This window comes from Mesoplodon bidens, assembly GCF_964165515.1.
Source record: "Mesoplodon bidens genome assembly, chromosome: 3".
In the NCBI taxonomy this organism is placed as follows: Eukaryota; Metazoa; Chordata; class Mammalia; order Artiodactyla; family Ziphiidae; genus Mesoplodon; species Mesoplodon bidens.
In genome coordinates, this window is record NC_138178.1 from 10092193 (window position 1) to 10227372 (window position 135180).

Genomic DNA, 135180 nt, shown 5'->3' on the forward strand with positions numbered 1-135180 from the left:
CTCTCTCTCCTGCTAGAGGGCATCTTGCTTTTCTCCTGGAAATACTAACCCCTTGTGGCTGCCAGAAACAAGATGGGGACAGAGAGGAGGGGCTGTAACTGAAGCATCAGATACTACCTCTCCCTCCATAAAATTACCCCAGAATCGATGGGGAACTCTGATTCGCATGTCTGTGGGGTGGAGAGAGTATCCAGGGGAGTCCTGCACTCGGCCCAATGGAAAAGAAACCCAGCAGGAGTCAGGGACACTTCTGCCTTCCCCCTTTTCCTTTTCTTTTTCCTTTTTCCATACGGACTTCTGAGATGTGCATGTGTCCACTAAACCATATCACCCACAAGACAGCACAGACTGGTCCCCATGGGGAATACAAAACCCCCCAAATTCCATTCTCCACAGACTTGCTGATTCATGCAGATTTAGAAAATACCTTAAAATCCACTCAGCCCCCTTTCCTAATTTTCCTAATCTTGAAATTAAAGGTATAGCCCAGAGCACTGGCCTCAGTAGAGCGCTTACATGACATTTGGTGTCCCTGCCCTGATCCATGAAACATTAAAAGTATAAAAAAGTTTTCAACTTTTCAATTCTCCAGAATGTGAAAGAAATTCAATTATCTGCATAGTACAATGTTAGCACTTCAAGTATTTGAAATTGTACTTTTTAAACTTTTTCATGGAAGTCTTTCTAAGACACCGTTGGAATCTAAGCAGAGGGGCAGGACCGGCTATACGGGTAGAAGGGATGCCCGGGTACCAAGAGTCACTTAGAATCAGGCTTTCCTTATGAAGAAAACACAAGTCTCCACCACCAGCTTGCTTTTTGCTGCCAGGTGTCGGGCAGTAAGTCAGAACACCCTTCCTGAGCACTGTGGTCTGAATGTTTGTGTCCCCCCAAAATTCAAACCTTGAAATCCCAACCCCCAAGGTGATGATATTCGGAGGTGAGACCTTTGGAGGTGATTTATGGAATGAGTGCCCTTTTGAAAGAGGCCGGAGAAAGCTTATTCTCCCAGAACCGTGAGAAGTGAATTTCTATTGTATCTGAGCCACCTAGTGTATAGCATTTTGTGATAGCGGCCCGAATGGAATAAGACACTGTGACATCAGCTGAAATGGAATCCAACAGATGTTCTCACCATCCAGGCAGGAGGGAGGCATCCTCTTACTCGCTACTGTTACTATTGATGTGCTGTGACTTATGGGTGCCTTTTAAAATGTGATTGCTAGTGTGACAAACACAGTTCAGTCCACATTTGCTAAGCACCTACCACGTCTCAGGCACTGTTCTCGGCACAGAGAATGAAACAAATTGCTGCCCTCGTTGAACTTACATTCTAGTGGAAAGAACGGACAGTAAACAAGGGAAGTATCTTCAGCAAAGTGAATTACTAATTCGATGGTGGTAAGTGCTGGAGAGGAAAATAAAGTGGAGATGGGAGTAAAGGATGCCCAGGAGTAGTAGGGCGGCCAGAGACAACCTCGCGAAGGAGGGCACATCTGAGCCAGGACTGAGGCAGGGGAGGGAGGGAGTCCTCGAAATTCCTACTCTCTTTCTAATTTGCCCAGACCCAGGCCTACATAGCAAAAGTTACTAAATGGTCCCCAATCCTTTCCAGGGCCTGTGTGTGCACCATGTTACACAGTGCAACCTCTCAGGACCCTCATTGAACATGTGGGTCAGAGGGTGAAGCAGTGGGACCACACTGCAGAGCAGGGACCAGGGACGCAGTGGAGCTGTTCCCCGGCATCCAGCATGGGGTCACTGCACCTGCCACAGATACACCTGGGGGATTTTTGTTTTCAGTTCACGTCCAAACAGTTCAAAATTCTTCATCAAAACAGTCGCTGGTAGTCAAAGAGGTCATTAAGGAAAGAGTACAGACTTCCAGGTCAGAGGGTCTGGGTTCTGACCTGGTTCCAAACACATACCAGTGTTTGACCCTGAGCAAACATTAACCCATCTGAGCTTGTTTTCTTCTCTTCACGGAGCTGAGGATTCCTTCCTTCCGAATGTATTGAGGCCCCTCCTAAGAACTCTGTCAAGTCTTGAGAATGCAGATTGAAGATTGGGATTGAGACATACACACTACTACATATAAAATAGGTAACTAATAAGGACCTCCTATATAGCACAGGGAACTCGACTCAATACTCCGTAATGGCCTATATGGGAAAAGAATGTAAAAAAGAGTGGATATATGTGGGTTTTTTTTAACATCTTTATTGGAGTATAATAGCTTTACAATGGTGTGTAAGTTTCTGCTTTATAACAAAGTGAATCAGCTATACATATACATATACCCCCATATCTCTTCCCTCTTGCACCTCCCTCCCTCCCACTCTCCCTATTCCACCGCTCTAGGTGGTCACAAAGCACCGAGATGATCTCCCTGTGCTATGCGGCTGCTTCCCACTAGCTATTTTACATTTGGCAGTGTATGTATGTCCATGCCACTCTCTCACTTCGTCCCATCTTACCCTTTCCCCTCCCTGTACCCTCAAGTCCATTCTCTAGTAGGTTTGCATCTTTATTCCCGTCTTGCCCCTAGGTTCTTCTGACCATTTTTTTTCTTTTCTTTTTATTAGGTTCCATATATATGTGTTAGCATATGGTATTTGTTTTTCTCTTTCTGACTTACTTCACTCTGTATGACAGTCTCTAGGTCCATCCACCTCACTACAAATACCTCAGTTTCGTTTCTTTTTATGGCTGAGTAATATTCCATTGTATATATGTGCCACATCTTCTTTATCCATTCATCTGTCGATGGACACTTAGGTTGCTTCCATGTCCTGGCTATTGTAAATAGAGCTGCAATGAACATTTTGGAACATGACTCTTTTTGAATTATGGTTTTCTCAGGGTATATGCCCAGGAGTGGGATTGCTGGGTTGTATGGTAGTTCTATTTTTAGTTTTTTAAGGAACCTCCATACTGTTCTCCATAGTGGATGTATCAATTTACATTCCCACCAACAGCACAAGAGGGTTCCCTTTCCTCCACACCCTCTCCAGCATTTATTGTTTGTAGATTTTTTGATGATGGCCATTCTGACTGGTGTGAGATGATACCTCATTGTAGTTTTGATTTGCATTTCTCTAATGATTAGTGATGTTGAGCATTCTTTCATGTGTTTCTTGGCAATCTGTATATCTTCTTTGGAGAAATGTCTATTTAGGTCTTCTGTCCAGTTTTTGATTGGGTTGTTTGTTTTATTGATGTTGAGCCTTCTTTCATGTGTTTCTTGGCAATCTGTATATCTTCTTTGGAGAAATGTCTATTTAGGTCTTCTGCCCAGTTTTTGATTGGGTTGTTTGTTTTATTGATATTGAGCTGCATGAGTTGCTTGTATGTTTTGGAGATTAATCCTTTGTCAGTTGCTTCATTTGCAAATATTTTCTCCCATTCTGAGGGTTGTCTTTTCATCTTGTTTATGGTTTCCTTTGCTGTGCAAAAGCTTTTAAGTTTCATTAGGTCCCACTTGTTTTTGTTTTTATTTCCATTTCTCTAGGAGGTGGGTCAAAAAGGATCTTGCTGTGATTTATGTCATAGAGTGTTCTGCCTATGTTTTCCTCTAAGAGTTTGATGGTGTCTGGCCTTACATTTAGGTCTTTAATCCATTTTGAGTTTATTTTTGTGTATGGTGTTAGGGAGCGTTCTAATTTCATTCTTTTACATGTAGCTGTACAGTTTTCCCAGAACCACTTATTGAAGAGGCTGTCTTTTCTCCACTGTATATTCTTGCCTCCTTTATCAAAGATAAGGTGATCATATGTGTGGGTTTATCTCTGGGCTTCTATCCTGTTCCATTGATCTATATTTCTGTTTTTGTGCCAGTACCACACTGTCTTGATTACTGTAGCTTTGTAGTTTAGTCTGAAGTCAGGGAGCCTGATTCCTCCAGCTCCGTTTTTCTTTCTCAAGATTGCTTTGGCTATTCGGGGTCTTTCGTGTCTCCATACAAATTGTGAATTTTTTTGTTCTAGTTCTGTGAAAAATGCCAGTGGTAGTTTGATATGGATATATGTATTTGTATAACAGATTCACTTTGCTGTACACCTGAAACTAACACAACACTGTAAATCAATTATACCGTGATGTGCTCCTGCTTCAGCAGAAAGAGAATGTGAAAATGCAGGAAAGGAGAGGGAATGCGGGAGGGGCAAAGTAGGGGGAGGGGAGTAAGAGGTACCAACTACTATGTATAAAATGAGCTACAAGGATGTACTGTACAACACAGGAGTACAGCCAATATTTTATAATATCTGTAAATGGAGTAGAACATTTAAAATTGTGAATCACTATATTGTACACCTGTAACATATAATATTGCACAGCAACTGTACTTCAATTAAAAATAAATAAGCAGTAAAGGAGCAGTTACAGTGCAGCGTGATGGGGGCTGCTTTGGGGGAACACAAGAGGGCACCCTACTCCCAGGGTTCAGGGAAGACCCCCCCACCCTGGGGGAGGTGGGGGAAGAAGCCAGGTAGCCAGGATCTGAAAGCAGGTTGTGAGGTTAGTCACCAAATTCCTCCCCAAGTTCATGACTTGCCCTTATTATTTTGGAAAAGTTAGTGGAAAACTGGAAAGTGAAAGAGATACAACAGTGACCAGAAGTGAAGTTCTGAGTCAGAGGTGGGGTCCTGGGGAGAACCAGAGAGATGCTCGGGACTCAACCAAGAGTTACTTAGACCTCAGAGTTACTTAGACCTCAGCCAGTTAGCTGTGTTCAATCTAGAGGAGAAAGATCAAGATGAGAAGTGCCTCTTAAACACAAAATACGTTTAGGGATTCCTTTTTAAAAACCCTCCAGGAACAATAAGATGGTATTGATCTCTCCCATATGGAATGGAATGCGCATTTGCAGACAGGCGCTGGGTAGGAAAACAGGAGCTCCTTTTTAGACAGACCTGGAGAGCGTACACTTCAAACTCATACGTCCCAACAGACCAAGCTTTTCCCCAGTCAGTTCTCTCTCTGGGTGAGTGACACCAAGATCCATCTCACCCAAGCCAAAATCCCAGGGCTCAACTTGCTTGAAACACTTAAACTTTTTTTTTTTTTTTACTGCTTCCCCTCTGCAGTGGCCCACCGCCTCTGGGACCAGGTTCAGCTGTGCCCACCAAGCCCCAGAGGCCTGCTCCACTCCCGCATCCCACCCTTCGGGCAGCTCCTGGGATCTCTGCTGCTTCTAGACCTGCCACAGCTGTTGCCTCCTTTCGGGGCGTCTTGCCCTCTCTGGCTGGTTTCCAGAGACTTCCTTCCCCTTCGCCAAGGTCAGGGTCGGTGCCCTAGTGGGCGCGCATGTGTCATCCATGCTCGTCTCGTGGCTGGGACCCTGGACGTCATCAGTGGTTGGTTTCCCCAGCCCCGCCATCACCACCCCGGCCCGGCAGACACAGCCAGAAGCCGGCCATTGAGCCTTCTTTACCCTCTGCTTCTGGGCTGGGAGTCAGTTCTCCTTAAGGATCAGAAGAGAGAACACAAGAAAAGATGTGGATTTGAGTCTTAGTCCCATCACTGATGCTGGGTCTTATCTCCTCTGCTGTAAAACAGAGATAATAATAGCACCAGCCTCTTATGTCGTTAATCAAATTAAATGAGCTAAACCATGTAAACTGCCTAACAGTGGCAACAGTCAATAATGGTAGCTCAAAGTTCACATTTTCTTGCCTCTCCTACTTCTCTAAATCGTACATCTTCTGCGTAAAGGGTTGGCCCTTTTTTGGCGTGGCCAATGAGCTAGAGGGGTTCTTTCCCTTTGCTCAGTGACAGGGGCACTCACCACACACCAGAGGTTGTGTCTTGCACTTTGAGCTCTTCCTGACTCAATATTCCTTGGGATCAGACATTTGGCATGAACAATTTTTTTTTTTTTTTTTTGTGGTACACAGGCCTCTCACTGTTGTGGCCTCTCCCGTTGCGGAGCACAGGCTCCGGACGCGCAGGCTCAGCGGCCATGGCTCAGGGGCCCAGCCGCTCCACGGCATGTGGGATCTTCCCGGACCGGGGCAAGAACCCGTGTCCCCTGCATCGGCAGGCGGACTCTCAACCACTGTGCCACCAGGGAAGACCTGGCATGAACTATTTTGCCCCAACTTTCCTGTGTTGAGCCCAGAAGCTTTAGGGGTCCTGAAGTTTGTCCAAATCCTAATGGCCCAGAGCCTCCGTGGATTGCATTGTATCTCTGAGAAAACAGAATCCTGTGCCCCTGAGGTTCCCCAGACATCACTGGAAGCCCCGCTGCATGGAGCAGACTTGTCCCAGAAGGCATGCCGACCAGCCCTATGTCTGGGCCACCTGCGTGTAAGGCAGAGTCTGACCACACTGGGCCCCAAATGTCCCACAGATGACTAGCTCGTCTCTGGGTTTGGAACAAGTGTGTGCTTTGTCTTTGAAAACATTTTGAGTCACAAATATTCGTTTTATTTTTACATTTGTTTTTCTCCAATAAAGGTAGCTGAAAGAGAGAGAGAGAGAGAGCTGTGTTCATTATTTCTCTCTCTGGATAATGGAGAGGCGCTTTCAGGCCCTGAGTAGGACCTCCTGCCTCAGACACCTCTACCTCTTGTTCAGTATCACATGGTAAATGCTTGCCATCCTTTGGCTTTTACAAGCGATGACAATGAAAGCCTCTAGAAGAGGCAACACACGAATCCTCACCAGTCACCTTCACTAGAGACTGAGTCCAGAAGCACGGGTCCTGGAAGCAGGCTTTTCTGTGAAGGTGAGGATCTCGGTTAGGGAAGAGGTGTCAACGGAGTGTCATAAACACGCTCCCACGTTACCAAGCAGTTCAGGTTTGTTAGCGCTTGTATTTTCCTCTTATGTTTTAGGTAATGGGGTGGGGGTGGGGAGGAAGGGAGGGAGGGAGGGAGGGAGGGAAGGAGGGAGACACTGGGTGGCTGTGACTGTGAGTCCAGGATTAGATGGACAAGTCTTGTCAGAAGCACACACTAGTCCCCAGTCCCCTGTGTGTGTGTCTCTGCCTGTTCTTGACCATGAAATGCTAGGAGGGGGAATGAAGGAATTCAATCTATTTTAAAACTCAACAACTGTTAAATGCTAACCCCCCAAGCATTCAAAACACTTTAATTTGGGACGAGTGATGAGCCTGTTTGTTGAATGAAGGATATATTCGGAAGCCCCCAACAGTGGTGTCTGGACGAGCAGGCGACAGGGAATTTCTCTCTGAGCCAAGGTCCTCCCCACCCACCGGCGATGGAAGGGACAGGGGTCTCCTCAGACAGTGTTTTCAGGTCAAGTTTTCTCCTACGGGAGAAATTAAGGAAGGAGGGAACGTGCATCTCATCAGCTGCAGTGTGGCTGGTTCCACCTGGACCTCCAGGGAAACCGGCCAGGCCATGACCACACTGTACTCACCTGTGAAAGCAAAGACAGACCACAAAGCAGAGAAAGTCAGTGTGAGGAAATGGACAGGAGGGAAGATAGAGTGATGGGTGATACGGCAGAGCGGGATCGGACGGCAAAGCATCACTTTATATCTAAGGGTGTGATCCAGGTAGGAGCAGGGTCATCACAGAGACAGGAGGCAGGCCCGCCCCGGCCAGGGCACACATTCCCTCCCTGGATGGCGCTAGGTCACCCAGCTTGTGGGTGGAGGAGCTGGAACTCAACACAGGGCCCGATATCAAAGCCCTTCGCCCTCCGCCCCTTAAGTGCGATGGCCTCAGCCAAGGAGAGAACAGATTCTGGGAGGGGCCATGAGAGGAAGCTGGAGGAGTTGTTTTGTTTTGTTTTGTTTTCTAAAGAAGGTACTAGAGAGCTTGCTGAGTCCTTCTGAAAAAAGAGTGAGGGTTTCATCCAATAATAATATATTGACATCTACTCCGTGCCAGACACTGGGCCAGGTTTAGGGATGTAGGTGAGTAAGACACAGCCCTTCCCTTCAAGGACAGGGAGATAAGGACTTTTCTACCCGTAAGAATAGTGACCAACTTTCCAGATCCCAAGAGAGTTAAGACATGGTCAAGTAACAGTAATGAATGATGGGCCTGTAATAGAGGCACAAAGAGGGTGTGAAGGAGAAAATGAGTATCTGCAATGTGTGCATGTGTGCGTGTGTATGTGCGTGTGTGTGCGCACACTAGAGAGAGAGAAAGAGAGAGAGACATTATAGATGAAGAACATAGGGTTCTGTGACATCACATGACTGCCTAAGCCCACACGGTGTCAGTGCAAGGCTGGGATTCCACCCCACATTATTTGACCCCAAAGTCCCTGGTGTTTCCATGTGACACAGAGCTGGGAACAACTGGGGAAACTGAGGAAGATCCAAAGAGAAGCTCTCACTCTCAGCCGAGCCCAGAACACACACCCCTCTGGGCCTCTGCTTTTCCATTCTGGAACGAGCTAAGCTCACAGAAGTTTTGTTTGGTGAGCTACTTTCATCTTTCTTGGAAAGAAGTGGCATAAATAAATTCAATCATTTATTAAAAGGCAACAAAGAGCCCCTCCTGTTAGCTCAGTTGGGATTTCTGGAAAGGCTCTTTTAGGGGGTAATCCATTCTAATCCCAGCACTACCTCCAGACAGTTTCCTTGAAAAGATTGAGTTGTGTGTACAAAGTGAATCTTTAAGAATGATTTTTCCCAAGGTGTGGCTCTGGTCTCATCTTAAGTGGGGCTTTACTGGCTTAATTAACCATAATGAGTGTGAATCACCCTGAGACTGAATCTTTTTTTATAACTATTCTCCTTATCTGAGTGCACTGATGCCTCAGCCTGCTTCGAGAAGAGTTGAAAGCAAGGGGCCTGCAGTAGCTCATCACAAGCCTTCTTGGGACCCCAGCGTTGATCTCTGGTCTCATGTCATGTTAACAGTGATCCTCCTCCAGTTCTGTGGGTTCTAGCTGAACCTGGGACGGGGGTGGTCATGTAGCCATTCGGGCATAGCCCGGATGACTAAGCAGTTACTATGATGTTTGTAAGGCCGAGCACTAATCCTTCAAGGTGGAAAACAGCCAACAAGAGCTTAATGATTTATTTGATTCAAAAATTGAAAGGCAGGGCTTCCCTGGTGGTGCAGTGGTTGAGAGTCCGCCTGCCGATGCAGGGGACGCGGGTTTGTGCCCCGGTCCAGGAAGATCCTACATGCCTCGGAGCGGCTGGTCCCGTGAGCAATAGCCGCTGAGGCTGCGCATCTGGAGCCTGTGCTCCGCAACGGGAGAGGCCACAACAGTGAGAGGCCCGCGTACCGCAAAAAAAAAAAAAAAAAAAAAAAAAAAAAAAAAAAAAAATTGAAAGGCAGAAGTTTAAGGAAAATACATAAGACATACCTCTTAATATTTTAATCTGTATGTGTTCTGTATTTCAGCCCTATTGTGAGCTCCTTGAGGTCAAAGCCAAATCTGTTAAGCTGTTTTCCTGTCACCCCAAAAACATCCCAGGGTAGTTCCCTTAATCAATCTATGGTGATAAAGATGGCCTTGCAAATAGCTGTGTAGTATTTTCCTTTTTAATTTAAAACAGCCACTACAACTGTTGTTTTTTCCTAGTTGACTGGTTTCATGTAATTTGAAATTTTGTTATCAGATGCATACATATTAAGATTTTTATGTCTTCTTGATGAATTGACCCTTTTATCACTGTGAAATGTCCCTGTTCATCTCTAGTAATATTCCGTTTCCTGAAGTATATTTTTCTGGTGTTAATATAGCCATTCTCCTCATTATATTTGTTTTCTCTTAAATTCTTGAGTATATTTAGAATAACTGGTCTTAAAGTCCTTATCTGCACATGGAAGCAACCTAAGTGTCCATCGACAGATGAACAGATAAAGGAGATGTGGCACATATATACAATGGAATATTTTCAGCCATAGAAAGAAACGAAATTGAGTTATTTGTAGTGAGGTGTATGGACCTAGAGTCTGTCATACAGAGTGAAGTAAATCAGAAAGAGAAAAACAAATACTGTATGCTAACACATATATATGGAATCTAAAAAAAAGAAGAAAATGGTCAGAAGAACCTAGGGGCAAGATGGGAATAAAGATGCAGACCTACTAGAGAATGGACTTGAGGATACAGGGAGGGGGAAGGGTAAGCTGAGACGAAGTGAGAGAGTGGCATGGACATATATACACTACCAAACGTAAAACAGATAGCCAGTGGGAAGCAGCAGCATAGCACAGGGAGATCAGCTCAGTGCTTTGTGACCACCTAGAGAGGTGGGATAGGGAGGGTGGGAGGGAGATGCAAGAGAGAGGGGATATGGGGATATACGTATACATAGAGCTGATTCACTTTGTTATACCTCAGAAACTAACACAACACTGTAAATCAATTATACTCCAATAAAAATGTTAAAGAAAAAAAAAAGAAAAGAAAGAAAAAGATTATATTCTTGATGTGGGAGCTAATCCTGCCTGTCCTCTCCCTTCTCCGCATCGCTGAACCCAGACCCAGGCAGAAAGATGAGGCACTCCTCCCTTCCCAGTGGTGTTAACATTTCAATTGAAAGGTGATCTAGTAACATGGTTAAAGGCATAAATATATTTTGAAACCAATGTGCCAAGCTTCATAATCCAAGTTTCATCACTTATACTATGTTGGACTTTGGAAAAGTTACTAAACATCTCTGTGCCTCTGTTTTCTTGTCTAGAAACATGGATAAGTAATAATGCCTTATGAGGGTTGTGGTGAAAATTAAACGTGTTGTTAATTTTTAAGTGTTTAGAGTGGTGTTGGCAAACAGAAGCTTCTGTGTAAGTTTTGGCTGTTATATCTTGCCAAGTCTTAGTTAATGCATATATGAACATAAAACGGTCCCACTGATTCTGACCATCTCAACATTCACTCTGTGTCCTTGACAACCCTGTGTCTTCGTTTAAAACTCAGAGCAGACACAGAAAAGTGGAATCATGCTTCATAAAAGAGGAAACCAAAACAGAGGAAGGGATTGGCCTTCCCAGAATCAGCAGGTTTGTCAACGCTGGACCCGGGCCTTGAGCCCACATCAGCCTGGTGCCCTGGCCATGGCCCTTCCACTGGGCTCCAAGTCAACATAGGGAGGCCCCTCAGACATAGTCCTTAGTGTATCTCAGGGGTTTTCCGTTTTAGTCTCACACAAAACTGCAAGAGAACTTATATTTTCCTACTAAATATGTTGCATAGAGAAGGAAACAGAGGCTCAGAGAGTAAGAAATTTCCTCAAGGTTAAACATCAAGCAACCATAGAGGAGGCATTTGAACCCAGGTCAACAGAATTCCACAAGCCCATGCCTTAAGTTCTTCACTATGCTGCTTCCATCTATGTTGAATTTTTAACAAAAGTAGATTTGCACTAAATTTCACGTTCTGGTATCTTGCTCGTTTGCTTAATAATAAATTGGAGACCTTTTCCATGCCAAAAAAAAAAAAAAAAGTCCTTGTCTGCTAATTCCATCTTCTGGAACTACTGTGTCTGGGCCTATTGATATTGACTGGTTTTTCTCTTCATTATGAGTCACACTTTTTCCTGCTTCGTCACATGTCTAGTTATTTTTATTGAATGCTGGACATTGTGTATGCTACATTGTTAGATGTCTGGATTTTATCTTCATTCAAAAATGTTGAATTTTGATTTGACAGACAATTGAGTTATTTGAGGATTAGCTTGATATTTCTGAGACGCATTTTTTTTAACATCTTTATTGGAGTATTATTGCATTACAGTGGCATGTTAGTTTCTTCTTTATAACAAAGTGAATCAGCTATACATATACATATATCCCCATACCTCCTTCTGAGACTCATTTTAAGCTGTTAGAGTGAATTCAGTTTGGCCCTACTACTAAGGTATTACATTTCTAGAGTCTTTATTGAATTTCTCAGGGGTTTAACAAGGTATCCTCACTCTGGCTGGATGGAATTTAAATGTCTTCCTATCCTATGTGAGTCCTAGGAATTGTTCAGCTTAAAAAGCTTCCTTGAAGTTGCTTATTTCCTGACCATATAGAGTTTTTCTCTTTACATGTAGAGCTCAGTATTCAGTCAAAGACTCAGGGAAATTCTATGCACATTTCTGGGGTTCTGTATAGCTTCCTCTAATCTGTCTTCTCAACTCAGTAAGGCCTCCATTCTCTGCTTAGGTTTCCCCTGGGAGCAGTCCAAAAACTGCCTCCAGACAAAAAGCTAGAAGTATCATCAGGGTGACTTCATTTGTTTCCCTTACATCAGGGACCACAGTCCTCTGCTGTCTATTTTCAACATCTGAAAGCTTTTACTTCACCTATTGCATCCAGTTTTCTAAGTTACTTACAGTGAGAGGTCTAGTCCAGTATCGTTTATTCTGTCATGACTGTGGGCAGAAACCCTACTTAATGGTCTGTGTCAACCTTGATCCCAATTTCCCTTTACCCTGAGGACATAGAGAAACAGCAAGACTTTTCCTCCCGTTAATCTTTCATCTATTCTTGCTATATGGAGCTGTGTACTTGCTGTCAGGGCTCTGCAAACAACTTCACATGAAGCATTCTAACCAGGCCGTGAAAATGATAGATAAACCAGGGTATAACCACCTAGGGAGCCGACCTGTGTACTCTTAGGAAAGAAAGAGATATGAAAGGCGAGAGAATGAAGAGGAGGAAGAGCAAGGGGAAGAGAAAGAGGCAAATAAATTACCAAAGAAGAACAGACAAGGAAAAGAACAAGAACTTTAAATCTCCACGCATTAAGTTTTTCAAAAGAATAAGAACACTTACGCCTCAGCCCTGAGGCTCACCAGGATTGCTGTGAGCAGTAGGGACTAGAAAAGGGGCCAAAATATGTCTTTTGGATCATTGCATTTTCTCCCTTTTGCAAGGAAGGGCATATTTATGGTAAGAAATCCTTACAATGAGACGGTGAAATGTGACGGTGATAGTGAAAATATTCTAACTTAATAAATTTTAAAAAATGCAAAGTTATCAAGTGAAGACAACGGATTTTGGAATTGGAGTGAAGAGGTGTTGAGTGCTGGAGACATCGGTTGCGACTTGAGCCTGTTTCTAACTAAGTGTTCTAGCTGTGCTGAATAACGCAGCCCAGGCAAAGTGGCTCCTCTCGGCTTCCGTAGCAAACACGGCTCACTGCGCGTACTTCATGACAGCACTAAACAACGCCCCCTAAAGGACAACAGGGATGGAGTTACGCCTTCTTACTGGCATTTCTGATTCCTTACTTGCATTCCAGACTTAGCTCTTTGGAAACAAAACCCATACTGTTGCCAAAGTTGCTAGAGTTATGCTAGTTATCAGAAGTGATGGTATTTTTTCTGACAAAAGACAGCTGGAAATTTAATGTGCTGTTTTTGTTAACGTTGTAGTTTTTTGTTTGTTTTTGGCTTTTAGTGGGGGGAAAATTGCCCTTCATCCGTAAAAAGCCTCAGCAATCGGACTGAACAGTCTGGGAATTGCAGGGAATTTCCTGGGGGTTGTTTTCCTACCATTTTTCAGGGACAAGCAAAATCTAAAACTAGTTGTTTCTTGTTTTTCCTTTTTTGTTAAATTGGGTCACTAAGGCAGACCAGGAGTTGAAGATGTGAAACGATGTCTCAAAGTACAGCTATTTCAACATGGCCGTTGTCAGCAGTTTAAGTGACCAAATACATGCATGAGCTCCTGACATTAACTACATGAATGCTTTCTCTATTTGGAGCTGAGAAAAGAAAACGCCTTCCCTAAAGGACGATTTCAAGCAAGAATTTCTTTTAGCCACCAACACGTGTGTTTGCTGGATCTTCCTGGTCCGTCCACCCCTCTCCATAGTGAGAGCAGCTCGGAAGGAGGGAAAACTCACTGATTCTAAGCTAAGGCTGGGATCACTGAAGGTGTGGGAGCCGGTCAGTACCTGCGGGGGTGGGTGCATTTTCTGATCCATACCCTCAGAAGGAGGATCTAAAGAGAGCAGGGGTATGCCGGTGCCTCCTGTCTCTAACGCGTCTGTGACCAGTGGCACCCTAACGGGAATGATGCCTGTGTCCTGGGGGAGTTGGAGCACACAGCGGCCACACCATGACTGGGCTCAGGCTCTAATGAGCGCCGTTCAGTTCCTGACTTCCATTCTGAAGTCCAAGGCGGAGAGGAGCCAGCTGGGATAACCTTGCCAGTGGCAACACCAGCAGCTGACAGTGGAAGGGGAGGGTGGTATCTTCAGGTGGGGAAATACATGAAGAAAGAGAACACCACGGGCAGTGCCATCTAAGTATTTATAACCTCATGAGAGAGAGAGGGGCACACACTAGACAGAGGAAGGAGTCAGAAGTCACTGTCTCAACGCCTTCAGACATCAAAGAGCAAAAGTAGTGAAGTTAAGAAAAGTGTCATGGGCTAAACTGTGTCCGCTCCCCGCCACACCCCAGCCCAGACATTCATATGTTGTAGCCCTAACCCCCAGGACCTCATAATGTGACTGAATTTGGAGATAGGGCCTTTAAAGAGGCAATTAAGTTAGAATGAGGCCACTGGGGTGGGACCTAATCCAATCTGACTGCTGTCCTTATGAGAAAAGGAGATTAGGACACACAGGATATAAAAAAATTAATAAGTAACAGAAGCCTCAATTGAATGGAATCAGGAGATCAGCAGGGGGAGCCCTCACAGCCAGCGCCAATAGCAGATCCCAACAGGAAGAAGAAAGACTCCGCCTCTTTCCTGGCAGGACTCAGCCAATGAGAAGCCACGGACTCTTTGTTTACTGTAGCCGCCGCACCCACTTCCTTTTCCTCCCTATAAAAGCATCCTCCTTCCTTTGCCGTGCAGGGTCTTGCACACGGCTCACCATGGTTGTGGACCCCAAACTGCAATTCTCTGCTGATCCGCCAGGGAATTCCTGAGGGTAGAGGGATTTGGAGCGAGAATTTAAGAATCTGACCGGCCTGAGTTTGAATCCTTGCTGTATCACCCTCAAGTTCATAAACTTCTCTTCATCTAAGTTTCCTCAACTAGAAACTGGGGGAAATAAAAGCACTGCATAGGAGAATTGGGGAATTTGAAAATAGTGCTAGATGTGATGCTCAAAATTGTTTCTTTGAACCTGATGGTGGTTTTTCAGGGCTTGCTAAGTGGGTGGAATGTCTTCCACTAAAGCAGACCCATCCTTGTGTCTCTGTCCCACATATACTGGGGTTCCAGAGGGGAGTACGTCGTGGGAAAGGGCCATGCAGCTGGCATTAGGCAGTGACAGCCACTGTCGTGCCCATCTGGCATGAGCATGCAGGGACAGGGCAGCTGGGACTAGTACTGAAACATGGGTCACGCTGGTGGCCCCAGCCCATTGGCCCCAGGGCATCACACAGGAGAGCTGGCAGATGCGGAGAAGGCCTCTGCCCCCGGACCACGGACATCCCAGACTCACTCTCCTCTACCTCACAACCACGTGTGCAAACTGAAGTTGACTGTGGTTCAGCAGGCAAAGTGCTGCTCGGGGATGGGGTGTGTCTGAAACCATCAAAATCCTAGTTTTCAGACTCACAGACATAAAGAACAGACTTGTGGTTGCCAAGGGGGCAGGGAGAGGGATGGACTGGGAGTTTGGGGTTAGTGGAGGCAAACTATTACATTTAGAATGGATAAACAACAAGGTCCTACTGTATAGCACAGGGAACTAGATCTAATCTGGTGAGATAAACCATAATGGAAAAGAATAGGAGAAAAGAATATATATATGTGTATAACTGAGTCACTTTTCTGTACAGCAGAGATTAGCATGTTGTAAATCAACTATACTTCAATTTTTAAAAACTGGAAAAAATTATTATTATATATGTGCGTATATATATATATATATATACACACACATATATATATATATCCTTTATTTAACCAAGACTTGAGAAAAGGTAAAGTTAATGCTCAAATGTAGTAGTTTTCTGAGATAACAACTCCCTTATATTCTCTGTGCACTTTGTTTGTTTTCTGTTTTATAAGTCCTACCGCATATGTCTTTTTGTAAATTTCGTCAACCCCTTTATTGGGAAGATTCAGGTTAAAATTTTCAATAAACACTGCATATGAAATCAGTCAATCAATCCATCCTAGTTTTCTCCCAGAGAGTTTCGTGACCTCAGTCACTCATCTGTCAAGTGTGTATGTTGGACAAGATGCTCCCTAAGGCCCTTCCTAAGGGTTGTTTTATGCTCACACGTGCAGAACAGCAGCTAAGGGGGAAGGCGGTCAGGTCTGGCCCAGGACAGGATGGAGCCAGCCGGCTTCTCTCCTCGGCCAGGAGGGCGGCGGATCAGTGTCAGCGTATCTGTGCGTCCCACCCGCCCAGACCCGGCTCAGAGACAGGTAAATGCTCCAATGGGGCAGGAAGACCTTTGCCTGGAAGCCGGAGGGACAACGTGCTGCTACCAAACCACTAGCTCTGTCAAGACTGTGTCGCAGCCAGTGGGTGACTTGGACAGAATCTATGGGCTCCAGAGAGTGAGCAATACCGGCCTCCCAGGTGAGGCTCGGCCCGAGCACCCGAACCCCACTCTGTGCTCGAACTCCCACTCCCCTGCCTGCATCCAGGCCCAGCACCGATGTAGAAGATGTGGAGTGGGTCCCCGGCACACACACACACAGAGCACACGTCCACACGAGTGCCCGGTGCTCGGGATCTGGGAATTGAGCTGCAAGGCATCCAGGCCGGGGGCTCCCCTGAAATCCCTAGCAGAACCCAGAGAAGGGGGGAACAGGTCGTTTACAGTGGACGGCAGCTGGCATGAGCATGCAGGGGCTGTGTCCGGAGGCATATGGGATCTTAGTTCCCTGATCAGGGATCTAACCTGCGCCCCCTGCAGTGGAAGCGCAGAGTCTTAACCCGTGGACCACCAAGGAAGCCCCTGGTCTCCAGGCCTTTTGACGCTGGCAGCGAGGCCTGGGGCAAGGAAAGGGGACACTTGTTACCAGTGTCTTTGCAAACGGTGAATAGGAGCTGGTGCCAGAGGCCTTGATTCTGCCACTCTGATGACAACAGCGGGAAGACGTGCAGGTGGGCAGGCACCCGCTCAGGACAGAAAGCAAATCTGTCTCCAGCCCACAGGGTCTCCGAGGGTCAGGGCCTTGCTCACCTGGTGAGCAGTCAGGCTCTTCCCCATCAAATCCACGGCCAGGCTGCCCTTTCCACACGTGGCCGCCACCCTTCAAGGTTGTCTTCCTCAGACTGAGCAGAAAGCCCCGGCCGTGGAACTGGCCCTGCCCACTGGCTGAGGCCCTGCCCTCTGGAACCCGGGTGGCGCTTACCCCACCTGCCATTTTCTCCACTCAACCCTTCAGAGTTCAATTCCCCAGGCCCTCCCGGCACAGGAGAAGCTGCACCAGCGCTGAGGCGGACAAGCCAGAACGGCCTTTGTTTCCGAGAGCTCACAGCGGGGAGGGGATGAACAGCTTCTGGTTGTTATTTGGCCACAGCAGCAAGGATCCATCGGAACTGGTTTAGGACGCGTTCTCACCGGTCAGGAAGGACTGAAATCCCTGAGCCCCACGCTCTCTGACACCCCAGGTAAGATCCCCTTGGCTCAGAGACGCCCCCTGGCAGCCATCCCTTCCCCAGAGCAGCAAGTTCCGTCTTCTGTTACGGGAGGGAGAGGTAGACTGTAAACGCAAGAGAAGCAGCAGGTGCTCTCAGCCGACGGCAGGCAGAGAAGTGACCAAAACACGAAGGCCAACAGCGAGCCGAGGTGGCAGGGAGGGGTCAGTGCGATTCCAGAGGAGGTGGCGGAAAAGGCCGCTGAAGGGATGACGTCTGAGCTGAGACGTGAATAGTGAGGAAGCAGCAGCCATACTGAGACGCCCAGTGACAGCCGTGGCCTGGGCATATTGTGAGCGAGAAAATGTGCCTCAGACTTAAAAATGAGAATTCCAAAGTACAGAAAAAGAAAGCCACGGTCCAGCAGGACCCCTGCAGGCCAGAGGAGAGGCCGTGGCCTCAGGGGAGGGGACGGCTGGGGCCACCTATGAAATCCCCAGAGTCCAGCCTCTCTAAAGCACTCAAGCTGAGACCTGATGGGAAGGGAGTCACCGGAAGCCGAGCCAACGCTTCGAAACAGCCGCGCCTGGAGTCCGCGGGATGCTGTGAGCAGACTGGGCCCACCCTTTGCGTGGCATCCGGATTTAGCAGCTATAAAAGTAACAGTCCTATATGGCGCTCATGCTGGTAGGTACTGCTAAGCCTTCTTAAAAGGCTCAAAGAGCGCAGCTGTCTCCCCGCCAAGGACAAGGCCCTGGAGAGTCCGGTGACGGGTGGCACCTGCCCACGGGACGGTTTTAGGGGCAGCTGGAGACAGGCTGGGGCTGATGCTACAACCTTTACCAAGTCACTCTGCCCTCCTGACTCCAGCCCATCTGGGAACTGTGGGGGCCAGCTCTGCCCGCCCCATCAGGGAGCTGCCCAGGGCACGGGTGAGAAGAAAGCCCTGTGAGTCGGAAGCACCTAACATGAGGCAGCAACGTCACGTCTCTGGGGGAAAAGCTACGTTTGAGATACTGTTCAGACGTCCCCGGCTGACTTCCAACGTCTTTCATGTTGGCATGCGCATCTCTACCGAGGGGAAGGTCTCCCTAGCGCTGGGCCTCAGCAATGCCCAGACAGAAGGAAGGAGCGGGGAGAGGAGGTATGGAGGGGGGCGGGGGAGGGGGAGAGGGCTGATGCGCGGGGAGGGGGGACGGGGAGGACTCCTGAGTGGAACCCCCTGCTTCTCCAGGTGTATCCAGATCCCACACACGTTCCTCTCCCTAAGGCACCCCCAAGGCCGGCTCTGGCTCGGTTCTCTGACCTCCCTCCTTCCCTCCGGGGCCACACTCGGGGTGCAGGGGGATGTGAAGACGGGGCCAGGGAGCTGAGACGCCGAGGGCCATGCCGGGTCCTCGCCGTGAGGGCGGCAGGGCGGGCTGCCTTCCATGGGCTGGCCACGGCAGGCCTCTGGGACGAAGTGACATCTGAAGGGCATCGGAATGAGAAGAGTTTCTCATGCAAATCCATGGGGGAAAAAAGTGCCAGACAGAAATCACAGCTCAGAGAAAGGTCCTCAGTCGGGACAGGACCGGGTGACAGGGATCCCCTGGATGGAGGGGGCAGTGGAAAGGGGGTGCAGACGGATGTGTTTACATCAGGAATACGGTGCATCCCGTCCGGCCCTTTTCCAAGGAGCACTGAGCATTTTCTCTATTTAGGTTTTGCACGTCTCTCAGGTTCCTGGAGCTGCGGCAACAAATTGCCACACGCTGGATGGCTTCCAACAGCAGAACTTGACTTTCTCACGGTTCTGGAGGCTGGAAGTCGGGAATCAAGGCATTGGCCACGTTCTCTCCAGGCTCCAGGGAAGACCCCTTCCTTGCCTCTCCCACTCCAGTCTCTGCTGTCACCGTGTGGTCTTGTCCTCATGTCTCCGGTCACCGTCTCCTTAGAAGGACACTGGTAATGGATTCAGAACCCACCCTAATCCAGTGCGACCTCATCTGCAAATACCTCCTCTCCAAACAGATCACACTTGCAGGTCTGAGACTGGAATAAATTTGCGGCGGGGGGAAGACCCAGACACTATAGCACTTGACAGGTTTTTCCCTGAGCAGGGGCACTGGGAGGCCATGGAGTGCAGTGGTTAAACACAAGCTCTACGGTCTGGCTTCCTGGCTTCCAGGCTCTACAACCTTGTGAGTGGGCCCAGGGCAAGGCTGTTCTCCTCTCCAAGCCTAAGCATTCTTGTCTGGGAATAATAATAGCAGCTACCCCCTCAAACCAAGGTGAAGATTACATGAATTAACATATGCTAAAAAAAAAAAAAAGAAAGAAAGAAAAACGTATACTAAGTGCTTAAGTTGCACTGGGCACATTGTAAGGTGATGCTTGTGTTCTTCGGTTGCTTATACTTTGTTGCAATTTTGAATGGCACTTTTTCTCCATTATATTCTCTAATGGTTATTGCCAGTGACTTGGAAAACTATCAATTTGGGTAGAGTGATCTTGTACCTGCCATCTATTAGAATTCTTAGTAACCATTTTCCAGTTGCTTCTCCTAGATTTTCCTGGTAGTAATCACATTAGCTTCAAGATACTAAAAAATTACTGAAGTATGACATTAACTAAATGATTGTAGAGCCCCATGAACTGACATTCAGGAAGCACTTTCTACACGTTCTTCTCTCCAGAGACAGGCTCAAAGACTCTGCTACATTCCCCAATCGTGATAAAGACATGTGTCTACTTTCTTGACATGTCAGAACCATCGTCCGGACCAAAGCAATACAGCTTTACGAGGGCAGGGGCCACAGGTCTGAGTCCTGATCTATCCCCATTATGGGCGAAGCCTGGTAGATACAGGTGCTCGGTGCATTGACTAACTTCATGAACAGATAATCTCCAATCAAAACGACTGACAGGACAGCCTTCCAGGCTGTCACACGGCGAGAACCCTGTCTCGTCCCCTCGTGCTGGCTGCTCCTTCCCACGTCTGATGCGTGACCAGCACCCAGCCCTTCCCTTCGTTAGGTACCAAGGCAGGAACCATGCTCCCCGTGCGGTGCTGGCATGAAGATGCAGAAACTCTCATCTGTGAGCCTTCCTGTCCCCATACTTTCAGCCGTCAAAAGTCAGATGGGAAGAGCTAGGTTCAAGTGCAAAGCTGAGCTACACACAAGTATGAGACACAAGAGTCACACAGCTTAACAGCAACGGCCCGAAACCCAGGCCAAGACCAATGGGGCTGGCCCCAGAGCTAACAGGGCTGTGAAGAAAATACTTTGAAAACATGAAAAATAAAAGCAGAATTAAACCTTTTTTGGATTCCCAATCATAGGGTCATCTGGTATCTTTTTCCTTACAAAAGTGCATGCTGGGAAACACATTTTTGTGGGGGCTCACTTTTTTAAAACAGGAGTTAAAAAAAACTTGTTTAATTTAAAAAAATAGAATCAATGCACATGAAATAAAAACCGATATTAAGAAGGTTATTAAAAATATGAGGCTGTACAAATGAAATCCAAGGCACCTCGTCATTATTTTACAACGACACGCAGTGGCCAGAACGACCTTGAACGCACAGCTCCCTTGGCAGCACAGCACCCGCGGAGCGCCGACGCCTCTTACCTCCAGCTTGTGGGCCTGCTCCCTGCTCAGGGCCTTCGAGGGGAAGCTCTGGTTGTTGGCTTCCGCCAGAGAACGAAAATCAAAATAAAACTTGACATAAACACTGGAGGGCATGTTGATGTTGAACTGGAGCAATTCGAGGAACTGTCGCTCCAGCTCGTTCCTGCAGAGAAAGACAGAAACGCACAGCTCAGCCGCCGTCCCCACCCGCGGCCGCCTGGGCAGGCTGCTGGACACAGCCAAGTCCACCGGGCCCAGTGCCCGGAAGGATGAGGCCTGATTAACTGGGATGATCACCAGAAAGTGCTTCAGGGCGACCCTGACACTGAGACTGAGCGCGTCTGTGCGCGCGCGCGCACGCACGCACACACACACACACACACATATACACGGCAGGCTCTGGTCTCACCTCTCCATGTGAACCATCGGCTCAAACAGGGGGCAGAAGACGCAGTCGAGAGCCGTCAAGTGGAGTCCAGTGAGGGAGGACAGCAGCCTGGAGGACCGCCCTTCCCGGGAGGAGACGGTGGGGACGCGCTGACCGGCTTCCTCGGGACCGCGGGAGGGGAGGCGGCTCCCCAGCCCCAGCGCACACCCATCACCTGCAGGGCACGTGAGGACACCCTGCTGGGCCCACCCATCTGATACGGCAAGTCTGGGTGGGCCCAAGAACATGCATCCCTAACACTCCCGCGAGCTGCTTCTGGGCCTGCCCGCACGCTGAGAACCACTCGACAACAGTGCCCGGTCCATAAGGGAGCCAAGCCACTTAGAGCTGGATGAAGACGAACCACGGCGGCCAGAATGCATCTGAAAACTTCCCCAGTCTGCAGGCCTACTTCTCGGTAGTTACTGCGGGGAGGAGGGGGTGGAAGCGTGCTCAGCGACAGGTCTGTCTGGGAGCCCTGGTCCTGGGCCACCTCCCCGGGCAGCACCCCGGGCTCACTTCTGTCCTTTATCACAGTCTCCCCGCCTTGTCTCCTCGGAGCCAGAAACCGTGACATGTGATGGTGCAGCCTGGCCCCAGTTCAGCACCTGACATGCGGCTGGTGCTCCATAATTCCTGTTACTGAAAGGAGCGGCCCAAGCTCAGACTGGGAGGCGGGATCCAAGGAAGACTTCCCGGAAGTGTGAGCTGACCTAAGACCCGGAAGCGACCAGCTCCGGCGGGGAGGAGCCAGGTGGGGGCGGGCTGCTTCTGGCGGGGGGGCGGAGCAGCCCGTCAGCTCTCGGCCAGGGGCCCCATCCAGCCTTTCGAGCCTGTCTAGCGCTGCTATGACAACGGGGGCGGGAGCACTGACGTGCCAGGGAGGCTGGGAGCTGAGCAGGGTGGCTGGTGCCCCGACAGCAGCTCCCAGGCAGATCAGAAGCGAGAAACCTCAGCAAGTCGTTATCGAAGGCCTGAGCGCCTCGGAGGGAGAAACCAAGACGTCATATCCAGGTCATTTAATCGGAGGGGCTGCTTCGATGCAGTTTCGAGAAAGGAGTAAAGCCCCAAATGTGTGTGTTGTGCTAAACTTTACACTTTTAATGACTTGTATTTATGCCTCCTTTACGTGAGACTTAAGAGGTCATCCTGTGAAATACTGGAACCCAGATAAGATTTTAACAAGGTGTGTCAAAAATACCGCTAAGGCAGAAGCGCTCCCTCCTGGACGACCTGGGAGCTGCCTGTGGACCGACTGCCGCCCTGTGGCCAAGAGGCGCCACTGCAGATCCCATTCTCCAACGCCAGGAGGAAAACTTGGCTTTTAGTATAAACGTTAAGAGAACTAGTCTGCTCTTCCTGCCCCAAATGGTATCTAGACACCACTGTCTCTTGTTGAGGGTATAACTAGGATTAAAGTCAAGAGGAATCTGGTTTTGAACAAGGTGACGGTTTCCCAGGGTTCCTTAGGGAAAAAACAGCCTTTCTGAATATTTGTTTTCTTGAATGTTTCTGTTTAAGTTTGGGGGGAATAAAGATTTTAGAGCTGCTGTGTTTTCAAACTAAGGCAAGATTTAGAAAATAAAAATAATTCCCCAAATTTGAATTTTCAAATGGCAGCAGTGCATCCTCCAGGGACATCAGGCAGCTTGTTATGTGATAAACCATCAGAAAACTAACAGTGATGCAGGGAAGGGGCTTGATGGATTTACCGCCCTCAAGGGGATAATTACGAAGAAATAGTCCTGACGTAAAGCTCTATAATAAATAAATTCAAGTCAATAGACAAAAAATATTTCAGAAGTATTTTAGCTCAACGTTGTAAAGAAACCCAACTGAACCGATGCCATTTAGCAACTTGCAAATGGAGCTCTAAAATGGAGTAAAGAGAGTTGTTTTCATCACCTAATGGTCTGTCGGCTTTTCTAGAAAAATGGGCTCACTTTAAAGACCAGCCACCAAGCAGCAATCCCACTTCTGGGCACAGACCCCAAAGAACAGAGAGCAGGGCCTCAGGGAGGTATCTGCACGCCGGTGTTCATGTTCATGACAGTGTTACTCACAGCAGCTGAAAGGTGGAAGCAACCTACTTACTGTCTGGATGACAATTATCTTAGCAACTGTTTTCACCTTGAAATATAATCAAGAATTATTTTATATTTTTATTTTATTTTTCTTACTATCAAAAACTTCCTATTTGTCTTACTTTTTATAATAAAGAATGACAGGTGCAGAAAGGAGTCGTACAGGTCTGCAGCAGGAAGAGGCTCTGGCAAAAGACCCCAAAACACAAACAAGTGCTCCCAGGGCAGCACAAAAATGGGGTGCCCAGCGAACCAGCAACCAGAGGAAGCAGGGGCCAGGCTGAACAGGAGCCCGTAGTGGTCACTGAGTCCAGGGACTTGGATGTGGACTGGGACACAGTGGAACCTGCTCCAGCTCAGAGCTTCTTCAAGGAAGCCAGACAAACAAGACCAGAAAAATATTAGCAAGAATGGTGTCAGACAGGCCTGTAAACCGTAAGGAAATATAAGTTCAACCTGATTAAGTGTTTCCAAAACAGCTCCTTTCTCCTGAGAGCCTCTAACCCCACCTCCTGTATACCCAGCCCCCAGGATGCAGCTAAGTGTGAGCTCAGGATGGTGCCCTGAGAGAGGAGAACACGCAGCCTGACCAGGATACACAGGGGACCTCGGGGGCAGAACATTCATTTTAAGCAGGTGAACTTGCAAAATGTGACAAAAGCAGTCAAATTTTACTTTCTCTCTGAAACTGAACAGAAACAAGTAACATTTTAGCCCATCTGCTGCCTGTCATCGGTTTGCAGTGTGTACAGAGCTGGGATGAACCTCACCGCGGACGGAGAGCAGGAAGGTAAAGGAAGGTTCGCCTAGAATACAGTTTCAGTGACCAGTTTCACAAACCAGAAGGTGTCACCAGTACCGGTTCAGGACCCACAGGATGAGAAATACAGGTTTTTGCAAATCCTATCCACGACCGTGTCCTTTCTCAGCCAGCACACAACAGACGTGCAGTCACAGTCACTCACTCCACGCTGTGCACGTCCACAAAGGGTCGGGTTTCCTCTGCAGAGGCCCCCGGCCGCACTCACACGTCCTCCACCGTGATGTCCTTCAGGATCTGGCAGTGGTCCACGTTCCACACGGCCTGGTCGTCCACGCCTTGGAGGCCAGCAGGATGGCCCCCAGAACAATCCGCTCCCAGTTGGCCCGACAGATGTCAATCTCTGCGTATGTTAGAAGCCTTTCGAGGTACACCTGGAAGGCACGAGCACGCCAGCGCCCGGTGACCTGCCTTGTTACTGCTCCACACCCGCCAACACACGCAAACCAACTCCCAGCTGTTCACTGCACTCCCCAGCTCAACTTTAAACAGGCGCTGACGGCCTGATCACACTTACTTTAAGAAGTCAAAGGGCTCAACGGGTCTGAGGGAAAATGGGCTGAGAGGCACACTCCGTAACTGGACGTGTGGATGAGGCCGGACCTTAGGACTCCGGGGCAGGAACATGTTCTAGGAGCCGTGGGTTAATTTCTCACTCTACCAACTGTGACATCAACACGCATTCAACAAACCACCAACGAGCCAACAAGGAGAACAAAGTGTGTGAAGGGAAGAAACCGATTTTTTCCATCTGTAGTTGTTTCTAAATTAAACTTTTTATTTTGAGGTGATTGTAGATTTATAGGCAGTGTTGATAAACCTATTTTTTCATTATTATGGTAAAATACACATAAGATTTACCACTTAACCATTTCCAGTGTATAGTTCTGTGGCATTAAGAACAGTCACCGTGCTGTGAAATCACCACCACCCATCTCTATTTCTAGAACTTTTTCATCTTCCCAAATTGAAATTCTGTACCTATTACAACTCCCCAGTTCCCCTCCCCCAGCCCCTGGCACCCACCTTTCTACTTTCCACCTCCTGGCTATGACTACTCTAGGTACCTTGCATAGGTGGAATAGCAGTATATTTGTCCTTTTGTGATTGGCTTCTTTCACTGAGCATAATGTTCCACGTTGCAGCATGTGTCAACATTTCCTTCCTTTTCAAGGCTGAATAATGACCCATTGTAGGTACAAACCACATTTTGTTTATCCATCATCCACTGATGGACATTTGAGTGGTTTCCTCTTCCGGCTACTGTGAATAATGTTGCTGTGAACGCTGATGTCCAAGCATCTGTTTGAGCCTCTGCTTTTGATTTTTTCGGGTACACACCCAGAAGTGGAACTGCTGGATCATATCATAATCTATGTTTAATTTTTTGAACCACCATGCTATCTTCCACAGCAGCTGAACCATTTACATCCCCACCGGCAATGCACAAGGGTTACAATGTTTCCACATCCTTGCCAACACTTGTTGTTTTCTGGGGTTTTAAAAAAAGTTATTGTCATCCTAAAGGGTGTGAAGTGTTTTTTTTTTGTTTTTTTTTTTTTTTTGCGGTATGCGGGCCTCTCCCTTCTGTGGCCTCTCCCGTTGCGGAGCACAGGCTCCGGACACGCAGGCTCAGCGGCCATGGCTCACGGGCCCAGCCACTCCATGGCATGTGGGATCTTCCTGGACCGGGGCACAAACCCTGGATCGGCAGGCGGACTCTCAGCCACTATGCCACCAGGGAAGCCCTCTTTTCTTTTCCTTTAATACGAATTTTATTTCCAAGTACTTTTCAACTCCTGGATTTCCATTTGGTGCTTTGGCTGATTCAATCAACCCCTTGGATCACATGACTCCCATATAGTAAACCAGCCCCCTAAATCACGTGACTCCCATTAACTCAATCATCTTTCTTAAATCTCCTGATGCCAGGGGATGGGCTGTCCCCTCCTGGGGTTCAAGCCTCTGAGCCACCTAATAGATTTTCAAGACCTTTTGAGGACAGGCATAGTTAGGGCCCTACTGTATAGCTGTGTAAGGGTGCAGGGCTCACCATAGGGGGAGATATTCAGCCCATGATGTGGATGGTGCCTCTGGAAATACATAAATATGTAAAACAGCAGCTCTGGCATGAAGTCTCATTCATCTTTAAACTCTCTGTCCCTGGCAAACAAGAGATATGCAGTAAATATCTGTTGAATCAATCAGGAGTTTTGTTTAGTTTTTTTAAACAGTGTTGTCAGCTGCTTTCTCTCACAAACATTTTGTCCATTCAAGCAGTCTTTGACAAAGCCACAATCCTAATGGGACATTTTAATCTCTCTCTCTCTCTCAAAAACAGACATACAGGGCCTCCCTGGTGGCGCAGTGGTTGAGAGTCCGCCTGCCGATGCAGGGGATACGGGTTCGTGCCCCGGTCTGGGAGGATCCCATATGCCGCGGAGCGGCTGGGCCCGTGAGCCATGGCCGCTGGGCCTGCGCGTCCGGAGCCTGTGCTCCGCAACGGGAGAGGCCACAACAGTGAGAGGCCCGCATACCACAAAAAGAAAAAAAAAAAAAAAAACAGACATACAGAGCAGAAACTATATGGATATTTAGCATTCAAGTGAATATTTACTAGATGCCTATCATGTTTCAGGAACTCTCTTTAGGCTCAAGATTAGAGCAGAGGAAAGAATAAGCAAAACTCCCTGGTATTGCAGTTATATTCCAGTGAACATAGAGGATTTAAATAGCAATCTTACAATTAGATTACATATACATGTATATAAGTATCATACATAACATACAGATATAAACCTTGAAAATTTTGTGCATATATAAAATGGTAATTTTATATCTACATATGTATGTGCACATATATTGATATATGAGCATACATACATATACACACACATAGAAATTTGTATCCATATACAAGTGACCATTAATATTTATGTAGTTAATCATATACTTGGCTAGACAGTAAATGTCACTAAATTCTATTATACAGGCTCCATTTCCAGCTATGGTTCACTACAACTAGAAAATAACAAGAGGATAGGCAAAAACAACTCACCACATGAAAATTAAGAGTACTATATAATCTTCTACATCTTTTGATATAGATCAACATATTTCATGTGTAAAAGAAAAATCAAAACTAAAATTACAGACAGTTAAGAAGTCAACGGCAATGATATTCCCATAGATATTAGTACCTATGGAAAAGGGGGAAAGCTGTACGCAGAAGAAAATCTGTAGATTGAAATGCATTTACTAGGAAAGGTCAAGACAGAGTGTAAAATTAGGGAGGCCAATTAGAAGGTGGCTGCTGCCTTTGGTGTGGGGGGCAGCTTTCTCTAGCCCGTGCCTGAGGCAGATGAAGGTGGAACGAGATTCTTCCTAAGCTGTGTGGGGTGCGGGAGATGAAGACTCGTGGATTCTGTCCCTTGTTGCCGAGGCTTTCCATGCTCACGTGAGTCACCGCTTTGCAGCAAAGGCAGCCGCAGTGGCATCTGTCCGCCTGGGGTCCTCTGTCTCAGGTGGCTACTGCTCGCCAGCTAATAGGTGATGATCTGATCTGCCCCTGGTGGGCCCTTCTCTAAATCGAATCCAATAAAGTCCTTATAAACGAGTTTACTGGAATGAAACCTGCTCCCATGTGCTTCAACCAACCCCTGGCTCTTTTTGCAGAAGTGCCTGGTCTCAGTGGATGTTTTATTTAAACAAAGAAACCCCAAATCAAAGCCCCCTTAGTTTATAGGAAGAGCTACTCGGGGTAGCAAACAATCACACTTATAACGAATATGTGGATCCGGTTGACTTGCCCGCAGCAGTTCCATCAGGAGGTGATTCTAATACCACAGGGCAGTCACAGCACAGAGTTGGGGAAAGAAGAGAACAGTCACTGGCCACTTCCTGTTGCCAAGGGCCTTACAGATACTTTCTCATTGAAGCCTTTCAATCCCCTGCAATAAGTATCACTAACCCAATTTTACAGATGAGGAAAAGACATTCAGAATTTATCTGAGAAAGGACAATGTATTAGTGAGGAATAGGGCATTTATCAGGAAGAATGGAAGGGGCTTGTGGCATTTTGCAATATCTGCTTCAGAGTCAGAGTGAGTCCAAGACAAAAGAAGTAAGGCAGGCCTTGCCTGTTCCTCCATCCCTGGATTCCCTCAGTGATCACTGCTCTAATTATCAGATTAATGGTGTCAGTGGGTTGGAGACCATCACTCAGTGGATTTACTCCTAGACTGAATCATTTCATAATAAATTATCATAACTTGTTGTGACAGGAGCAGCAAGAACCAATCAATACCAGAATTTAATTTCCCACCCATGCCTAACTAGAGATGCTCATTCTGGAGAGATATTTTACCTGAAACTCCATCCACCCTTTTAAAAAAGTGAAGTGAAGGGATGCTTTGTTTTTGCAACTATAACAAGCACCTACACAGAAAGAAGGAAATGCTTTCTTTGCTTCTTGGCTGCTAAGGAATAATGGGAAGCATCTGCTCTTTCCTGGACACACACCAGCCTGAGCCCAGCCAGCTGTGGAGATGCACAGTGAGGGGTGGTCTCTCCCTCTAGAACATGTCTCAACAGTACAGAGGGAACGGAGACCTTATGCAACACTTTTTTTTTTTTGGTGGTGCCACCCACTGGTTGTGGGATCTTAGTTCCCCAACCAGGGATCGAACTGGGGCCCTCGGCCCTGAGAACGAGGGTCCTAACCCCTGGACCGCCAGGGAAGTCCAGCAACAATTTAAATAAAATGAATACTAACAAAAATCCCTCTTCTTCACGATCTTGATCTCCACCATCCTAAAACAGTTATTTAAGGAAAGAAAGAGAAGGCAAAAGCCTTAGCAGTAAGATTTCCTTTGGCCCAACTAAAATGTGAATTGAGGGCTTCCCCGGTGGCACAGTGGTTGAGAGTCTGCCTGCCGATGTAGGGGACACGGGTTCGTGCCGCGGTCCGGGAAGTTCCCACGTGCCACGGAGCAGCTGGGCCCGTGAGCCATGGCCGCTGAGCCTGCGCATCCGGACCCTGTGCTCCGCAACGGGAGAGGCCACAACAGTGAGAGGCCCGTGTACCAAAAAAAAAAAAAAAAAGAAAGAAAATGTGAATTGAAAGAAACTCTTGGAATCTCTCCTTTTCTCACGTCTGTGTAATTGAGTTTCCTCGGAGTTCACAGTTACCGTGTTTAAGTCAATTAAAATTCCTCTTGGACGTCATTTCCTTGGCAACTGTAATAAGCTTTTAATTACTTTTTCACAGCCAAAAGCCTCAGTTCTGACACTGTAACTGAGACCCCAAACATTTTTTCCAGAAGTGGGAAACAGGATTCCAAGTAGAGAATCCCACTTTTTGTGTGTTTGTGTTTTTCTGTGCACGTGCTACAAGGCCAGGGCTAATGGCAGCAGATCCCGGGCAGGGGTGACCTTCAGTGCAGATCTTTTAGTGCTTCTTTGCTACTTGCTTTTTTTTTTTTTTTTTGCGGTACGCGGGCCTCTCACTGTTGTGGCCTCTCCCGTTGCGGAGCACAGGCTCCGGACACGCAGGCTCAGCGGCCATGGCTCACGGGCCCAGCCGCTCCGCAGCGTGTGGGATCTTCCCAGACCGGGGCACGAACCCGTGTCCCCTTCATCGGCAGGCAGACTCTCAACCACTGCGCCACCAGGGAAGCCCTTAGGTTCTAATATCTTAAAGTGGTTCCCTGGGAGGGAAAAAGAATCTCATTGTTTTGCACATCCAGAGTGGAGCCAAAGATGGCACTTGTCTGGGTAAAGTGAAATAAAATGCAAGCAACCAAGTACGAGGAGTCTAATGCCAAGAGATGTTGGGATGTGTGTGGATTTGAAAATGAAAATATTATTGGGGCATCAGTAGCTTCTCACAACATGTAGACTACATCACTAACCATAGTCTTTCAAAGCTTTCAGTCTAGCTTACAAATCTTCCAGTCAATTTAAATAGTATTTATTAAAAGCTAAGTGTCATGCAATGGAGTTTGGGGGTGGGGAGAATTGGAAAGATTTCATGGCATTAGTGGTTCTCAGATTTGTGGTTTATAGGAAAAATGCAGTTAGCAGAGTTGCTAACTCTTTCTCTCGCCAAATAAGATATCATTGCTATCATTTTAGAAATGACAGGGCATTGATGAATGAGAGCAACAATGAAATGCGTCAAGGGCATAATCTGAGATGAGAGACTGGCTTCCGCGGTACGAAACCCCTTCCTTCCTCATCGTGAACTTCTTATTCTGCTCCAAACTAGAGACTTCTTCCTTCTCCCTGGGTCCTCGGGCCAGAGTTTGCAAAACTTTGGACGGACGATCTTTCAGAGTCTCTGCAGGTCTCTAAGCCTGTGATCAGAAGACCTGTCTTTGCCCTCAAAGTGAAACAGAAAGACTAGATTCACAGATGAGAAATGGCTGGACAACAGTTTCAAGGCAACAGGGATGCCAGTGAGTGGCAGGTGACACAGATGAAGCCCTTAGAATCGCGGTGTATTTACTTGGGGGCCCGTGAGGGAGGCTTTGGGGGAAAGGGGAAACCGAGTCAGGGCTTTTCAGGGATAGTATTTTCTTCTAATGAAAATGGGAGCAGCTCCCTTGGATTGGACTTCTGGGAGCGGACTAGGCGAGCCCAGCTGTGAGAAAGGGCCATAGCACCCTCAGGAAGGAGCAGGCCAGATCTGGGGTGATCCGATATATTCTGATATATTCACTTACTTGGCCCTTGGTCTATGTCTATCCACCCTCTCAGCCCCCCACGTCAAAAGTTTTATCCCATCTTTACTTTCACATGCAATCCTCTGCTCTGTCTATGGCAGAAAATTGTCCATTTGTAGTTATTTCATCCTTTTAGAGCAATTTTTATTTGACATTTTCCTGGGAAATCGCTAGTGTACCCATCACTTGGGGGCTGGAAGAACCAGTTGCAGAATGAATGGCAAGCTGAAGAGGTGGTGACAGGGGCACAGAGCTACTCCCTGGGGCCTCCCCAGCCTCCCTGCCCTGGCCTTTCCTCTTTCCAAGCCTCTCCATTTCGTGGTGGAATTCAACAGGTATGCCTGTTAACCAACCAAGTATTCACAAGATGCTTTTGTAGCACCACTATTGGTGTTGAAGGGACTCGGCCCCTCCAGTTCTCCTTAAGCTTGAACACTGAGCTAGTGTTTGCTTTTGTTTTGTGTCAATAACTGAAATAAATTAGAATTTTATTGTTGGACCACCAAGTCCATTAAATTATACTGGATGTGTGTGTGTGTGTGTGCACGCACTTTGATCTGTGTGGTTATATGTGTGTATGTGGGTGTGTATATGTCTTATATTAGATACATAACGTATATATAAGTGCTGTTTGTGCTATGAATTCAGTTTGACTTTAGAAAATGGCTATACCTCTCTGAGCTTCCTTTGTCCCACTCATAAAATAAAGGCGCTGGATTAATATATGAAAACATCTGGCACATGGTAGCCTGTCAGTAAAGGTTAGCTGAATTAATTAATGCATCTAAGGACCCTTCCAGGTTTATAAACCTGTCATCTTAAACCACCTTCCACCTACATCTTTCCTTTGGCGATCAAGTAGTCCCAACTCATTTCTCAGCTGAGGAAATGGGCTTGGCGGAGAACATGTCCCACACCAGGCGCAGAGCCGGTGACGGTATGGATGGAGTGCCTTCTACCTGTAGGAGAGCACCAGAGATCGGAGAGTCTCGTCAGGGCATGTGTGCGATTAGAGGGAGGCCAGGAAGGAAGGGTGATGACACAGAAGCATAAGAAACAGACTCTGCTTATGATCAACATTGGGCAAGCAGAGGAAAATGCAGGAGAGGATGTTTCCAGCCTCAGCCTGTTACGTACGAATACTGCTGACCAAGCGAAAGTAGGGAATTCAGAGGACGCTGAGCATCGAAGGAGACAGCAAGAGCTGGTCTATCGAATTCACGTCCAATTACCAGCGTTAGGATAATAACGAGATTTGTTGCACGCTATTGGGTACAAAGCACTGCACAAACTACTAACATATTACTTAAGCCACACAAGAATCTGTGAAGATTACTGTTATAACAACATCCATGAAGATGCAAGGAGTTTCGGGAGATTCTTCCCAGCCTGAGGGAACAATGGAAACCAAGGCACGAATGTCGAGCTGTTCCCTCTATATTCGGCTGGTGTCCATCAGTTCCCCTATAAGCAATATTGAAAATTTCCAGAAACTTCATCTCTTATGCCCTCCCCCCGCGCCTCCATTTGTCTGCTTGAAGTATCAATACTATCTCCTCACTCCAGACTAATACCTTTAAGGGCATCTCAAGCTCAAGCCCATAGGGCAGCCTGGACCTGATAAGGCAAATCAGGATACATTCCACCAGTTAAATCCTCGTGACGTTATAGCTTTTAACCTGCCTGCATTTCTTTTTTTTTTTTTTTTTTTTTGCGGTACGCGGGCCCCTCACTGTTGTGGCCTCTCCCGTTGCGGAGCACAGGCTCAGGACACACAGGCCCAGCGGCCATGGCTCACGGGCCCAGCCGCTCCGTGGCACGTGGGATCCTCCCGGACCGGGGCATGAACCCGTGTCCCCTGCATCGGCAGGCGGACTCTCAACCACTGCGCCACCAGGGGAGCCCCTGTCTGCATTTCTTAACCTCTAAAAGCACAGGAGGAAAGCCCCCAAACATGTGATACCTCCCAGAATCACAACCCACAGAGGCCCAGAAATAAACTCGACACAACGGAAGAAGATACACAACAGCCCACGCATAGCCTGCACGTACATTATACGGCGTTGCATTGAGCACTGGCAGTGCATGCAGTATGTCCCAGCTGTCCTGAAATTCATGGGGGCCTCATTGGGCTTCCTGGGCACAGACGATGGCCCATGGGTTTTGCTTTAGATCTGAGAATCCAGGCAATGAGATATTTGATACCATTATGGCATTATTATTATTATTATCATTTTACTTGGGATCATTGTATTGAGGGCTTTTTAAAAAAGATTCTTTATCTTTTACAGATTCACATGAAAATTATTCGCTGTTGGGAGGACACGGTGGCGGGGGAAGGAGGGATGAAACAAGATTCAGCCTCCGAATTAGTAACGTTTGAAGCTGGGTGAAGCCTTCGTGGGAGGTTATTATACTTATTTTTCCCACTTCTGTGTGTACGTGAAATTTTCCATAATACATACATTTTTTGTTAAAGACGGGTCTGACTGAAGGAGAAATCAGAGTGGCCAAGCAATATCCTGCAGAAGCGACTGTGGAAGGAAGAGATGTTTTTTCCCAGCAAAGACCCAAAGATGCTCTGAGCTCTGTGACAAGTGAAGGGCCTTTGATGCAGGCAAATTCACTAGAAATGAGCCCCTCACACGGCCTGCAAAGCTGCAAATACACATCCAGAGCCTGAGATACGTCCACGTTTACACATTTATTTGGATTTAGAGAAACAACACATAAAATACTTTGATCATACACAAGTTTATATTTGGTAAGAAGAACAGGTTGCCATGTGTTTATAGTTTTTATTGATTTCTGTCTTTAGTAACGGAGTGGTGCTGGGGAGATGTCAATGTCTTTCAGAAACACTGATTGGGAACAGGACTTTGGCACAGGTAACTAATCAATACACAGCATTTGCACTTAGCATTTGAAAACAGGAGGGCACGTGCAAGATGATACCCACCGTTAGGTTCCTGGGTTCCTTGTCCTGCTGCTATATTTACACCCGTGCTTTCTTGGTCCCTATTCTGAGGAGTAGCACCTACTCCAAATCTTAGCAGGGACAGTGCCTGCAACGTTGGCAGTTTGTGACCCTCCATATTGGTTTCCTCTGTCCTCGGAGACACTGAAGTAGCATCCTCCTTGCATTTTGTGAAATCCCACAGTTCTCAAAGGAGATTTCTCAGCAGCGAGCGGAGCCGAGGGTATTCCCTGTGAGAGCTGAGGTGGAGGGCACACCGTTTAGCAGAGAGAGGGCGGGTGAGAGATTTATGGGCACAGATGCGAATGTGGTTCTCAGAAAATCAGTACGGCTACCACACAGGAAAAGACACATCAATAATATATTGTACAAGCTTTCACAGCAACACATGTTGATTTGCAACACTGTCAGTTTAGATCTAAAGTGCACAACCCCCATCTGAGGTGGCGAGACAGTACTAGCAGTATAATAAAGGCAACACAGTTACACACACAACCGATTTCCTTTTCTTTCCTCACGTCCTTGAGACAGTTCAGGCAGTCAGTACCATTTATGTGTCTCCGATGGAGACATACCACACTTTTTTTTTTCAAGTATTTAAAAATAATAAACACAATGTTGCTATCTAAATGAAAATGGCCATGTCAATTGTGATTAAAGCTAAAGCCAAACTTTTCTAATATTTGTGAAGAATGGTCCCACGTAAAGGCCTTTGGCACTGGGAATTCGGCTAAAGTTCAAAGCAATCTCCCTTCCTTCCTTCCTTCCTTCCTCCTTCCCTCCCTCCCTTTCTCTTGAGTACATTACAAACTTACTTTAAAGAATATTTATTAAACTACTGGGACTTTTCAGGCTTTCATTTACCTCCTTCCCTGGGTTACGTTTGGTAGCATTTCACTGCATAGGACTGAACAAGGCCCCCAGCAAACTTGGGGAAGAACCTGGAAGGCGCAGGGGGTTGGGGAAACAAGCTCTTGGTAAAAACTATTTTGCTGGAACTTCAAACACAGGCACAAAGGTTCCTCCTTTAAGTTCTGTCATACCGTCAAGTGAAAAAGCAGCCGCTTCTGATAGAGAATCTATAACCCTAGGTAGAAGCATCCTGGAGTAGAGAGGGATCTGTCCAGATCAGGGCACTGGGCTTCACCGTCTCCTCCAAGCAGGAATGGCGGGTTTCATAATTAGTGTCTCTGCCTCTGAGATGGGGTCTGTGGCCTGAGGCTCACAATAGGTGGGCAGTTGTGTGCTTATTCTCCACAGCTAATTTCCAGAAAGGAAAGGAACGCTTGGCCATTAGACCCAGCCTAGAATGGGAGCCTTGTTCCTTCATGAAATTCTGGGGCACAGATAAAGCGTTTTCTTCTAATAGTCATAGGGAATCCATTTGCTTCCTAGACAGAGAGGGCCCAAAGCCATGTTCATCTCAAATATCAACGTTTTCATATATAACCTGGGAGAGAGAACGTAGGGGCAAGCTCAGGAAGCGTTCAGGTGGTTGGATCCCGTGGTCATATGAGAGGCCTTTTCTATTTGACGAATAGAAAAGAGGATGGGGTCCTCTTTCCTCCCTCACACCTATCATCTTCCTGACCACTGCTCTGACTGGGGCACACAGAAAGGACGAATGTTCCTAAATGTGCATCCGCAGTCTGCATATACGGGTCCACTAGCTCTTTGACGCTGACAGTCTGTGCCCCATAAATATCTACGGGAGCTCTCGTTAGCTCATGTCTCTCCATCGGGTTTTCAGGGGCAGAAGGATGCTCTGAAAATACGAGTTTGAATTCTAAGGAGCCTGTGATCGCTACATAGTCTGGTCACTTTGGGTCCGGATGGGAGACAGATGATCAAAGAAGGTCTTAAGATGTTGCCTCAAAATTCTAGGTGAGAAGCTCATTTCCTGAGAGGAAAATAACCACGAATGGAGTAGAAATTAAGTATGGGGAATCCCAGTGATGGGGAGCTTAGCAGGAGAGACTTTTGTGGGTCGGGATGGGGAGGGAATGGGAAAGAGCAATGACCCGGGAGGGGAACGACGCCTTCCTGGGCAGGGACACTGTGGCATCCAGGATGACATCATTATTCTCACACAGAGATCTAAGGCCAAGTTTAATTTTCTGGGCTCACCACATCTGGAGTGTGTTTCATTCCTCTGCTCGGGCTGATTAGATTTTATTTTTATCTTCTCTAATGAATCCAAATGACTTAAGAAAAGAATACTGTTTGGGAAGATATCTCAAGAACCAGCATCAACCTTCTGTTCTGAACAGGCTGAACTGGAAAGCATACTAGAGACGATTACCCTAATTTAGTCTAAGATGAAGCGTGGCTGTCATGCCTACTGAGCGGGTCTGCTAAGGTCCAGTGGATGGAAAACTTAAATGGGAAGTGAGTCTTATTGCTGAGCTGACCAATCATTTTAAAGAACTTGCAGTATCCTTTTGTGTCTGCTTTGTAATACTAACTTTAGAGATGTGATAAGTCATAAAACGAACAGAAAGAAGGCATCATACCTTTTAAGAATTTTGTGGGCTTATGGTTCAAAATAACTTTGCTAAGTGTTTTATTGTGCCTCCGTTAAAAGAAAGAGAAAAAAAAAATCTGGCTTAGTCTTTAATATCTGCCCCTGCAGTTTGTATAACCCATATAAAATAAAAATCTATATGTTACAAAATAGGATATCTTTTTAATATATATATTTTCCTTTTGTAAAATTATATGTATTTAAATATATTTGAAATGTTGCTATAGGTAAATTAGAAATTTTTTTTCTAATACTATGAAAAAGGCAAGAGTTTTTTTTATTGTCAGCATACATTTTATATTTACTTTAGCCTTTTCACTGCACCCCAGAGAACCTTTTATGATTCAGGGGCAATTTGGCACTATTCAACCCTACTACTCTGAAGTGAAAATAAAGTTTGATTTGCACACTATATTAAAAGTAAGGGAAGTATTTGTAACAATTTTAAGCTTTTCCTTATTGATTAGAACACAGCCTTTTGTCACTAATTATTAGGGAGGTATTCTAAACTTAAGAAAGGATTTTTAAAAGGAGCAATGTTTGCTTGTTTTTGATTTTTAAACTGTACTCTACTTTGACACCACAATACAGAAGTAGATTTACTTTGGAACAAACTACAAATACATTTACACAGTGTGTGACAACTTAATTGTCTACCTAGAGAATTGAAACAGCTTAGTGAGCTAGGTTATTATAAATCTTGTCCAAGGCGTTCTATTTCTTCAATCAGGAAGTCAATGTCTTGGTGAGTGGCTGCGGGGTTTGAGATGACCATGCGGAAGAAATTGACCTTGTCTCCCAAGGGCTGGTAGCTCACCATTGTGGTCCCATACTCCATCATTCTGGCTTTAATCACTGGAGCCACCTGTGGAAGAGACCAGACCTCGACGGTGACTGTTTCTCCCAGGGACTCTTCCTTTCATGAAAGAACCCAATACCAAGTAGCATTTTTAGTTTTTAACTGAACAATCAGAACCATATTTGTCATCCCTTGAAGGAATTGCCTCTCACTTTTCTTGGGATTGGGGGGCTGGAGCAGTTTAATAGCTTCAAGATCTCGAAGGTGCTAAAAGGAATCATCAGTGGTAGGTTATCATCAGGAGCTTGACATCTTGACTTTCTGCTTAGTGTTTTGGGAGACCAAGAAGAATCTGATGTTGGTTCCAAGGCTAAAGAATTTGGCAATACAACATTTGGGGGATGGGTTTTTTCCCCTTCATTGGAAGTAATACATGGTTCACAGACTGGTTACCAAGATGTAAGGCTCACTATCAAGTGATGGGTGAAAATAAGCAGACTTTTGAGATCCTAAAGCTATTTTCCTTCTTGAGACCCTAAAGCTTCCTAGTTTCTTTTTATTCTCCTTTTGCATTAACTCAGTTTATAAGATGTTTGAAAAATATATTACCTAATAATCATGAAGAATCAGCTGAGGCAAAAAGCTGCACCCACAAGGATTTCTTACAGAATCAGATCACAGACAAGATTTTACCACATTTATGCCAGATGGATGATTACAGCCCTTGGTCCTCTATTGTGTATGAATTTAAGTTCAAACTCCAGTTCAGCACAAATGCCTGAGGACTCATCCAGTGCCCACCCAAATGAATCTGCAGCTCTGACAAGACCTACTTATTCAATATCCCTTGGATGTACCACACATATTTTTACCCCTTCACACTGGTCCTCAGTCTCACCATGTCACACTTGTTCTCTTTGCTTAGAATTCCTTTTCACTTCCAGTTTGTATCCTATGCAGACTCCAAGGCTCCACCACAGTCCTACACCCACTAGGAAGCCTTTCCTGACTTCTGCAGTCCATTAGCATATTTTCTCTAAGTTGTAAGTACATGATCCTTATCCATAGATTCTGTCTATATTCTAATTTCCTATCATCCCCTCAGTTATAAGAAAATCCACTTCATCTTTGTACTTCAACTGTAAGCTCCTGGAAGGCAGGGACAGTGTCCTTCACTTCTTTTATCAGGACAGCACTGTGTGCACGTGGAGGGCTCCCTGAGTCCTTATTGACTATAAAAAGTGGTATAAGAGGAAGAGCTCCTAGGATGAAGCAAACATTTTAAATTATGTCCAACTGTATGCAGGATCTGTCCACATATTTCACCACTGGAGTTTGTAAGTATAACATTGATCTTTTAGGTTCGTTGCTGCAAATACCTAACCAGGAATGTAGATGTCTGGGAAGCTTTAGACTTATGTTAGATATTCATAGTCAGCAACTCAGTTCAATATGAGAACTATGCCTTCTATCACAGTTGTATTCATTTTAAATGAAGGATAGATTCAAATAGAATGGTGTTATAAACATGTGACTTTTGAATAGCAACACTTACATAATCATTGGTTTGCAATGAGATTTTAATCCTCTAAGTACTCAATGTGAAAAATCAACATGGTTCCGCATCAGGACCAATTATTTGTTAGTTATGAAAGCCAAAGCCAAAGCCAGACTTGACCTTCATGTTCATTTCATCTTCACTTCACATCCTGAACCTAATTTCCTCACCTAAAAATGAATGTGGATGATGATCCCAACATTTAGATTTTCTGATTCTAGATGAACACGTTCTTACATCCCTTTCTGTTCCTTCCTTATTCCACAAGGAGGTAAAGAGGAATGTTCCTGTTGGATTGATCCTCTTTCACCCAAAGGATTAATGATGTATACAGGGCATCAAGCTCATCCCAGGGAATAAATATAAAAAAGAATTTAAATATTTCAAGACTGGGATTAAGTTCTGAAAATGGATCTACTAGAATATTTTAGCCTAAGGACATGAAATGTATCACTTTGTGCTGTGAGGCATGGCAAGTCAGTGTGTTCCTGGGAAGAGAAATCCCAGATTAGAAAAAGAATTCCAAATCCATGTGTCTGCAGGAATTTAAGGAAAGAAATCACATAACTGTTCCTTAGTTTTATTTGTGCAATAAATCATGCTTGCTCTTTAGCACTGATAAAACAATGATAATGCTTTACTCAGAGAATTAAATTCTGATTTCGTGTTCATAGGCAATCCAAGTAAGAATACACAGGAATGGGATTAATTATTAAGGACATTCAACACAAATTTTTGAAATAAATGCAGATCAGAGGTCAACAGACTGACGGTAACAGCCATCATCCCAAACAGGTTTTGGCAGAAAGTAAGACTGAAACCCCCCCAGTTCCTAAAGCTAGCTGGGTTGGCAGAAATCACAGCCATCTAAATACATATGGCTTTTGGTTGCTTCCAGAAAATGCTGACGAACTAAAATTAGCAGGAACGTGGAACATCTACTTCATTGCATAATCACTAATTGCAAGTTAAGAAGGAAAATAAGATTCTGACTATTCTGATGAGTATATAGCATTTTAATTTTTTTCGAAACTCTTTTTTTGGGGGTCACATTCTTGGGTTTGCTGAATAAAGGAAGTCAGTTAGGGAAAAAGGGGCTGCATGTTGAAGAATTCACTGAAGGCTCAATCAACAAGAGCTCTTTGGGGAGCCTTAAGAGTTTTAGGGTACCATTGTATCCTTCGTGCCATTAGCTTTTTCAATCCTTTAGAAAATAATAACCAGGGGACTCTTCCATAATTTAAATCCACATTTGTTTCCTCCAAAGAGGGCTCAGATTAAAGCATCATGAAATAATCTCACAAAGATATCACAGAAATGTATTTCTCACTATGTGTTACAAAACCTTTATGTTTTTACATCGTGGAAGGCTGAGAGAAATTTTGAAAAATCAAAAATCAGAATAACCATAAATAAGGTATTTGAAAACATTAAAATCTCACCAATTAAATTTTCCATTACATTTAATAACATAGGTTTTAAAAAAGTCACTTTATATGTGAGGCCAATCTACTTCTTTACCAATGTACTTTTTGTAATACTTTCTATAAACTTTTATTATTGTTTATTAGTATTTTTTATTGAGGTATAGTTGATTTATAATATTATATGTTTCAGTGATTCACAATTTTTAAAGGTTATACTCCATTTATAGTTATTATAAAATATTGGCTCTATTCCCTGTGCTGTACAATATATCCTTGTAGCTTATTTATTTTATACATAGTAGTTAGTACTTCTTTACTTCCCTACCCCTATCTTGTCTCTCCTTACCAATGTACTTTCAAATCCACTGTTGACCTTCTGAAAGGCCATCAGTCAGTATAGGACTATAAAAGCTGATAGAAGAGATGCAGATAATGATCAAATATAATAAAAATTAAAATTCAAGAAGATGATGAAGAAGAAAAAGAACAAGAAATACAAGAGGTGACCAACACAGTAAGTCCCCTACATACGAACGAGTGCCATTCCGAGAGCGCATTTGTAAGTCCAGTTTGTTCGTAAGTCCAGCAAGGTTAGCCTAGGTACCGAACTAACACAATCAGCTATATAGTACTGTACTGTAATAGGTTTATAATACTTTTCACACAAATAATACATAAAAAACAAACACAAAAAATAAAGACAACATTTTTAGTCTTACAGTACAGTACCTTGAAAAGTATAGTAGTACCATACAACAGCTGGCATACAGGGGCTGGCATCGAGTGAACAGGCAAGAAGAGTTACTGACTGGAGGAGGGAGAGGAGGTGGGAGATGGCAGGGCTGAAGGATCGTCAGCAACAGGAGATGGAGGGCAAGCTGCAATGTCACTGACACCTGACGCTGATGGAATACATGTTCACATCTTTGAAAGTTCACAACTTGAAGGTTTGTATGCAGGGGACTTACTGTATGCCGCCTGGGACTCTTGTCTGATGAACACCTGCAGGACATCTCCTTGCCTCCCGCCTTGGTCTAATGCATGTCTATGCATGTGGTCCCGTCCCCATGGTGGTCCTGTCCCCATGGTGCCCCAGGCCTTTTGTGTCCACTTTGCCTCAGTGACAGTGGGCCATCTGTGCACTCACAGTCCTGACTGGAGCAGAAAATGCACCAACCAGATTCTCGTCTTTCCCTCCCTCATGAAGCTGTGGCTGGGCTCATTTTAGTGATAACCATTTGTTACCTATATATCTGCCTTCAAGCCAAAGTGTGCACTGGGAAGACATCTGTGATCCACTAGTAGGTTTCCTAAGTGTGTTTCCCTTCCCTATTCTGGAATATGTAAATGGCACATTAGTTCAACAAACATTTTTGAGTGCCTATTGTATGCTGAGCCCTGTACCGGGCAAGAGGCCACAAAGAGTAATTCCATTGCCTTGTTAGGTCCAGAATTTAACTTCTCTTGTGGCACAGAAGACTCCACATTTCCTCTCATTTTGGGTCTATGTCAGTACTGACCAAGAGAGCTTTATGTAACGACACAGATGTTTTCTGTCTGCACAATCTGATATGTTAGTCTCGAGTCACAAGTTAAAATGTGTCTAACGTGACTGAGAAGTGAATTTTGAGTTGAATTTAATTTTAATTGATTTAGATTTAAATAACTACATGTAGCTATTCTACCATATTGGACAGTGCAGATGATTTATTTCACCTTAGTGCTTTTCCCTCTGGGATTGTGTGTGCGTGTGTGTGTGTGTGTGTGTGTGTGTCGATTTTACTGGCCCCTGGACATTGTGTTTTAAGGGTTTCGCACTTAGTAAGAAACTTTTCTGAAACTCTGAAAAACTATTGACACAAGTGAACAAAAGTTAACCTTAATATTTTATGTGTTCTAATGTTTTCATTTCTAATTCTGAATTGCTGAATTGACTAAGGCTGAGGATGGATTTCTCCTAAAGACATGCACATCTGTCTTAAGGATGACATGCACATCTGTCATAAGGATGACATGCACATCTGTCATAAGGATGACATGCACATGAAAGGTCCATTACATACACCGAGGTACAGATCAGAGGAGCTCGCATCCTTACCTTAGAGAGGCGGCTCATTCTCTCTTCACTGTTGTCTAGAACACGCAAACTCGGAGGTACATACCAGAAGCAGACGTTTGTGTGCTGAGGCTACGAAAAGGAAAGTAAGAGTCACGCTCAGCCCAAACTGGCAAATTTGAAAATTCCGAGGACATTTCAAATCTATTCTGCAGCTTCTGGATACAATCCTGCTTTTTACATTTGTAATCACCTTTGGAGTGCCTGATTTTCACACCATTATACAGAGTTATTTTTTGTGAGTTTGATTTTTACCCTCTCACCCCTGCTTCTCCTTTGTAATGGTCCCACTTACCTGGACAGTACATTCTTTTTTTTTTTTTTGCGGTACGCGGGCCTCTCACTGTTGTGGCCTCTCCCGTTGCGGAGCACAGGCTCTGGACGCGCAGGCCCAGAGGCCATGGCTCACGGGCCCAGCCGCTCCGCGGCATGTGGGATCTTTCCGGACCGGGGCACGAACCCGTGTCCCCTGCATCGGCAGGCGGACTCTCAACCACTGCGCCACCAGGGAAGCCCAGTACATTCTTAACATCAAAAAATACTAGTGATAAGAATTGGAATGGACTAAACTTTGGAGTTTAGATTTCTGTAGAAATCAGAATACATACCTTTCCATCAAACACCATTTCATAACCTTCTCGGTTTTTGATGATATTGTATAAATACTCTGCCAGCTCCAAACACTTATCAATATGTGCTTCAAACCCAGTGGTCCCCTAAGTGAGAGAAGAAGAAGAAAGCTTAGCAGGCTGAGAAAGGTGGGCGAGCTCTCAGGTGAGATGCGGAGACGAATCTCTCTGGACACTGGTGACCTTTCTGCCCCTTTGGTCTCAGCTCTGCGCCAGCACTTTCCTGACATATGACTGTATTACTAGAGGCTTTTCTGGCCATTATTTCTCCTTGAATGCTCTCCCCATCAGGTGCTTTTGTTCCGTTTCATCACCACCGCTCTCCGTGGCACAATCCCTTTCTTTCCGAGCCTCCATTCCCCAGGCAATTATTTTGATTACTCGAGGGGAAAATTTGCCTCTGCCGCTCAGAGGAGTAATTATGGAAGTCATTAATGACCGGAGGGCTGGCTATCCTTTTCTTGTGGATAAGAAGCATCATCAGAGACACACCCCACCGCCAGGATGCCTGCTTAGTCCCTGGCCATCAGGTAAATTTGTCATTTCCAGACCCCACTTTTGTTCACCGGTGTACCCCCCATTATAGAACAAATAAGGTAGGTGCTCAATGAATATCTGTTGGACAAACGAATGACAGTCCCTTGAGGGGCACACAGATGCTTTGTTAGCCCGTCATTTTGCAAAGCTTATTAGATTTCTCCTTTGGGGATAAACGGCTCATGTGTCTGTAATGGGCGAACATTATCACAGAGGTCTTTAGTTTCCAGCTCTTGGAAGCCCAGGATCTGGACTTGGGAAAAACAACACAACAGCCTTGGACTGGAGCTATTTAACTGACAATAGGACACACTAGAGAATTACTTTTCAACACGGCTTTACTCCTAAGTCCTTTGGTGTTTGTGGAGTGCTCAGGGGAAGCTTTGAGAAACAGCTAATGCTCATCCCAGGAACTTAGAACAGGTCTACCAGTGACTAATCCAACCTGGCATCTAGAGGAAGCAATTATAATACAGATAAGATGGGCCCACTTTCCTGTTAACACAGTCTCATCGTCCCAGCCAAAGGGGGAATCTGGCAGAGCCAGTGACTTGTAACCTCTGAAACGTGTTTAAGAACAAGCTGCATTAAAGAGGTCTGATGGGTTCAGAAATTCATTTCTTTGGAGACCGCCACCCTTGCTGACTGGCTCCTGTTGACTCCAAGGACCCAGCTGATGCCTGAACGTTCAGGCCAGCACCCCTGTGCTCCATGAGTCTGTGAGTGCCAAGGATTTAGGATTGCTTTGGGCCGAACTGGCAGTTTGGGTCCACTTGGGATGGACCTTAGGTAAGAGGGAGGGGAGTTTATTGTTCTCCAAACTGGATCCTTTGGACCAGCCTAGAGTTGGACTTCATCTCGCATGGACCTGATCCAGGATATGTCCAGGACCAGTATGACTCTGACCTTGTCCAACCATATGGCCTTGGCTAACCTCTCTGGTCACATGGGAATGACGGTGCCTGTCTGATTTCCCACACAGAGACGTAGCAAGGTGAAATGAACGCTCTGAAAATGAGTGTGATTGTATTGCAAAGGGAGTGGGGTTACCACGGACGGGATGGGAGTCCTCCAGCCTTTGCTAGTCTGGGACTTCACTCTGGAGGTGCTCAGGGGTAATCTGACTGCCCCCCTCAGACGAAGGCTAAAGAGGTAGAGGGGGAGTGACGCAGGAGCTCCAATGTGCCCTTCGAAGCCTGGGGCTCCTCCTTTCAAATGGGGTGTTTATGGGAATAAGATCTATATTTTATTTTCAAGGTTTTGCAGGTTTTTAGGAGATGCTCCAAAATGCATTCGTTTATCAAATGCTTGTTGAATCATTATATACCACACAGCTCTTCTTATGAAAATGACAAAGACACATATAAAACCTTATCAGGCATCACATCGCCATGACCTGAGTCGCTGTGACGGAAGCTGAAGCTTCAGAGGAGCACTTGTGGGTGGAAGACAGGATCCCAGCATCAGGCTACACTCAAGGAGCTTTGGGAGAAAGATGTCTTATCTTATCCCTCACCCACACTCACCCAGGATGGGTTTAGATGCACCCACTCAGGCCCTCTCTCTTCTCATCTGGATGGTAGCACCCTAATTTTCCTTCAGTCAACTGAGACTCCCTACTAGCTCAGAATATGCCCTTTAGCCCCTGCCTGACTTTCCTCCTGGGATGTCCTTCTCCCAGCTCTGCTGGTCAAAATCCTGGTTATTCTACCATCCTGTTCACGACCCATCTCAAAGATCACCTCCTTATAAATCATTCTTGGCTTCCAAACTAGGACTGAACTCTCCATTCTTTAACTCTTCAAGGTGTGTCTGTGTTTCCTTTATAACCAGTTGTGCTCTGTCTTTTGTGATGGTCATTGGAGCACTTCTCTTTCCTGCCTGGAGAACTGAAGTCCCCCAGCCCCATTCAGCACCAGGCACAATAACAGATGCTCAGGATCCACTTATTAAAATAAATGAATATTTTAGAGAGAAAGGGAACATTCAGTCACTCAACAAAGAGTGCCACACATCCATTTCCCCTTAATAGTTTTCTCCTGTTATTTTTTTCCCTCAGCCATTTGCCAACCCCTCTGTTATCTACATTTTAATTACAGAGGCCAATCATAGAAAACTATAAGGAAATCTGCCAATTTGCATAATCATATACAAACACGAAGATTTACGGTAAAAACTCAATAGTTACATATTAAGCCATCACTGCAGGCTTAAAAAAGGGACTCCTTTTAAGGTTTTGGGTTTTTTTTTTTATGTCTACCCGTGAGTTTTAACCACTGAGGAAATCTGTCAAGATGAAAAATAATCAAGTCCTAGGATCCTCTAATAAAATTCAGACAAAATAAACGGTCTACCCAATAAGAACAGAGTTGAGGGCAGACACAGTGTCTTTGCCAGTGCAAGGCTTACAAATCATACCACCATCCAGGACACCTCTTAGCATCCCACATCAGGAGGCTCAATATTTTTTTTTTTGCATTAATCTGGTCCAATCAACTTGTCTTGGATTTAACATGATGGCCGTCTTCAGTGCATTTAGCTCCGTTTTCTATCAACAGGTGAAAGAATTGTAATTTATACTTAGGTCAATATTTTTCATGTGGTTTATCTTACTAAGGAGAAAATGCGGATTGGAACATGTATTCTCCAGGTGTATCTGATAACAGAGGGTTTGCTGATTAATGCCACATTCCTCCTCATTACAGCAAGTCCCCTAGAAATGAACAAGTTCTGTTCCGAGAGTGCATTCATAAGTCCAATCTGTCCATAACTCCAACAAGGTTAGCCTAGGTACCCAACTAACTCAATCAGCTATATAGTACTGTACTGTAAAAGGTTTACAATACTTTTAACAAATAATACATAAGAAACAAACACAGAAAATAGTACTGTACAGTAATGTACACAAAAGCACAACCACTTGTAGAGGAGGCACGCACGTGACAATGTACACCAGACACGTGAACTAACTTACGTGATTGGACATGTGAATGCATGTTCGCATCTTTGAAAGTTTGTAGCTTAAAGGTTCGTATGTAGAGGACTTACTGTACTGCTTTGGCAGATGCAAAATAGAATGACATGGCCAACTCTCTTATGGCTCTCCTTAGGAGTGGGTACTTCTCCTGCCCTGTCTGGCATTACTACAGAGTTAGGGGTGTTGGATGGTAATTATCCTCACCCTGGATGTGGATTGTAGGGCTGAGCTTATTACTTTAATAATTATTATCATTTCATTTTTTTAAAATGCAGCTTTAAGTTGAAAGACAATGGACGTTTTTGCTGTTTAGCTGTCTAGATACTTAAGGGTTTGTATAAGGAATTAAAAAAATATGTGTCCATGTCTTCTAAGTAACTCAAATTCTCACTTGTAATTCTTTACTGTCATCTATTTCTGCATTTTAAGCATAAATAATGTGTTGACTTTCATTAATTACAAAGTTATCAGTGTGCCTTCATTTTTGTTCACACCTTACATATGAATGTTAGAAAATGAATTATTCCTTTACACAAACATGATGTATGTGAAATAATTACTTGAAAATATTTTAAATTCTGGACGATGATAATGTATAATATTAAACTATTTTTCAGTGCAAAAAAAAAATGTGTCCATAAGTTACGTAGCCACTACGATTTTTCTCTTTCTCTCTCTCTTTTTATCCCCTCTTCTGGTGCCTGTATTTCAGCCCTTTAGAAACTGGGTGCTTTGCCTTTATTTCAAGCTTCATTTGGTCCTGCTGTTTAATTCACACCTGATGTCCTCCGAGTGATTCTCTGAGAACCAGCCGGCTGCACCACACTGGCAGGGAGGTTTCCGATGGAAAAGCAGCAGCAGGAACCAATGAACAGTGTCAGAAACATTTTTGTATAAATATAGCTAATGATCATCATTTTAATAAAAACACCAGGGGAACAAGAGACAAAAAGAGTGATACTGGACAATGTTTAGGGACCAAGCTTTCTTCAACGTAGTAGCTGATGTTTACCTTTGTCATTTTACAGTTCCCACAAATCAATGAAATGAAAAACCTGCTCGTTTTAAAACAGCCTGAGAGTACACTAATAATCTAGGTTCTCAATTGATTTATTTTTGCCAAATGAAAGTGTTATTGCCTACAGAATGAGTCTTGTCTTGGGCGGTGGGGACCAGATACCTATCCTTGTCAGGCTCTCAACTTTCAAAAGAGGAAAGGGAAGGGGTCCCCTGCCCAGCTCAAGGGATTTGACCTCACTCATCACCCACCTTTATGGGGCAGTAACTCACCTTGGGCCTCACTCCAGGTAGCTGTCTGATCCTTAGCAATACTTAGAGAAAACTCAACTGGGGCAAATACCGTTATGGAGGCTTGTTTGAAGACCATGTAGTCTAGCCATCCCCGGAAACCATCTAAGAGTTATTTGTGCATTAAGCAAAAGGCATATGCTCATATAATAGTTTTAAGACAGTCTTTCTAGTTAAACTGCCCTTTTCCAGGATGGGTTTAAAGAAGATTCCATAAAATAGTTGTGGACTGCATTGTTTCACTCCCAAGCTCCCTCTTTTTCTTGTTAGCCATCCGCCTCTCTGAACTGTTTGAGTCGATTCAGTTTGCTTTGAACACTTTTATAAACACCAGCATATGGACTGGGTGCTGTGGACGTGGGCCATACCTCTTTACACAGACCTGAGGAAGGACCCATTCAGTGGTCTCATCCAGCAGACCAAGTTATTTGCTTGTTCCTATGGTGCTGAACCTGTTACCTCTTTGTGTAGGCTACTTAGAAAGCTGAGAGCCAAATTTGTGGACCATTTCCCAAACACACAGAACCTCGGGGCATGCCAGCTTCCCTCTCATCTCTCCCTTTGTCAGGTTTCTCTCACATACTCTTTTAGCAGTTGGATTTTTCTAGCAGTTGGGTTTTTCCAGTGTCCCCGCTGGCTCTGGCCATTGCCTCCTGTGGGAGATTAATGAAACCAGGTGGAAAGTCACTGATTTGTGACATGTAAGTTAGGAATCTGGCCAAAATGAAAAATAGAATCTTTGACCCTTCCAGCCTGCTTACATTTAACCGTACACGTATGCTCTTTGAAAGCTATAATTAGGTCCAGCCAGTGGTGCACACCATTAGTTACAGAGTTCCATTTCTGAAAGAGGGGTGATCATCTACCGTTAAATTCTGAGGTAAATAGAGAAACCGAACCAAAAGAGGTCACTAGTTAGTTCCAGAGTTTTTGAAAAAAGCTTTATAACTAGAGGTTACCCTGTGAAATGTCAAAAATAAACTATCGTGCTGGGTTTTTTCTTTTTCCTTTTTATTCTCCAAACAAAAAGACTGCATTTAACCTGCCCAAAGAATCAATCACTGGGTAAAAAACAAGAGTTGGGACAAGAACAACAATGAAACACTTCTTAGGAATCCAGAGGTTCTGCCGTATAAAGCAACATGTATTGGTTTTCTAGATGAGTGAGGATTAGAAGCAATTAGGTTTAAAAGAAAGAAAACACTCAATGGGTTTTCTTATATTCTTGTTCGTGTAGATAACTAGATCTAGGATTCAAGAAACTTAATCTTGGGTAAATAATTTTCAACTTGCAAATCAATTTTTAACATGTCATAATAAGGGTCACCAGATATAGTGTCTGTTTTTAGTCGACATTCAGCCGATCCCAGTGTGCTCACCTTTGCTCTCCACATTAGCCAGAGTTTAAAAACATCAACGTGACGTCCGCACTGTAAGGCCTTATCTCCAGTGTCGTAGGACAGGTCGTAGTGTTTATCTTGCTGAAAGAGGTAGGAGGCATGCATCTGGTTGCAACTCTGCATCAATCCCTAGAAGAGAAGAGAAAACTTAGGAAACTCTACTGACTTTATTAGGTATTCTATTAGATTTACATTGTGATGGAAATTATTAAGAAAAAAAAATAAAGGAAAGAGGCACTGAATATCCTGGAGAAAGAATCAAATGAGAAAAAAAATGAGGCCAATATCTCGACAGGATGGGCTGTTGTGATAGGTCAAGTCTATAGGATAAATGGCTAAGGGTCAGCTTTCACCAGAGGTTAACAACAGGGCATATATGTACTTTTACTCTCCTTTTTAAGAGAAGGCATTTATCTTTGTTAAAATCTGTTGATTATTTTACTGAAGCTTTACAATACCCTTTATTGTGGCTGGTTATTAATAATTCCCATCTTACAGATGAGACTGAATTTCAAAAACTTTATGTAAGCCGCTCTGTAAATTACACCTAGAAATGGAACAGTTGGGATGTAAATCAAGGTCAGGTGAATTTCAGTGAGAAGGCATTTATTTTTAAAAAAATCAATCAGAGTATAATGTTCATTGGGAGAATATCCTGATGTTCTGGTTTTGTTGTAAGCAAACTATTTTGGAAACTCTTTGGTTTTGTAAAATATTATTGGTATGATTCTTCTACTGTTTCGTTCATATTTAGTTCAAGTACTTTATCATTTAGCTATAAGGGTTTGAGTTCTTTATGGATATCATAGTTTTTAAGACAGTTCGTTGCTATCATTTTTATAAGCTAAAATCTAAAAAAATAAAGACATTGCTACTCTGGGGTCTTCAACAGGGAATCTTTCAGATGTCACACTCCTCTCTCAAGAGTGGTTAAAGCTTGAGCACTGTGGGGGTTTTTTGTTTGTTTGTTTGTTTGTTTGCGATACGCAGGCCTCTCACTGTCGTGACCTCTCCCGTTGCGGAGCACAGGCTCCAGATGCGCAGGCTCAGCGGCCATGGCTCGTGGGCCCAGCCGCTCCGCGGCATGTGGGATCTTCCAGAATCGGGGCACGAACCCATGTCCCCTGCATCGGCAGGTGGACCCTCAACCACTGCGCTACCAGGGAAGCCCAAGCACTGTGTTTTCATACTCATTTGGTAATGGTAGTTACAGTAGAAAGTTTCATTGTCAATTACCATTAATTTGCCCTTGCACCACGAGCTTACTATGGAAAATGGGTGGCAAAGTGATTGAACTATTCCAAAGACCAGTGAATGAATCATGTTCTCTGACTAAAACAGCATCATTAGTCTCCTCACCACATTGCAATTTGTCTCGAACCACAGGAAGCCCTTGATGCTTTGGTAATCCACAGTGTGATTGTGATTTTACAGAAACTTCGGCATTTACTTTTTTATTTCATGACTCACGACAAGAGAAGAAAAGACTAAACTGTGATCATTTCGTTGAAGTTAGAAGGGAGAGCCCTTTTTAAAAGTTCTCCAAACTAAAACAGAATGCAACTAAAATTTGATCTAGGTCCTGAAAGACCAGACCGAGTGTCCAGATGGTAGACAACAGAACTGGGCTCAGTCTGGTAGTCTGGCCTTCTTATTCAGTGGAATTCATTAAGTAATTTTTTCTTGAGACTAGTAGAAATTCAATACAGTGTAATTGTAACAGAGCAGTAGAATGACATTGAATTGGACTTGAAGACCAATGAGACTGAAAATTGCAATTGGTGCATCTATTTTGTTTCACAGTCACAGAAACTTAGCACCATTTTCCCCCAGCCATGCAAGCTCATGCTTAGGTGCTATCAATCCTAAGGGAGACCACTCAGGGAGTGCGGAATGATGGACAGACCAGACCAGCTTCTACTGGGATAGGAAAAGCAACGCAAAGCACATGACCTCTAGAAGGTGGGACAGCACCAGCCTCATTGTACAAAAGGGTAAGTAAAAGTCACATAGAGGTGAGACAGTGTCCTGATTCTGAGCCATTATATCCTAAACTATTTAAAATACGTGAATAGCTGCTGGCTGTAAAACAGTTGCCGTCAAAGAAATTCCCCTGGTCAAGTACACTTTGGAAACTATCATAAATACCTTCTTTTTAGATATTTATAATATATGTCAGCAACTGAAGGCTCTGATATGCCCTGAAGTAATGAAACTTGTTTTTAACTCTTTAAGCTAATATATCCCAAGCTTTCTGAAAACCAAGAACTGTCTTAACACAGAATACTTAATATCATCTTATAGCATTCCTTCCCCTCCCCCCCTTTTTTTTGGCTACACCACAAGGCATGCGGGATCTTAGTTCCCCGAACAGGGGTCAAACCCATGTCTCCTGCAGTGGAAGCACCGAGTCTTAACCACTGGATCTCCAGGGAAGTTCCTATTCCTTCCCCTTCTATCTCTCTGTCCTCTTACTAATAAGTGTTTGCCCAATGTCCATTCAGTCACCTCCCCTGGTTGGGCAGTTTCATTTGTAGAAAAGCATTCCTTTTACTGATCCCAAGTCAGGCCTCAAATCATGGTAATTCTGATTTTACCATCAAAGCTGTACTATCCAGTGTTACTAACCCAGCTCCCTGAAGCGTCAACAAAAACGAATCTCTCCCACTTGAGACATTTACACTGCAAAGGCTTCCTTCCTCTCAGCCCTTTAAATTAACCTTTTTTTAGATGAAACATCTTTAGTTCCTTCAACCACCTCTCTTCCATGTTAACTAATGTTCCTCACTGTTCGAGCTCTAGCTTGATGGGGTTCCCTGTATGATTTGACACTAACCTAAGCAAACCACTCCAGGTGTGGTTTAACCAAAGGACAGTGGGGAACTGCCACCTCCCTCATCCTGAAACTCCACCTCTTTTATCCCATTACTTTTTTTTTTTTTTTTTTTTTTTTTTGCGGTACGTGGGCCTCTCACTGTGGTGGCCTCTCCCGTTGCGGAGCACAGGCTCCGGACGTGCAGACTCAGCGGCCATGGCTCACGGGCCCAGCCGCTCCGCGGCATGTGGGATCTTCCCGGACCGGGGCACGAACCCGTGTGCCCTGCATCGGCAGGCGGACTCTCAACCACTGCGCCACCAGGGAAGCCCCTCCCATTACTATTTTTTGAATGGTATTTCTCTCTTGACCCACCGTTGACCCTGCAGAGTACAACCTAATGTCCTACGCCTTTTTCACAAGTACAACAATTTAGCCATTCATGGAACACTCCTGTCTTGTCTCGTCAAAATACAACCATCCTATATTTGGACAGAAAGGCAGGACCTTACAATTATCCTAATTAACAATCTCCCCTTTTTATGGGTGCGGCTCACTGTTCCAGACTGTGAAATCATGCTGGTTTTGTCCCTACACACATTTACTCTATACAACCCCACCTACGGGCCGGGCCACGCGTCAGGACAGACGTACCTCTTCCCTAACCAGGAGAGCGGAGCACTGCAAAGGGACGCCCATCATCTTGTGTGGATTCCATGTCACAGAGTTGGCCCTAAAGGAAAGAAATGACGTTAAGAGGGTGGGACCCGTGGCGGGCACAGAGGACCCTGCGATGGGCAACAGAGCTCAAGGTTCTTGGCACTGTTGCTCAGACTCCAGCATGACATTAATGTACACAACGAGAAGTGGACTCTTCAATCTGCAACTTTTTCTTTGTCTGCAGAGACAGTAGGTGAGGGCTAGTATCTCCATTCAGCCTCCATGGTGGTCTGAGGACCTCTCTGAGTGACTGGGATCATCCAGTCCAGGGTCCCTCCTGTGGTCACCACGGAGCCGGGCACCAGGCAGGGGCTCTCCTGTGCCTCCAGTGTCCCTGCTTCTGACACAACAGCCCTGCCCTGGAGCTCAGAGCACTTGCTCATTCCGCAGCTGAACTTCGTTCTCTTCCCAACCTAGTTCCCCCTTATTCCCAGTCAATTACCAAATGCCTCAAATGTGTCCTTTCGTAACAGCTTCTAGCTCATCCCCTGCTTCCACCTCTTGTCTCATCCAGAGATATCCTTCTGGACCGCGGGGGAGATGAGCTACGGCTCCTACAGCAGCCTTCAATCTATTTTGTCCCAACGTACTTGATAAATAGAATGCTCTCCCATCAGTAATAGCGATTCTCAGCTCAGGGGTTTATGCTATTTGAAAAGCCTAAACCATAGTCCTGGTACAGAGTCCTTTAATAATAATAATTATTATTATTACTTTAATCTGGATATATTGTCTTAACTGATGCTTGGTTTCCATTTCATCCTCCACCCGGTACCATAGTTATTTTCTAGCTCTGTTTACGGCCCTCTTCTCTTTCCTTTTGCCTCTGGCCTAAATTCCAAACTGCGGGGTATGGCTCACGGTGTCCACACAGGTGACCCCAGGCCACGGGGCCAGTCTTGAGTCCTGTCAGTTTGCCGTACCACTTTCCATCACACCAGAGTATGTTTTGTTCTCATGAAATTCTATTCTCATGCTTCTGGGTCTCCTAGTGCTATTTCCTCTTCCTAGAATGTCATCTCCCGTTGCTTCACTTGGTTAAATCCCACTTATTTTTTAAGGCCCATCAAGTAGGGTCTCTGCAGCCTTCTTCAACTCCCTGCTGTGCTCTTCCAAACCCCTCCTCCCCCAGCTCCCGGGAAAGCAGCTGCTCTCTTCACAGGAGTCTCTGCGCATGTCTTCTGAGAGACGGAGAATCCTTGAGGAAGAGCCTCGGGAACGCGACCTTGGCATAAACAGACTCACGGGAGGAAGGAAAGCAGTAGGACCATCCGTGGCAGCTGTCTCCAGGGCGCTGCACGTTGCTGGCCCTCTCCTGGCTGAGCAACAGACTGGGGCTCACCCTGTTCCCGGCACTCAAGGTGTGACAACCTTGGGAAGAAATGAGATGCTGGGAAAGATCCCATTCATCGAGTTGATGAATGGCGGTCATCACTGGCCAGTCAGAGAACACTTACTGGCCTGGGGATCTTATCTGAAGGGATGAATAGTCCAGCTCATTGTCTGGTCTTTCTTTAGCTTTGACACTGGCAGTCAGATGGGTTGGAATCAGGGAAAGAAGCAAAAGCAGTTCATGGCCAGATGGCTACACCCTGCATGCTGGACTAAAAGACTTCAGGAATAATAATTTTTTTAAAAAAACTGATATTGAAAAGCTCTTTCTAGGAAAACCTCTCCTTGCTCTTTAGAATGACCCCGGAGTCACGAAACCTGGGCTCTGAGCTGTAGGAAAATAGTGGTTAAGGGAGGGGAGCTCGAGTCTGTATTCAGCTTCTATCACTTCCTAGCTGTGCGACCTTAAGCAGGTTACTTAACCTCTCTGTGCCTTGATTTCCTTGTCTCTAAAAAGAGAATAATGGTAAATTGTTTGGGTAAAGGGCTTATAACTGTGTCCAACACACAGTAAACGTCAAATAAGGTTGGCTCTTGCTACTGATTTCAACTCTATCATTCACGAGCTTTGTGACGCTGGGCACACATACACTGTCATTCTGTACACTCTATAATATTCTATAGCTAGATGCCTGATCCTGATGAAACGCAGCTTTCTCAGTAATGGCACCTGATGGAGAAGAAAATAGCTGTTCTCCACAGCTCTGACTGAGGGTGTTTATTTCCCTGCAGCGGCCCATTTGTCTTTCTAGACTAGAAGCTGCCAAGACTCACACCGACCGGTCACTGAATTCTCTCAGAGGGGCTGCATCATAAAGGTGCAAAAAGATGCACGGAGTGATTCAAAGACAGGGCATTAGTTTACTGGAGAAATGTTAGCAATTTGGGAAAAAACAGCCTCGGGTTCATTTCAAAATGTTTTGCCGTGGGATTCAGTCTTGCCGTGGGATTCAGTCCTCTGTGATTTTCCGGAAGTCGGAGAGAGCTGAGCCCCCTAGGGCCGTTTCGTGACATATCCCAGTGCCCTCACTGGCACCTCAAACTCAGACGATCCCAAGTGAACTCGTTAACTTGCTCCCTCCTCATCCTTCAGATCTTCCCTCTCTCCTCTATCCTGGACCTCGATTCCTCACACCCGTTTCCTCCCAAGCGTCCAGCTCCCAAACCTTAGTGTTTTTGGTTTCATTCTCTTTTATTCCCCTCTACTGATATCACCCCTTGCAGTTTTTTTTTTTTAATTCTGTATAAAGCACTTTATTCTGTAGTACTTTGGTGCTAGATTGTGTGTGTGTGTGTGTGTGTGTGTGTGTGTGTGTGAGAATCATTTGGAAAATTTTCAGTATTCACACGCTAACTACATTGACTATGTATTTACTATTGACAGGCACTGCTCTAATTGATTCAGATGGATTAGTTTATCTAATCCATACAACAGTAACCCTGTGAGGTACCTACTGTTATTGTACAAGTTTTAAAGATGGAGAGACACCTTGCCCAAGGGTACACAACCAGCAAGTGGGATTCAAGCCATTGCCTGTCTACACAGGGTCCTTGCTCGAACCATGACCTAATGCCACAGGTATTCACTCAAAACCCTGGAGAGTCTGCAATGTGTCCTTGGGATGTGACTGGTATATGCATATTGAAAAAGTTCCCCAGGCAGTTTTGATATACTCCCAGAATGATGATGGTAGACTCTTGATGCAAAACACCTTTAAGAAAGGTCTTTTGGGCCTCCCTGGTGGCGCAGTGGTTGAGAGTCCGCCTGCCGATGCAGGGGATACGGGTTCGTGCCCCGGTCTGGGAGGATCCCACATGCCGCGGAGTGGCTGGTCCCGTGAGCCATGGCCGCTGGGCCTGCGCGTCCGGAGCCTGTGCTCCGCAACGGGAGAGGCCACAGCAGTGAGAGGCCCACATACCGCAAAAAGAAAAAAAAAAAAAAAAAAAAAAAAAAAAAAAAGTCTTTTATATGCAACAAGCTAAAGTTAGCTCAATCAAAGACGTATCCAAAAAAACTGTCCCTCACGCTTTTCAATATGATATACAAAACTGTAAAATCTGTCAAAGAGGAAACTCTCTGGAATTTCCTAAAATATTGGAAAGTACAGCAAGGCAAAAAAAAAAAAAAAGCATTAGATGCAAATCGTGCTTCAGCATCTGTAACACCTGGTGTTCTTAGTGTAACTGCAGTGTGACTTCTCTATATACACACCCAAGATAGTTCAGAAGCAAGTAAAGGAAGCAGAAGCAGCGGTTCTTTAAATTACACTGAAGAGCAGGTCTCTGACCGCGCATCCTGCCCCCGATAAAGCAACTCTCCTGGGTTCATGGCCTCCTTGCCCTTGCTGCTGCTGCTGCGGCTGCTGTGGTTCCCACCCGCAGCATCTCTCCCCTCCGCTACCTCCTGCACCTGGACCTGTGTGATATGCCCAGTAGCTTCTAGCCAGTCCTGGCCTCCTTCTCCTCTTGAAGCCAGAGGAGCCCTTCCAAAGCGCAGGTAATGCCACTCCTCTCCTTGGACCCGCACTATGGCTGCTACGGCAGGGCCTTTCCTGGTTTTCTCCCCAACCTGAGAAATAGAACTTTCTCCGTGCGTAATAATGGCTCACACAGCAGTGATGCTCAGCTCAGGGGTTTACGGTGATCTGGACTTGGCTCTGCGGCCAGGCCGTCCGCTGAGACTCACTGGGCAGGACTTCTTCTGGACCCTCCACTAGCTCCCTGGTCACTGCCATGAATCCATCTCAGTCTCCAAGCAGACCTGTCTGAACTATCGCCAAGGATCCTCTCGAACCCCCGTGCCCCTCCTCTTCAGCTTCACGCCCGTCTTCTGCTTCTGCCTGATGAGGCTCCACTGCCCGCCCCCGGAGGAAGGCTTCCTCTCCTCTAATAACCCTGGTTAGAAGGAATGATCCATCTCTTGAGCCTTTAATTCCTCTGCCTTGAATTGTAATCCACGGTTGACTACAGTCTCCCTACTAGATTCGAAACCCTTTGAAGATAGGCTTCGTGTCGTACTTGACTTTGGGCCCGCGCTGTGCCTTGCGATGTGGCTTGCCTGTGACAGAGGTCCGGTAACCGAGTTTCAGGAGTGGGAGTGAGAGTAATAATCGGTAATTCAGCAGAATCTGTGCTGGAACCTTCAGCTTGGCCAGAAAGTCTTGAGAGTGGACCACAACAACGGGCTCTTCCAGATACACAGCAGCCTGCTGCCAGGAGGGATTAAAGAAGGGTCCCTTACAGTACCCAGAGACATGCTCTGGAGTGCCAGGGCTCCCGGCACTCTCAGCCACAGCATCCCTAAATAGCTTGACACTGTTTTCAGGGAAGAAAGGTGCTTTCTGAGAACTGGGTTGGCTCTCGAAGGGGATGCCAGGCAGGGCTCCGGATGCTTGTGCCATTTTGTTACGAGGACGGTACTCTGGGATCCCTGTGACCACTGGTGCACCTCTGGATTTGGCGACAGGAATCGACCACAGATTTCCTCCACTTTAGAGAGAGTCCTAGTGCTTGGAAAAACGTAACATCTCAAGTGAGGCAAATTTCTTTCCTAAACGTGTGTCCACGCACGTTATGGCCAGAGGTGTCCCGTGGCCTTACAAGCTTATTCACCAAAGAAAGTGTGCCTGTGGCTGATGAGTCACTGAGATGGATTCTCTCAGATCAATGGATGGCTGAGGGGGTTCGGCTCAAACCCCCCGACCAAGGATCAAACTCGTGCCCCCTGCAGTGGAAGCTCGGAGTCCTAATCACTGGACCGCCGGGGAAGTCCCAACAGTCCCTCGTTTTTAAAAAAGACTTCCTGTTTGGCTATTCCACTTAGCAGATTTACTTACAACACAGTTTCAAGAATTGTGGCAATTAGAGAGGCCGCTATGTCCCATGACGAATGTTCTAAGCTTTGCTCCAAAAGTCTTTAGTCTTTAGTACAAAAGCACATCGGTGTTTATCTTTCCAAGGCCAAGGGTAAGTGAGTTAGTGAGCTTTCAGGTAATCATTGGTCGAGGGGGCTCCATGGCTGGCCATCAGCACTTGGAGTCACAGCTGGTGTGAAAGGTACGGTAACAGCCTCTCACTTTTTGGGCTGCTCAATTTAAAGGGACTCAAAGACGAGAAGGTTCTGTGTCCAGGCCACTTCTCTCGATAGCACGTCAATTGAATTCTTGTTCTGATCCTCTGAACAGGCACCTTCTGAATGGTTCTCTCTTCTTCATTCTCTCTCACTGTTTAGCTCACTGCCTCGTCCTTAAGCTTCTGGTTTCAGGCGGATCTTCATGAAAAAAGGAATTCAGCCCAATGGACCAGAGGCAGAGACCTAAAGCTGGCTCCCTCTGGGAAGGGGCCGTGCCTGTCCTCATCCACTCACACCTGAACTGACACCTGCAGTCAGAGGGCAGGCAGCAGACTCGGAGACACAACCCTGCTGACCTGGGCCTGGGCTGGCCTGTCCAGCCTCCTTTCTGCTACTGCGGCAGAGTGCCCCAGACTTTGCCTCTGCCCTCCTTCCGCAGCCACGGCTTCTCTACATGTGGGTGGGCCTGGATGTCACACAGCCCACCCTGCCATTCATTCTGGCCCGGCTGCCCTGCCTGCCCAGTGCTTCCAGACGCTTCTGAGCTCCACCTGCCTCTCTTCTACAGAAATGGTGCCAAGATGTCCAGAGGCAGAGCCAGGGGGAAACTCTTCCTGGGCAGCATCTGGCTACTGGGCAGGGCACAGTGGGCAGTGGGCAGCCCTGGATGAATCCAGGCTTTCTCAGTTGCCCGGAGTGTCAGAGCTCACCACTGTCCTTGACCTGCCATGTTGTGGTGGGAGAACCAGGAACTCTGAGCTCCCTCTGCACGTGGGCCAGAACTAAAGGCTGAGGCTGATTTTGCATTCTGTAATTCTTTTCCTTTTTCCTTTGGCCCTGAGTAGGCTTTACGCTATTCAAAAATTATTTCCTTTGTATTTTTCAGCTTTTCTCAATGGTCTACTGCTTAGTCTCTGAATAAAAGGTGCTTTGCAGCATCAAACAGAGCTACACCAGAAACATTATTATGGGGATGAAACTATCAGATGATGTTATCACAAGCAGGTTTCACTGTAAGTAAAGGGACCATGTTAAACCCCAAACTCCTCTTTCAATGCTGATCAATTACAATGTGCTTATTTGCTTCACAAAATTATTTATTGGTTTCTTTAAAGCAGTGGATATTATCCTCTCATGAAACGTGAAATCTGTATATCTCCCTAGAAAACAGTGGACGGCCTGAAGTTTTAAACAGTTTTGGTAGTTGGTTCAGAGATCCCAGGAAGGTCATTCCTGAGTCCTCTGGCCAACCATGGAGGCCAGTTAGGAATCTCTATGTTTGAGAAACATTCCACTTGGGTCACTTGGTATGGGATTTAATTTCTTCGTTGTCTACACATAATATTCATGCATACATGAGCACATAAGGCACACAGGTACTGCACAGAATGGGCTCATCTGTACACCAACAGTTCCTGGAAATTGGGTGTAATTTGCTTTTCACATTCAGCTTTCACACTTTAGGTTGTTAACAAGAAAAATGTGTGTACCTCTCCACGCCGCTCAGTTTCCACTTGTGTTTCCGGGACATCAGTAATCCCCCACCCCAAGCTGCCTGGAAAAGGGAGAGCATACAAAAAAAAAGGCAGTGTTTTAAATTGCCTGGATTTCTAGAGTTTGGTGTCTTCTGGAACAGCAAGCATTGCATAGGGTGAAAGGTACAGCCTCAACCCCAGGTAACTTGGAGACTGGCCACTAGACTTCCAAAGGTTAAATTGGGGGGCTATTCTAAGGTCTCGGGCTCCACCTCAGATTTCTATGGATGTAAAGAGCCAAACATTTCCTCAGTCTACATGAGAAGGAGAAAGATCCTTCCCCAACCCATCACCACCACTCAGTCTTACAGTCTTAGTGAGGCTCATAATCTCAGAACTAGAAACCCTAGTATCTCCACAGTTTAGAGTAGATAAGGTGGGCTGGGACCCTTTAAACTGCTTTCAAGTTGCAAGGAAAACTCTTTTTGACAAGTCTGCATGATTCCAGGGGGAGGAGACACCTTCCAAGCCTATTTTACTGATGTGTAATTTTGGATAAGATAAACCAAAAGCCAAAACAAAACTAATAGCCAAAAAAATAAAAAATGCAAGCAGGCAAGATTTGTATCAGCCAATTAGTTGAGCAATAAAGAATGTGCTCCTTTAAAAATTTGTACTCAAGTTTGAAGAGTTGAATTGGTGTAATGATCTCCTTCAAAGATCAGATGTAAAGATGGAGATTCAGGGCCTCCCTGGTGGCGCAGTGGTTGAGAGTCCGCCTGCCGATGCAGGGGATACGGGTTCGTGCCCCGGTCTGGGAGGATCCCATATGCCGCGGAGCGGCTGGGCCCGTGAGCCATGGCCGCTGGGCCTGCGCATCCGGAGCCTGTGCTCCGCAACGGGAGAGGCCACAACAGTGAGAGGCCCGCATACCGCAAAAAGAAAAAAAAAAAAAAAAAAAAAAAAGATGGAGATTCATTGGAAAATGTTAACATTCTTTGGGTGTAAAAATAATCCTGGGATAATTTTAAAGAAAAAAACTGGGTATAATTGCATTCTTTTCTTTGTTGTAATTTCAGTCCTTTAACACTTTGAAAAATTATCCAGTTTTCCAAATGTGTAATATTTTAAGATTTTTTTCCAGTTTAATTATAGAATTATAAACAGTAAGGATAATGAGTGGTAAATTTGATACGTTTCAAAGAAAGCTAATACAACTGGTTAAAATATCTCCAACTTCTATTTTAAGTAGAAATTCTAGAGGAGAGCCTACTGCCTGCTGGCTCGGGACACACATTGCTGCTTTTAAAGCTGTCAGGATAATCCTCTTCCTGAATCAGCTAGTGAGGTTTCATAGGCTCTCCAGTTCCAAGACCCAGGTCACTGATGGTACTTGGGTCTGTCAACCTTTTCCCAGTGTCTTCATGTGTGAAATAAAGGGGTCTCTGGTAGGCTAAAGAACAACTCACACTGTGAATCAGGGAAGGAAAAGAAGACTGGAAATTGCGGTGCAGGATAACTCTGGGGTAATGGAAATTTACCTAACGTAGCCTCTGGAGGTTTTCTGCTCATGAAGAAAGAGGAATTAATTTGGTCTGAATGCTTACTATAAAGCCAAAATGATCTACTCAAAACAGTCTACTCTATATAACATAAGCCTCTTGCACCAGAATGTAAATCAACTTATGCTTCCTGCGTCGAGAAAGTCTCACAATGGAAAACACATCAGCTGAACCAAGCATTGTGCGTAAAGATGATCTGGCACTGATTCCTTATCTCATGGTGGGTCCTAAACAGTTTGCAGAGAGCAGCTGATCTTGGAGCCACACTTGGAGTCATACCAGTCTAAACTTTAATCCCTTTAATCTGTCCTTCTGAAAGTTGACATTTTTTTTCATTTGGAAATGTCCTGATGGGTGCATCTCCATTATTTTTTACTGTGACTAACCCTGCAGTCAAAACATCTCATATATAGTTTATCTTACTAGCTGACCAAGATAAAAAATTGGAAATTTGGATTCATATTTCATAGCAAGTTGTCAAGTCTGCTTTCCTCTTTGATTATACTAGTCTCTGACTTGAGCTGAATTTTTTCATCCATTGGATTTCCTATATAAATGCAACTCCTATTTATTCTTTGGACCATTCTCATAGGGAAGTAAGCTTTGCATGTGTGTACTCTGTGTGTGTGTACATAGGCCATATTCCTCCTTGGACATTATGGTCCAATGAATTGAGAACTAAGTGCCCAGCTCAGGTCCTGGTCATAGAAATAAGAATATTATCCTGTTGGGAAAGTTAAGGCATAATCAGCCTCAGACTGCTTCCAGCGAATGTTATGTACAGTGTGAGTTGTGTACTACTTTGTCTCTGATTTTTTAAAAGCTTAACTATCACCATCCTGAAAATAAACTCCTAAAGTAAAAACATAGAGAGAATACATTTCATTCCATGAGCTCCAGGTGAAAAAATGTGCAAGGACATTTTAGCGGCAGTCCCTACGGGATACTTACATCCACGTGCATCCAGATCTTATACTTTTTGCAAATGTCAGCAACAGCTAACAGGGGATCGAATGCTCCATACACGGTGGTCCCAGCCGTGGCACTCACAAGGAAAGGGACAAATCCCTGCGCAAATGAGAGAGCCCCAAATATTGTAAAATGGGGGGGGGGGTGGTCAAAGGATTCTTTTAAAAAGCTCATTAAAAAAAACAGTGGACATTCTCCTCCTATCATACACGTCTGCATTTTTGGAACCATCAGGAGGGTTACACACCTTGAAGCCTAGTAGGAATGAGGCTCGTTTTCCAGGGTCTAGGTTCTCCAGGCCATTCTGTTGGCCCTGCCAGTTGCCTTATGAGAACAGACTTCTGGTTCTCAGAAGAGACTACATTGGACTCAGAGGTGAGTAAGCTTCGTGGTGCCCACAAACCACTGATATATTCCAGGGAGACTTTCTGTCCTTCCCTACCCCACCCCCGTTTACTTTTCTAATCTTCCTTTTTCATAACAGGGCCTCTGAATGTAATAAATCTTCCAGAGTGAGCAGTCAAGAGGACAAAGGGAAGAACTCTCACCAGCCCATTATTCCTATTTGGAGTCTCAGAGGAGAGGCTTCACCTGGGGCTAAACAGTAAGCCATGACTTTTATCTGTCTAAGTTGGCTCAGTCTGTCTGGCCATGGCTAAATGAAAATTGATAGAAATAATAGGCCACTGCTGAAAGATGGCCCAGGAATGCCTCAAATTCATGATGGAACCTGACGTTACAGAGTCAGTCTTTAGGTGGCAGCAAAGGTTTATGTGACTAGAAGTGGTTCCAGTACCAGGACAAGGGGAAAGGATGCGGCTGCCACTTTGTAGGGGGGGAAAAGGGCATATGAAAATTAATAATTATTCCTGAGATCCTAATAGTACAATTCGTGTGTTATATCGTTGAACTACGAACTGTAGATTAGATCTACTAAAAGCTCTGGCCTGTGAACCATCCAGGGATGTAAATGACTTCCTAGAGCTTTGTAGGAATTTTTAGCAGGTCTTCAGAAATTGTCCCTTCTAAAAACAAGTACTGAATTGCTTCCTGAAAAATAAGGTGTTTGAAGGGCCAACACATCAACATGTGTCTAGGCAGGAAATATGGGCCCTTTTCAAATAACCACACACAGTAACTCCCATATGCTAAATTAGCTTCCTGGGATTTTCCCCTTGTGAATACGGTCTTTCCAATGTGTCTGTTTAATGCCAATCCTCATCACATGGGAAGAAAAATCCTTTGGAAACTGTTACAGTATCACTGTGTATGGTATTTATTCAGTAACTTAGACTTTTTCAAAGCAGAGCCTATCACTCAGAGAAATAAGTAATGACAATGCAAAATTCCATATTCTCTTTTAAAAATAAAACAAAAATGTGTTCTCTACTGGATGGAAACAGAAATACATACCGTCAGCTTGTTATGGGCTGGATAAAGCTCCCTTCAAAAACTTACTTTTTGTTTGGCTTCAAGGATCCTTCTTTCAAGATCAGATGCGATCATTTTCCCCCTGAAAGGAAAATAAGTATATCAAGTTTGCTTCGAATAATTTCCTTTGTTGTCTTTACAAGGAGCCGCAGGAGGGTAGAAGTCCAACCTTAAATCATTGATAATAATGATCAGTTAGAACAACTCCTCGGTTGTTTCCAGAAAGAAAGGTATTTCCTCCCTGAATGATGCTGGACTGTAATTTCTGACACGTTTAGGAGATGCCCGACCTCACTGTCCACATGTCTCTCCACTCTGCACAGAGCCTGCTTTTTAGGTCATTTCTTAATTCGATTAAAACAAACCTGCTTTGGAGCAAGACTTTTGGCAATGAAAGCAGAGTTCAGAAAAAGATTTGCATTCCAAATCTTCCAGTGAATGGACCTGCAATTTCACATAGAGATGAAACGCCAAGAAGAGAAAATCCACTCTGAATCATTTGGATGAAAATATTGTCAAAAGCTACCTAATTACATTCCAAGGGCTAAAAGCACAAAGCAGGCCAAGAACTCATGGACTCAAATGTCAAACAGGCAGACAGGCATTGGAGAAAGAAACATCCTTTCATCTCTGAAATGTTTCTTTCCTAAAATAGAAACACAGATAGTACTTTGCTTACTATAAAACCTCACTATTCTCCAATAAAGATGTTAAAAAAAAACCTCACTATTATAATAATCAAAGGAGTTGATTTCTACAAGAAGTTAGATGTGGCTAGATGTGTGATCTTAGTCAAGTTACTGAATTTCCCTGTGCGTATTATGGAGTTATGAGGATTAAATGACTTAATAAATGCAAAAAAAATTTTTAAGTGCTTGGCATATGGGAAGTATTCCATAAATGTTAGCTTTTATTGTTGAGATGGTCACTATGCATTATGGCATTCCTACCCCAAGATTTTGGGAAAAAAAAACCAAGCAAAGGACAGAGTAGCCGCATGTTACTGGAGGCTGTGAACTATTCTTTAAACTAAAATAGCTCTCTTGACATTGCTAAACTGGCTAAACTTTTCACATCTGGGCCATTGATCTAGGTTTGTAGAAGACAATTTGGAAAAATAAATGATGGGGAGGCGTTTGTCACAATAAATGGTTGGGGAAGCTACTGGCATTTAGGGGACAGTAAGTGAGGTTTTGGAATGTGTCACTAGCTCCACAGTCATTTGTGGTGGTCCTTGTGATTTTAGGTAGATATAGATTTAGACACAGGGCTAGCATTTGGGCTACTCCATTAGAGCTTCTAGTGTGGTCTCACTTAAGCTTTACCTATTGAAATATGTTGTCTTATTATAAACTACTTCTCTAACCGTGCTCCTTTTTTTAAAATATTTATTTATTTATTTTATTTATTTATTTTTGGCTGTGTTGGGTTTTCGTTGCTGTGCAGGCTTTCTCTAGTTGCGGCGAGCGGGGGCTACTCTTTGTTGCGGTGCGCGGGCTTCTCATTTTTGTGGCTTCTCTTGCTGCGGAGCACTGGCTCTAGGTGTGCAGGCTTCAGTAGCTGCGGCACGCGAGCTCAGTAGTTGTGGCTCGTGGGCTCTAGAGCGCAGGCTCAGTAGTTGTGGCGCACGGGCTTAGCTGCTCCGCAGCATGTGGGATCCTCCCGGGCAAGGGCTTGAACCCATGTCCCCTGCATTGGCAGGTGGATTCTTAACCACTGTGCCACCAGGGAAGCCCCTAACCTTGCTCCTTTTCATAAAAATAATTTGGGCACAGTGAGTAGGTAAGTTATATTTTCTACAATTTTCATTTCAGGCTAACAAAGAAGGTATTACATAATAGTTGGCATATAAAGTAGACATTGGGTCTGAAAGCATGGAGAACCACTGAGTTTTGTGAGGCTGTTTTCCAAAGAAAGGTAGTTAAAAGGCAATTACCTGGCAATGGCAATGGACACATCACCAGTGATTAGTCAGTTGGGCTGCAATGGAACAAAGGGCATTATATTTGGTGCTGAGGGTATGACTCTAATTCAGAGCAGCCCACCTTTGGGGAACTTCTGTGAGATGGGCCTCTGAAGGAGGGCAGAGGGAATGGAAGGGCAGGCTTTGGGGCGGGGGGTCGGGGAAAGGGCTCTGGAGGCCCTTTCATGCCCTATGTGTCTCCCTATACTTCACAGCTTGGCTTGGGAGCATCCCTCAAAGCTGTGATTTTTCAGCCTCTCCTAGATCTGGCTGGGCTAAAACACCTTGCTCCACCGTGACAGAAACAAAAAGTTCAAATTTCAGAGGACATTCAGGTCTTATATTTACCTTTTACATCAAGTTTTAAGTGCATTAAAATTGCCGTAGTATTTTTTTTTTTTTTTTTTTTTTTTTTTTCTGTACGCGGGCCTCTCACTGCTGTGGCCTCTCCCGTTGCGGAGCACAGGCTCCGGACACACAGGCTCCGCGGCCATGGCTCGCGGGCCCAGCCGCTCCACGGCATGTGGGATCTTCCGGGACAGGGGCACGAACCCGTGTCCCCTGCATCGGCAGGCGGACTCTCAACCACTGCGCCACCAGGGAAGCCCTGCCGTAGTATTTTTGTAGGCAAACACAAACACTGAGAGAGAGAATTCTCAGAAATTGTTTGCAAGTCCCAAATGTTACCTAGTCTACCACAACTAACCTTCTCTGCCTTGGAGAGTTTTGGGGAGACTGGCCTGACAATCACTATTTGCTCACTAATCACATCTGGATATTTTGTGAAGCCCAGGCAGTAAGACCTCATGGAGAAGTAACAGATTAGGGGACGTCAGAATTGCAGGGGACTCTAGACCTCTTTCTAGTCTAATTGTCTCATTTTTTAAATGAGGAAACAGGACAAGACAGTCACCTGTATGACAGCCCAGGATCAGGTAAAGGCTGGCTTTACCTAGAAAGAAAATGCCAAGCTTCCAGAACAAACTCAAAGGGCCAAACATATAGGAAACCTCTTTAGAAAGGTTATTGTCTTTTAACATAAGATAAATCCTTTGAGATAATATCTGGCTTTCATGGATCGGAGGTGTCATTCAAACCTGCCGGGAAAACAGTAATGAACATACAGTCTGTCCCATTTCCATATCAGGGCAGGGAGAAGGGACACCCTTGTCCAATAATCAAGTCCAAGTGTTCGCTTCTCGCAGAGTGGAAAGCTCTGGGTGTGCTCTTAACAGGTAGGCTCCAGACTTTGCCAGGCATTTGGCCGTCCAAGCCCGTATTTGTTTTGTCCACTTAGGAACCCAGAGCCTGGCACACTGTGGGTGGCCGATTGACATCTGTTGGAGGTATGTGAGTAGAAGGAAAAAGTTTCACCCTAGGATTATATTAATATGTTCACTTTACCTTAGAGACTGACAAGACCGCTAGTATGGGGGCCCCTGGAGACAAAACTTTTCATCTCTCCAATTAGAATTGGATGAATTACTTTACAACAATGGTTTGTAAAATTTAGCATGCATAAACGTCATCTGTGTATGTCTTTCACATGTATATTCCTTGGCCCTGCTCTTAGGGATTTTGATTCAGGAGGTCAGGTGTAGGGCCCGGGAATCAATTCATTCTACAAATTAATTTATTGAGGTCTCATTATGCACCAAACACTGTTAGGGGTATGGGGCACCAGGGTAAACAGGCCAGCTTTTACTCTCCAGGGCTTACATGCTAACAAGGGAGACAGAGACAAGTCAATAGACAAACACGCATAGCAATCTGCGTTTCTAACAAGGAGATGGTGATACAGGCAGACCGAGGTCCACATGTTGAGAAACACTGCCTTAGAAATGGAAGTTTTCGCCTGGTAGGTATTTCAATAATTCTGTAACACATTAGCCAAGCACTTTCCACAGGACCCAGGGTTTTGAGCCATCACGGCTGTAGGGCAGCGAGGTGCGGAAGTGGCATTGTGCATCCCTGCCTGCCCATGGGCTGTGGAGGGAGAGACAGCTGGGTGACACCCAGCAAGCTCCTCTGAGGATCAGAAGCTGTCTGGCAGTCCTGGCTTTTCCAGACAAGCATGTCTTGGTGCAGGGCAGCTTTGGATGACAGCTGTTGCACCACATATGTCTGGTCTAGAGGTATTTCCATAGCAAAAATGCATATCTCTTATGCTTACCCATGCAGCCTTTAAGGGCCCAAGTAAGCTGTGACTGATGCTTTGCAATGATCTCTCTGTTAGGTGTTAGTGTTTAAGAAAGAACTGCCATTAAGGTGAGGACTGTTGAACCAGACCGCTGCTTCGGATGTGGCTGTTTTGCACGGAGATTCTTGATTTTGTGACAGTCTTTAAAAATTCATATGATGCTCTCACCGTCATGTATACGGAAGTCAAAACCTTACCTTGTACACGTAAAACTTTTATAAATACAATAAACCAATGATACCTCAATAAATTAAAAAAAAAGAAAATTAAAAAAGATTCATGTGATGCTATAGGGTCAGATAACTTCATGAAGTTGCCTGGGCAAAATCCCACACTGCCAGCTAGAGCTGCCAGCTGGAAGAACCTTCTCTTTGTGGAAAGAAGCAAAAGGCACAGATTACCCCGTGTGCGGACTTTGGACCCACATGCATGGCTATCTTCCCGTGGCTCTGATGGGAAAAACGATCTTACCAAAAGAAGCACGTTACTGGGGAATGTAGATCTCTGGGCAGGCAACCAAACGGTCACAAATCGGGTGCCTGAGCCTTTGGTGACCCTGATCCTTGGCCCTGCTGAACTATAATAATTCTACCAACCTTTCCTAAGTGCTTAGAGCTTGGCTCTGTTCACAGAGATTTGTGTGCAAAGAAGAAAGGACGCGTGATCCTTCGCGTTAGAAATTGACTAATGTTACGACCACTGTTGATAGCAACAGCCCCCGCAGTGATAACGAATTACCAGTTTTAGAAGCAGTCCCTGTACTATGCCTTACTCCTGATCTTTGCCACTCATGCCAACCCCGCAAGAGCATTTTTACTGTCCTTACTCTGCAGATAAGGAAACTACGGCTCATCGAAGCGAACGAATGTGGCTAAAAGCTTGGAATGTAGAGACAGTAACCAGGTTTCCGCTCCAGACCCTATGCTACTTGTGTGTATCTGAAGAATTCAGTTCCTCTGTTTACTCATTTATAAATTGATATTACTAGTACTTCCCTCACAAGGTTTACATGAGGATTGAATGACACAGTAAATATCAAACACTGTAAAGCACTAAGTATAAAACCCTGCCTAGCATATAGTAAGCAGTCAATGCATGTTAGTCTCATTGTTATTACTAGTAGTACTAGCATCGTGTGACTTGCAGGATGCCACACAGTTAGTAGGGGCAGATTTCAAACTTAGAGCTGTATTCTGACATCAGATCCCAGGGTTCTCAGTGCTGCACAATAAATGTCTTCCGAAGCATTTATGGGGTTTATTAAAAAAATGCCTGCTACCTTGACTTAACAAGAAACCTTTCAGGTTGAGTCCTAGGATTGTAATGATGTAGGTAGTATTTCCACTATGGTTTCTTGGAAGCCCCCTGGACTGAGTAGTTCCTTGATCCTAGTTCTTATTGCTGTTGGTACAGATTAGTAAAATAAGAAAAACACAGACCCTCCCGCTAAAACTTATCACCCTATCATCCTTAGATGATATTGTTCTATGTAGCCCCCAAAGGCTACAGGAGTAACAGAAACCTGCTAGTTTTTTGTTTTTGTTTTTTAACTAGTCAGTGCTTAGCAAGACTATTTCTTTAACATTGATTGTAATGTAGATTAAGCAAGGGGAATTCATGGACTGAAGTGAATTTTCAAATTGCCTGGACTGTGTGGTGACTTGACAATTTGCGTGGATTGACTTGGAAAAAAAATGTTGCAGGAGTTATACGGTAAAACATTCTCAGGGACTACCTTGGGGAAAAGAGCTCCGTGTGTGTCCTCATGGCTGCTACCCATGGGATAACTTATCCTAGGAAGGGCTCGTAAGATAAAATGATAAACAGCAGTCAAAACAGGTCATTCAGGAAGCACTGGCATTACAAAACCAAGCCCTTTGCAAAAAAAAAATTTACCATAATTATAAACAGTGAACTTCCTTGGTCCCTTTAAAATAGAGTTTGATTTGGGAAAAGAACTTTATAATAATGAACTGTATTTTTCTCCTTTAAGATATGTCTTCCAATATGCACAATGGGATCCCTTGGCATTATGGTCAGGATATGGGAACAGGATGTTTTTGGTGATTTTTGTGTCTAATTCTAGTAATTAAAAGAATTTGAAAAGGAATAGATACATGTATATGTATAACTGAATCACTTTGCTGTACACCTGAAACTAACACATCATGGTTAATCAACTATACAAAAAAAATTTACATTTTCCAAAAGCACTGACTTATACTTACTCCCTAGAGTGATGGGCAACTGAGGACTCCAACCATGATGTAGTAAAGAGTTATTTTCATATGAAAATATGAAACCTTATCGCTGCCACTAGGAATTAACATTGGGGCTGAGAGGGAAGTAGATGACGAGGGAAACTGTGTGGGCAGGAAGGGATGCTGGTGATCTCTCATCACCCCTCCTCCTTCCCAAACTGCCATTCCTCTTCCCTGGACATGTTGGTACAGAGAAGAAAAGGATCATGATAAGAAGTTCAAAGGACTTCCCTGGTGGTCCAGTGGTTAAGACTCCGTGCTTCCAATGCAGGGGGCACGGGTTCAATCCCTGGTCAGGGAACTAAGATCCCATGTACCTTGTGGCGTGGCCAAAAAAGAAGTTCAATTTACCATGTAAGAAACCATGCTTGGCTATTCTAAATAACTTTCGAGTCAAAGAGGAAATCAAAACTGCACTTCCAGAACATTAAAAATTAATGACATGGGAATAGGACATATAAAAATATGAGAAGCACCCTAAATCATTCTCAGAGGAAAACGTTTAGCCTGACATGCTTTTGAAATTAAGTAACAGGGAATTAAAAATAACTAAACATATTTCATTCAGGAAGCTAGGAAAATAACAAACAACGTAAGCGGAAAGCATGAGACAAGTTTTTTCAGTGATTTAGAAACTTTATAAAGTAAACCAAATTAATAAATTCAAAAGCTCATATATTGAAAAGATCAATGAATATACAAATATCTGATTAGTCTAATAAAAAAGAGAGAAAATGTAACATTTGAAATGAGAAAGAAGGTTATAAAGGTATTTTAATATTACAAAATAATTCTATGTAGAGCTTTATGAGTTTCAAAGAAATGGGAACCTGGAAAAATAATTCTAAGGTACAACTGGATGAGAATAATTGAAGAGATGAATATTAACATGCGCTAAGAATGGAGAAGATGAGGGGCACCTTCAAGATGGCAGAGGAGTAAGACGTGGAGATCACCTTCCTCCCCACAGATACATCAAAAATGCATCCACCTGACGAACAACTCCTACAGAACACCTACTGAATGCTGGCAGAAGACCTCAGACTTCCCAAAAGGCAAGAAACTCCCCATGTACCTGGGTAGGGCAAAAGGAAAAACAGAGACAAAAGAATAGGGACGGGACCTGCCCCTCAGGGAGGGAGCTGTGAAGGAGGAAAGGTTTCCACACACTAGGAAGCACCTTCACTGGCAGAGATGGGGAGTGGGGAGGGGGGAGACTTCGGAGCCATGGAGGAGAGTGCAGCAACAGGGGAGCGGAGGGCAAAGTGGAGAGATTCCCGCACAGAGGATTGCTGCCGACAGGCACTCACCAACCTGAGAGGCTTGTCTGCTCACCCGCTGGGGCGGGTGGGGCTGGGAGATGAGGCTCGGGCTTCGGAGCTCAGATCCCAGGGAGAGGACTGGGGTTGGCTGTGTGAACACACCCTGAAGGGGGCTAGTGAGCCACAGCTAGCCAGGGGGGAGTCCAGGAAAAAGTCTGGACCTGCCTAAGAGGCAAGAGACCATTGTTTCAGGGTGTGCGAGGAGAGGGGATTCAGAGCACCACCTAAACGAGCTCCAGAGATGGGCACGAGCCACGGCTATCAGCGTGGACACCAGAGATGGGCATGAGATGCTAAGGCTGCTGGTGCAGCCACCAAGAAGCCTGTGTGCAAGCACAGGTCACTATCCACACCTCACCTCCCGGGAGCCTGTGCAGCTTGCCACTGCCAGGTTACCCACTCTCACGACTATTATTCAACATAGTTTTGGAAGTTTTAGCCACAGCAATCAGAGAAGAAAAAGAAATAAAAGGAATCCAAATTGGAAAAGAAGAAGTAAAACCGTCACTTGTTGCAGATGACATGATACTATAAATAGAGAATCCTGAAGATGCTACCAGAAAACTACTAGAGCTAATGAATGAATTTGGTAAAATAGCAGGATACAAAATTAATGCACAGAAATCTCTTGCATTCCTATACACTCATGATGAAAACTCTGAAAGAGAAATTAAGGAAACACTCCCATTTATCACTGCAACAAAAAGAATAAAGTACCTAGGAATAAACCTACCTAAAGAGACAAAAGATCTGTATGCATAAAACTATAAGACACTGATGAAAGAAATTAAAGATGATAGAAACAGAGGGAGAGATATACCATGTTCTTGGATTGGAAGAATCAACTTTGTGAAAATGACTATACTACCCAAAGCAATCTACAGATTCAATGCAATCCCTATCAAACTACCAATGGCGTTTTTCACAGAACTAGAAAAAAAAATTTTACAATTTGTATGGAGACACAAAAGACCCCGAATAGCCAAAGGAATCTTGAGAAAGAAAAACGGAGCTGGAGGAATTAGGCTCCCTGACTTCAGACTATACTACAAAGCTACAGTAATCAAGACAGTGTGGTACTGGCACAAAACCAGAAATATAGATAAATGGAACAGGATAGAAAGCCCAGAGGTAAACCCACGCACATATGGTCACCGTATCTTTGATAAAGGAGGCGGGAATATACAATGGAGAAAAGACGGCCTCTTCAATAAGTGGTGCTGGGAAAACTGGACAGCTACATGTAAAAGAATGAAATTAGAACATTCCCTAACACCATATGCAAAAATAAACTCGAAATGGGTTAAAGACCTAAATGTAAGGCCAGGCACTATAAAACTCTTAGAGGAAAACATAGGCAGAACACTCTATGACATAAATCACAGCAAGATCCTATTTGACCCACCTCTTAGAGAAATGGAAATAAAAACAAAAATAAACAAATGGGACCTAATGAAACTTCAAAGCTTTTGCACAGCAAAGGAAACCATAAACAAGATGAAAAGACAACCCTCAGAATGGGAGAAAATATTTGCAAATGAAGCAACTGACAAAGGATTAATCTCCGAAATTTACAAGCAGCTCATGCAGCACAATATCAAAAAAACAAACAACCCAATCCAAAAATGGGCAGAAGATCTAAATAGACATTTCTCCAAAGAAGATATACAGATTGCCAAGAAACACATGAAAGGATACCCAACATCACTAATCATTAGAGAAATGCAAATCAAAACTACAATGAGGTATCACCTCTCACCTCACATGGTCAGAATGGCCATCATCAAAAAATCTACGAACAATAAATGCTGGAGAGGGTGTGGAGAAAAGGGAACCCTCTTGCACTGTTGGTGAGAATGTAAATTGATACAGCCACTATAGAGAACAGTATGGAGGTTCCTTAAAAAACTAAAAATAGAACTACCATACAACACAGCAATCCCACTACTGGGCAAATACCCTGAGAAAACCATAATTCAAAAAGAGTAAAAAAAGAGAACATACCACAATGTTCATTGCAGCACCATTTACTAGCTAGGACATGGAAGCAACCTAAGTGTCCATCGACAGATGAATGGATAAAGAAGATGTGGCACATATATACAATGGAATATTACTCAGCCATAAAAAGAAACGAAATTGAGTTATTTGTAGTGAGGTAGACGGACCTAGAGTCTGTAATACAGAGTGAAGTAAATCAGAAAGAGAAGAACAAATACCATATGCTAAGTCATATATATGGAATAAAAAAAAAGTGGTTCTGAAGAACCTAGGGGCAGGACAGGAATAAAGACGCAGATGTAGAGAATGGACTTGAGGACACCGGGAGGGGGAAGGGTAAGCTGGGATGAAGTGAGAGAGTGACATGGACTTATAAATACTACCAGACGTAAAATACATAGCTATTGGGAAGCAGCCGCAAAGCACAGGGAGATCAGCTCGGTGCTCTGTTTCCACCTAGAGGGGTGGGATAGGGAGGGTGGGAGGGAGACACAAGAGGGAGGGGATATGGGGGTATATGTATATGTATAGCTGATATACTTTGTTATAAAGCAGAAACTAATAGACCATTGTAAAGCAATTATATTCCAATAAAGATGTTAAAAAAAAGTGGTTAAAATACTAAAAAAAAAATAAAGAGTCATGTACCACAATGTTCGTTGCAGCACTATTTACAATAGCCAGGACATGGAAGCAACCTAAGTGTCCATCGACAGATGAATGGATAAAGAAGATGTGGCACAAATATACAATGGAATATTACTCAGCCATAAAAAGAAACGAAATTGAGTTATTTGTAGTGAGGTGGATGGACCTAGAGTCTGTCATATAGAGTGAAGTAAGTCAGAATGAGAAAAACAAATACTGTATGCTAACACATACAGTTACATGTTACTATTAGCTACATCCTAACAGTTCGTTAGGATAGCTATTGTCAAAAAGACAAGAAAAAACAAATGTTGGTAAGTTTGTAGAGAAAAGGAAACCTTTGTACACTCTTGGGGGGAATGTAAATTAATACGGCCACAACGGAAACAGTATGGTTGGAGTTCCTCAAAAATTAAAAGTAGAAATACAATGTGATCTATGAATCCCACTCCTTGGTAATTATCCAAAGGAAATGAAATCAATATTTCAAAGAGATATCTGTACTCCCATGTTAATTCCAGCGTTATTCACAATGGACAAGATTAGGAAACAACCTAAAGTGTCCTTCAACAGAGGAATCAGCCATAAAAAAGAAGGAACTTCTGACATTTGCTACAACATGATGAACCTTGAGACATTCATTGTGCTAAGTGAAACAAGTTAATCACAAAAAGACAAAAAGGAGTGAGGTACTGAAAGCAGTCAAATTCATAGACACAGAAAGTAGAATGGCGGTTGCCAGGGGCTAGGGGGAAGGAGAGTGGAGAGTTTTTAATGGGTATAGACTTTCAGTTTGGCAAGATGAAAAGAGTTTTGGAGATAGAAAGCGGTGATGGCAGCCCAACAATGTGAGCATAGCTCACATCGCTGACCTGTACACTTAAAAAAGGTTAAGAAGGGGGCTTCCCTGGTGGCACAGTGGTTGAGAGTCCGCCTGCCGATTCAGGGACACGGGTTCGTGCCCTGGTCTGGGAAGATCCCACATGCCGTGGAGCGGCTGGGCCCGTGAGCCATGGCCGCTGAGCCTGCGCGTCCGGAGCCTGTGCTTCGCAACGGGAGAGGCCACAACAGTGAGAGGCCCGCGTATGGCAAAAAAAAAAAAAGGTTAAGAGGGTAAATTTTATGTGTATTTCACCACAACTTAAAAAAATTGGAAAACACAAAAAAAGAAGGGACCATGCTTAATTGTTGAACACTTGGAGTTCTCTTCTGACTCAACCCTTGATTCTTCACTTCCCAGCTATGTGACCTTGGACCTGTCACACCCTGCCAAGACCATGAGTCAAATGGAGAAAAGAGACCACGTCATACTGTTTAAAACTACTGTGTATATAGAAACTCTTCACAAGCTATGTCAGCACCAGGGAAATGTGAGGGAACATACTTCTGTGTCTCTAATAAACAGATCAATTAGAGCAACTGTGTAAGGTGCTTAGGACTGTGCCTGGCGTATAATAAACACTCCATGTGTGTCAGCAATTATTATTTTAGAATCCTTCCTGATATAGGACGTAATGAAGCACAGACACCGCTAGCATCTCTGAATTCTCTGCATCCAAACGCATAGGAGATATGACACTCAGGGGGCTCCCCACAGCCCTGAGCAATAATAATCGATTCAGGGTGAAGTCTATCTTATTACAGTGCCCTCAGTAGCTCCCTGAGGACCAGAAAGTTAATGCGCTTCCCTTCTGCCTCCAGGCACTGGCCACAACTCAGCTAATTTAATAAAAGAGTATAATGACCCCAGATTGTTTATACTTTCAATTGTTTACATCAATTGTGTGATAAAGTGTGGTACTTCACAAGAGCAGGGAAATGTAACTGTAATTGACAAAGCTAAGTGATCAATTGAAAGAACTAAAAATGTATACAAAAGCATAAGTAGTTAATTTTTGTGGTATAAAAGTGTTGATCAAAATAGCTAACAGAATTCTTGTGTTACAAGGGAGCTAGGAAGGCTGGTGGCTCTTCTAGTCGTGTGCCAACCAGGCATCATGTATCTTGGTCAGACTTATTTTCTGTAAGGTTTAACAGCAATTTACTAGTAATTTAGGTAAGTGAAAGGGAACCCTGAAGGAGCAAGTGATGGAGAAATCGAAGAGAATGGAAGAGAATGTCAGAGAGAATTACTTTCTTAAAGTACCTGTAAGTCCATACTGATAATAAATAACAGAGACATACAGATAGACTGACAGACAGACAGAGACAGAGAAAGAGAGATGGAGAGAGAGAGAAAAAGGGAAAGGAAAGTTCTTCCTTACAGTAGAATGAAAGGAACTAGTAAACTTAGAAGGAATGATGGAGTTAGAAAATCACTATTTTGCAACCATCATAATAATAATTCAGGCAAGAATCATCAATGGATGCGAAACTACCAAACGAATGTTTTAGGAGGAACACAATATTTATATAGTCTTAAAGCATCCCCTACAGATATTTATTAACTGCAAAGTAGAGAATAGTCATTTTACAGTGGAGAGACCTGGCAGGCACCACCTTAACCAATAGGCAAGCGGACATTACTCCTGATCAGATGCACTTGAGAAGACAGGCATCGCCTCCCTGGAATTCCTGCCCAAAATGCATCGCCTGAATCTAACCACGAGGAAATGTCAGACAAAGCCAAATTAAGAAATATTCTGCAAAATAAATGGTTTATACTCTTCAAAATATCAATGTCATGAAAAACAAAGGAAGGATGAGGACATGTTCCAGATTAAAGGGGAATAAAAAGGCATGACAACTAAGTGAAATCTGTGATCCTGGACAGGGAAAAAAAAAATAGCTCCAAAGGATAGTATTGGGACAATTGATGAAATTTGAATAGGGTGTATAGGTTAAATAATAGTCTTGTGTCAAGGTCAAATTTCCTGATTTTGATAATTGGACTGTGATTATGTAAGTGAATATCCTTGTTATCAAAAAATTGAAGTATTAAGGGGTAAAAAGGGCATGTCTGCAGGGAATTCTCAAATGGTTGAGAAAAAATTATATCTATAATATACAAATAAGTTATGCATGTAATAGTCATTACATTCAACATGTAATATTAAATTGCATACATGGGAGAGAAAGAATGATCAAGCAAATATGTCAGAATGTTAACAATTGGTGAATCGGGGTGAGGGTGTATGAGAGTTCCTGTTACTCTCCTTGTAATTTTTCTTTGTTTGAAATTATTCACAAAAATACAAAGTTAAAAAAAAAAGAAGGCTGGATGAATAAATGTCCAAGAACCCTTCCAACTCTGAGGGCTTCCCGACTGAAATCCATTAGCAGCGGGTCGGCGCAGCAACAGCCCGCAGCCCTGCCCCCTCCGCCCCACGCCAGCCCTCCCTAAACCACGTTCCTGTCCTTCCATCACCACTCCTGTTTCCCCCTCTGTCTCCTTCCCATTTTATAATGTAAGATGATTTCAGACTCCTTGTGAGCTCTTGAGAGGAAGATCCTACATAACTGTAGACAAAAGAATAAGGAGCTCACAAAGGAAATGAAAGCTCGGCTATTTTATCCCTTTTGTTTTCATATAATGCACATCTCATCTCGAGCAGACCCTTCATTGCACAGTTAAATACACCTTGAGGTCCCTTCCTTAAAACAACCAAACCAAAACCATCCTGGACTCGACATCTTCTGCATCCAGCTTCTGCCCTACCACCTTCCCTTCGCGGCTCCGCCTCTAGAAACGTCTGCCTTCCATCTCCGTTTCCCCTCCCCTCACCCTTCCACCCTCACGCCTCTACTGAAGCTGTTCCAGCCAGACTCGCCAGCCACCTTCTCATCAGGAAAGCTGAGGGGCAGTTGGTGACCCTCGTTTCATCTACTGGTGGCATTTGCTGCTGTTAACCACTCCTTCTAGAAACACGCTCATGGCCCTCATGGCCCCGGGTCCTGATTCTTCTCCAACAACTCTGGCTGTTGCTTCTCAGTCTCCACTGCAGGCCCCTCTGACTCTGCCTGTCCCCGAAATGGGGATGCTCCTGAGCTCTTTCCCAGGCCACTCTGCATGGCTCCCACTGTACAACTGCTATTCCCAGTTGCCTACCTGACACCCTCACTTGGACGTCTCCTCTCATAAGCTCTTCACACTCGGCAGCTCCAAATCTGAACTTTTCACTTCGGCGGGGCTCCCTGCCTCAGAGAATAGCACCGCGAGGGCTTAGCTGGTGAGCCCGAAGCCTGGCGTTCCCCCTCGACTCACCTCTCAACCTGCACACTCACCGGTCGGTCAGTAATTCCTGTCAGTTCCAGCACTTCATCTCCCCTGCTCCACCTCAGGTGAGCCCGCCATCCTTCTGACGTTACTACATCTCCCCATTTGGGCCATACACAGTCAGGGAACTGGGATTACACCTTATGCTATTCTAGAGCCTAGTGACATGGTGAGCAGTCATAAATGTCTGCCTAATAAATATATATGAATAAATAAATGGTGAAATGAGTGGCATCCTTTTAATTTAGTGGAATTTCTTACTCCATCCTTTAAAGACTAAATGTATTTTCTTATATTAATATTTTAACCTCCCCTCCACCTTTTTCCAGAGTACCTACAAAGTTTGGGTGCCAATGAAGACGGATTTTTCCTAAGAGAGCTCTTTGGCTCAGGCACTGAGCTGATGAGTTGCTGGGGGCATTATTTACCTCTTGCTCCCTCAACTGCCCCCCTCCTGTAATCACGCCATCAAGTTCACACAATCTATGGTGCCTGGAATGCTGACACCTCCATAAATCAGTTCTCAACCTGCTGGTTGTTGCTTAAGTGCCCAGGTGACAAATGTCCTTCTGTGCCTTCTTGGTGCAGAATATTTTGATTGATTTAACAAAGGTTCTGATTCAGTCAAAGGCTGTGAACGCATTAGTGGCATGGAAGAACAATGTCCCAGGACTCCAAGCAAGAGTGAAAAGGAAACAGCAAAGGCCAGCAGCTGGGATGGAGGCAGGTTTGCTGTTCTACAGTCATTGCCTGTTTTTGGACTTTAGTCCTTTTAAGATGTATGTGTAGAATTTGAAAACTGCTAACCAACAAGGGTTGCAGATTCATGCTCACCTTTCGTCACATTTAATCAGAATCACACTGTCTGTTCCAATGCCCAAGGCTGCAGCTCCTTTCTTGAGAGAAAAATGGCTCTGTAAAAGAAAGTACATTTGTATCATTAATTAGTTGCATACAAAGTCAAGATCCATTCCCTTGGCTGTTCTTTTCTTCTCAGTCTGTTCCTCCAAAGCCTGGATTGCTGAGAGAAGATGGCATCCTTCACTTAACGTTTTTTTTCAATTGTGGTGAAATTCACACAACACAGAATTTACCGTCTTAACCATTTTAAGTGTACAGCTCAGCGGCACAGAGTACATTCACGTTGTTGTGCGACCATCACTACCGTCTATCTCCTTAACTCTTGATCATCTTGCAAAACTGAAACTTTGTATCCACTAAACAACAACTCCCCATTCCCCCCTCCCCAGCCCCTGGTGACTACCATTCTACTTTCTATCTCTATGAATTTGACTACTTTAGTACCTCATGTAAGTGGAACCATACAATAATTATTTTCTGTGACTGGCTTATTTCACGAGCATAATGTCCTCAAGTTCGTCCATGTTGTAGCATGTCTCGGAATCTCCTCCCTTCTGAATGCTCAGTCATATTCATTTTATGTATACACAGTGATCTGTTTTTTCATTCATGCATCAATGGACACCTGGGTTGCTTCTACCTTTTGGCCATTGTGAATAATGCTGCTATGAACATGGATGTACAAATATCTCCTTGACCCTTGCTTTTAATTCTTTTGGGTATATATACCCAGAAGTGGAATTGCTGGATCATATGGTAATTCTGTCTTTGAGGAACTGCTCTATTTTTTTCCATAAAGCTGCACCATTTTACTTTCTCACCCACAGTGCACAGCTGTTCCAATTTCTCCATACCCTTGTCAATGGTTGTTGTTTTCTGTTTTTCGATAATAGTCATTCAGATGGGTGTGGGGTGCTACTTCATTATGATTTTGCTTTGTATTTCTCTAATCATTAGTGATGTTGTGCATCTTTTCATGTGCTTATTGGCCATTTGTACATCTTCTTTGGAGAAATGTCTATACAAGTTCTTTGCCCGTTTTTGAAGGGGGTTGGTTGGGGTTATTTTGTTGTTGAATTCGCTTGGGCTTTTGTATGAAGATAACAAGACCCTGGAAATTATTAAAGAACCTCTTACCCCAACACACAGTAACCTATGCCAATCTCACATACAAGGCATAAGAACACAGCAACAGCAGCTGTGTATTGTATGGCTCCCAGACTTATATTTTGCTACCCAGAGATTACATTCAGTTTCTTTCGAGTTCAGTGAAATTGTGTGCACTCAAGTAAGAGAAGCTGGCCTGAAATCCAGCACTCTTCATCCCAGACTCATTGGAGGGGCTGTCTGTTGTGGAGATGACTGTCCAGCCCAGGGTGTGATCAGGAAGGAGGCATCAGTCACTGGCTTGGCAAACAGCACCTGCGGAAAGGCCACCCTGACAGGACACCACTGAATCTTTGTTTGTGATTTTGGTTATTGATTCCAGGGAAGAATCCGAATGTCAATGGCTGTAATCACTGTGCAATCTGGAGAGTGGAGAGGGGCCTAACCTAGCCCAGCTGTACTGCATCTGTGAGCAGCCTCTTACTATTAACTACAGATCATTAAGCTGTCCAAAAGGAGAGCTGCTTCCTCAATTTACATCACCAAAGGGTTGCTGACTGGAATTTTAAATGATGGCTCCAGAGTGTACTCTCCTCGAATGCCTGCTTTTGACTCTGAATTCTTTTTCTTTTTTTAAATTAATTTTTATTGGAGTATAGTTGCTTCACAATGCTGTGTGAGTTTCTGCTGTATAGCAAAGTAAATCAGCTACACATATACATATATCCCCTCTTTTTTGGATTTCCTTCCCATTTAGGTCACCACAGAGCACTGAGTAGAGTTCCCTGTGCTATACAGTAGGTTCTCATTAGTTTCTATTTTATACATAGTATCAATAGGGTATATGTCAATGGCTCCTCTGAATTCTTAAATATGCAGCCTAGGAACTGTTAACATGCACATTTCTAGGGGGTGTGGCTAGTAAGCAAGAAGAAATCACATTCATAACAGCAGCCAATACTATAAACCAATAAATGAGTCACTGAATAGAGGAGCTCTAAAAGCCCCGTGTAGCTAAGAGGAGAGATGGGAAAGGATCATTAGCCTCATTTTACAACCTTAGGAAGACAGCATGGAGAATCCTTAGGAAGATACCTGGGAACTAGGAAAGCTTAATTGGAAAGATGCATGATTCCTCCACCAAAAAAAGTGTTCTCTCTTACATAGTTACTGGATCCCTGGGCCATCCCAGAAAGAAGATGCTCAGGGGAAAACAGCACTAATCTGTGCCAGGAGGGCACAGAATCAAGGTGCCAGCTGCCCCACTGAGCAAGCGTGCACTACTCAGATTAGGCCCCTCAGTGAATGAGTTTGTAAGCACTGTTAAAATCAAACACAAATGGAGACTTGAATATTCCCTGAGCAGACAAACCAGTTTAGTCAGAGAAGCAAAGCTTAATTTAGCTGATTTTGCAAGACAAGTGAGGCTCACTTGACCTGGGTCACTTCTCGCTTAACGCCTCTGAAAATTGTGAGACTTAAATTGTTCTCCCCGATTCATATGAGGGAACCACTAACCAATTCCCTTTCATTTAAGAAAATTCTAATATTGCAACCAATCACTGGGAAGAATCAACAGTCACTGCCTCCACGTTATATAAGCTGCTTTGTAAAATCTACCTCTGAGTCTCCTTCCACGTTTTGGTTGGAGTGCTCATGGTTTGCAAACTGTCTTTTTGGTACGTGTGAAACAGGGAAGAGCAAAATCTGACTCCATGTTGGACCTGTTTCTTTTACTTCAACCTTTGCTTTTCGTTGCTTTTGTTACTGTAATCAATAAAAGGATGCTATCCATAGCTGTAACCATACCTAATGGCCTGCCTCAGGAACCCTGCCCCCCTCTGCCTGAATGTTAAACTAAAGTGCCTTTGTTCAGCTCACAGGGAGACATTCTGACCTTGCCCACCTGTGAAAGGCTACAGAAAAGAAGAAATCAACACATCCCCTCCCCAGTGCTGGCCAAGCCAGGAGATATTTTGCAAGACTTATGGCCTTTTTACTTTACTTCCTCACCTCCTCCCCCTCTCTGTTCTATAAAAGAAACTGGCATCCAGACCCCAATAAGTTGGTATTCTGGGATGCTAATCCACCATCTTCTCAGACACCTGGCTTTCTGAATGAAGTCATTCATTATTCCTTGCCTCAACACCTCGTCTCCCAATTGTTGGCCTGTCCTGCAGCAAGCAGACTGAGCTTGGATTTGGTAACATGTGTACCATAAACTTTTACTAATTATGACTTCGGTGATTCATTGGTTTTGTTTCTGTTTTTTTCCTTCCTGAACTTTTGACGGCACTAAAGAGTTAAATGGCCCCCCGGGGGTAAGTAAGAGATCTGGTGCACCCGGTCTATGTGAGGAAGTAGTATTGTCTGGTCTTTAATGAGGAAGAATGGGGATTCTGAAATGAGGAGCAATTACCTAGGATAATGGATCACCATACCAAATGCTGCACGTTTAAAGGAAAAACACTTGCCGGGACACGAAGCTTCAAGATGGGGAACAAAGGAATGAAAAAGAAAATTAGGTACCAAACAGTGAGTTTGTTTACATTTTCAGGAGAGGGAGCAGGGAAATAGCTAAATGTTATCCATCAATAGCCAGGGACCTAAGAGAGAAGGCACTTGAGTGGAAAAAAAAAGACACTTCCGAGTGACGAAGAGACCGTGAAGACAGCTTAAATGGCAGGGCTCCCTGTGCTGGTGAGAACATGTGAGGAGAATCATTCTTACTCCTTGGCGTCATGTTTAATGGAACCACCTGTTGATAAATCAGAGCAGAGAGGGCAGCGTCCTGGAGGCTGAGGACCCTGGGAACCAGGTATCTAGAGAGAGCTCAGAGGATGCTTGGTCACAAGCAGAGGGAGTTAGGGACACGTGGCATGGCGGGTTCACATCTGAAGGGCTGTGCCAGGATGGGGGTAGATGCTCCGGGGGACTTCAGAAGGTAAAACCATGAACACAAATTGGAAGCTACAAGGATTCTGTTGCATCCCCAAATCATCAGGGCTCTTGTAATGACCAGTTGTTCATCAATGGAATGGCTGGGGGATGAGTTAACGAAGAGCCCCCTCCCCCCACCCTGATTCTGGAAAAATAACATAGACCCCTGATAGAATCTAGTGGTTACTTAGGACTAAATCATATTTCTATTCAAGGGTAATAGACATTAAAACCCATATGATTTTTATTTTACACTAAATGAAAAACTCAAGGTTGAAGATTAATTTCTCCATCTTTTAAAAAATATCATCAGTAATCTAGATATGGGCTATATAATTCAGCTGATATTTTAACTGGGTGCAATTAAATATGGGATTTTACAGATATAGAATAATTGTAATTTTAAAAGAAGCAAGCTTTGGGGCTTGAGTGGGATGAGATTATCCAGAGTAAGAAGGTGTGAGAATGAGAGCCCATCCCACCCATCCCCATGACTGGAGAATATGCCTATAGGGACCTTTCTTCTTTAATGGGGACAATAAATGTCTCCTGTCTTTAGGCATGGTGGGAGAATGGTAGAAAGCTCTGAAAAGCAAAGCATTTCGGTCTCTTGCCACGCCGGTTTCTCCTCCTCTATTACAATTGAGATAAGCAGTTTAGAAAGCCGCCTTAATTCTTTGTTTCTCCTCCTCTATTACAATTGAGATAAGCAGTTTAGAAAGCCGCCTTAATTCTTTCAAGCCATTGTTGGTCACATCCAGATATTTAACCGAGGTTGGCTTCAGCTGCCTTGTGGGCCGCAGGGTTTCAGGGAAAGCGTCTGAGGCTCCGGGGACACAAAGATGATCAAGATGGCCCTCAGTAGCCAGCTATCGCCCCTACCTCATCTCCCTCTTCCCCTCCCCTCTTGCTCTCTACCTGGTGGTAGTGGCCTTCCTGGTCTTTTGGGAGCTGCTAAATTTGTTCTTGCCTCTGGACCTTTTTCCTTGCTGTTGCGTTTCTTAGAAAACCCTTCTCTCATCTATGCAAGTGGCTCCCTGCCTCATTTGATGCAGGTCTCTGCAATAGATCACCTCCACAGACACCTTTCACGACCATGTTGCAAAATAGCCCATTACCATGTCACTGTCTTGTCACCACCTGACATGAGAGTAAATATTTATTAGTCTAAATGTCTTTCCCCTACTAGGATAGGCTGCGTGAGGGCAAAGACTTTGTTGAAATAGTTAACAAGCATCTATTGAATTTGACCATGTGCACAGAGAACAAGTTCAGGGAAATATCCACTCTTTGCTGCCATAAATCTCTGGCCACACTGTTGACGTGTGGCTTTGGTGATTGGGGCCAGATGATGGTGGGCTAAATGCACCCTGGTGCCTCTTATCTATGGCCTATTCTAAAAGCACATCCAAGTGGCTATATGTATATGTATAGCTGATTCACTTTGCTGTACACCTGAAACTAACACAAGACTGTAAATCAACTATACTCCAATAAAAATTTTTAAAAAAGAAATTGTTCTATGGATATTTGCATATTCACTTATGCTAGTAATAATTATAATAAAGGGTAATAGTTGAAACAACAACAACAAAACTAAACTCAAATAAAAGCATGTCCAGAGGTCTTCTTGGCACCCACCCCAGACAGCCTCCCACGGGGTCCTTCCCAAGCAGGAAGCAGTTGTAGGCCCTTCTAACCAGATGAGCTGCTTGGGGGAAAGAAAGAAGCAACCCAAAGACTTCAAACAAAGAGAAAGGACACACTAGGCTGGAATACTCAGCTCCTAACTCTCTGACAGTCTAACAAACCTTTACCTCTTAGCTCTAAGGTCTATCGATCAGCCCTGGATTGGATCCTTTTGTACCAACAGCCTTTCCCTTTGTGGGTGGAGTGAATGGCACGTGTGTGTAGGAACACAGAACACAGGTGGATGGATTACACATCGTTACACGTCATGGATGCCCAGCAAGGAAATCTTGAAGTCCAACCTATGAAAGAGCCGGAATCTGCTCCTTTGACCCCTCCCCATACCCTGGAGCCCCCTCCTCCATCATCGATGATGGGACCAATAGTCTTTCCCTGTCGTCCTATTTCTCCACACCCCTTCCCGACACCCCCTAGTTTGCCTCCTATACTGTCTCAGAGAAACTGGTAGCTCTTGTTCTTGCTTCTGCTCATCAAGTGGTCTAAAAGGGCACCCTGCTTTTAAAAGCATCTGATGTCCAAAGAAGCTTGTACTCTGGGAGACCGCCTCATTCATTTCTAATGATCATGATTTGGAGGGCAGGGGATTGCCCGCCACGTTCTTAGAGACTCCATGTGAGTCAGAGGTGATATGGATCTGCACACAAGGCATTTCTGTGAAGCTGCTACCTTATTATTTGCCCTCAAAGCTATAGTTTAAAGTTACCTCAGTGTGAGTTTGTGCCCTAAGTATATTTTAAAAGAAAGGAATGGTGTGTACCAGGATTAAGTAGACCCAACGGGCATGTGTGGTGACAAACATGAACACCAGCACTAAGCATGTATGCAGTCACAGGAAAGCAATTATTTCCATGATTTTAGGATCCTGAGAAGAGTGAAATGAAAATGTGTAGTGGAAAGAGGTCATTTGGCATGGAAACAACCTAAATGTCCACCAACAGATGAATGAATAAAGAAGATGTGGTACGTAAAAACAAAGGAACATTAGCCATTAAAAAAAATGAAATAACGCCACCTGCAGCAACATGGATGGACCTAGAAATTATCACACTAAGTGAAGTAAGTCAGACAGAGAAAGACAGATATCGTATGGTATCACTTATATGTGGAATCTAAAATAAGACACAAATGAACTTATCTGTGACACAGAAACAGACTCACAGACAGAGAACAGATCTGTGGTTACCAAGGAGGGGGAGGTGGGGAGGGATGGATTGGGACTCAGGAATTAGCAGATGCAAACTAGTATATATAGAATGGATAAACAACAAGGTCCTACTGTATAGCACAGGGAACTATACTCAATATCCTGTGATAAACCATCATGGAAAGGAATATGAAGATTATATATATAATGGAATTGCTTTGCTGTAGAGCAGAAATTAACACAACATTGTAAATCAACTATACTTCAATTTAAAAAATTTAAAAAAAAAGCAAGAGGTCATTTGAGATAAAATGGCTCTATTTAGTCAAGTTATTCTCTCATTCTGAACCACTGTTTGCTCAGCTGCAAGGATGAATCCCTCTCTTGTTGGTGTGAGAAGTGTAGCTACTGCAATGGGAAGGACCTACAGGTCGCCCAGCATCAACAGATGCTCACAAAGTTGTGGCCCTTCCAATTTTCCAGCCTCACGTCTAATGTGATGCCATCCTCAGGTCTCTCTGGGTACCTTGAGCAGAATTGTGTTAATTAATTAAATAAATTTAAATTACACGTTAATTCACTTTGTCTTAAAATAAACATATGCCATATTGGAGCATGTAAAAAAATCTCAAAATCATACAAGTAACAATAGAGAATCCAAACTCTCCCAAAGCTGTGAATCCTTGGGCATTGCTTCATATTTTGGGAGAGGGGCCATTATCCATCTTAAGAAAATAACTGGCCCCAAATATGCCTTCATCTTGCCTCCTGGAGACGTTCAGCTCTCTACCCATCAGGACACCAGTGGGTGGCTGGTTACAAGGGCAGTGTTAGTGCCATTTGCGGAGTGTTTACTAAAGGCCAGGCACTGTATTATCTCACTTCATCCTCCCAACAACTACATGAGCTGGCTATTATAATCCCTGTTTTACAGATGAGGAAGAAATGAAGTAGGTAATCCAAAGTCATGTCCTGGAAACTGGCAGAGCAGGGCCTATCATCATTTCTAGTCCATTCCAAAGCTTATGGGCTTCATCCACTAACCTGAAGAAAAATAGGTCTATCCAGTGACTCCCGACCTGGCACTTGGAGCAAGGGAGAGTCACCCACCCGGTGAGGAATGTGACCTCAGGGGCACTGGGAGGGGTGACCGTCCTGTTCTTATCTGTCTCTTCTCTGACAGTACAATGCCTGCTCCTTGAGAATGTCTCCTCATTCCTTTGTCTTCTATTGCAGTGAAAATACCCCCAGGAGAGGCAACACTTAGATTTCACAGTCATATACATGGCTCTCAGGTTCTTTCCTAAGAGTAGGTTTTGATGGGATTGGGTAGAAGAGAAGATGACACAGGGGTGATGAGGACCCTACAAGGAAAAGGAGGGAGGAACACAGAGGCGGAGGACCGGGTGCCAGGGGTGAAGTGAATCTGGTTCACTAGGTCACTTACTGAAAGTTCGGTCAGTGTTTCTGTCTAATGAGAAGCATGACATGGGAGCTTTTTCCGAGCTGCCTGGGTCACCATTTGGTTTTTTTTTTTTTTTTTTTTTTTTGCGGTACGCGGGCCTCTCACTGTTGTGGCCTCTCCCGTTGCGGAGCACAGGCTCCGGACGCGCAGGCTTAGCGGCCATGGCTCACGGGCCCAGCCGCTCCGCAGCATGTGGGATCTTCCCGGACCGGGGCACGAACCCGCGTCCCCTGCATTGGCAGGCAGACTCTCAACCACTGCGCCACCAGGGAAGCCCACCATTTGTTTTTTTGCTTTAGTTTTTAACAGAAAGGACGTCTACTTTTTTGGAATTGAAACCCTCTCAAAAAGTGTCGTTATATGAAAACATCTTTCTAAAGCAAATTATGAGAATCCCCTCCCCATGGAAGTGGGCTGAGGTCATGAGGGCCCTCGGCAGAACACTGGTGACAGCTTCTAGGAGCCGTGGACCCGAGCTGAGCCTGGCGTGTTAAGAGTGGAATGAGTTAGTTATGGTGATTTGCCTGAAAGACCCCAGTGTCTGTTGTGATTATAAGGAACATTTTTCCTAGATGTGATTATGCTGTTTCACTGAAGTTATTTCTGGAAGAGTTTGTGTCACATGAAGAAATAAGAGGAATTTGGAATTAAGCTCATGGTTGGGGCTTTCAGAAGATTTAGAGAGAGAGAAAGATGTGAATTACTGAGCTGGGATCTTAGCTTTCCTCTAAACCTCCTTTCAAGACAGGACCTAAAAGTCATCAGATTAATTTTTGCCAAGCTCTTCTATCGCTGAGTTTGATGAGATCCCAGCAAAGGATGAGTATTGAACCAGATAATCTTTAAGATCCCTTCCAATTTTGTGATTCTACATTTTGGAGGAAAATCATCTTGGAGCTGCTAACTCATAAACGCTATCTCGTTTCAACTCAGTGATTTATGTTCTTCTGTTCTTCATCGCAATACTATTTGTTTGATTTAGTCCTATGCGAATTTCAAGAAAACGGTTTGATTCGAAAAAACAAACCCAGCTTGCCCTGCTTATCAGCTAGGGAAAGTTCTAGTCTGTTTTGGTGGCCGGAAAAGTGATGGGTAGCCTTGTGGGATGTGGCAGAGACAGAGTGAAGTGTCATCTAGAAAACAAAAGATGACCCTTTGCTTTCTGAACATGTGAAGTTTCTGGCTGGGTGCTGGAGGATGACAGTTTCTCAACCCCATTTTCATCTCTATGGCGCTAACCACACCCAGTCATAAACTCTGTGCTCAGAATAGGAGAAAGGACAGTAACTGGACCTGGTTCAATAGATCAGGAAACTGTATTAGCATTAGAATAACCAACATGAAGAAAACAGGATTTGAGAAAAGATGCTTCAAGTGAATGTAGAACAGCCAGCTAGAGTGGCGATCAGGTCAGCCAGCCTAGGAGCTGAAAGGGCAGTGTTGGGATTGTTGGAAAACTGAGGCTCTAGAGCTGATGCTGCCATTGACTGGACACGAAACTTTGGGCAAAACATCTTCCACCTCTGGGGCTTGGCTTCTTCATCCATAAAACAAGGTGTTGTTTTCAAGTTACCTAATATTTATGTAGAGCTCCCTATGTCCCAGGCACTGAGGGAAGTGTTTTTTAAGGCTCTTATTTGATTCTCCAAAAGTCTTGGGCCTTGGAAACTCTCCAAGAGCATAAAGAGAGACCGTAACCGAAGCAGCTCCTGCCTTGGCCATTGGCCTCCCCTTTCCCCACAGGATCCACACAGCAGCCCCCCATCACCCTTCTCCCTGCAGGTCAAGGGATTCCGGAAGGAAACCTCCACGCAGAGATGGAAACAGGCCTGGAGAAAAGACATTTGAGAACTGACTTGGCAATTTTCTTTCTTTAGCCTGGGAAGATCTATTTCTGGGGCTGGTGGGGACAGTGACCGTGAAATCCGAAAAGACTAAGGAAAGATCTGGCCTGGCCTGAAGGTAGAAGGAGTGGTACTAAAGGATGAACAGGGTGGAATGGCCCTGAGGTCTGGAGCCCAGCAGCAACTAGACACGGGCGTTGTGCTACCTCTTAACTTGGAGCTTCAAGGCAGGACTCACTTTTAAGGGCTCATCTGTCCAGAATGGTTTGGATCAAGTGCTCCAGGAGACATGGGAGCTCTTTAAATCAAGCTCTAAAAGCCCTTCCCAGCCCAACCTATGGGTATCAAGGAGGATTTGTGTGTGTGTGTGTGTGACATGGAGAAGGAACAGTTTAGCATCACCTTCACGTAAAGAAAAAAGCTCTTGGTGGAAATCTGACTCAGGAAGGTATAAAATGTTAAAGCAATGGATGCTCTGTGGTTTATAAAACTCTGTCGCTATATCTTTTAATCTGGTTTCTGCACTGGTAGCTGGGGCAAGGCCCTCACTGGTCTGGGAGTCAGGAAATCTGATTAATTCTGGCTCTACCTACCTAGCTAACTGCAGCCTCTTCATTTAAAAAAAAATGCTGAGAACAATCTCTGTTCTGCCGGGCACACAAGGCTGTTGTTGAATCAGATGAACTTGTGTCTATCAGAAGCTGGAAATGGTCCATAGCAATCAGATATAAGGTCTTGTACATTGGAAGTATAGTTCATCTGTCAAAATAATCTTTGAGTTAGAAACGACTGGTACTTTAGGTTCATAATTTTCAAATGTTCTTCCGTAATTATGGGCACAGATAGAAATACCAGAAGGAGGCGGGAGAATCGAATGGTTGCCGTAGTCATTTCTTTCTGAATCACCTTTCTTTTCTTGGAAAATGGAGAAAGGGATCGAAGTTGACAATATCAAGAAACAAAGGCATAGCAAAATTATCCTCAGATCACATGACCTGGACTTTTCTGAGCAACGTTGAGTGAACTTACATCCAACTTGAGCCCAAGAAATTCGTGCAGAAATCAGAGAGCACAAGGAACTTGCTGATAGGTCAACCTCATTTCAGGATTTGGAAACAGCACGAAAACCAAAGGAAGAAGATGCCAATATAAGATCACCTGGGCTTTTTAGTCTGAGAATACAGTAACATGTAACTATTTAGGGATCCAAATCCACTTTAGGGAAATCGTAATTGGAACACAAATTACCTTATGTTTTTCCACCCGTGAAGTAGCTGAGAAATGAGAGTTATCTCATGGTGGGGACCTAGGCTTGGTAGGATGAATGATGTGCCCCCCCCAAAGATGTCCACATCCTAATCCCTTAAACCTGTGACTATGTTACCTTACATGGCAAAGGGGACTTTGAAGATGTGATGAAGGACCTTGAGATGAAAGATTATCCTGTGTTACCAGGGTATAATCACAAGAGAAAGAGGGAGACAGGAGAATCAGGGCCAGCGAAGGAGATGGAAGCAGAGGTCAGAGACGGGGGTGAGGGGATTGGAAGACCTGCTGCTGCTGGTTTTGAAGATGGAAGAAGTGGCCCTGACCCAAGGCAGGCAAGCAGCCTCTAGAAACTGGAAAGGCAAGGAAATGGATTCTCTCCTACAATATCCAGAAGGAACGCAGCCCTGCCTGACCCACTGCAGATTTCTGACCTCCAGAACGGCAGGATAATGAATTCATGTTGTTTTAAGCCATGAAGTTTGTAGTAATTTGTTCCAGCGGCAATAGGAAAGTAAAACATCAGAGGCTGCTAAATTTGATGCCTATAAATCGGGGAAGGGCATTAAATTAAAATGCTATAACATGACTGAAAGCAAGATGCTAAAGATAAATCATTCGTTTCCTTTAATTCCATGGCTAGTGGAGTGGTTGTGAATTGTATTCACTGGCTTCCAATCGGTACTTGCCTTTTGTTTCCTTGTTATGAACTCACACACACACACACACACACACACATACACACACACACCACTTAAAATAGGAGAAAGAAAAGTTCTGTAGTAGATCTGAGTCCTTCCCCATCTCCTAGCTCTCTGGCCCTCAGAGGGCTTTTCAATCTCTGAGGCAATTGTTTCCTAGACTCTACGCTACCTTGAAGCAGATGTCGTGAAGGAACAATCTTAGGAATTACGCAGCAGGTGATGCTTACGAAAACCTGTCAAGAACAGACTCCGGTTCCCTGCAGGTCACGTGTGACAGGACAGTTTGGAACCAAGACCTTGCTCAAACAGCTGCTCTGTGGCTTTGAACTTGCGTGCTGCATTGCCCTGGCACATGCGAGAAAGATGGTGGCTTGGCAGGCTAAAGCTCTTTGGCTTCATTTATGTGCACAGGATGGGCCATTTTTCCAGTGCCTAAGTCGTAGTAGGAACCAGGGCATTAACTCTTTAAAGGCCACGGGAGGAATGTGAAGCACCATTCCCTGGAGCACCAAACTCTCAGCGTCCTGCCTGGACAGCAGCCTGGCAGCAGACAGGAGCCTGTGCTTGGCTGAGACAGATCCGGTCCCGAGATGAGATAGGACAGTCACTACACCATTTCTCTACAGTGATAAAACCTCTGGTTAAGTCAGCCGCAAAAGTGTCTCAAGGGGGCTTCCCTGGTGGCGCAGTGGTTGAAAGTCCGTCTGCCGATGCAGGGGACGCCGGTTTGTGCCCCGGTCCAGGAAGATCCCACATGCCGCGGAGCAGCTGGGCCCGTGAGCCATGACCGCTGAGCCTGCGCGTCCAGAGCCTGTGCTCCGCAACAGGAGAGGCCACAACAGTGAGAGGCCCGCGTACCGCAAAAAAAAAAAAAAGTGTCTCAAGGTACCAGGAGGGTAGAATATCTGATCGGAACTTTATAACAGAAAGACTGTATCAACAGGGTGCTTGGGAGTTCTGAGTTATATAGGCACAGCACTGATGATGCACTGAGCTCACGGTTACTCTACCCTCTCTCCTCCCATCCCCCAACACGTGACATTATTACAGAGAAGTAAGTAAAGGAATGAGGGGTAAAGGCATTCTGCTTTCTCTTTGAGCATTTTCTTGAATTTCAAAGACAAAGGAGCTCACCCCATTTTACCACCCAGCTGATCTCTCCCCTCATTCTCTCCCAAGAAGTATCTTCTGGAAAAAGAAACCATGGGGTAAAGTATTTCCAGATACCATCCCTTTAACCGGGGCTTTAAGGAATATAACCTTAAACTTGGAAAGAACGCTGACACCTACGTGCTCAGATGTGAAGGCAATGAGCCTGGGGACCGCAGCCATCCCTTTCTCCTTGACTTCAGGGAACATCTTAAAGCGCGCAATCAGCATAGCGTACATGTTGGATATAGCGCCACCTAAAGGGCAGAGCAACACCAGTTACCTCTTCTAGTCATGGTCAACATCATCATTTCACATGCAAGCAACATTCCTTATTTCCATTGACCTAGAGTCCTCCTTGGACACAGGAGAATACCTTCGTACTGGCTGTCCTTTGAGTTGAATCCACAGACTCAAAGGCACTAGCTAAGAGGGTCCAGAGAAGGAGCATTTAGTCCAACTCTAGGATGGATGCCAGCCCTCCACACCCACCTCTGTCACTGGGGAACTGCAGTTGACTCTGCTCTTGCTAGGAGCCCTTTGAAGAGGCTTTTAAGAACTTAAAAAGTGTTGCCTTCCTTCTCGGCTTGACAGTGTGGTCATTCTGCACTAGGCCTGTGGTAAACTTATATCCTCATGGAGAGGACATTTCTTTTCATTTCAGCTCATGCAATGCCTCGCACTTGGACTAAGAAAGATCAGTTGCTATTAATGAGGTGGACTGTTAACAGTCCTTATAGGATGAGGATAAGCCCATCTCATCATATTCATCTGTTAATTCCCCCCACATGGTTCTTCCCTCTCAATGACAGCATTGAAATATAATTTTAATGCTTAAAATTTCATAATTATAGGAAAATACACAACAAAGGGAATTTTAAGTCCATACTGAATTACTATTCATGTGTCATCCTAAGGTTGTCAAGGATTTCATACTGTAAGATCTGTATCTTATAAGTAGAGTCTCATTTGACAAGCAAAGAAAAGTGAGCTTCTCCCCAGGATTGTTGGAAAGTTTAGGATTTTTGCGAACCAGGTAAAAGACAGATTGTTGCGAATGCACCTGAATATGCTGGTGTGGGAGCCGTGAGACCACGAGGCAGAGTGAAGACACAGCGAGCCCCCCCAGCCCACAGGGGGAGGCGCCCGGGCTCTACCATCTCGTGAGTTCTCTGAGTTCTTTTCCCTTCTGGTGGCTGTGGAGGAGGGTTCTCCGTACCAAGCTGGATGGCCAAGCAGGGCCATGACTCTGCCTTGTCTCTGCCCTGGGCTCTGATGCAAGCAAGCAACCTGGCAAAGAGCAGTAGTCACCCAGAGCCTGGCTTTGTCATCAGTCAGAATGAGGGCAATCCCTACCTCTTCTGGACCCCAGAGACATAGAACAAATAGAAACCAGGTCAAGCCTGCTCTGAGCAGGCACCTTGTCTAAAAGGCTGACTGTGCAGGATGCTGGTGGGCAAAGGACCAGCTTTTAAAGGAAGTTTCATTCTAGCTCATGGTTTCTCCATCCTGGCACTCAGGGGTATTTCAGTCTGGATAATTCCTTATGGTGGGGCTTCTCTGGGCATCCCTGGCCTCTACCCACCAGAGGCCAGTAGGACTACATGCCCCCCACCCCCAGTGAGTTGTGACAATCAAAAATTTCTCCAGAGACACTGCCAAATATCCCCTGGGGACAAAATAGCTCCCAGTTGAGAACCGCTACCCTAGTTCTTTTTAGAGAGGCTGGGGAGAAAGGAGAGAGGAAGCCAAATGGGAAGATGGACATGGAGAGAGTGCACTTCTCAGGACAACTGTCCAGGGAGTCCCACTCTGCATCTCACGGCTCAGTCATTCTCCATCTAAAGGTTCAGCCAGGGCTTCCCTGGTGGTGCAGTGGTTGAGAGTCCACCTGCCAACGCAGGGACCACGGGTTCATGTCCCAGTCTGGGAAGATCCCACATGCCGCGGAGCGGCTGGACCCGTGAGCCATGGCCGCTGAGCCTGTGCGTCCGGAGCCTGTGCTCCGCAATGGGAGAGGCCACAACAGTGAGAGGCCCGCGTACCGCAAAAAATAAATAAATAAATAAATAAAAATAAAGGTTCAGCCGTCCGGAGAGGGATGAAGAGGCTCCTGGGTCTCTGGACAGAGCAGACTGCGCTGTGTCACACAGGCAGGAGGACAGAGGCATGAGCCCTACGTGCTCGTCTTTCCCAGGAATCTCCCAGAGAAAGGGTGCAAAAACAAGACCCGAAACATTCTGAAAATCCTGTTAGATACGAAAAGGTTTGTGAATAAGTCAAGATTTCCCTGAGCGGTGACGTTCTCCAGTTCCCTCTGGCTCCCGGCTGAGGGTCACATCCTGTAAACAGATTTCTTCTACAAGTCTCAAAGGACTTTCCATGAAGCATGTTGCCTCTGGCTGTTACCGATGGAGGTGTAAGGAAACTGGGCTGTGCTATAGATTCAAGCACAGACCTAACTCTTCATGTCTAGTCCCAGGCAATGGGACTCTCAGGTCTCAGGCACAGAGATGTGTGATTTCCCTTATGTGCACCCGTTAAATCATAAGAGCCTTTCTCCAGGAATAAGGCTGGATGCTACCCAGAAAGGCATCCATTAACAAGTGAGGATGCTATGATCCATCTCTCCTCTGTAACGCCTTGTAGAAAGCAGGGCAGAAACAGGTTGCTAATGACCTTTTCTTTTGTCCCCTCCAATTTTGCAAGGTCTACATTACACTGTAGCCTGGCATCTATGGCTTCCATCTTGGGGTCAGAGCATGTGGGTCTTCAGGATCTAAGGAAGGAGCCTCAGGATCAAGTTCTAGTCTCTTCTACCTGATCATTCCCCACCACTGATGAGGGTGGCAGCCCTTAGTCCATACCTGGCTTAGCAGAACTGCCAAAGAGGAGTCTTTCTCTGGCTGTGTATTTTCTGGGGCAGGTGGGTCCCAAGACCAGCAAGGCAAGTTAGGCCTGGCCCAACCCCGCTTAGTCACCTTTTCCGGGGCCACAGGAGCAGCTGTTCTCTTCCCACTCTTGGGAACCATTAAAAGAGAGCCCAAGGTGCTCCTGGTTCCCTCAGGACAGCTCAATCACACAACCGATCTTACAAGAGAAGGAAGAGTAAAGGTAGAAACAATGTTGATCTCTGTACCCTACCCAGTGCCTCATGAAAAAACACCTTAAGAGCATCAGTTCCAGTTAATGACAAACTTCCCTCAGTTGGGGATGGTTTTCCAAAGGAACACTAAATACTCAGTTCCCTACAAAATAAAGCTAGCTTAAAATTCATCACGGCAGGTGTTCAATGACTTTAACTTCAAAAAGGCAAATTTTCCCTTTCATTTAACTAACACATTTTCCTTCAGCACCTGAAAACATATGCTCTAGCTTTAAAAACAGAAAATAAAATAGCCGATCTGAGCTTGTAGATAAAGCTGCTTAATTTAAGACTTGGCCCTGAGGCCACTGTTACTCATCATTTCTTCCTTCTGCCTTCTTTTCACTTTCTCTCTCCCTCATCATCCCCTTGTCTTTGTAGATTTGCTGAAGAGGGAGCATGACTTGGCCTTTGCTCTGCCTGACACAACGGCAGGTGTGGCTCTGGCCTCCCCAGTAGGGTCAGTCTCCGTGGACTGAGCCCTGGGGCAGTAACACCCGTTCTGAAGACCCCTCTCTTGCTGCTGAAGACATGATAGTCTGCACGCCAGCTTTCCTTTCCACGGGTCAGTGACTTTCTCTCTTCCCACTGCCTTCCTAACTTTTATTTTATCTCTGCATCAAACCAAGGTCATGCACACAGACCCAGGAACCAAAAGCAGGACTTTCTGTCTCAGGTTGATTTTCTTGGCTGGAAGAGGTGTAAATAACGGAGCTTAGAATGCAATGGCTGGTGATAAAAGGCAGGATGGGAAAGACTGGAAAGATTGAATGACATCATAAAGAAGCAAAAGAATGAGAAACCTCTTGAAGAAGTCGTCACCGTCTCTTTTAGCTCTAAGAAACTCCTCCTTTCACTGATGCTTGGGAGAGTGAAATCCCCTTATTCTTTAATTCCCTTATTAGGAATCTTTCCTCCTCTGTTCCACACGACCCATACATCCTATGTGTAGGATCACCGTAGAAGTACTGGGTTAATATCATTGCTGATGATGCTCTTTTCAAACACAAATAATTAATATTCAAGCATGGTGTAGTTGGCTTGGAGGTGTGGTCAATGGTCACATGCACTTAATCACCTTCATTCTTTTGATCAGTATATAGCCTATTTAACCTAATGCAGAAACACAGACTAGATATATAATCATTTCTAGGTTCATAATAAGGCATGACATATCAGAAGAAAAAACACAAAGAAAGGTTAAAATATCATATACCAGGAGAAAATATCCCATCGCCAGAGCCCCCAGGCCAGCCAATGATTTCTCTCATTTTCTTTAGCGTGACGTATTCCAAAAGCACAAATACTGGAGCAATTTCATAGGTGAACCTGAAACGTAGTAATGGCCACATTTTATGTCTGTAACTCAAAGGAATAATTCATCATTACAATATCTACAGAACAATTTCAATCTACAGAACAATTTACCATTATAGCACTGAGCGGAGAGGAAAATGTTTTGCTCGGTTTTCTATATTCCTAAAGTCAAGAGCTTCAATCACTGGCTTAATGAGCAAGGGTCATTTATCACAGTGAATAAATATATTGCAGAGTAACATTATAACACTATCTAAAAGAAAACATCTGGTCCCATTGCTCTCATATTATAAATAATTATAAATCCAACATGCCCCAAAATGCCCCTTTGGTGTTTAGAACATGGTGTATAACTTTGATTGCATGAAAGATATATCAGGACTATCTTTTAAGCTAAAGTAAACATCCATACTCCTCTGAAGTTCGTCTCACTATTTTAGGGGCTACTTAATAAAAAGAGATTTTTCACATGAGAGGTAGAATAAAAATTATGGAATCTCATTAATAATTATCCTGGATTACACAGAAACACATTTAGCTACTTACATGTTAGTGTTTGCTGTTGATGTCAGCCAGTCTGCTGCTAATCCAACCATATCCAGTCCTGTAGAAAGTTGATTGAAATATCTGGGATGCCCTGAATTAGACAGAACACCAGAATCAGGATGAATCCAATGAAAATAAATGCTTCCAAAACACATGATTTCTCTAGCTAAAGAACCTTGAAAGATCCTTCAGTAATAGGGAATCCATACTCAGAAACCCATCTCTCTCTCTCTCTCTCTCTCTCTCTCTCTCTCTCTCTCTCTCTCTCACACACACACACACACACACACACACACACACACACACACACACACATCCCAAAGGAGCATTTCCTTTAACAAGAGAAACTGTTTTGGGTTTTGATATTTCTTAAAACACACTCTAAAAATCTTCCTTTAAACATACCCTATAAAAATATAATAATCGTGATTTGCAATGTGGACACTAGTTTATTTTCTAGCATTCTTTCAATATATTTGCAAACTCAAATGCTGGTGCAATCCAAAGCTATTCAAAGACAGGCGACTTCTTGTTTACACTTGTGCTGTTAAAAAAAATCCTTTTCCCTTGAAGTTGTCCTGGGAATCAGTCATGTACCATGACATCCGCCAGGCATGCTAACATCCATGGTAATATCAGTGACGAATGGCTGATGATCAGAAAAGACAAGGCAAAAATGAGAAAATAGGACACTCTACTGAGTGCTTTGCCCTGGACTCAAAAGGTGATGACTGTCTAAAGATGGTATGAACAGACCTAATTGTCAATTCTTTTCTGTCTGAATATTCGATCATAAACAACAGAGCTCCTTTGTAGTTGCAATTCAAAATAAAGCTAAGTAAGTCAACATCACTGTCTTGTCAACAAGATACATGAAGGTATAGTCAATGGACTGATCAGTCTATTAGCCAGGCTTATCTAATTAACTTCTGGATTCCTCTAAAACTCTCTAAAGGGGTTGACACACAAACACTCCTGAGGCTGTTATTTAAAATGTGATTGTAAAGATTTCATTAGAATTCCATTTCCTTGTCTTGCTCCACACAAGCCTATCTATAAATCTGTGATTTGTTTAGCAGCAAACATTTTGGAAGATTAACAATTATGGAAATAGCCTCTGATGAAAAGGCATCTGCCACTTACTGGACACCTGTCTGAAGCCTGGGGATGTGAGAGTCTCTCATGCCACCATGGACAAAACAAGATAAAGGAAGGCAATGGGGAAAGCAGAGACAAAAGTCAGCACAAAGCTTATCTCGCGACCAGGACCAGAGCGTTCTCTTATCAGCCGCGGACATGTGGCCAGACAATGAGACCCCCAAGAAAAGACAGGAGCTGGGAAAGAGCCCATGTTAAAGAGATTGGGGTTTGGGCTGCTCTCGTTCATTCTCCCGCATTGTTTTACCTCCCTTTGGCCCTGCATGGTGCCCTTCAAGCTTTTTGCTCTGATGCTGACCCCGTCCGTCTGCGCATCCACAGAAAGGGAAAGAGGCTTCCCGCGTACTCCTCTCTGCCTCATTGCTCCCCATTTCATTAGCGCTCACAGCTGAAATCATAGCCCTCTTCTCCCTCCTGAGGCCCCTTCATTTCTCTTTCCCTAAGCCATTTCTTTGAAGCGAGGAAATTCATAAGGATTGGCAAATCTATCCATTAATCAACTCTCCCAACTCACATGCATTTTCTGGACAAATCTGGTATCTATGATCACACACTAACTCTATGGAAACGTTGGCATGAAAACCTCTGCATAAAATTGAGAGGGATCCTAAGATATGTGTTGTGCCCCAGGTAATCAGAAGGTCAATTCACCCTGATGACTTCGGGGAAACTGTGGAAAGAGCTTTGATGCTTCATTTGCTTGGCTTCTTTCTTCCATAAATTTTTGACCTTGGTCTATTTCACCTAAATCTCTCCTGCCTCAAAATCTGCATTCACTGATAACGATGTGGAAACATGCAGGGAGATGCTTTGACAAATCACAACAACGTGTCCTCTTGATTTCTGCAGAAATATTATATTTGCTCGCTTCCCATGAACCTATAGGCTGCCGCCGAATCCAGGTAGGGTTCCCTGAGACCTGCCTGCCTGCTGTCCTAGCCGCTACTGCTGCTGCCCCCCAACCCCGTGTTGTGAGCCAGCGCCTGGCCAAGGATCGGGTGGCCACGCACTGCCGCGGAGACAGCGAGTTTGAAACCAGAGATTATAGCTGCTCCCGCCTCTGGACCGCTCCCCACAGATCAGCAAATGAGCCAGGAAGGATGCGCAGACTCTGTGCACAGCCAGCCGCAGGCAGCTCTGACCCTGGTGTCCGTTGGGAAGGGGCCCCAAGTCGGTCCAGGCTGCTCTCTCTGGACCTGCGACACACACCCAAGGATGGCCTGGTTTACTGATGCTACAATGCCTTTGTCTCATGGCTGAGTTCAGAGATTCAAGGCAAGATTAAGCCCTCCACCACCCCACCCCACCACTAGCAAACCCAATGACCCTAGCAAACGTTAATTATTCCAGAATTTTATCATTCTTTGCACTTCTCAGTTTTCTTTTGCAACATTCCTTACAGAGGTAATTTTAACAATGCATGAAGACATCCCCCCTGCCCCTCACTTCTCTCTAAGCCTGGAGTCCAAGTGGAAATTAGGTTAAGGACTCTCAGTAGAAAGCAGATGATAACATGCATTTGATAAAAGAATCTTCTGAGGAGCATTAGCACGCCTAATGGTAGCAGTGATGGTAACAGCTTCACAGACCCTAAATAGTACTAGTTGTCAAATACAAGTTACAGCATGAAACCTATAAACATGCCAGTCAGAAAGGAAGGTGACAGCTGTTAATTACTTGAAATGCTATTGGGGGTGGGGGGAAGGACCAGAAGACTACATATGTTATGAATAATACTGATACTGAGTTAATATTGATATGCCTTGGTCAGAAATCCAGCTCAATCATACTTTTTCTGACCTTTAAATAAAATGCATTAGAGCTACACTGACCAACAGTTTCACAAGCATTATGGCAAAATCTAAGTGTTGAGTTGGCCCATCTTTTCCCGACACTAAATGGAACATTGACAGACAGAACTATTACTATCATTGACCAGCAATTTCCATTATCTTAACTCTTTAAATTGCATTTCAAACAACACCAGCTTTTAAGGATGAAGATGTGAAACATTTTTATAGATTCTTTTTGGTTTGGTAACAATCAAAATAATAGGTAGCAATTTACTGTTAGTGTATTTAAATATTAGGTTGGGGAATAGGTCAAATAAAAATGAATTAAAAGCATTGCTCAGGTTTGCACCTACAGATACATGAAAATCTGGAAGAAAAACCATCTTTAGTACCTAGTACATACATCATGTGGACTCTCTGTGAATATAATTGAGAATGAAATCTAAGAAGTCTTCAAAACTCATACTCCATAGATTGAGTCTGATAGAAATCTCCGAGTTAAATTCTTTTCCCTATGTATCTAATTCTAAGTCTATACTTTCACAAAAGTGGATAATAATAGTATGGGAAATCAATTTCCTAAGGCTTCTGTGTATATCTTTCCTCTCTGTTGCTAAAAAGAACGTGCAAAAACAAAAATAAAACCAAACAAAACAAAGGGCTAAAAGTCACATGGCAAACATTCTTAAAATCTGTTGTTGATTAGAATGATACTGATAATTCATGAAATTCAAAACTTGCAAAGAAAAAGATTGTTTCTAGGGCAATTAATATTTTGTGATATTTTACGTACTTATTTGTTAGCAAATCTTTTTTAAGGCTAAAAATCAATTTAGATCCACAAGGTCTCCCCTCCCCCCAGCTTCATTCACGTTTATTTTTATTGCTTTAATGAAGTGTAGTGCCACCATATATCAGGATGATTAGAGGCAAAGTAGAAAATGAAGGGGTAATCATAACCTGGGGAGATGAATAGCTGACTTTGTGTAGATAAAATAAAAGCTTAGAGTGCACCCACATAAATGTTACACCTGGGGCTATAAAATCGATAGAGTATGAAGAATACTATAAAAAAGCAATAAATACAAAATAGACGAAAAATGTTTGCCCTTACAGATATCTGATTCCCCTCTCTTTTTTCTTTGTCTTATATACAGAATGGTTAGGAAGCATGAACATCCTTGTATAACATGGCTGAATTGTTAAGCTAGTTTGATTGTGTTTTCTTTTGTGTACATTTATTTAAAAATAGAGGGAACCTGGAGTTCAAATCTGAAGTCTTGGTCATTTGAGACAATGCCAAACTATTATCCTGCTGCTTCAACCATTACATGGATGGTTTGTCCAATTTCTGATGCTTTCTATGCCAAGGAAATACCAGCACTGCACTGGTATTTGGGCTTTTGTTTGGATCATGCCTTTTGCGCTTTCATTTCTAGATTCCCTTTCTTTCTCTATTTTTGGTCACTTCTACAGGCCTCTGCTGACAAATGGTTGCTTCTACATCAGTGGTTAATTTCCATGGTCAAATAGTGCAGTGTAAGATCTGATGATTTATACTTAGATAACGTTTCTGACATTATCAACTTCACAAGCATGAACAGTAACGGCAAAGGGTGCTATTGATGTTAATCATTCTCATCATGACTATTTTCTTAAATGACGAAAATAACTTTGTAAATCTGAAATTATCACTAACTCCATAAAATAAAACATTTTTATAGAAAAAATTAAAGCTTTAAAAGAAAAAAGAGCTTTATTATTTCTGATTGGACAATACCTGTTTTAATTGCATATTTTAGAGTTGTTTGGCAATGCATCAAAATTTCCTCCAAATTTTGTGGTTGGTCTGCCAATCCCCAGTTATATTCTTGAAGAAGCTCATTGGGGTAATGGAAGTCAATCACTTTGGTCGATCTATCGAAACTTTTCACCACATACTGAAGCAAAATGTCCATAACATCTTGCAGAAATGCCAAAGTGGGTCTTTCTCCATCACATGCTGGTAGCAGGTCTAAATAATGGAATCAAAATGCCACATTTTAATTTTACAATGAAACTATCCAGGGAAAGTTTGTCAGCTGACAATTTCTCTTTGAACCGAGACATTTTACATTAAAAAAAAATCTTCTGGAAACGAGAGCATTTTCTTTAAAGAGGAGGGATTCTTCAAAGATGAAGGAATGAAAAAAATTACGATTTCTCTCCCAACCCCAAATTATTTCTTGCATTTCAGTTCATAACTTGGTTGCTTTCTTCCTTTCTTATTTCCTTTCTTTTTCTTTCTTTTTTTTTTTTTAAGAGACTATGCCTCCATTCATTTGTTTTACCGGCGTTCCCGCTAAATGTTATTTCTCAGTAAACCATCTTAAATGATCACGGAAACACTTCAAGTCAGGAATGTTTGAGGAATGCCTTTGGGCAAATCAGGCAAAATGGATCATGCTATGTTAGGATCTCTGGCCTATTACGAAAGCCCACTGTTTTCAAAGACAGCGTGTGTGTGTGTGTGGTGTGTGTGTGTGTGTGTGTGTGTGTGTGTGCGCGCGCGCGCGCGTACGTTTGGGTGACCGCGTGTGTAAGCGCAAGGGAGTAAAACCGCGCGCAGGTCTCACGTGAATCGTTCTCCTGTGAAAGCACAGCTACAAATTACTGTTGCGATCTAAAGACCTAGAAAGTCTCAGCAATTTTGAACTGGAAACCGCGTCCCACCCGAGGCCTCAGCGGCACCGAGGAGCGGACCTGGAGCCAGGGCGCGCGCGGGCGCCTCGGCCACCGCAGACCCGAGGGCGGCGCCCGGCCGAGAGCTCCGCGGCCCCGGAGCTCCCTTGGAACGCGGGCGCCCAGCAGGGGCCGGGGTCGGGGTCGGACCGAGGGGGCAGGCCCAGCCTTTCTCGCTGTCGGCTGAAGGTTCTCCTAAGGTCCGCTTCCGCCCTCCACCTCGACGCCCCGGCTCAGGCTCCCGGCGCGGGGTCCCTCCTGGCCGCGGTGGGCGGGGCAGGGCGAGGGGCAGTGTCTCCCCGTGGCCCCGCGAGGCGCCTTTACCTGTTGCGTGTAGAAACGCGTAGTTGACCCCCGCTTTGGGGCAGCTGCAGGGCTTCTGGTTGCAGGCGCAGGCGGCCTTGCGGGAGGCGGCCCTCGGGGGCTGGATCCCGCCGCTCTCCGCCGGCTTCTCGGCGTCCCCGTAGAGCAGGGCTGGGCAAGGACACGGAGCGCGGACCTCGGTCAGCCGCCCGCCGGCCCGGCTCCCAGCACCCCGCCCGTCCCCGGCCAAAAATCAAGAATCTCCGACCCTCGATGGGATGCGGAGGTGAGAAGGTGCCTTTGCCCCCCGCGGGCTCCGAGGCGCCCGGCCACGTCCGCCTCCCGCCCCCGGGCACCAGCACTCACCGCACAGCTTGTTTCCGATGCCGCCCGTGAACCTCTGAGCCACCTGACACCAGGCCCTCGCTGCAAGTACAGACAGGCAGGAGGAGGGCGAGGCCGTAAGAAAAGAGCAGAAAGACGTGTGAAATTTCCTTCTTTGTGAACGACGTCAACGTCAACGGGGTCCGGGAAAGGCTGCCTGCGGCCCCGCACAGCGGGCAGGTGCGGGAGGCGCGCGGGAGCCTGGCGGCCCGGCCCGACCCTCGGTTCGCTGATTTGTTCCCCAAGGAGCGGCCCACACTGTGGCCCTTTGCACTGCCTTCCAGGTGCCACTCGGTTAAGGCAAAGTCCCCTTCCCGCCTCGCTTGGGCGACTTCTCCTAGACACCGAGGCTGTCCATTTCCTCCCAGGCTCTCCTAACAGGCAGAGAATTCTCCCCCCTTTCCAGTTTTTCTTTTCCCCACCGCCACTCCGTCCCTCTCCAGGGTCCAGACACGACGATGGCGGCAGTGCCCCAGGCCCGCGAGTTCGGTGTCCAGGAGACGCCGCCGTGTTTTGGGGGCTCTCCCAGATTTCAGCGGAAAGGCCCAGAGATTCTCTGGGCATCTTCGCAGGGGATAAGAGCCTGTGGGGGCTTTGGTCTCTTGGGTCATCAGGGACACACCCCGAGGACAGGGCTAAGCGTCCGAAGTTTCCCACCGCAAGTGGAAAAACCTCTTTCAATCTTCCCCAGCCCCGCAAACCCCAGTCCACCCGCAAAGCTCGCCTCCTGCAGGTCCCGGTTCTCCTACCTGTGCCAGGGTGCTCGGGATCCCCGGAACCATCTTCAGATGCGAAGGACCAAAAGCCGGAGCCGGGAGATGCCATCGGCTCTGCGAGGCTGGAGCAGGACGCCTCCGAATGCGAACTGTCGGCGAGCTGCCCTCCGATCCGCCCTGCACGCGCGCGTGCGTGTGTGTGTGTGAGTGTGCGTGTGTGTGTGGCGGGATGAGGACACCGCGCGGGAACCGGCGCGGCCGCCCCGCAGAGGGTGGGTGTCACACAGGGACAGGAAACGTGCGTGTCTGCGGGTGCGTGCGCGCGCGTGTGTGTGCTGGGATTAGAGCTTAGAGACGTGGCAACGCTCTGAAAGCTTTGGGGGTTGAACAGAGAAGGCAGTTGCGGGGTCCTCACAGCCAGGAGATGCGAAAGCGCGGAGCGCCGGAGCGATTTTGAAGAAGGAGCCCAATAGGGAAGGATGAGGGGACGGCGGAAAAAAAAAAAAGCGGCAGAGGGAGGGAGCTGAACCGTGAGAGTGCGAGGCAGACAGTGCGCCAGACCTGGAGTCAGCGTGAGTGGGTGGCAGGCGTGCGTGAGGCGTGATGGCGCCGGCTGCCCCCGCGGGCCCGGGTGCGCTGTCCGGAGTGCTCACGCGGCTGAGCGCGCGTGCCTCAGCAGGGGTAGACCAGAGACCTTGGCGAGGCGGGAAGGGTGGTCGAGACAGTCTTCTATTTGCCTCGATTGGTGTACTGTTTGAGGTCTGGCTCCCGCTGCGGGGAAAGAGGCGCGGTTCCCGCGCCGCCTTCCTCCAAGAGGGTGCTGAGGTCGCTGTGACCCCGGGACCCCTGGCGACTGGGCCAGAATCGGCATCGGGAGTGGTTCGCGAGCCTGGGGAGGGGACGGTGGGGGAAGGGCATCTATGCACTGATGGGCTCAATTCAGCTCCTTAGTGGAGCCAAATGCCTGCCTACTGAGCCGCGCAGTCCCCGGGGGCGCACCATTCCTGCGCTTCGGAGCGCGTGGTCGCAGAACCCACCGTCCAGGTTCTGACTGACGGCCGGGGAGAAAAACTGCTGATTGAGGCAATTAAAATCCATGCTGGAATCTATCACCAAGGACCTCAGCCTGGGCAGAGAAATGAACGGACACTTCTTGTAAGGGGACTGGGAAGAGAGCTAGAGCTGGCAGGGTTGACGGCTGATGGGGGATGGGTCAGGTCATTTGGTGACCTTGGCCTGCGGAGGCGCGCAAGGGCCCGCTGCTTACGTGTCACCGGAATCGGTGTGTGCGTGGGAAGCGTGCACCGAGTTTCCAGTAAGCAATCTGAGCTGTCCAAAGGCGGAAAGAAGGCATGGCCTGCTGGGCCCTCGTTTTAGAGGGCCTCAAATCAATGACCACCTGATCCCCCAAGGGAATCTTCACGATCGGGTGGGGTGGGGGGAAACGGGAGTTTCGCTATTTCTGAGGCTTGGTGGCAAGGGGGTTCTCCTTTTCTGAGAAAGTCATAATCTCTCCTCTCTTACATTTTCCTTTCTCTACAAGCTGTTAAACAAAGGGAGGGCGCCTTGAGAATTTGGGGCCCGTTGAGTTCGTGTTGCTTTCCCTTGGCAGTTAAGATCAGTGTCAAGTTTGCCTTGCAGCTCCTGGGTGCGCAGAGAGAGGGTGAGGATGACAATGGCTGGGAAAGTTCTGCGTCCGGCCTCCCGCGGCGCATTCCTCGGCGTGCTGCTCCCCCTGGGCGAGCGCTTCTCATTTCCACTGTGTTCACAGGACCTTCTTTCTCTGCTCTCAGAACCAGTTACCAAAGCTGCTGCTAAAGCAGAGACCCACGGATCCTCAGTCTTGGCTACCACCCCTCGACCCTCGCTTAGGAAGGACGTCATGGGTCCCGGGGACCATGGGCCATGGGGCACATGCCCGAGCCTGGAGGATCCGTAGGATCTGCACCGTGGCCTCCGGACCTGAGCCCAAGAGTGGGAACGAGGAAGGGCGCTGGACGGGTCCGGCCTCGGGCCTGGCGCAGAGCCTGCCGTGCTGAGAAGCCTGTGTCAAGCTGTAGCCGCGCGGTTGGCACGAACCCTGGCCTGCGTCCCACCCCTCTTTCCAGCGATCCCGGCTCCAGCGCTCCAGTGGATCCAGGCGACAACTCCAGGGGGGTAAGGGCTTCGTGGGCTGGCCGTCCGCGCCGCTGGCAGAACAGCTCCACGGCTGCTGCTCCAGCGGTGCTGATGCGAGCCGGAGAGACCCGTCCTTTGTTTAAACACACACTAAATCCTGCACACGTTTCGCTTCAAGACAGCAAGGCTGGAGTTGGTGAACTTTTCTGCTATGAATGAGCGGTCAAAACCCAAAAGGTTCTTTAAAACAAGCATTTAAAACACACACAAAGCCGCAAAGAAAGAAACAGATTAAAATACGAGAAAGGTAGAAATCACAAAGCCCGAATTTAATAGATCTCTTTAAACGCGATGACTTTAAATCCTACTGTTTAAACCGCATTAAATCCCGCACCTCCAGGGTATTTTGACTCTAATGGTAGTATTTACGTTTCTTATTTAACACACCCTCTTCAGATGCGGTATCTGATTTGTCTTTCCTCCACGCTGGCCCTGCCTAGACGAAAATTTGCTTTATAAAGACTGTCATTTCGAAAAAGAGCCCACTCCCCCCTCCCTCGGGCATGGGCTTGGAGATAACAAAAGAGCTCTGGGAGGTAATAATTACCGTCATTAGTTCTCAAAGGAGGCAGCCACTGAATGGGGAGGGGAGGCGGGCCAGCGCTGGCGGAGAGCTTTCGGAGGCCCTTCCTCGAGTAAGGGAAGAGAAAGCCACGCGCCGGGGGCCGCCGGAGGGGGCCGGTTTCCTTGGTTGACCTATTTTTTGTCCGTAGTTTACCCAGAAATTGCGTTGCAGGCCTGCCGAAGAATAGTGCGCGCTACAAGTTTTCCCTGGTGTCCTCCCAGAGCTTAAGTGTCAAAGGACAAAGAAGGAGAGATGGAAAGAGAGAAGGAAAAAGGAGAGAAAACAAAGAAATTTTTTTAAAAAGGAGAACAAAAACATTGCAACCGATCACCGCACGTGTTTGCTATTCTCTTTTCTAGTCCCACTTAAAAAGGGGGGGGTGGATTTTAGGGAGGGGCCCAGTTTCCTCTCTATCCAGCGTCCGGCTGGGCTGCCAAGGCTCCGCTCTGCAGGAGCCCCTCTGGAAGCTTGGACTGAGTGGGCCCGGCCACGAAGCAGAGCTTATTTTCCTCCTAAGGCCTCCTGGTGGTGGGTGGACGGGTGAGAAGCGGCGGAGGGGGCCGGGCCAGCTCGGGTTACAGGTCCCCCTCCATCGCCCACCCCAGGGTATGGTGCTCGGCAGCGCTGCTTTCGTGGGTGCCTAGGCCATGCGCAACCACAGCCGTGCCGACGGTCCACACCGCGGAGGTGGCTCCTCGCTCCGGGTGGAGGCCGCGGCGTGAACCCAGGTTAGGGAGCGGGGCCTGAGCGCACTTGGCCTCGGAGCTCAGCCCTGCCGCCGTGGGAGGTTTCCCCTTGCGCGGGTCCTCTTGCTAAAAGGGAGAGGTCGTCCACGTCACCGCTGGGGACCTTTCGGTGCCAACTGTTTGGGATGCAGACAACCGTACCACCCACCGGGCGAGTGGCGCAACTAACGCCCTCAGCCAGCTGCACGCGCCCTCACTCTCTCCTCGAATATTTTTCCCAAGTTCCCTGGCTCGGGGCCGCGGGCGCACGAGCCGGGGACGCCGGCAGAAGAGACAAGCCTCCTTCCAGCCAAAACGCTGCTCCCAGCTCCGCCGTCCAAGATACCACCGCACCCCTTTCCATCACCCTCTCCGGGCTCTGTAGACGCGGAGGGCGTCACTTCCATGGAAGAGCTTAACCTGGGTTTTTAAATAAGATGCAGCCGACTGAAGAAGGCAAAAGGGTGCCCGCCCACCGCCCTGCTCTCCATCTTAAATACACTAAAATCCAGAGCAGTGGAGACGGCCCCAAATCTGCAGACTAGGAGAACCTTAAAAATATGACCGTTCAGCTCGGTGGCGGGACTAGAATTTTTATAGGCGGGGCCAGAGGAGGACACCTCTGTTGGGAAGGCTGTGTGGGGTGAGAGAGAGAGAGAGAGAGAGAGAGAGAGAGCGAGCGGGAGAGAGAGTCTGTGTGCGCGAGCGCGCTGTGTTGCAGGATTTGGAGATTTGTCTAGAGGTCACGTTTGTGTCTCAATTACGGGGTTCTACGTTAGATGGTAAGTTTGGGATGGCTGGGGGGAGGGGTGTTGTTCCCCTGGAGACCGAAGACACCGCACCCTCCCTCCCTGGGCGCTGCCACCTGCCACCTGCACAGCCGGACAGCAGGAGCCTGGGCCCAAGGGGGAATCCGGCGGACCAGCCCCGAAAGCCGCGAACTTTCCAAGGCACTTCCTTTATTTAATAACCTTAATGCCCAAGGGAAGGGATGAAGTTCATCTTCAAAGCCACCCCCCACCCCCCGCCCCGGCTTTGTTCTGTCCTCACAGACTCAACCCGTCAGCGAGGACGCCGCGGGCCTGGCAGAGCCGTTTCCGAGAAAGACGAAATCTGTGAAGTTACCCAGAAGGAGAGAGGAGGGGTCGGCGAGAGCTCAGGCGCAGTCGGGTCCACAGAAGGAGTCGCAAACAAGTGAACAAAGAGACCCATTGGGGGCCAGGGCCAGGGATGCCCAAACCGGCGGCTGGTGGGGGTGGAGGAGGCGGGAGCGCGGAGACGCGGCGTCCGAAGGGCTCTCCGCCCTCCGAGCACCAGAGGCTGGCCTGGGCACTCGAGGGGCGAGCACAGCGGGCAGCCGCTGCCAAGGCCAGGGCCGCGGCCCCAGCGCCCGATGGCGCAGCGCCCGAGGATCCCCCGCCTTGGCCCCGGCAAGCTCCGCAGTCTCGGGCACATGCCGACGGCGCTGGCCGCCGAGCAGCGGGGTTACACATGCTGAACGAGGCGCCGGCGCTGGGAGGTTTTGCGCAGGAGCCGCCTGTAGTCGTAGGGGCTGGCGGTGGGCCCGTTCTCCTCCTCCTCGCGGTCCCCCGCCGCCCAGCACCTGCGAGCGAGACCCGGGGCTGAGCGTCAGCGGCGCCACCGCGCGCCGCGCATCCCCGCCCAGCCCGAGTCAGGCGGGTCCTCCTCCCACACCTCCCACCAAACTGCGGGCGTTTAATAACCGCACGTTCAAAACAGCAGGGCAGTGACCAAACGGATCTGCGACATCGCCTCAGCAGGTTTTCAAAACTCCTGAGCAAGGCGCAGAAGGGTTGGTGGAACCTGGCTGTTTGAACGACAGCTAAGTAAAGCATCAGAAGGTGTAGTTCAGAAAGGCGAGTTTGGTTTGGCTTGAAATAAATTCACAACCAATAAACAAACACTTTAGCACGTTCTGGTCAAACAGGAAACTCAAGGTGCTTATACAGACAACCATCATTTTGCAACTGCTCAGTTGTTTCCTTAAAACGTTGCCCCCAAATCTGACCCACCCCTCTGTTCGCCGCAAGGAGTGGGCCCTGTCAGCTTTTTTAACGTTTCCACGTTTTCAGGGAGGCTGCTGGGTCACCTTCCTGAACCCACTGCTGGGAAGCCCTGCCAACGTTTACCTTTAGGGTCTGCAGCTTGCCTGGGGAAGTGGGGAGCTCCCTAAAATGCAGCTAGAGTCATTCTTTCATTTATTCATGGAGCACCTACTAAGCATCAGCCACCAGTGTAGGTGATGGGTGAACACAAGTCCCTGCTTTCCCAGCGTTTATAGTCTAGTGGGGGAGAGGACCATGGACAGCTCCAGTACACCAGGGGGCGGGAGGTCTACAGAGTCTACAGAGGAGTAAAGCAGGTTCATGGGGAAAGGCTGACGGGTGTGTGCCTGTGTGCCTGTGTGTGTGCCTGTGTGTGCGTGCCTGTGTGTGTGCGTGTGTGCCTGTGCGTGTGTGCGTGCGCGTGTGTCTAAGCAATTTCATAGAGGGCGATCAGGAAAGGCCTCTCTGATAAGGTGACATGTGACGAGAGGCCTGAAGGAACGGGAGGAGAGAGCCAGGCAGATCTCTTGGGGAAGGGCCGTCACTCCAGGATGATGCAAGACCCACGTAAATGTCCCAAGATGAGTGTGTGTATTGTGTTCATGGCACAACAAGGAGGCCACTGCGGCTTGAGTGGAGCAAGCGAGGGGGAGGACAGTGAGGGATGAGAGGAGGGATGAGGGGACAGTGTGACAGACAACACAGAGCTTTGAAACCATGGCAAGAATTTGAATTTTACTTAGAGCAAGAGACAAACTGGAGGTTTCTGAGTTGAGCGATTCAGTGGAAGTAAGGAGGCCTATTAAGAGACACTGCAATAGCCTAAGCGAGACTGACAGGCTTAGGCTTGTGGAGGTTTGAATTGGTCAAATTTTGGTTATCTTGGTAGGTCAATCTGGAAGAGTTTGCTGAATGGAATGTGGGGTGTAAAAGAAAGGAATCAAGAATGTCTCCAAGGTTTTTACCTTAAACCACAGGAAAAGTGAACTTGCCATTTAACGAGATGGGGAAGGCTACAGGAGAGCCCCTCATGGGGGAGGGGAGATAAAGATTTTGGTTTCAGTTGTGCTAAGTTTGAGATACTTACTAGATATTCAGGAGAAGATATTCAAGAGAAGATACTGAATAGGCGGTTGGATACAAGCCCTGACCTACGCTAGAGATTTCAGTTTGGGACTTTTAGGTAAATAGATGATATTTAAGGTCATGAGAGTATGTGTTGATGATGCAAACAAAGGGCTGGGACTCTCCAGTGTTGAGGGGCCAGTGAAATGAGGAGGAATCAGCAAAGGAGAATGAAAAGCAGAGGGTGAGGTAGGAGGCAAACCAAGGGAAGGAGCTGCTGTCCTGGAGGCCAATGAAGAAAAGGTTTAAAGAAAGAGTGTCAAATGCTGCTGATAGGGTGACATAAGGATTGAGAATCATCACTGGATATGGTGACCTTGACAGGGACAGTTTCCATGGAGTGATGGGAATGGAAACTCGAGTATGGTGGCTCAAGAAAGGATGGGAAGAGAGGCCCAGGAGGAGGTAGGATCTCGCCCATCTATCTACTCTTCTGCTGTAATGAAGAGCAGGAATACGGGTGCTCTGGAAAGTCAAGGATGACTTCCAGATCGAGTCAAGGGTACTTTTTATGATGCATCCAATTGGATCATGTTCGCAGGCTGTCAGAAATGATTTGGTAAAGAGAACAAACATTCAAGGTGCAGAAGAGAGAGGGGACAGTTGCAGGACAATGTTCTGGTGGACATGGAAGGACTAGGATTCAGTGCACAACGGGAAGGTTTGGTCTTAGCTACAAGGACAGTCATCCATGTTATCACTGACTACCTTGCACTTGTTTTCATTCATTCAAATTCATGAGACACTCAAATCATCCTTGCTTTTGTCCCTGATTCCCAGACCTGCTCATACCTTTCTGGTGTACTTGGGTGGTGTGTGTGTGTGTGTGTGTGTGCATGTTCATATATATATGTATATATGTATATATATATATATATATTTATCTGAACACACTATATATAGAGTATGTATTATATAATATATATAAATATTTTATCAGAATGTATTAGCATCTATATAAAATATGTACTATATATTTCTATATAGGATAAATATATAATATTTATTAGATCATCATTTAATATATGCAATAAGATATATAAAATATTCTTTCTACAATAACATCTTCCAACATATAGCTTGGCCTGAAGTTTCTCTAATTGTCCCAAAAGGTCCTTTAGAGCTGTTTTTCTGTTTTGTTTTTGTTTTCTATTTTAAAGCCAAGATCCTATCAAGGTTGACCTACTGCACTTGGTTATTTTGTCTCTTTAATCTTCCTTAGTTTAGAAATATCCCACCTTGGAGTTACCTGTCTGCATGGTTAGATAAGAATCCTTTCTCTCTCGAGTCCAGATCCTCAGATACAGTTATAAGGATCGTATCTTGGGCACAACTGCATTACTCCCTCCTCAAGCACCCAGCGTGGGTGCTAAAGGTTATCAGCTCTAAATTCAAAAAGGCCTGTGTTCAAATTCTAACCCCATCATTTATTATCTAGGTGACTGTTTGCAGTATGAAACTAAGCAGGCTTAGCTTCCTCATCTGTAAAATGGGGCAAGGAGAGTAACCATCTCGCTAGCTCCTGTGAGGGTTAAATGAGATAAGAGCAAAGGTTACAGGATAAGAGCACAGCCTAGCACACCGCGAGCGAGCGCTCCGCTGAGGTGAGCTCCCAGCTTCCAGTCTAGGGAACTGCCCCGACATCCACAGACGCTGCTGGAATACCAGGGAGTGGACACGGTCACAGCAGATGTGTGCCTGCCGCTGTGGGGAGGGGAGAACACGCCTGAGGGGAGGCAGACTGGCTTGTTAAAACGGGAAGCAGGTGCGTCAGTGAGAAGCCATTTGAGCAAGGAGTGAAAGCCCTTGGATTTTAGTTCACTCACTCAATGTGGGACTTCAGGCAAGTCCCTTAATCTCTCGGGCACTTGGTATTCTCCCACATAGAACTCTGTGGTTGGACCAGAACATCTCTAAGCTCCAAGATGGAAGAATACATCTTCTTTTGGAGACAAGGGGCACAAATCATAGTTCAGGTCAGTTCTGGACAAGCAAATAAAGATGATGACGGCCACCATTTATGGAACACCTCCCCGGCGCCATGTCTCGCATTAAGCGCCCCGCATTCATTGTTTCATTTAATCTCTCCAACAACATGGCGAGGCAACTAGTAAATCCTTTTGCAGATGTGAAAACGAAAGCTTAAAGAGGTCTAGTAACACGGCAAGGTCACTCAGCTACTAAGTGGCAGAATCGGGACCCAAATCTAAGACCATCTCGCTCCAAAGCCTCTTCTCTTAACCACACAGCACACTGTAAAAGAGGCAGCTATGGGGGGGTCTGCGTGCCCTGGGCTGACGGGGGTTCACTTAGGATTTTGGAGAAACAGCTTTTCATTGCCTGGTGCTGCTCCCATTTCTCATATACCACATGTCCATCTTATCATGTGCCCTCAATTTCAAAACTTTACAAAGCATTTTTTGGGGAAAGAAAAAAACATTCCCAAAGTAGTAAGTAAACTACAAATGGTTTAAGTTAAATGTCAAACAAAGTTGGTGGCAAAGTGAAAATCAAATCCAAAATACATATTTCTGCATGAATATTTCTCCCCAATTTTTTTTTTGGTCTGACATCACTGATTCTGAGAAATTACACAGCATAATCAAGAAACCAATAAGTAAATAAAATCACACTGGTTAGAGCTTAAACACAGGTTTTGGATATTATTAAACACAGATATTGTTTATAATTATATAGTATGACCATATAATTTATCATCCAAACCAAAGAACTTTTAAAAGGGAGTGATCTTGATTACACCAAGAAAACAGGTAAAAACTGGGATTGTGCTAGAAAAACTGGGATGTCTGATTACCCTACCATAATCCTTATGATTTTACTTTTAAACAACACATCAATCATAAGATTCAATGCTCAGTAAGAATGCTTTGTCATTAGTCCATACATAAATGAAAATGCTTCAGAAATGGAATGGTGAGTATAAAATTGAAAATGCTATACTTCAACGTACGTTTATTACCTTTCATCAGCTTTAAAACATTGTTTCTGGAGTTCTTGCTGTTGTCTTCGTTCTCTTAAACTAAGGTTGTGTTCCTCTGGTCCAGGATGACTGGGCAAAATTTCCTTATAATAGAAATCTTCCAAATCTAATAATTTTCCCTGACTGCAAATGAACACATAAACACACCACAGTATCAAGCTGTCTACTCACTTAAACTTACAAGATACTTGTTTTCTTCGTTTAAAGTATTTACGATAATTAAGCAGTAACACATGTATGTCAATTGGAATGAGAGAGGTCTTGAAATGTGCAAAAACAGTATATACCATAAATTAAAAAGAAAAACAAACCCCTCACTTCTTACCTTTAAGAGGGCATTAGCTGCTGGAACAGCTTTTCCAAGTTCTACCACATTCAACTTGGCACAAAACTAGCAGTTACTAGATAGCCGGTGATTATAATGCTCATTTGGCCAGTCTACATCAGGACTCACAACTGACCCTTGGGCCACCATGAGGAAAGCTGACCCTTATGTACTAACGCAAGCATTTCCCAATTTTACCAGCCCACTGAGGCACACCATGTGTCATGATCTTACCTTACTTCCTTCACAGGTAACTTTCTGTCCTTCCCTATCCCTTTGTCTTTAGGGGATTAATTTCTGTGCTAGATTTTAATTTCTGCACACAACACACACACGGGTGTGTCCTCAACCATTTTCATTCTTGGATCTAGTCAAACTACACTATGGTTCCTGTGGTGCTTGGTATCTCTGGTCTGATGGAACTTCATCTAAGGTCAACAGGTGTAAGTCTGAAAAACTATTGGGTGTTACAGTACTTTGGGGAAAAGTGATTTTCAAGTTAAGATACCAATCTGTAAATGAACTTTCAGAATGCCACTGATTCATAAATCAGGAACTCTGTGTCCACTCATCCTTAATAGAAGAACCCTCAATTGTTTTGAGCACTGTCCGGAAATTAGTTGCTTGAAATATAATACTAAAAGAGTATAAAAGCACTGGTGGGCTGAAATGTTACAGGGAAAGGGGAATAGTGGGAACAGAAGTGGGCCACACACGCAGGTGACATAAACCTCATCTTCCTAACAAACACATAAACATTATAAAAAGTGATTTAGCTTGTCTTGAAGAACAAAAAAGTACAAAGAGTTCGGGGAAAGAAAGTTCATGACCATGAGCATGCTCAAACTGCTCAATCAAAACCATATTAATGGGACAAGAAAAGCAAATTTCCGTACTGGACGGTACAATTTATTAAAAACTGTTTGAGTTCTCAAGAAATAACTTGCACTGTGTTATCTCAGTATATTTCCGATAGGTAAGATCTTATAAATTACATATAAACCTCATATTTATAATATAAATGTATTGAGAGCACACTACTTCCCAAAATCTATCCACATAAAATGGGTGGTTTTTAATCATAATTTGAACATATGGATTTATATTTTGGTTTGATAAGATGACATTAAAAGTTAGACATAATAATTACCTATCTTTCCTTGATCTTCGTTTTTCTTCTTGGATTGACTTCTAAACAGAATAGAATAATTAAAAAAGACTCTATATATTATGATCTTAAGATTAATTTATATATTACTATAGTATTAACATATAAATTTATTCCTATAAAGCTGATTTAGAAATAAGCAAGTGGATAAAATATATTTACAATCTAAAGAAATTTTACTCAATTAAAAATTTTAATTTACTCAAATTTTACTTATTATGAATTTGTGTTGTTTTTTTTTTAACCAGGCCGGGAATGAAATTAATCTTTACATCCCATATAAAAAAAGGGTTTACCACACAGTGGTGACCCGTCTACACAAGATTACATAACGTGTATCTACCTACAAATGGGGACAAAATGTCAGACTTTCTGGAAAGTCTATCTCTCTATCACAAATGTAGTTGTATTTAGGCAGGTTAATTAGGCCGCTTTGATGTCATCCTTGTCTGCAGGTAAAGCAGATGGGTGGAGAGGTAGGGCAGCTGCAACAGGACACAGAAGGATGGAAATCTGACTCATGAACCTATAGGAGCCCACTTATGGCATAAAAGTAGCAGCATGGATGACACATATGTTCACTGCAACATGTTTTTTCATAATTGGGAATTTGATGTATCACGGCACACTTTAGAATGTTTAAGTATAGAAATACTAGATATATTTTAATCAGTCATTCAATTTGAACACACAAAGTGGTATTTCATTTCATCTTACATACAAAGCAGTATTCTCTTTTGTATTGTGACATTAGTCATGTGTTTCACTGTGTTCTAGCTCAATGCATTTGAACTCCTATATTTACATGTTGAAAAGAAGATATATGTCTTTTAGGCTGAGAAAACAAATACCACACTCACCGTGAACAAGCTTAAGATATTATAATTGTGGCAACCCTAATGCAAGTATCAAGTTGGGTGGCACCATAAAAGTGCAAGATAATAAAAATGGCAATTAATAATGGTTTGTGGGCTTCCCTGCTGGCGCAGTGGTTGAGAGTCTGCCTGCTGATGCAGGGGACACGGGTTCATGCCCCAGTCCGGGAAGATCCCACATGCCGCGGAGCGGCTGGGCCTGTGAGCCATGGCCGCTGAGCCTGCGCGTCCGGAGCCTGTGCTCCGCAACGGGAGAGGCCACAACAGTGAGAGGCCCGCGTACCGCAAAAAAATAAATAAATAAAAATAAAAAACAATGGTTTGTAAATATCTAGCGTTTTCCCAAGTTATCCTTAGACATACTGAATCATTTTTTCTCATAATTTATCATTTGTAATAACTTAAAATGTTAGATGAGGCAAATAGTTCATAGTTTCTTTTATTCTTATCATTGGTATTTTAGTGGGTGGATGAGGTGGCAGTGAATGCTTTCCTGCACCAAGTCTGGGAGTGGACCATTCAGGAAGTAACAATGTTAGGGGCAGGACACCAATTACATTCCTGTCCTCCTTCCCGTTTCCTGTTACTTCACATTCTTGAGCCAGTGCCCTAGGCTAGGAGGTGCTTACAAATAATGCAATTACCAGCATAGGCACAGCGGCCCCTAGCAGTTCAGTTAATGATCCCTGGGAGCAGGGTGGTGTTTGCTGTGGTGGTTGCTTTAATAGGAGAGGTCCTGCCTCCTTGATCCATTATCTGAAAGAAATGTCTCTCTTGCCCTTGATAACCATTTTCTATAATCCAAAATAATGCTGATTAACAGAGATCCCCTTTCTACAACCAAGAATCAAATAACGTTCCACCCTGGCGAGGACCCCTTTTTATTCTGGATCAGCATTTCCATCTGGGAGATGGTGTGTACAAGTTGGTTCTCAGTTACAGGAATTCTTAGAAGAGTAAATACTGTCTGGGCTTAGTTCTCTCTTGCCTGTACTAGAATAGTCTAATGAAATGTAATTCAATGATATATTTTTCCAAAAATTATTTAAGATGGTTTATAATAGAAGCAATTATGTAATCAAGGTAATAAAATTGGAGTTGTAAATAAGGAACAAAGAGGGAAAAAGAAATGAGTGTTAAGATAGAGCTTTACATTAAGTTGTCTCTCAGTCCCCTAGGCTCTAGGGCTAAAGGGGTGTATGAAATGGCATTATTGATCATGAAGAAGCATATTGCATTTCCTGGAAGAGGATTTAATATGAATTTTATCACACAGGACTTTATATCAGGAGCATTTACACACACACCTCGGAGATATTGCAGGTTTGGTTCCAGGCCACTGCAATAAAGCAAATACTGCAATAAAGCAAGTCACACACATTTTTTTGGTTTCCCAGTGCATATAAAAGTTACGTTTACACTCTATTATAGTCTATTAAGTGTGCCACAGCATTATGTCTAAAAAAATGCATACCTTATTTTAAAAATACTTTATTGCTAGAAATGCCATAAAACTGCCGGTGGAGGGTTTGAAATACTACAAGAATTACCAAGAGACAAAGAGACAGGAAGTGAGCAAATGCTGTTGGGAAAATGGTGCCAATAGACTTGCTGAATGCAGGGTTGTGACAAACCTTCAATTTGTAAAAAAAGAAAAAAGAAAAAAAGAAAAAGCAGTACCTGTGAAGCACAATAAAATGAGATATGCCTGAATTACTAAGACCAATGATGTTTGCAATCAGAGTTTTGATATGACAAATTACAAACCTGAAATTTTAAATGCAAAAAAAGAAGCAAATGTCCTATGGCAGTTTCTTATCAAACTAGAGTAAAGAAGAGAGAAAGACAAGGAAACAGAGATGACTTACGGAGGAGATATCCAGTGAGGAGGTTTCTTGAGGAGGCCTTTGAAAGAACAGAGGGCTGAGCTCAGAGGACTGAAGAAGCCATTCCTCAGTCACTGCATCTCACTCCCTCTCCCTCCCACCTGACATAAAGAAATACATTTTATCGTAAGACTTTAAAATTCACCATTACATCATGGCGGACTCAGTCTTACTTCCCTTTTGGAAATACACGAATATATAATGTATTCAGAGGCCTTCGCAAGGATGAAGAGGGTAGCCAAAATGTAGACATAACAAAAAAGGGACCTGGGAGTGGCCAAACCACCTACTGCTGTGATTGAGGGAAGGGCCCAGAAAAATAATGGGACCGGAAGGGACTTGTGATGTGACGGGGTCCATTACTCACTTCTTGAGGAAGCTGTTGGCATGGAGTCATTTTGCTGATGGCTGCACAGCTTCTACGTGTTAGAGCAGACACCACACGCTGTGACAATGCGGCGTGAGTGTTCAGCTAATGTTCTCTCCTCCACAGCCACGTTTCTAAGCTCCAGCTTACTCTTATTTTGGACACGACAACAGCAACATTCGCCAGATGTAGGAGATTAAGAGCATCAAATCATAGAAGAGAGCTAGTATTGATGTTAAGGCAGTCGGAATGACCATACTAAGTGGTGACATCCAAGGAGAAATGAACGCTATATTAATAGGTGAGACATCTGTCAGCACAGCTGCTCGTGTCGGGCAAGCATAAGGGGTGTCTTGTCCACAGCTCGGCAGCCTGAGAGCCTCGTCTAAAGTAAGTTGTGTGTTATTTAGCAAACAGTCTCATGACGAGCAACAGTGGGGCCATAAGAGTGAGCAAAGTTCCTGCCTTCCAGAAGCTTCTAGTCCACAGGAGAGAGTCAGCCAGGAGACAAGCAGATACATATCTATACCTGCTGTGAAGAAAAATTAAGTAGGGCCAGGAAGATACAGAGAGACAGGTGCTACGTTAGATACGGCTGTCAGGGAGCCTCTCTGATAAGCATAGTTCTGAATAAAGTACAAACAGTTTTGCTCACTACGGTGACCTGGGTCATGAAGAAAAGGTTTAAAATGTGCAGTATAATGTATTTGAGAAGGATGTTTGTGAAAACCATTTAAAAGTACAGAGAATGTTTTGATGGTTAAAGGGGATAGGGCTCCATCACAGCTATAAATTTCACTTACGTGTAACACCCCAAATCTGGGTAAAGGCCAGATAAATATGAACCCATGGTGTGTTTTCACTTCAAATAATATACTAGTTTTCTATGTTTCACTGAAGCCACAGATTTCAAGACTCAGGGTTATAAAAAGGTTTCCAGTCACTGATAAATTAAGATGCATGAAAACACTTTATACTCATTTTAAAAATAATAGTACAATGACAAAGTAAGCTTCTTGGGGGCAGGGACTCATTTGTGAATCAGCTATATATATATATATATATAGCTCAATCAGTCTGCTGTATACCTGAAACTAATACAACATTATAAATCAACTATAGTTCAATTAAAATTGTTTTGAAAATAAATTAAAAAATAAGTAAAATTGACTGTGGTGATGGTTGTACAACTCTGTGATTATACTAAAAACCATTTAATTGTGTATTTTAGATGGATATGTGTAGGTACCCATAGTATATAAGTGTGTGCATATGTACCTATAGTATAAAAGGGTGTGTGTATGTACCCATGGTATATAGGAAGGTGTGTGTGTGTGCATCCCACAGTATATAGGGAGGTGTGTGCATACGTACCCATAGTATATAGGGAGGTGTGTGTGTACATACCCATAGTATATAGGGAGGTGTGTGTGTATGTACCCATATTATATAGGTGAATGTATATATACGTATGACTGCCTTTGTGAATCATGTGGAATACGTAAAACAAACACTAGGTATTCTGACATTTGAGTTTGGAGTCAGAGGGAGAATCTGAGCCAGAGACCAGGATTCAGGAATCAGTAGAAACTGATGTCATGGCAGCTGATGAGACTGTCCGAAGGCAATGAGATGAGAAGAGAATCTAAGATTGAATCCTAGGCAACACCAAGGGAAAGAGAACGCTTCCAAAGACACTGGAGAGAAATCAGCAGAGAGAAGGGAGAGGACTGGGAGATGGCTGATTTGCAAGTCAACCTTCATGTATTGCTGGGGAGGTGGGGGACTTAATTCCAACTCATGGGAAACATTCTCTGGGCTCTGTAGGGACATGGAAGGTTGTTGCTGTCTTCACTGTGGCAGCAGGAAGTGAGAGAGGGAATAAGTATTGTAAATGGAAGGACCAGCAGGTGCAAAGGACTCAGGAGCGTGGGGGGCCACGCACTGGCAGAGGTGCCAGCAGTTAACTCTGGCCAGTGGGCACGGGGGCCAAGAGTGGTCCTGGGTCCCATAAGGAAGGAGTCTGCACTTGATGCAAGAGTTGCCGAACCATTAAAGGGACTCTCCAGGGAGGAACACAATCAAATTTATGGTTTAGACGAATGTTCTGGTATGGCTTGCAGAGGCTGAGATTAGAAGCAGTTAGGTGGGGCCTGAGCTACTCCAGGTGAGGAATGAGATGGTCTGAAATAGGGTAGCTGCCGTGAGGCCAGAAGCAGAAGATGAATCGGAGTGAGCCTTTGTGGGGAGAAGTCACACTTTAGCATGACTGAACAGCAGGCAAGATTCAGGGTGCCTCGCAGTTTTGCTGGTTTAGGTAACCGGGCAGATGCTGGTGGCATTCACGGAGAACAGGAACCTAGAGGGAGGGCAGGCTGGCAGGGGTGATGCCGAGAGCTCCCAGGCTGCTCCCCGTGAGTCAACAGTAGCTGGGAAACCAGAAGACCTCAGTACAATTAATGGCCCCGACAGCTAAGAGGTGCCTTATCCGTGTCTCAGGATCCTGATCTGTGAGATGGGGATGCCACCCTCCAGGCTCTCAGATTCGATCTCACCATGTGTGTGAACACACCTCACTCTAGGCCTGGAATTTAAAAGGTGCTCAATAAACGTCTCTTCCTCCTCCTTCCTTCTCCCCGGCCATTTACGCTAAGGTTCCTCCCTGGAGAGCTCCTGCTGTGATGCCCTGCTCTTTCTGGGTTGATATTTGCACAGCAGCTCAGATTACAGGACCAGAAGAGAAAACTGCTGGGAGGGCACAGGGGTTACAGGGCTGCGGGAGAGGTGTGGACCCTGAGGAAGAGGGGTTGGAGGACAGCCAAGTGCCCAGACTGTCAGCCAAGGGAGGGGCAGGTAAGCAGAAACCGAGGGGCATCTCCTTTGCAAAGCCCTCCCTTTTGACGGGACTAGTGTGGTCGGTTTCCACGCTGGTTGTTAGGGGTGCTACGGCTCCTACCTGATAATGAAAGTGAGCCACTTACATGTAGGAGAGAGTAGTACGTGGAGTCTTCAGGGTTATTTAGTGTTTTGGGTTTCCGGGGCCGCCTTGGGGGTCTCAATATTTTTGGTCCCTCTCCTTTGGAGATACCTACAAGAAAGGTGATCATAAACAAGCACTCAGTTACAAAGGCTAGTATCAAGCACTGTTTACCCTTTGTGTTAAATAACAAATTATAGGGCTTCCCTGGTGGTGCAGTGGTTAAGAATCTGCCTGCCAATGCAGGGGACACAGGTTTGAGCCCTGGTCCGGGAGGATCCCACATGCCGCAGAGCAACTAAGCCCATGCGCCACAACTATTGAGCCTGCGCTCTAGAGCCCGTGCGCCACAACTACTGAGCCCACGTGCCGCAACTACTGAAGCCCACGCGCCTAGAGCCTGGGCTCCACAACAAGAGAAGCCACCGCACCGCAGTGAAGAGTAGCCCTACTCACCGCAACTAGAGAAAGCCCGTGCGCAGCAATGAAGACCCACTGCAACCAAAAATTAAATAAATAAAAATTTATTAAAAAAAAAACCCCAAAAACAAAACAAATTATATACATACAACTGGGGCAAAAACTGGGAGAAAGAGGAAATTCCTTTGTTCCCCCCACAAAACCTTATTACATTCTTCATCATGTGTTTCCTTCCGATTGTCTGGTGGTCTAGGATTTTGAGAAGTAAGGGGAAGAGAAGACAGGGAAGAAAAGAAATGCACAGTTTGATAATGTGTAATGGCAGCTGAGGGTGGATGGAGCGAGCAGACAAAGCTGCCATAACATCTCTAGAAAGGAGGATTATGCTCATAGCATCTTGTTGTCTCCTTGCCTCCCCCTGTCACTGGCACTACAGAGTGACCCATCCATCCATCCATCCATCCATCCATCCATCCATCCATCCATCCATCCATCCAAACACTGCATGAACCTCATTTTTAAAGTACTACCTCATATTATGACCCAAGCCAAGAGACAGCTCAACCGCAGGCTGGACAAATATTCACCAGTATTTAGAATCTCAAACTATTAGAATGTTCAGATTGGACTTTAAAAACCTCGGCCAAGAAAGAATTAGGTTTGTCCTCTTCTCCCTGCTCTTTCTTTGATAGAGCCAAGTTCTCAAATCCGCAGCAACATCATCAGCGTTTCTGATTATCTTCACGCTTTGCTGTCAGTGCTTGTTACAAGTGGCTTTATGTCTACAGAGTTAATAGGCCGCTTACAAACAATTTCTGTCTATTTTTCATGATTCTTGACCACCCCATCCCCTAAGTGCATTTGTGATAAATATATCAGGGTTGGGCTGGGAGTGGGGTATGGGTGCTTACTGGAGAATGGCTTACATTCAACAGATATCTGAGCACACATTTCTTAGCCGGACTTTAAGGGCATCAATGGATCATTATTGCATATAATAATGGGGCAACAATAATTCCTAATCCTCAGAGATAGAAATACACAGAGGAACTGAATTGTTCCAAACGATTCTAATCAGATCAAGTCAAATCTATCAAATCAATGAATGCTCCATACTTACTACGTGTAAGCAGCCTTGACTGGCAGCGTAAGACTGCTCCAACCAGGATGGAGACTCACAGATGCCTAACTTCCTAGTCCCAGCCCCAGCTCACTGTGTGAACATATTTATCACAAGAGCATTCAAATCCTAACGTTATCCAACTCATTCATTTTAAAATTTATGGGAAATTGCTGGATGACAAAGATAGATCAGCTAGTTGGGAGTATGTCATCGTGGTGTAAGGCATGGAACAGTGCAAACCAGGACAATCATTCATTACCGTCCTTTTTAGAATAAAACAAAAGAAAACGGGATCTTTGTTAATGAGACCACGTTATTAGAGATCAGTTATAGATAGGAGGAGTAAATGTACTTTTCCAACCAATCCCTGGAGGTTCATCTCCCATTCTCTCTCTCGCTTTTCCTCCAAAGGAGTAGACAGAGGAGGTGGAGGGAATCCAGATACCGGAGCCCTAGCCGAATCCTGTCTTAGACCATCACAGGCGCGAGGAAAGATGGTAAAACCTGAATTTTCGCCACCACAAAAAACAGTGGTCTTTTATTATTTTCCTTCTCCTTATTTATCCTCTCTCCCAGCGCTGATTTTTTTTTTTTTTTTTTTTTTTTTTTTTTTTTTTTTTTGCGGTACGCGGGCCTCTCACTGTTGTGGCCTCTCCCATCGCGGAGCACAGGCTCCGGACACACAGGCTCAGCGGCCATGGCTCACGGGCCCAGCCGCTCCGCGGCATGTGGGATCTTCCCGGACCGGGGCACGAACTCGTGTTCCCTGCATCGGCAGGCGGACTCTCAACCACTGCACCACCAGGGAAGCCCCAGGGCTGATTATTAAACAGCTCTTATTCACTCTTGCCAAGTTTTATTATTTTTAAATGTATTGGCCATATCCACTTATATATCTTATTTGAGTCTGAATGGCAAGAAACATTAAAATATAGTATCAAGTTATTATGTTTTTAGAAACATAAAGGTGACCAGGGACTAAATTGTAACTTGACTTTAATATTATTTAAAGTCTGAATTAAAATATCAGAATATTACTACTGTAATAACAATTAATTAAATTTAAGGTGGCAAAGAACCTGAATAAATGCCACGAAAGGGAAAAACAAACAGATCCTGGGAATAAAGGAAGTCTTGCTCTTTCTTCATTTTCTCATCAAATGTTGCCATTCTATCTGATTTCTATCACCAAGATTCTATAGAACCTGCCTTCTAGACAGTCAAGGGTGACCACTTTATTGCCAAAGCCAAAGGCCACTTTTCTGTCCTTATTATCTCTGACTTCATCACCATTTAACATTATCGACCACCCCTTCCCTTCATGACTGAGCGTGAGGTTTCTGAGGGCAAGACACCTTATCTCATTTACCTTTGTATTTCTGGCACTTAAGGAAATGCCTGACACATAGTAAGTGCTTAATAAAAGTTTGCTGGATGAGTAAACAATCCTTTGCCTCCTGGAATGAATCATGGTGCTCCCAGCTCCTTGTATTTTGCACAATGACCCCCTACAGATGACTTCCCAATCCATAACTCGGCTAGAAACTCTCATCCACCAGAGCTCGGCCCTAATTTCCTACCCCTATTGAATACTTGCATCTCAGACTCAGGTGAGTCAGGGGTCATCTTTCTTCTCCATCTAAGATTCTGTACACCACAACCTTAATGGCATTGTATTTCTGTCCCCCAGGTTTGTAATACTGATGTCACCCTTGCCTTATTCCTCTTCTTCATTTCCTAGAAGCAGGCAATCAGCAAATTCTGTCAACTTTTTTGACACATTCTTTGAAATGCCTAATACTCATCTACTAGTTCTTCTTTTTTTTTTTGCAGTACGCGGGCCTGTCACTGCTGTGGCCTCTCCCGCTGCGGAGCACAGGCTCCGGACGCACAGGCTCAGCGGCCATGGCTCACGGGCCCAGCCGCTCCGTGGCATGTGGGATCTTCCCAGACCGGGGCACGAACCCATGTCCCCTGCATCAGCAGGCGAACTCTCAACCACTGTGCCACCAGGGAAGCCCAGAACCACTAGTTCTTCTTGCTTACCCTTGCTACCACCCTGGGCTAAACTGCTCATTTAACATCCGTGGCAGCGTCTAAATGCGCTCTGTGCTTTATCTCACAAATGAAAACCAGATTTTCCTTCCTTAAATACCACGATGAAATTTCACTTTCCAAATATTCATGATGCTTTTTTCCTTCTTCATTAAACCAAAACCTCTCCTAAATCCAAGTTACTTACAATCTCAGCCATTCCAATTTATCTCCCACTTCCCCCCAAAATGAACTACCTCCTCTGGTCAGCCTCGTTACCTAACTGGAACCCCAGCACACCATGTTTAGAGCTGTAACTTTGCTCATTCTCATCTTCTCATAGAAAGGTTTCTCATGGCCTCACTGAAATCTTAAGCATCCTTCAACGCCTGTCTCCACCTCCGCCTCTTCCGTGAAGCTTTCACAGATGGCCCAGTGATCTCCATCTCACGTGAACGTCAACGGTACTCACAGGCTGTGCAATTTATTTGAAACGTGTTATGGGCTGAATTGTGTCCCCTCAAAATTCATACAGTGAAGTCCTAACCCCCAGTTCCTCAGAATTTGAAGGTGTTTGGAGAAAGGGTCTTCAAAATGAGGTCACTATGGCCTCACTAATTCAGTATGCTCGGTGTCCTCGTAAGAAGAGGAGATTAGGACACAGACACACACAGAAGGAAGACCATGCGAAGACAGAGGGAGAAGATGGCATCTATAAGGCAAGGAGAGACCACAGAAGAAACCAAACTTGCCAACATGTTGACCTTGGACTTCTAGCTTACAGAGCTGTGAGGAAATAACATTTCTGTTGTTTAATCCCCCAAGTCTGTGGAACTTTGTTATGGCAGCCCTAGCAAAATAATGCAACACTTAATCTCATATTTCTTACTGCTTACTATTTTTACCTATGACTTTAAAAAAATAGTGGGACCATGTGTTTTTGGATGGTGGGCATTATACCTTAGGAGCTGATGCCCTCATGCTTTTTCACTGGATATGTACAGGTGGTAGGTGTTTGGAGATGCTAAAAAGCCTAACTGAATCCATTTAAGCTTAGAGACACAGTGCTAAGTGAAGAGCAGACACTCAATATAATTTTCTTAACTGGATCACTATTGTCACCAGATATAAAAATAAATCCTGATTCTTCAAAGATAAATGTAAATGAAGGAACCCACAAACATCCTGAAAGAAAATCTGGATGACTTCATGAACAATCTAGGGGTACAAATGTCTTAACTAAAACTCAGAAGTCATAAAAAGGTAGCAAATGACTACAAAATACAGACCAACAGAAAAATGAGCAAAAGATGTAAATAGCAAGTTCAAGATGAGCAAATCCAAAAAGCCAACAAGCATGAAAGGCAAATGAGCTTGTTAGCAGACAAGACAATATGAATTAAAATAACAGTGTAATATCATTTTACTCCAGGCATATTAGCTAAGATTAAAAAGAAGGATAACACTGCTGGACAGGATGTCAGAAAAAGTGAATTCAAACAAATTGTTGAAGGAAACGTCTTTTTAGGGCCTTTTAGGAAAGCAATCTATCAAAACCCAAAATGCCTTTCAACTCAACTACTCCACCCCTGGAGGCTTATCCCATAAAAATATCATCAGTATACAAGGACATTTTCAGAGACGTTTACTGCAACATTTTTCATAGTGGCAAAAAATCGAAACAAAGTGAATACCTAACAATAGGGGAAAGGTTACATAAATTATTGTGATCTTCATATGCAATACCATATGGCTATTAAAAAGGATGATTTTTAGCTATACCTGTTGATGTGCAGGGATTCCTGCTCAGGTAGTAAGGGAGAAAAGCAAGATGCATAATAAAATTATGACAAAAAATCTCTATATCTGAATGTGTGTGTAAGGGCATTTATGCACATCTGCAAAAGATATAAAAGAACACACGTTTTATAAGAGCTTCCTTGATGGGGAGAGTAATGTGGGTTGGAGAGGGAGAATGGCGGTGGGCGGGAGGGGGGAAGAAACAGGGAAAAAAGAGAAAATGAAAAAAATATTGCATTCAAAAGAATCCTGGAATGTATGGTATGGCCACATTTATGTAAAATTATAAATATGCATGAGGGAATGTGCCTACTACAGAGATAAAAAAATCTCAAAATGTGTTGAATTTTCAGAATTTCCAATTAATTCTTATATCTTGCAGAGTTGACTTTTTTCTTCACCAGGATAATGCTAAATATTCTTAAAGGGTGTCTTCCCTTAAGACATGGCCATGTAACGTGGGCAGCCAGTAAGTGAAAATTATTGAGGAATGTATTCAACAGGGTCTGACTGTTCAGATTAAATTTCCCCAGGCTATTTTGTATTTTTGAAGAACAAACTGCCTGTGAGCTTATCAGCATACAAATATTTCAGAAAGGCGTTAAGTTAATTTTGCCCTCTAAATTTTTGTTCCTCTGGGGGAGCACAAACATTGCCTGCCAACGGCGTTCTAACCCCTTAATTACAAAAGTGACATAAACATTTATAATCACAAATTACCAGCAGCGCATCAACGCTGGCAATAGCAAAATTAGGTTTGCGACTATTTTGTATGATGTGCATGATACGTATTAACTGGTAAAGGTTGCTGCTATATTAAATAGCCAGAAGGTAAAGTATTTATTTATATTGTAGTTCTGGTAACAATTTCATTAAGCACTTGAGTTGATTAGGAATGCAATGAAAGGAAAAACATCTCAACATTTTGCATTCAGAAGAAAGAAGACAGATTTAAAACTCATTGCCAATATTTGCTCTAGAAAATTGAATTTCAGTATTATTCTCATTTTAATCATAATTATACTATTTTACTTAAGTAAACATGCAGAGTATAATTTGCAAAAGTATCACATGTATAAATAGGATATTAGCAGCACAGAAATGCACTTACGTTATTGTAATATCTTCCTTAAGAAATCAATTTTTTAGTTTTTGTAAATTCCCATTTACAAATGGACAGTCATGAACTTTAAGCAATATAGGGACCCAGAGGAAATCTTAGAAGGGAGGAATCTTCACTGCTATTTGTTAAAGGCAAGATTCACCGTAGTCAGGTTCGCCACCTGTCTGCCTTTCACCTCATCTGCCCTCCAGCCAGGCGAGGCGCCTGTTCAGTGGTCTGGCTCACAGGCTCCCTCTGACCTTCTCAGCAGGGAGCTGTCAGCCTCCAGCCCCATTCAGAACTGCTCAAGTGATTCCTTTAGCTCTTCTTTTTCTATCAACTGAACACCGATGCCCTAGAGCCAACTCCCACCTGCCCTTATGTTACAGCTCATGGGCTTCAAGCTTTCTGCCACTCTGGTTTGAGTACTTTGCACAAGAACCTTGAAAACTGAGCATTTAGTGTTTCAATAAATTACACTCTTAGGTTTGGGGAAGATGCTGCCCCCAGCCTGCCCCTCCTGTCTCACAGAAGAAACAGAGGAGAATAATGCAGCTCTATTTGTGCAGTGAGACCCACAGACGTCCCTTCTGGACCACCATCTGTCTCTTGGACATGCTCACTATGTATCTGCCATTTTCTTCCGTCATCCCCGTTGGGCACAGGTCATGGATGAGCGTCCTCAGAGGCAAGTTAGTTTCGCTCTGGTCCATGCGGTTAGGTTGCGTCCTCACCCCCAGCCATCTAGCATACATAAAGGGGGGCACCCTGTGAGAAGCATATGGGAATGCACACAGTGACGCTGACAGTGTCTTGAGAGTGCCACCTATTGGGTGTCATGTTGAGCTGTGAGCATGCATCCTGTGTACGACCATCCATGGGACTATGGAGACAAACAACAAAACTACACGCTCACCTGACTGGAGAATAAGGAAAACTCAGGGGTGGCATTTAAGAGCCCCCCAATTACCTCTTGGTTGTTCTTCAAGACCGTATTGATCTCTATCTGAAAAATATTTGGGTATATAGCTCGAGGTGAAAACCTATGTTAATTTTTTTTCCAAAGAGCCAAATTTGGGAAAATTATTTATTGACTGCTCAGTCACTTTCTCAAATTGCCCTGTAAAAAACACAGAATAGAAGAATACTATCTGATTTTAAACAAGCAACATTCAGTTTGTTTTTGGCCTCCCCCACCCTCCCTGCCCCACTCATACTTTGTAACAACAGATAGGTAGTTCTCATCAAGGTAAGGTGAAATACACCAATATTTTTAAAAAGCTACTATTCCTTATAAGGACATGTCTGGTCACAGGCATGGCCACAGGAGGTGGCAAGAAAGCTTTCAGTGGCACAAGACAGCCTGGCAGCAAAGATAACATCTGGAGATGGCATTCTAGTCTTCTCCCACCTGGTGTGGAAGCCCTGTACAGGCTGCAGGAACATTATTCAGATGCTTCATTTTGTACAGAATGGACTCTGAAGGTCCAAGGTAGGGAGGGATGGAGAGTGTCCACTCTACTGGAGCGCAAGCACTTGGCCCTCCCTCCACCAGTCTCTCAGCTTCTCTAGAGCCCTGTATATGGATGCTCTTGTCAGTGAACCCCCTGACACGGGGGAAGATTAAGCTGACGTATTTACAGGATTCCCATTCCAATTCTGCAGTCTTGTATCCCTAGTTAGATTAGCTAGCAGTTTGCTAAGGTTCTTCTTTGAAAGATGAATTTTAAGGGCTGTTTATATATGAATGTGCCATTACTTATTAATCATTTTCTTATTGTCTAATTTTATTTTGGGCCACGTACGTCATTTTTCTCTTTCAGCTCTGATTAGTTCCTTAGGCTATGTTCTCATAAGTGGGCTTACCGGGTGAATGACAGAAACGATTTCAATGCTTTTTTACATATTTTGCCAAATCACTTTTTTGAAATGTTGCGTCTTTAGTCTCACCACTAGTGTTTGAGGATAATTAAACTAGCACATTCTTGTCACCGTTAAATATTTTTTCATCCCTGCCATTGTGATGAGTAAAAAATAGTAACTTAATTTATACTTTGAATTTCCACGGCAATCATATATATGCTTGTTTTCCATTTGCATTTGTTCTTCTATAAATAAATCAATGTGTCCGTTTTTCCATGGAGGGTGTTAGTGTTTTTCCTAATGATTTATAAGAGCTCTTTCTATGTTACATATGTTAACCATTTTTCCATTTGTTCTACATATTGTATCCAGTTTGTCTGGAGCTCTTTAACTTTAAATGAGGCTTTCTAATGTCTAGGTTTTAACGTTTACACAGTGTAAACTGACCACAGTGTTTCTTTGTAATGCTTTTTATTACTTCATATGCTTTGTCATTTCCTAAGCAGAGACTGTGAAATAGTCAATTCATATCATCTGGTTTCTCTTGGTTTATTCCTCATATTTAAATCATTAATATATCTGGTAAATATTGGGGTATTCAGTATAAGGTAAGGCTGTTTTATTTATTCTCCCAAAATCAGAAAAATTTAAGCATTATATGTCCATTTCTTATTGGTTTGCTGTATATCTTTTGGGGACGGGTTTTTATAAATACTACAGCCAATTTTAGGGTTATCTATTCTGTTCCATTAATCTGTGGTTGATTTTCATAACAGAGGCATATGGTTTTAATGGTAGCTTTATATTATTTGTTCTACCATCTAAAAGGCAAGACCTCAATTATAATTATTCTTTTTTCCTGAAATTAACAAATGATATCTAGGGACATTAAGTTCTAGAGAAAATCTCATAGAAATTGAACACAATTTTTTTAACCTAGAAATCAACTTTAGAATATGTTTACATTTTCTTATCTTTCAATCCAGAAACACAGTGGGTCATTCCACTATCCACCTCTGCTTTTTTTTTTTTTAATCTTTCTGTGGTTTTCTTGCTAACTTTATTTCAAGGTATTCTATTTGCTCTTATTTCCAATATGTTCTTTTTTCCATTATAAATTATTATAGGAAAGCTACATATCTTTGCTGAATTCTTTTACAAGTACCAATCATTATTTTGGTTCATTCTCTGCATTTTTATTGTCAAAATTCATGTTGTCTGCTAATACTCCTATAATCCTATCTTCTTCTTTTCAATAATCATGCTTTTCAGAAACTTCTGTTTGCTGTCCTATTGATTCAGCTAGAAATTCCCAAATAACATAAAAAAGTGTTGTTACTAGCATCCTTACCTTAATCCTGCTTTTTAAAGGAACTGCTTTCAGTGTTTTACCATTATTATGATGTTGACAATTGATTTAAGAAATTGCTTTCAATTTTCTTAGTGTCTTCTGAGAAAACTTAGTCATTCTGGGTTTCTGTTTTCTCCCTGGGCCACTGCATCTCCCAGTGTCCTCCCTTCCTACTTGGTTCTGGGTTGTCAGGTCTACCCAGACCCCTCTGTGTCTTCAGGCCACTTCAGGCCCTCTCTCAGGCACTTCCTCTGCTACTCTCAGGGACAGGGGAAAATTCAGATGTTTGCCAGGCTGGCCTTCATTGAAGAATGAAGTGAACTATTTTGACTTTCTAGTAAAGTTCTGCTGCTTTTAGGCCTTTTCAAAGTCCCTGACAAAGCAATCTTGAGAAAGAAGAAGAGTGGAGGCATCACACGTCCTAATTTTAAGCTAAATATAAAGCTAAAGTAATCAAAACAGTACAGTACTGGCATTAAAACAGACACATAAATCAATGGCACAGAATAGAGAGCCCAGAAATAAACCCAACTATATAAGGTCAACTAATTTTGACAAGGGCATCAAGAATACATAATGGGGAAAGAATAAATAGCACTGGGAAAACTTGATATCCACATGCAAAAGAATGAAATTGGAGTCATCTTACACCATACAAGAAAATCAGCTCAAAATGGATTAAAGACTTAAACGTAAGACCTGAAACCATAAAAATCCTAGAAGAAAACATAGGGGAAAACCTTCTTGACATTGGCCTTGCTAGTAATATTTTGGATATGACACCAAAAGCTCAGGCAATAAAAGCAAAAATCAACAAGTGGGACTACATCAAACTAAAAAGCTTCTGCACAGCAAAGGAAACCATCAACAAGACATAATAGGCAACCTACAGAATAGGAGAAAATATTTACAAACCACATATTGGATATATTTTAGACAATATCCAAATAACCAAAATAAAGAACTCATGCAACTGAACAGCCAAACACACACACACACACACACACACACACACACACACACCAAGCAACCAGATTAAAAAATTGGCAAACAACCTGAATTGACATTTTTCCAAAGAAGACATGCAAATGGCCAACAGTATATGAAAGAGTGCTTTCATACAAATCAAAATCTCAATAAGATATCACCTCACAGGTATCAGGATGTCTATTATCAAAGAGACAAGAGGAACAAATGCTGGCGAGGATGTGGAGAAAAGAGAACCCTTGTACACCTTCGGTGAGAAGGTACATTGGCTCAGTCATTATGGAGAACAATATAGAGATTCCTGAAAAAACTAAAAATAGAGCTACCATATGATCCAGCGATCCCTCTTTTGGGTATATATCCCCAGAAAATGAAATCAGTAGCTTACATGATATGTTTATGTTCACTGTAACATTATTCACGATAGCCAAGATAGGGCAAACAACCTAAGTGTCCAGCAACAGATGAATAAAGGAGATGTGACACTCACACACACACACACACACACACACACACATATACACACACAGGAATATTATTCAGCCTTAAAGAAGATCCTGCCATTTGGGACAACATGGATTAACCTGGAGGACATTATGCTGAGTGAAATAAGCCAGATGCAGAAAGAAGAAAAACCTCATGATCTCACTTACACGTGGAATCTAAAAAAGTCGAACACTAGAAGCAGAGAGCAGAATGGTGGTTACCAGGGGTGGGGAGGCAGGGGAAACAGGGAGATGTTAGTCAAAGGGGACAGAGCTGCAGGTGTGCAGGATGAATAAGTCTAGAGAGCCAATGTACAGCATGGTGACTACAGGTAATAATACTGTACCGAATCCTGGGAATGTGCTAGGAGAGTGGATTTCAGGTGCTCTCATCACACACACGCCAAAAAAGGCAACTATGTGAGAAGAAGATATGTTAATTAGCTTGACTCCAGTCATATTTCGCCAGGTATGTGGGCCTCAAATCATCACGCTGTGCACCTTAAAGCATTTTCAGTAAACATACATACACAACACACCACACACAAACAAAACTCCCTGGATGGTCAAAAGTGCAGGTCGTGGCAATACACTGGCAGCCTCCACTCCCCTCCAGGAAGCGTCCGCGGCACCCCTCCGCCCCCTGCTTCCTGCTGAGCCCTGGGCTGAGCTGCTTACCCAGAAGCTCCCTCAAGCACCTCACTGCCCCACCTCCACCAGGGTCTCTGCACACACAGCCGGGAGGGAGGCTGAAGCCCCCGAGCCCCTCTCTGCTCTGCCGGTCAGCAGGCCTCTGGGCAGGGGGCATCGGTGGCACTCAAACTAATGGGCCTCTGGGCTCTGACTTGCCAAGCTGCTTCTTCACGTCAAGAGGTCTGGGCCAGGGCCTGGGAGCAGCAGGGTTGGGAAGGGTGGACACTTCGTGGCAGTGTTTTTTTTTTTTGAAAGCTTCACACAAGTCTTGAAAACAGTGTGGCAGGATAATTGATTGAAACATTAAGCTGTTTTTCCTTCCTCCCATATCAGACAAATAGCCGGGCTCCTCTTAGTCTTTCCCTGCCTAAGGGACTTCCACGGAAGTTGCCTGAGGTTAGCAGCGGTCCTGCCTTTGCTAAGAGACAAACTCACTGCAGAGGTGGGGCCTGGGGCCCTGAGCGGGCGGAGGGCCTCCGAGAAATAAGGACTAAAGGAAAATAAATGCAGATTCTCCCAGACAGGGCCCAGCAGGGCCATGGGTGGCCGCCCGTGGGGAGGTGGTAAGCCTGCATGCGGGGAGGAGAGCTACTGGGAGCGTGTGCGAACCCGGTAAGACTCCTGACACGCCTGCTTCCCGGCGTCTCCTGCGCGTATGGGAGCAGCAGAGCCTCGCGACTTGTAGAGATCGTGAGGCCAGCTAGGAGATGAGTGTCACAGCAGTACCTGTGGGCAACTAACTAGTGACTACAGGCGTTACCTGATCTTTTGGTGGGTATATAAGGCCCCAGGGCCTTTGCACAGCCCTGGGGAAGGGGAGGCCTGATAATTCCTGAGTCTGAATTCGCCACCAGTTTAGTGAATGTGGGCAGAGAGTGACTTAGGCTGATAAGAAGAAAATTTAATAGTGCATCTGGGTTTGTGCATCTGAACGGAGATTTGCACCTTCTACTTAACATACAGATTTTGACAGAAGGAACAGATATATTTCACTTGTTTGCTCCCTCTTATCCAAACTGCACCCTGCTCCCCACCCTCCCCCAACTCCATCCCTTTCTACTTCCTTTTGGCGTCATAGGCCAAGTTCTAGTTAAAGTGTATATAAAGGGAAAAAAAGAGGAGAATGAAATCAATAAAGGTAGGGGGTATGTGGAACATTCTGGAAAAGTGTGTATCTACTTATAAAAAATGAAATAAAATGAAGGCTCTTGCCAAGACGGTTAGAACATTGTCACCTCAAATCTGCTATAGAATAAAGGTGGGCAATTAACAAAGTATCTGGCTTTGCCTGTCCCTTCGGGAAGTTCCAACTCTACCCATCTTTACCTGAGATGCACTGCTGAGAAGAAACCCGTCTAGTAATTGGCTTATAAGGATAGACA

The 135180-nt window shown here is 44.8% G+C and overlaps 1 protein-coding gene across 1 annotated transcript; it reads right to left on the reverse strand.

The window, feature by feature from the left end:
* Nucleotides 1-37302: 37302 nt before the first annotated feature.
* On the reverse strand, nucleotides 37303-104791 carry GAD2 (glutamate decarboxylase 2; the record flags this gene model as incomplete). Its single annotated transcript, XM_081228950.1, has 16 exons — nucleotides 37303-37476; nucleotides 42494-42583; nucleotides 43120-43227; nucleotides 49342-49491; nucleotides 52832-52910; nucleotides 59852-59916; nucleotides 62350-62466; nucleotides 63826-63880; nucleotides 79244-79323; nucleotides 92741-92856; nucleotides 96961-97073; nucleotides 97608-97698; nucleotides 102339-102572; nucleotides 103604-103753; nucleotides 103949-104008; nucleotides 104716-104791. 16 exons carry the CDS (start codon nucleotides 104789-104791, stop codon nucleotides 37303-37305), a joined length of 1758 nt encoding a protein of 585 aa, XP_081085076.1.
* Between the last annotated feature and the right edge of the window lie 30389 nt (nucleotides 104792-135180).